Source organism: Eriocheir sinensis, chromosome 33, assembly GCF_024679095.1.
Source record: "Eriocheir sinensis breed Jianghai 21 chromosome 33, ASM2467909v1, whole genome shotgun sequence".
In the NCBI taxonomy this organism is placed as follows: domain Eukaryota; kingdom Metazoa; phylum Arthropoda; class Malacostraca; order Decapoda; family Varunidae; genus Eriocheir; species Eriocheir sinensis.
Window position 1 is genome coordinate 7,149,122 of NC_066541.1, and position 127,104 is coordinate 7,276,225.

The following is a 127,104-nucleotide window of genomic DNA, read 5'->3' on the forward strand; positions in this document are numbered from 1 at the left end:
TCTCTTCCCTCTCTTTCATGCTTCATTATTTTTTTCTTCGTTGTTTCTTCTTTCTTTTCTTTCTCTTTTTCCTTTTCTTTATCACAGTTTATCACGCTTTTTCTTTCCTCTTATTCATGTTTCTTTATTTTATTTGCTTCTCCTTCCTTTCTTTCTCACGCTTTTCCTTTCCTCTCCTATTTTTCCTTTATCCTTCACGCTCGCTTGTCTTCTTTCCTCCTCTTATCTTTCTCCCTCTTCCTCTCTCTCCCTTCATCTTTATCTCTCCATCTTCCTCTCTCTCTTCCTTCATCCTACTCTTTTTTTTCTTCGTTTTATCTCCTTCTTTTCTATTTCCTTCCCATCAATTTATGACGCTTTCTCTTCCCTCTCAATGCTTCTTTATCCTCTTTTCTTCTTCCCCTTCTCTTCCCTTTCCTCTTCCATCCTACCATCATTTTCTTCATTGTTTTCCTTTTGTCCTTTATCTCCTTTTCTTTATCACACTCTTTCAAGTTTTCTCTTTCCTCTTTTTGCTTATTCATATTCTTCGTTGTTCCTTCTTTATTTCCTTTCCTCTCCTTCATTACATTCTCTTCTCTTTCCTCTCAGTCTTTCTCCTATATCTCCTTTCCTTCTCCCTCTCCTTTCTTCCTCCATTCTGGTCTTTCATTCTCACTTTTCTTCGTTTTTTTTTCCTTTCTCTATTTTCTCTCCAATAAATTCTCGCGCTTTCTCTCTCCTCTCCTTCTTGCTCCTTTATCTTATTTCCTTCTTCCTTCTCTTATCCCTCTCTTCTCTTCCTTTCTTTCTTCGTTGTCTCCTCTTCTTCCTTCCTCTTTTTCCTCTCCTTTATCACACTTTTTCACGCTTCCTCTTTTCTATCCTCCATGTTTCTCTGTTCTGTTTCCTTCTCCCTTATATTATTCTGCTGTTCTCTTTCTTCCACCATCCTCTCCTTTCTTTCTCTGTTGTTTCTTCTTCTTTTTCCTTTTTTCCTTCCCTTCATCATACTCTTTCTCATGCTTTCTCTTTCCTCTTCTTCCTTCTTTATCTTCGTTGTTTCTCCTTCCCTTTCTTATCCCACCCCCTTTTCTTTCTTCGTTTCTTCTCCTCTCTCTATTTCCTCTCCATCAAATTCTCACACTTTCTCTTTCCGCTCCTTTATCTTCTTTTCTTCTCTTATCTTTCTCTCTCCCTCTCCCTCTCTCCCTCTCTCATTACCATCAAGAGGAGGCAAGAGGAGGCAAGAGGAGGCAAGAGGAGTCTTCACCACAGTACATTGTAATTTAAGTACACGATAATGAAGAGTACATGACCACAACACTCCGTCCTCTTCACGCTCCAGCCTCCTCTTCCTCTTGAAACCCTCCTCCTCCTCCTCCTCCTCCTCCTTCTCCTCCTCCTCCTCCTCCTCCTCCTCCTCCTCCACTTCCTCCTAATTCTTAACTCTTCCTCCTCCCACTTCTTCCCTCTCTTGTTGAATCGCCAAGTGCTGGTATAGGTTGAGGAAGAGAAGGAGGAAAAGGAGGAGGAGGAGGAGGAGGGGGAGGAGGAAAACATGGAAACATGGACTAGCAGGCAGCAGAAAGCCTGTTGGGTCATTACTAGGCTGCCTGCGTTTGCCATGGGAGTGGCTTGCAGGGAAGGATTAAAGCACTCGTGTATCTACTCTTGGGAACGTTCAGTTCACTCCCGATGCAGCAAAGTGGCGATCAATGCGTTTCTTGAAGGAGTTGATTGTCTCTGCGCTAACCACTTCTGCAGGAAGGCTGTTCCAGTGGCGAACAACTCTATTCGAGAAATAACTCCTGCCGATGTCGGTATTGCATCGCTTTGCTTGAATTGTTTTTCCGTTGTTTCTTGTTCTCAGGTTGGTTTGTAGCGTGAAGAGTTTGGAGTGATCAACGTTGCTGAGCTTGTTCAGGTACTTAAAGACTTGTATCATGTCTCCCCGCAGGCGTCTCTTTTCCAACGTGAAGAGGTTGAGTCGCTCGAGTCGCTCTTCATAGGGCTTCGTCCTCAGTGATGGTATCATCTTCGTGGCGCGGCGCTGTACTCTCTCAAGTAATTCAATGTCTTTCCTGTAATTAAGAGACCAGAATTGCACGGCGTAATCCAGGTGGGGCCTTACCAGCGAATTATACAAGGATAACATAACTCCCGGTGTCTTGTATTCGAAGTTCCTCGTTATGAACCCAAGCATTGTATTGGCTTTCTTACAGGCGGACTTGCAGTATTTTGTTTGTTTCAAGTCACTGCTGATGGTGACCCCGAGGTCTCTTTCCTCTTGCACAACATGTAGTGGTTCGCCACCCATGTGGTATGTGTGGTTGCTGTTTCTGGATCCGATATGCATTACTTTACATTTGGTAGTGTTGAAGGACATCTGCCATTTTTCTGACCACTGAGTGATCTGGTCCAGGTCTCTCTGGATAATTTTGCAGTCTGCCGTTGTGAGGGCCTTCCCGCCCACCTTTGTGTCGTCGGCAAATTTTGAAAGATTGGATTTCAATCCTAGTTCTAGGTCGTTGATATATATGATGAAAAGTATGGGTCCCAGCACTGACCCCTGTGGCACTCCACTTGTGACCGGTAGCCACTCGGAGGCGGAGGAGGAGGAGGAGGAGGAGGAGGAGGAGAAAAACGAGGAGGAAGAGGAAGAAGAGGACGAGGACGAAAACAAGGACGAGGAGGAAGATGAGAAGGAAAAAGAAGACAAAAAGGAGGAGGAGGAGGAGGAGGAGGAGGAATGAGTCTATTGATTCATCCTGTCGCTGTTGTTTTCCTCTTTCTCCTCCTCCTCCTCTTCCTCCTCCTCCTCCTCCTCCTCTTCCTCCTTTCGCTTCGCTTTACCTCCTTACTTATACTGTATGTAAGGATGTAGAAAGGAGGAGGAGGAGAAGTAGCAGGAGGAGGAGGAGGAGGAGGAGGAAGAAGACTTTAGAGCTCAAGGGGGACATCAAAGGGAATAGAAGAGAGACTGACCGGAAGGGAAACTAAAGAAAAAAATAAATAGATAAATAGATAAATGGGGGAAAGCGTAAAGATGATGATGATGGTGATGATGATGATGATGATGGGCCAAAACCAAAAAAAGGAAAACACCAGAAGAAGAAGAAGAAGAAGAAGAAACGAACAGAAAAGGAAAAAGAAAAGCAACAGAAGAAAAAGAAAAGCAACAGAAGAAGAAGAAAAGAAAAAAGATGAAGAAGAAAAAGAAGAAGAAAATAATTGCCCTACTCCCCTTCCCCCCCCAAAAAAAAAATTATATACCTATACATTAAATCAACTCTACAGACGAGTACAGTAACAGATTATAACATACACCTTCTTACATTCGAAACACAGCGAAACGAAAAACATTGAAAATAAAACACAGGAAAACTTAGGTGTTCGGCAAGGGAAAAATATATCACCAGAAGAGATGTTTTTTCTGATGACTCCCCTTCCCCCCTTCCCTCAAATTATTACATGTTAGACAGACTTTTGGTATAATTTGTATATGATGCTAAATGTCATGATGGTTTCCAGAGTTCCGTCTCTCTCCCTCCTCCCCTTGCGGCCCATCATGTCCTCAAACCTTTCGGCACCTAGGCACACATTGAACAAGGCTTTCAGAGGTGTTATGGGCATTCCCAGGGGTAGTTTTATGACCCTCGTAGTAGTTTAATCATTCTCTTGTGCCATGAATGTAAGAAAACACTCATTAGACCTCGATTGATCTCCTTTTCGGCCTTTGGGAATTGTTGATGTGAGGCGAAGGCGTGTGAGAATGCCGCCCCCACCTCTCCCTCGCTTGCCCCTCACCCCTCTCTCCTCCTGACCTGCCAATCTCCTCTCACTCCTCCTTCCCCTGAGGAACCCACTCTCCCTCCATAACTTGTCCCTTCTCTCCTCCTTACCTACCCACTCTCCCTCCATAACTTGTCCCTTCTCTCCTCCTTACCTACCCACTCTCCCTCACAGTCTCTCTCTCCTCTTTCCCTCTCCATCTCCTCGCCCCATCTCTCCTGAACTTCCTATTATCTCTCTCTATCTCCCTCTCCCCTCCTTTTCCTTCACGAATCCACTTTCCCTCCATTCACTGCTTCATTTCTCATCTTGACCTTCCCATTCTCCCTCATCCTTCCCCATTCTTCCTCCATTCATTTCCCTTTTTCCTCCTTACCTGCCCACTCTCCCTCACAGTCTCTCTCTCCTCTTTCCCTTTCCATCTCCTCCATCCCACTTCCCCTTCCTTTCCTCGCCCCATCTCTCCTGAACTTCCTATTCTCTCTCTCCCTCTCCCCTCCTTTTCCTTCACGAGTCAACTTTCCCTCCATTCACTGCTTCATTTCCTATCCTGACCTTCCCATTCTCCCTCATCCTTCACCACTCTTTCTCCATTCATTTCCCTCTCTCCTCCTTATCTGCCCTCTCTCCCTCCCACCCCGTTGAACCCTCTCCCCAAAGTCAGTCCAATGTCCTTGTAGTAGCAGTAAAGTTGGGGACATACGCTGTTGCTGCGCGTGGCCTCGGTGCTCATCTTCGTCGCACAAGTCCTTGGTTCCTAAATTGCTCGCCGCTGGCTCAAGGGCTTGTAGTGTTGACAGTACAAGAATATCATTGAAAAGTGAAGCAAAGAAGGGAAGTAAAGAGTAGATTATACCTTTCCACTCTTGTTAACGGATGTGTGGGAGGGGGGAAGAAAGATTGAGAAGAATACAAGGAAGAAAAAAAGGAAGAATGTAAAGAATGTGAAGAATGTAAAGAATTGTATATACTAGTACCCTTTACAACACTCTTATTTCAGGATGTGAGGGAGAGAAGAGGAGGCAAAGGAAAAATTGAAAATAATGTAAAGATAAAAAAAAAAGAATGTGAGACAGAGACGAGAGACAACAAACAAGAGACTTCCTCCTCCTCCCCTCCTCCTCCTCCTCCCTATCCTTGACAAGTTTTTTTCTCCCGTCAAGCGTCTCTCCACTCCCGTAATGGCGTCGAGGGAGAGAAGAGGGGATGAGAAAGGGAGAGTGGCCAGGGAGAATGTGAGAGGCTGAAGGAAGAGTAGACAAGTCGAGGGGGAGAAGAGAAAGAGAGAGAGGGAGAAGGGAGGAGAGAGGGAGAGTGGCCAGGTCAGAGGGAGAGATGGGGTAAGGAATGGAGGGAGAGTGGATTCGTAAAGGGAAGGGAGAGAGTGAGAGAGGGGGTCAGGATGAGAGGGAGAGGGTGAGTAGATCAAGGGGACAAGGGAGAGAGGGTTGGTCAAAAGGGAGGGAGAAAGAGAGAATGGGAGGGGAAAGAGAGAGGGGAAGATGGAGAGGGATAAAGTGGAAGAGGGGCAGGAAGGAGGGAAAGTTGTAGGGAAGGGGGAGGAGGAGGTAGAGTAGCTATTTCCGTTGTAATTTTCTTATTAGTCATTCATATTGCTTTTTATTTGTCCTTGTTTCTTTTATTTATTCTATTTGCTTAATTTTCTCGCCGTGTTTTTGTTCATAGAATTATTTCTGTATTTCTTTTTTACTGATCTTGTGTTTTGATTCATTTAATTTTTATCATTTTTTTTGTTTTTGTCGACTTGTTTTGAATTTTTCCCCTTTCCTATCTTATCTGTATATTCCTCTATATGAATTATTTATTGAGACCATTTTCATCACTCATGGCATAACCTCTTCTACAGGTCTTCTACAGGTATTTGTGGGCTTTTTTTGCATTATTGTTTTCTTCTTTTTTTTTGCCCTTGAGCTGTTTTCTTTGCTGTAAAAAAAAAAAGGTATGCAGGCAAACAGGAAGGAAATGCAAACAACAAAAACAAGCTCTACAAACTTTTAATATTAATAAATTACCAAGCAAAAAACAACAAACACAACACTGCATCACAACACCACCACCACCACCACCACAACACATCACCGCCATGTCTGTTTCTCTTCACACAAACTTAGAGGTGATGAGGGAGAGCTTCCGAGCCTTCAGCCTCACAGCGGACTCCAGACTCTTGCTCTCGTGCATTGTGACGAGCATGGGTCCAAGGTGGGAGTGGACCAGCGCCGGGGGAAGGATGTCATAGTGCATCGCAAACTCCACCAGCAGGAGGAGGGCAAGGAGCCTGGTGGTCTTGGCATCAGGGTCGAGGCTGGCAGGGGGCTGAGTGCTGGGCTTACTAGTTGGGGCAAAGGAAGACTCTTGACAAGTGTTGGGTGCTGCATCTGTCTCTGGGTGTGTGTGAAGTGACGGCTGATTCAACTGAGTGTTACCTGGTGATGCATCAGTTTTTTCATCAGGTGCCTGGCGAGTTCCTTCCTTCACCTGGGAGGTACTGGATGTCTCGCTTGCCAAGACAAGGCACCTGTTACTGATCTTTCCCAGCAGAAGGGTGAGGTTGAGGGTGGCACACTCGTGGCTCATGCCCAGCAGTGTGTCGTGGTCCAGTGGCCAAGTCACCCTGGGGCTCATGAGGGTGTTGAGCAGTTGCTCCTCTGCAGCACCAGCCGGGTATGTCTCAGAGGAGGAGTGGCTGCTGCCCGGCCCCACGGAGAGGTCCATTTCAGAGGTGAGAGGGGAGGAGGGAGCTTCCTGAGCCTCCTCGTCACTGTCCCATCCACCTCCAGCGCGGCCCCTGCGATGAGCTGCACCAAAAACAACTTGATCCATACATTCAATAAACATCAACATATACACAAATAAAGTTCATATAATCACAAAAATATATATCACACACTACCATGTGTCCACACCAAATCAATGCCTCACCTTTGTACTTGCTCTTCTGTGAGGCTGAGAGGAGCTGCATGTGAGGCTGTGGGGCAGGCTGGGTGGGTGGCACAGAGCCCAGGGAGGGGAGGGACAGTGGCTGGTAGTCCCCCTTGTCCCCCTTCAGCAGGTCCAGAGTGTTGGTGTCTGCAGAGGTGGACATCACACGCTCCACCATTCCTCGCACCTACACACACAACACTGCTTTGACTGAGGCTTTTTCACAAAAACATATGGTGCTAAAATTAGCTTCAGCAGTGTTTTGATAAAGTATTGTATGATTGCAGGATGTGCTGTAAATATTTGGGTGCTGAGACTCAAGACGCCACCAACCTGTGTGACCAGACTCTCACTGGGTGCGTTGGGGGTGCTGCCAAAGCCCTCGTACTTCCCCTTCACCCCACGTGACCCATAGCCCTGTGTCACCACACTCAGGCTAGCATTCCCCTCCTCCACTTTCTCCTTACCTGTGAAACGAAAGGTATGTGCATGGCAGTGCTATCAAGTCGTACGATTCACAAGAGCTCTCAGAAATGCAAAGTTGGCATATATTATTATTTGGGGGGTATTGCATTATAGGCTTTTTCAAAATGTCCTGACATGATAATTAGGTGTGTCATCCAGTACAAAAGATTAGGTTTTAATAAGTTAAGAACAGAGCATTTGAATCCACTGTCTAAAAATAGTCACCTGCCAGCCACTGTTCATCTTCCTTCATGGTCTTGGAGTCAAAGAGTTGAGTCAGCAGCTCCTGTAAGCAGTTCTCTTATTAGTGCTGAGGTATTCATGATAGAGGAAGATGATAAGAACACAACATTGCCAACCATTGTGCCTTGAAACCACCCTTGTGTTCCATTGTTGTCTGGCACTTGAACCAACTTGTATCAGAGGAAAGTGATTTTAAAATGTGTCATGGCTCAAAAAATCAAAAGATTAGTGCTATTGCTTAGTTTTTGTTGTTTTATTATTATGCCTTGATGAAAAGTGATGTAAAGCCAGGTGGTCAATACTCAGTTAGCACGCTTCAATAAATACCAACAAACACACATATCACTGGGCATAGGGACAAATAGTAAACAAATGATGGGGAACAGGATGGGATTTACATAGATTTACATAGAAAATCAGACCACACAGACCCCATGGTCCAGACTTGGTGGTCTGTCCTTAAACCTAAGTGATTTTACATTAATCAGAAGACTCCAAAACGTTGCATTTCTACTCTATTTGATATTAAGTTGAAGGAAGTGACGGTCGAGCTTATTTTTGAAGGAGTCAATCGTGTTACACTGGACCACTGATGGTGGGAGCTTATTCCATTCTCGCACTACAACGTTGGTGAAGAAAAATTTGGTGCAGTCTGAATTTACTTGTCTACATCCTCGTGCGCAAAGTGTCATCGATCATAAACAATGTTGATCTGTCTACATTCGTGAAACCATTAAGTATTTTAAAACATTCGATCAGTTTTCCTCGGAGGCGACGTTTCTCAAGAGAGAACATGTTAAGGGTAGAAAGCCTTTCTTCATAGGATTTGTTGCTCAAGGAAGGATAATTTTCGTTGCACGCTGAACACATTCTAATTTAGCAATATCCTTTTCATGGTGGGGAGAACTAAACTGTACAGAATATTAAAAGTGTGGTATGACTAAACTGTTGTAGAGCGAGTATTACATCTTTATTCTTAAATAAAAAGTTTCTTTTAATGAAGCCCAACATTCTGTTCGCTTTATTTGCTGCATCGATGCATTGCTGTGAGAATTTGAGGTTTGACGCTATTTTGACCCCCAAGTCCTTGACGCATTGAACGCTTTTGAGTTTGACGCCGCGCATTTCGTAATCAAACTTCTTATTCCTCGTTCTAACTTGAAGGACCTGGCACTTGTCTACGTTAAAGGGCATCTCCCATCTATCCGACCAAGCTGAAATTTTGTACAAATCCTCTTGGAGGCTTTGCCTGTCTTCGTCAGTGAGAACCGAGTTACCAATCTTTGTGTCGTCTGCAAATTTACAAATGCGGTTATTGAGTCCAACATCCACGTCGTTGATGTAAATAATGAAGAGCACTGGGCCAAGAACCGAGCCCTGAGGGACGCCACTAGTGACCGGCGTGAGTGTTGGTTGTAGCCACAGTATGAGGGAATAAGACATCAGGCAAAATGGAAAGAAACAGAGCCAAAACTAAAAAATAACAATACCCCCCAAACACACTTATGATAAAACCAAGGAAATGCACTTCTGTTTTAAAGGAATTTTACACACAAAAAAAAGTTTAACACAGGAACAGGTAATCCAGATCAACAAAGAGCACCAAAGGTATACATCAGTGAACAAACAAACAAAACTAAATAAGAAAAATTCATTCACAGCCCAGACAAAACTACAGAGAAGGACCTGAATGGCTGAGCTGAGGAAAAGCTGCGGTGTGTTGGCCAGCAGGGGGTCGGGCGGCCCTCCAGCAGCGGCTGCCTTGCGGAGCTCCCCATCCTGGCCCCTCAGGCTGACCCTCACCCCCCTGTGGCCCCTCGTACACAGGTGCTGGAAGATGCGAATCACCTGTTGTGCAAAGGTGAGGCTTCATTAGTTGTTGTTCTGAGTGTATTAAGTTTATTAAGTGAAAAATTTGGTTTTCTGTTGGCAGACAAAAAAGTGTGTGTTGTAAGCACCTTCTGTTTGCCAGGCCATGATGAGCCGTGAAGACGAGCCAACAGAAAGTCAATGAGGAGCTGGCGGTGGCTGGCGGAGTAGTGGCTCAGCTCTGAAGTGCGTTAAGGAACCAACAACACCTGCACACGAAGCTAGACACACTACAGTCCTCAGACCAAGACCAGGATTACAGACTATTTGCCACAGTAAGGACTGCAGATGCTTTTCCTTATAAAATGAAGAAACATAATCAGGGCTATACAAAATAAAATATCTATTATGCTGTATAACTAACTCAGCACTACCGTTATGGATTCTAAGGAATTCATGTTATTATTTACTTAATTTTGAATAGTTTTCAGAAAGACTTTTGACTGATAACACATTAAGGAAGTTTAAAAATGCAAGTTTGAAATGCAATAAAGTCAATACAGAAGCTTTAGGTATGGACAAAGACATTCAATATTTGTAAAAAATGAAAAATAAAATCAATCAAGTAAAAACAAAAGCAGAGGTTAGAAACACTAGACTATGTAGTAGCCTTTTTATTGTGTGTGTGTGTGTGTGTGTGTGTGTGTGTGTGTGTGTGTGTGTGTGTGTGTAGGTCAAGGATACTAATAATTTCTTCGTAGACATATCCGGGAGTTGGTGTGTCATTGTCTGTTGTCGCCTTGTTCAGGAGGGGGTACTGAAAGAGAGAAAAATGGCAATGTCACAAGTGGCAATGCAAAAATAAGGGAGAATGAGAATATTTCAACTATTTTATATCCACAGGTGATATATGCAAGTCAAATAACCTTACCTGAATAATTATATATTTTCCATCATACTCTACCAAATGAAAGTCAAAACCTGGGCAGGGAATTAGAGTAAAGTTGTATCCCAATATTCAGTCTACCTAAAGGCTCATGTCCACTTGAAAGTAAACTGTTCTCGAGAATTATGTTGCCAGCACTACTATAAGTATAAAGTGGACACAGTTCTGAGAGTAACTGTCAGACAGCTTTGAGTGCACTATCGGACAGCTGCACTATGATAGTTTACTGCCATTTGAATACAGCAGCCTGCAACTGCCACGAGACACTGCCAGCTATATGAACCAGGTTTGCAGTGTGACAGGTACTCTCGAGAAAAAGCATGTTGTTCTGGACACAGGACAAAACATTCCAACTGATAGGTCTCTATGAAGAGAATCCCATCTTGTGGGACAACAAAAGAGATAACTATAGAAACAAAGAAAAGAAAATCGAAGTGATCTCTGACATTAACAGAAAAATGAATGTGACAAAATCTGAAATACTCCGCAGACTGCACAATTAGAGGAACCAGGTATTTGTTTATTCACATTATCGTAAATTAATGCAATGAAACTACAACAATACTATACATCATTAGACACCTTGCATGTAATGCCAAATATAATTATAGATAATACTAGTGACCAGTAATACTTGTTTCATATAAAAATCAGTGCATTTCAAAGAATTTTAACATAATAGATAGGCTATATAAGACCTTACACATTTTTCCTTTTCTTATCAAGTAAAAATACAACTAGTGATGGTGCAGTAAACTTTGTCACATTCTCTACCCATTGCTTGGTAATTAAAGTCTCCTTATGGTGTGGAGCAATAGCTAGGTGGACACATCACTGAAAGTACTCTCCAACAGTTACTCTCAGAAAGACTTGAAAGCTGCAACTAGCATGAAATTGCTCATGTGAACACACAGATGAAAGAACTATTGAGAGCCTGCTCTCAAGTGGACACGAGCCCTAATCAGGAAGGTCAAAAGTAGAATAGTATTTGGAAGGACTCACGTAAGAGGCAAAGTCCACCACACTCTTGGCTTCTTTGAGCAGCTCCATCCCTCAGTGGGTCACTTCCTTCTGCTCAGTGCTTGTTGAGAGGGAAGGCTTGGACACGGCCTTGCTTAGGTCTGCTATGTAAGGTTGAGAGGCGACAGAAGAGAGGGTCCTCGGAGCCGCCGCCTTCAGTGTTTTTGGGAGCTGGTTAGACCACGGCCTCTATAGCCCCAGCAGTACAGGTTGCTTGTGGCTGTTGTTGTTAAGATATGTCCCTGGGGCAGGGGCTGAATCCTGTCGAACTGACCCGACTTCCGTAAGAAGGTTGCTGTACCCTTGGGAGCTTGGAGAGCATTGTTGGGGCTGAAGGCAAGGAGACTATAGACTAGTAATAGTCTCCTTCTTCGTCTTCTTGGGTGTTTTATGGGGCTAGTTAGGCTGTGGGGCCACAGCCTCTCTCCTTGGCTGAAGGTGTGAGGCTGCAACCTGTCACGATCAGCTGTTCTTTGTTTACCTTCTCCGTCACCCGCGACCAAGACCAAGACGATAACTGCATGAACAGGGTGTGCTGATACGCCTGACCTGACTCCACGGGGTCACACCTGTACAGCAAGAGCAAGAGCATAGTTTTATATTGGATTTTTTTTTTTTTTTTTTTTTTTTTGGTGGTGGGGGGGGGGGGGTGTTCATTGTTGTTCATAGAAAGGGAATGCTCTATCTTACCTGCTTCTCTCACCTCGTTGTTGTTCATGGAAGGGAAATGCAGATAACCTAACATTTCATAAATCCTTGCCCGCTACTCCCATAATTTGTAGTACCCGCGTGATTCTTGATGTCTAATGACTTAATTTACTCAAGAAAAGCTACGTAGTAAAGTCTATTAATAAGTGTTTATTTCTACACCATCATTAACAGTGTTGCCAAGACCAATTAAGAGGTTCTGCGGGATTTTTTTTTTTTTTCATGTTGGACTATTCTTGGGCTTTTGATTCCAAATAAATAAACTCTTCGAATAAGAGGCTCTCACGGAAGTTGTTGGTTTCCATGGATGGTTTCATGACACTGGCGATAGTTTTCAAGGCGTCTGCGCCGTGAACGGGGAAGCACTCGATCATGACAACCCGACGTAACTCCTCTCTGGACTTTAAAAACAGTCGCAAAAAGAACCCGAGGTATTATTGTAGGAGTACACCAGTCTAGAGATGGCTTTTCTTACCCTGACCATTAGAAAGAGCTCCGCATTCTGAGTAAATTCATCCCCATAAACACCCCTCGGAAATCATTTATAACGGAGGGAGGGAGGCCGTTAGGTTAGGTTAGTTTTAGGTTAGGTTAGTGTTAGGTTAGGTTAGTGTTAGGTTAGGTTAGTGTTAGGTTAGGTTAGTTTTAGGTTAGGTTAGGTTAGGTTAGTTTTAGGTTAGGTTAGGTTAGGTTAGGTTAGGTTAGGTTAGGTTAGTTTTAGGTTAGGTTAGGTTAGGTTAGGTTATGTTATGTTAGGGTTATGTTTAGTTTAAATGCACCTGTGTGGACGAAACTAGTTTTTTCTGGTAGATTTCGGTCTGTTTTGAATGAATGTGCTCTAAATTTTTTATCGCAAATCATTAGTCTCTTGGTTGGAAGGGGGGGGGGGGGTAAAAAAAAAAACACGTGATTTGCGATAGAAATGACACGCATATTCATTCAAAACAGGCCGAAAACTACCGAAAAAAACTAGTTTCGTTCGGAAATGCGAGACTGGTGAAGTGCTACAAATTTACCGAACCCGAAGCGTGTGATGTCTTGCAAGATCCAAAGAAAGGTTGTCTTGTTTCCTGGAAGTCCGCTCCGCGGTCAGCTTCAACATTACCTCGGCGCTTGGTAACACTGCCTCGCCGGCGGCGGCTGGTTCAACTCCGGCGCGGGGCGGCGCTGCAGAGATTTTTCTCTTTAAGGTTGTGTCCAGGCCGTGATCTGCCGTGACTCTCCTTTTACGGTCCCTTGAGTCTGTCCGGGTCACGGGTGGGTGTCAGCCGTGCACTGTCAGGCCCCACGCAGGTGCACACGCCGCTGGAGCCTGGCGGGGACAGGCGGCGGGGTGAGTGCGGTGCGGGTGGACATTGTCATGGATGCTCCGCGCGGACCCATTGCTCATGCAGTCTTGGCTGATCAAGAGTGTTGTTACTTGTTACGGCAGTGAGAAATCCACAGGCGAGTTAAACTGTTAATTCATTTCCCGGTACCAACATGTGCTTCAGGTAAATGACTACATCAAACAGATCTTACCTAGACGGGTTCCACGAGAAGGGAACCCCACAAGTGCCAACACGCCAGCAGAATGCATATTTGCGTAATTACTCTTTGCACAAAAACTATTAAGCCGTTGCTGGAATGTGTGTTGATTGCACTAAGTAAAGACTAGTTATAAAATATAATGACATATGTATATAAGTGAAATAAGTATTTATATTTATATTGCTGTAAGTAAAATAATGTAATTTAGAGTTGATATGTTCTTTGACCAGAGTGTTTAGGAACTATAGTTAAAAATGAGATCATATGAAATTATATATGAGAATACATTGGTATTAATATGTAGGGGTTAAAATTCGTATAGTCTTTGACCAAGGTACTCTGCTAGTTTTCTCTAAAATACAGTTAAGAATGTTGATAGGATAACTGTGTCTGGCAGGCTATTCCACAAAGCAATCACTCGGACTGAAAAGTATCGCCTACGTATTTCTGTGTTGCTGTGGGGTAGAAATATTCTGTGTGAATTTCCACGGGTTCTAGATGATGTCTGGAGGGAAAATAATTCAGAGGGTTGCACAGGAGAGAGGCCATTGAGAATTTTCCAGACCTTGACTATGTCAGCTCTAAGCAGTCTGCCATGCACAGAAAAGAGACCCAAGGCATCCAGTCAGGAGGCATAGTCAAGATGCGAAAGTCCAACAATCTCCTTGGTCCATCGTCGTTGAACTCTCTCAAGCATGTCAGTATCACCTACATACCCTGTGTGCCATACAACTGAGCAAAATTCCAGCACAGGACGGATATGAGAGGTGAGAAGAGATTTCATAAACTCAGGCTCACAGTTAACTGTGCTTTTAAGTAAATTCGACGAAATTCCTGCAGCTTTATTTACAAGAGAGCGTATATGGAGATGAAACTTCAATGAAGTATCCACTTGAACCCCTAAATCTGATGCAGACTGCACAAACTGTAAAGGATTTCCTCAAATATAGCAGTGAGGACGTCACTGAGGAAGATGAATCATACAATGGAAAAAGGAGAAACTACAGGAAAGTGGACATAGAAAATCTCAAGAAATATTATGAAAAACTGGACTGGGAAAAGTTAAAAAGAACAAACAAGGTGCAGGAAAAGTATGATATTTTCAGAGGCATATGAGACAGGAGTCAAAAAATGTCCCACTACATAAACCAATAGAAAGAGGAAAACAAGATTGGTTTAATGCAAGATGTGCAGGTGCAAAGAAAAAAAGGGACAAATCGTGGAAAAGATTGTAAAGAAATAAGAACAAATGGAATAAAGAAGACTTTAAGATAGCTAGAAATGAATATGTGAAAATAAGGAGGGAAGAAGAGAAAGGATACGAAAAGGATATTGTTGAAAAGTGTAAGGAAGAACCTAAATTGTTCTATCGATTTGTCCAGCACCCTACACGTATTCCTGACCGTCTTGGAGACAGGCCCAACATTCTAGACCTTTTCCTTACTTCAAACCCTTCTGCTTATTCTGTCAAACTGTTCTCTCCGTTGGGCTCCTCCGATCACAATCTTATTTCTGTATCCTGTCCTATCACTCCTGTACACCCTCCGGACCCACCGAAGAGGCGATGCTTCTGGCATTTTGCTTCAGCTCGGTGGGACGACCTGAGGATGTACTTTTCCGATTTCCCGTGGAATGATTATTGCTTTCAGGATAGAGACCCCTCTGTGTGTGCTCAGCGCATCACAGAGGTGATTGTCTCTGGAATGGAGGCATACGCTAAAAAGCCTTGATTTATTCACGCTTGTTCTCGTGCTGTCAATGATAGAGGCAGCTCACAAAAAGTGCCAGAGCCTTCAAACTAATGCTAACTATGAACTTTATATTTCTGCCCGGAATTGTGCCAAATCTATTCTCTGACCAAAAACTCTTTCATTAATAGAAAATGCCAAAACCTTGCTTTCTCTAACTCTTCCCATGACTTCTGGCATCTAGCCAAAAACATCTCCTCCAACTTCACTTCTTCATCTTTCCCTCCACTCCTCAGTCCCGACGGCAACACTGCCGTCTCATCTATCTCTAAGGCTGAACTCTTCTCTCAAACTTTTTCTAAAAACTCCACTTTGGACGATTCTGGGCATATTCCTCCTACTCATCTCCCCTCTGACTCTTTTATGCCTGTTATAAAGATTCTTCAAAATGATGTCTTCTATGCCCTCTCTGGCCTCAATCCTCAGAAGGCTTATGGACCTGATGGAGTGCCTCCTATTGTCCTTAAAAACTGTGCCTCCGTGGTATCACCCTGCCTGGTCAAACTCTTTCGCCTCTGCCTGTCAACATCTACCTTTCCTTCCTGCTGGAAGTATGCCTTCATACAGCCTGTGCCTAAGAAGGGTGACCGCTCCAATCCCTCAAACTACTGTCCTATAGCTTTACTTTCTTGTCTATCTAAAGCTCTTGAATCAATCCTTAACTGGAAGATTCAAAAGCACCTTTCCACTTCTGACCTTCTATCTGATCGCCAGTATGGGTTCCACAAGGGGCGTTTTACTGGTGATCTCCTTGCCTTCCTAACTGACTCCTGGTCATCCTCTCTTAGCCGTTTCGGTGAAACCTTTGCTGTTGCGCTGGACATATCAAAAGCTTTTGATAGGGTCTGGCACAAATCTTTGCTTTCCAAATTACCCTCCTACGGTTTCTATCCTTCTCTCTGTACCTTTATCTCCAGTTTCCTTTCTGACCATTCTATTTCTGCTGTGGTAGACGGTCACTGTTCTTCCCCTAAACCTATTAACAGTGGTGTCCCACAGGGTTCTGTCCTATCTCCCACTCTCTTTCTGTTGTTCATTGATGATCTTTCCAAAACAAACTGTCCTTTCCATTCTTATGCCGATGACTCCACTCTGCATTACTCAACTTCTTTTAATAGAAGACCCATCCTACAGGAACTTAACGATTCAAGGCTGGAGGTGACAGAATGCTTAGCCTCTGACCTTACTATTATTTCCATTTGAGGCAAGAGGAACCTGGTGTCCTTCAGCACCTCAAAAACACAGTTTCTCCACCTATCCACTCGACACAATCTTCCAAACAACTATCCGCTATTCTTTGACAACACTCAGCTATCACCTTCCTCAACAATAAACATCCTTGGTCTATCCTTAAGAAGAGACACGTGAAAAAACTAGAAAGAATACAAAGGATGGCAATGAAGATGGTTCCAGAACTGGAAGGATTGTCATATGAAGAAAAGTTAAAGGAAATGAACCTGCCAACACTGGAACAAAGAAGAGAAAGGGGAGACCTAATACAAATTTATAAATTGTGAAATTAAATGGAAGAAGTAGATAAAGAGGAGTTGCTACTAAGAGAAGTAAGAAACACCAGCAAAACATGAGGACACAGTAAAAAATTGAGAAAAGGAAGATGCTTGAGAGGTATAAAAAAAAAAATATTAGCTTCCCTCAAAGAAACATGTTTGGAACAGACTAAGTGAGGATGTAATATTGGCAAAGAGTGTGCACAACTTTAAAGAAAAACTGGACAAGTATAGATCTGGAGACGGGACCACACAAGTGTAAGCCCAGGCTCTGTAAAATTACAACTAGGTAAATCCTCCCACCAGTGCAGAGCTTTGGGGACAGCTCCTTTAACAAATCAATTCCAAGATTTCCTCAGTTTCACTGACATTCGACCTTGGCTACAGACTGCACTCTACCTTCCTGACTGCCTACTATATGGGTAAGTTGTGGAAGAGGAGTGGATTTTAAAGTTGAAGTAGAGGTTGTAGCAGATAAAGTGGTGAAAGAAACTATAGTTGGTTTCATTTCATCAGTCCATCAACAAAGCAGAAATTTTGATAGATGTTGCACCTGCACATTTCTAGTTCGTGACTACATGAAAATCAACTGTTGTGATAAATATCCAAGCTACTTTTTCAATATGTTTGAATGTTTATGTATACAAAAAAAAACTCAGCCCTTATAAATCCCAAACATTCCAATTTGCATCGATAATATACTATTCAAGCACACAATAAGACAAGTTTGTATCAAACAGTATAGTCAGACCATAATCGAATGCTCTATAGCTTTTCAAATGCACATAATACATATCATTTCAGGCACGGAGTCTGCAAATGCAAGTAAAGGGTATTTTAATAACCTACTGCATGTAAATAACATGAAATACTAAATAATAACTGTTGAATGTGATGCTAGGCTATTTCAAATATTACCCGTTTTTTTACATTCAATAAATATTAAAATTCCTTATGTATAGGCCTCTTGGACAGCCCTAGCCCGTTAATGGTGTAGCTGAATTTTATTTATAGTGGCTGCCCTGATATATGACTGATTGGCCCATGCTGCCTGTCGGTGCTCCACTTGAACGAAGTTGCTGGAGTTAGGGTTGACTGAAGATCCGGGCAGCCACTCGGCAATGACTTGAAAAATCAGCATGTTTTGGTGGGACTCGGAACTAGCTCCACAAATTCACCATGCCTGCACGCTGACCACTCAGCCACTGCCTCCCCAAATCTGACTATACTGTTTGATACAAGCTTGTCATTTGTGTGCTTGTATGGTGTATTATTGATGCAAGTCAGCGTGTTTGGCCTAAAGGTTCTTTGTCATACAAACATTCAAATATATCACTGAAAATAGTTGATATTCATGCAATCACAACCTAACAATGTGCAAGTGCCACATTTATGTTCACAAGTGGACAGACAGAATGAAACCAACTACAGCAGAGGAGCAAGCTGGGAGATGGAGGTGGGGAGGAAGCCAAGGTGACAAGTTTCTTTTAGTCAGGCCATATTTGAAGTCCAACAAATTTTAATTCAAAGTGGTAGGTAGGACAGCCATGGTATGTTATATCCTACATAGGTTTGCAAAAATGCATGTTTCTGAGGGGCACACAATGCTCATGGCCTGGTTTAACAAAGGGCAAGCAAGCCCCCCAAAAAAAAGAAGAAAAAAAATTGGCAATAATGGGTGGGAGGAATGTACAGTTGGCCTTTGCAGTGTGCTCCACTTATATATACTTCTGTGGAAGGTGGCCTTTGAATGAGATTCAGGGAATATTTATTGGATATGTATGGCAGCCACAAGGGTTGATGGTGAAGGACAAAGTCCTGTCCACTCATACACCGACAACTCCACTCTGCATTATTCAACTTCTTTCAATAGAAGACCATCACAACAGGAAGTACACGACTCCAGACTGGAGGCTGCAGAACGCTTAACCTCAGACCTTGCTATCATTTCCGATTGGAGCAGAAGGAACCTTGTGTCTTTCAATGCCTCAAAAACTCAATTTCTCCACCTATCAACTCGACACAATCTTCCAAACACCTATCCCTTATTCTTCGACAACACTCAGCTGTCACCTTCTTCAGCACTAAACATCCTCGGTCTATTCTTAACTCAAAATCTCAACTGGAAACTTCATATCTCCTCTCTTGCTAAATCAGCTTCCTCGAGGTTGGGCGTTCTGTATCGTCTCCGCCAGTTCTTCTCCCCCGCGCAGTTGCTATCCATATACAGGGGCCTTGTCCGCCCTCGTATAGAGTATGCATCTCACGTGTGGAGGGGCTCCACTCACACAGCTCTTCTGGACAGAGTGGAGTCTAAGGCTCTTCGTCTCATCAGCTCTCCTCCTCCTACTGATAGCCTTCTACCTCTTAAATTCCGCCGCGATGTTGCCTCTCTTTCTATCTTCTATCGATATTTCCACGCTGACTGCTCTTCTGAACTTGCTAACTGCATGCCTCCCCCCCTCCCGCACCCCCGCTGCACATGACTTTCTACTCATGCTCATCCCTACACTGTCCAAACCCCTTATGCAAGAGTTAACCAGCATCTTCACTCTTTCATTCCTCATGCTGGTAAACTCTGGAACAATCTTCCTTCATCTGTATTTCCTCCTGCCTACGACTTGAACTCTCTCAAGAGGAGGTTGTCAGGACACCTCTCCTCCCGAAATTGATCTTTCTTTGGCCACCTCTTTTAATTCTTTTTTGGGAGCAGCGAGTAGTGGGCTTTTTTTATTATTGTTTTCTTTTTTTGTGCCCTTGAGCTGCCTCCTTTGTTGTAAAAAAAAAAAAAAAAAAAAAAACTAATATCATAGTCATCTGTAAAGAGTTTATGAAGGGCTTCGAATCAGTCACACCAGTTGACGTCAATTGGGAATTTATTTGTAGGTTTTGAGGATGGTGCCAAGTATTTAGATGAGTATCAGGCGACAGGGAAGAGTTTCCAGTTGAACTATTAACCCGGTAGCAGCAGGGATCATGTTTCTTAATGGTCCCTCTAAGCGAGAATAATGAGGAAAAATCAACCCTCACACAAACCATGTCATAATATATATCAAAGCATTTGTGATCAATTTATGCATCATCTATTTTGGGGGGTTTATATCATGGCACAAATTTGGCCTGTCGCTGCTACCAGGTTAAGGATAGCATCACTTTGGCTTGAGCCATGTCAAGTTACTAGACGAGGCCAGTCAAACTGGGTGGGGAAGGTTACCTTGCCCATCTGTTGCTTGTTGCATTCTTGGAAAAGATGTGTTAAGAAAGGAGCAGTTGCAGGAATGTTAAAAGTACCTGTTCCAGTGTTGAGGGCCAAGATGAAAGACGGAAGGGGGATGGTGGATGGACAAGGTTGACAGTCTGGACTGTAGATCTTTCAAAAGTGTAGGGTTTCAGGGTGTCTAAGACAAGAACTAGGAAGGGCATAATGAAGGGAGGCAGTCTTGTCAAGGTAGAGTTCAGTCCATAGCTTAAGTCTGGTCAGTGAAACAGGGAATCTTGGGATTGATTTTATGGAAATTACTCCATTTGTATATGTTGTATATTTGGGAATTATTATTCTAAAGCTATTCAGATAAAATTAACAAGTGGTGGTAGTTAATACCACAAAAAGTAATTAGAAGCAGTATGAGGAGTGTGTCAAATAAGCCTTAAAAGATTAATTTGCCTACGTGGCAGTGTCGACGTTAGCAGTCATAATAAATGACATCAGAGGTTGGTAATGCAACTGCGCCTCTCTCTTATACCAGACTTCAAGCTGAACACACCACCTTCTGCGAGTGTTAAAAATTCTCAGTAACTAAGAAGTAACCGTAGAAAACCCTGGCTGACTGCGTCGAATACCCAGACCAAGTCCGTGGAGACTCCGGCGAGTATACATGTCCACAACACAGAACCAAGGGCCACCCCCACACCACGCAACACATGTCCACTCTTCCTTCAGCTACAATCTTCTCCCTGCTCTGAATTCTGACAGCTAAGTGCAAGATAGAGTTGGCCAATGCTGGTTTGTCTTAGTTCCAGATAGGAGTTCAGGGTCAAGTTTTAAAGGCAACTCACCACCTTTGATCCTTGTGTTGGTAATTATTCATTCCGATTACAGTTAGTTACAAGATTTGTTAAAGGGGCTGTCCCCAAGGCTCTGCACTGGTGGGAGTAATTTAATAACTGATCATGGGGAGCCTTTGAGAAGTGTGGGAAGTAAACAATCTGCTCCTCAAGACCCCCATGAGAAGTATGACTGAAGGAAGTGTTCACTATGCCTGTGGCATTCTTGGGCTGTTCGTGGCTGAATACGTGGTTAGCCTTGCATTCACAGCTCTCATGCCTTAGGAAAAAGGGGGTATAGTGGAAGGCTGAAGAGGGGAAAATAAGAAGGGAAAGTTAAAGCAGTTTGCTGATTCAAGGATAAGGGTCCAATGGGAGGACCACAGTCAAGGGTATAAAGTCCCCCAACAAAACTCATGAGCTTGGAAATAGGGGGTTCAACCAGTATATTTTCTTAGTGTAGAGGATTAATGAAATGGCAAATACAATCTTTGTTTATTCAAAAATGACTTATATTTACCTCGTCAGTGTATACTGGATATCCGTATCAAAGGCTGGGTCAATAGACACAGTCACCAAAGCTGCAGCTGGACTTTGCATTACAGCCTGTGTGAACCGCATCTAGTGAGTCCTCCTGCACTGCTTACTTTACCTCCAGAAAAAGAATGTCGACACTTGTCACTTTGCAGGTGTTCAGTTTTAAACATTTCGATTGCTATACTGCAAAAATGCTGATGCTGGTCAGTACTATGGCAGTTACAGAGAAGTTGTGCTTTAAATTTATTACAAACTTCATTCAGTTGAGAATCTCAAGTTTGCAGTAGTAGCATACCGATGGAACAGTGACAAAGTTCACTCTTCTGATAATAAATAAAGCAGTGTTCAGAACACAGTATATACATAATGAAGAAACCCTAAAGTTACTCTTCAGATGAAGTAAGCATGTACAGGAAGACCAGAAGGACAGTGAGAGGAAGGCTGTGGCATAGGCACTGGCAGCACATACAATCTTGATAAAGCAAGAAAGCACGGTCATCTCAGCAGATTTTTTAATGCTCTTCAGTAAAAAATTTCCACAAAATATTTACTATGTTGCAAAGATACTTATATTAATGACCCACAAAATAAACCTAAAGCAATAACATTCTCTACTGCAACAAGGTTCCTAGCAAATGAGACTGGAAGAGATGGAGCATACTCATCACATTATTGAATTTTACAATAAATTTCAGAACTCGTCTGAATACTCCAGAGCAGAACATAACACTGCAAGAAAGAGCTGCATGGGAACACTATCCTATGTAGCATCTCCTTCCCATACAAAACAAAGTAGGTAAAGATAGACGTTGAGATAAAAATCAGACCTTAACTTGTATATCAGATCTGCTATAGGTATCAAACTGTACAACACTAAAAGGCGGCCTAGAGTTAGATGGTAGAAATACAAATTTCAATATTCAAAATAGACTACCCATCAACCAACGTATATTTACAGTCAACAATTCTGGCCTTACTTTATTGTCCGGGACATTTGATTCTCACGGTATATTGCTTGATCAGCAGGACTAACCAAAGTAAGGCAAGGAGAGGCTCATTGAATTGGATCAAATAATTGTGCTGTTTCAAGAAATTTCATACTTTAAACCAAAGAATTGGCTTGCCATATGAAGATTAGAAGTTCAGGGGAGAGTGATTGCATGGTACAGCACCATTTCAAATGGTCCTCATTAGTTATAAGTAGTACTGACAATTTCAGTCCATATTTATAAACATTTTGACAATGTACAAGAAGTGATTGTTTGAAAAAAAAATCTATTGCTTCTTGGATGGCCTCACCATATAATTTATTATAAAGCAAACTATTGTATAACTTAAGCAAGGAGTGAGTTAGGAATAGTAGTAAATAAATGACCTTTGTGTGGTGTTTGTGATGTGTGGATGTGTGTATAAAGTGTACCTGTTGATTCTATGGCATTCTTACAAGTTTTCAAACTGATCTACTCGTCGCTTTGTGTTGCCCTTGCGGATTTCCCTCAAGGTCTTGTATTTGTCTCGCCCCTGCCGGACGTTCTCCTTGTGGATCTTGTCCATCGTTGTCTCCTTATCAGAATCCCTTGTAGATTCCAAGTCATGTTTCAAGGCCTGAAAAATTAATGTTTGTCAGATGTCTCCTCCATGTAGACAAAGTAATGGCTCAAAATTTCAATATTGTATCTAATGTGGAAAGTACAGTTACTTCTGGCAATATTATTCACAGCATAATACAAATACAGTCACCTCTTGATTAACACGAGTTTGAAAAACGCATTTTTGATTTAACACAAGTTAATATTTAAGGATACGCTTAACTAACACGATATGTTCAATTTAACACGAGTTTCATCGATGAAACATTATTAATACATTAGTAGGTCACGGAAACAACAAAAACACACGCTCCCACTCTACTCAAATTTGCTCCTCACCCGCGCCAGCCACCGCCCCTCCCCACCCTGCACCCCTGCCACCAGCCGCTCCCCTCACCTCTGCCACCCCACCTCCCTCCTCTTCCCCCGACCACCCATGCTATTGGTGACAAAGACAATTCCCCAAGTTAAAGTTTTCTAAATAAAGAATTGCTACACCACACTTGCAAGTCACTGACACAACAAAAACATGTCCCTACACTCACCATCACCACCCTGTTGATGTGTCACTGGTCGCTGTCCACCAAACCCCCACCCCGTCCTTCCACTTCCTCACAGGAAGTGGAAGGACAGGGTGAGGAGGGAGAGCAGGGCAAGGACCCGGCAGACGACAACCAGCGATGCATCAACAAAGCGATGATGGTGAGTGCGAGGACGCGTCTTTGTTGTGTCACCGATTCACAAATGCAATGCAGCAATTCTTTCTTTAGAAAATTCCAACTCAAAGGAGTCATCCTTGTCACCAACAGCATGGGCAGTCAAAGGAAGAGGAAGGAGGCAAGCGTGGCGGAGGTGAAGGGAGCACGGGGTGAGGAGGGACAGTGGCCAACGCAGGTGAAGAACAAATTTAAACAAAATTAGAACGTGCGCCCTTGCTGTTTCCATGACCCACTAATGTATTAATAATGTTTTTTTAAGGTTAGAGTAACAAAATCCCCAAAATAGGCAGACTTTCCCAGTGTCCAGGAATGTAACCCCCCTATTACCATTGTTTCCTATGGGGAAATTGTTTAAATAATGCAACATCTCCAGGAACATAACCCTCACGTTAATCGAGAGGTGACTGTACCTTGAATTAAAGAAACAAAGGATCAACACTATAACTTCAGTTCCTCACCTTGAGCTGGTTTTGTAGGCGTTCATTCCTCTCAGCCAAGGTCCTCCTCTCCTCGATGGGGTCCTCAATGGGCTCATCACTGGTGTAAAGTTCCTTGGAGATATCCCCATTGGGAACATCATCGTCCTCCTCCGTCCCTTCCTGTTCAGCCACGTGGTGGTGCTGAGGCGTGGTTGTGGCAGCGATCAAGGCAGCTGAGGCCTCCTCCTGCTTCCTGCGCACTTCCTCAACCTCTTGCTGCAATGAAGAGCAAGGTGAGTATGTATGTTCACGTCTGTGCTTAAGAGCTCGGCCACATAACCTGTCTTTGTTTGAATTACACTGAAACTAAGCCTGGTTAGTACTCTGCCATTATACCTTCAATAGTTTCATGATAACTGAAAGGGTCCTTCAAACTGGCATCATAACCAGAGATTTTCTTATAAACTAATTGAAATAGTGATAACACATCAATGTCTTCTTGTAGTCAGTAATAGTCTTGAATTTGTGAAAAGAACTATATAGTAATATTATATATTATCATAATTGCTGGTATGCAGGACAAATGTGTTGTTAGTTTTTTCTTTAATATCTGGAGGATATGTATGTGCTCCATGCTTTTCAAAGCAGTGGTAAAGAATGTCCTGTTTAGAATTTTTTTTTTTTTTTTTTTAAGAATGCATCGACTTAGTCTGTTTTAATAAAGAATAATAGTTAAAAACAGCATTTTTACATATTCCCAGCATTGTACTTGAGAAGTTTTGCTTGAACTTGTACAATTACTGTTGGCTTTGTGTCTTAAAGTCCCAATATCAATATTTAGGTTACTGATGAGCCTTTAAAAAATTGGATTACAACATAAGTTACATACTTTATGAATGATACATTCCTATAAAATGTGAAAATATTAAAATATACTGAACTATAACAAAGCAGTGAGTGCAAATAATACACAGAAAAAAAAAAAGAAAAAAAAAAAAAAGGTGAAGGCAAGATCAATGTTTCAAAGGGTTTGCGCCTTACACAAGCAATCTTGGCATGCTGCTGGAAACATCTGTTGACACAACAAAGGTTTCACATGAGAATGGACAAAATTACATCCAATAGTTTAGTATATTTGGTGTCGTGGATTATTTTTGAGGGTGAAACAAACAGCCTCTCAACCAAACTTCCAACTCAAAGGTCACAGTGCAAGCTCCACAAACCAGTTACCTTACCACCCACGCCCACCCGAGGCTCTCCCTCACAGAGCTCTTGTTTCAGCATCTTTCAAGAAATGCCTAAGTAAGATCACAGTCTATCTTTTATAAGGTTAAGCTGTAATATAAGTGAATAAAACATTTCTTGAGCACTCAGACTAACTTATTGATAACTATATAATAATAAAAATAGATATCTATAAACATTAATCCTACCACACACTGAGCAACCATTACTTTAAATCTAGAGTTAAAATATAAGCATATTTCCATTTCTGTAAACTGGTCATACCAAAACTTCTGATTAAAGTTTTACTGACCTGTAGCTTCTTGGTCTCCTCGTCCTTGTTGCTCACTTCCTCCTGGATGCGGTTCACCTCCTCCTGTTTGAAGCGGATTTCCTCCTCTAACTTCAGCTTCTCCTCTGCCTCCATTTCCTTGGCCTGTTCAAGACGCACCATCATGTCATGCAGCTCTGTCTGTTTGGACTCCAGCTCATCCTTGGCCGCCTGCAGCTGCTTCAGTTGCTCCTCCAGACGACGGATCGTCTCCTGAGCATCAAGCAGCTCCTTCTGGCGCCGCTCCATGTCCTCCTGCATGGACTTCAACCGCTCCTCATACTCCTTCTGCTTCCTCTCAGCTTCTTCACGCAGGGCAATCTCCCGGGCCAACTTCTCCCTGTCAAAATAGATAGTCATGTTATATTAAAAGTTCAATCAAAACATATATATTAACATTATTGTATTAAAATTTTCCATAAACAAATATTAATGTCAACATGTTATAATAAATAAATTACAGAGCCTCTATGAAGTGCCAGGAAATCTTGCATGCCTAGCTCATTGAATCTCTTAAGCCTTTGGAATATGTTTCCCTGACAGACCTTTCCTGCTGCTTTGCCTGCTTCTCCTCCCTGGCCTGTGCCTTCATCTGCTGCACCTCAATGGTGTCTGGCTTCCTGCGCCGCATGTACAGCTCGTGGTTGCCCATGCACAGTGCCAGGATCCTCTTGTTGATACGGAGGCGCGGCGCAAAGAACACAAAGTCCGGCGCCTTCTTGTCAATGGGTTTGATGACAAACTTGCGGTCATTGAAGGAAATGTTTCGGATCTCACACCATGGGAAGCCAATTTTGGGAGTAAGTCTGCAAGAACAAGAAATATGGTACTATTCATTCATAACTGTGCAATAGTTACAGTGATGCATGTTCACTGGGTCAAGAATGAGAGATTTTACACACACACACACACACACACACACACATATATATATAGGGACCACCTCAGGAATGGCGAAGGGCTGAGGTGGTCCCTATATATAAAAGCGGGAAAAAGGAAGAACCTCTGAACTATAGACCAGTATCATTGACCAGTATAGTTTGTAAAATATGTGAAAAAGTGATAAAGAAACAATGGACAAAATTTTTAGAACACAATATAATTACAGAAAAACAGTATGGTTTTAGACAAGGGCGTTCATGTGTAACAAACTTATTAAGCTTTTACTCGAGTGACGGACATAACACAGGAGAGGGATGAATGGGTAGACTGTGTGTATTTGGATTTGAAGAAGGCTTTTGACAAAGTTCCACATACAGGACTATTATGGAAGCTGGAAAATAGAGGAGGATTGAAAGGGAAAATGAAAAACTGGATGGAAAGTTACTTAAAGGGAAGAGAAATGAGAACAGTGGTAAAGGACATGAAATCGGAATGGAGAAATGTAGATAGCGGGGTTCCTCAAGGATCGGTACTGGCACCAATACTTTTCCTAGTATATATGAATGATATGCCAGAAAAAGTAAATAGTTACATGAGCTTGTTTGCAAATGATGCGAAATTGCTGAGACACATAAGAGATAGTAAAGACTGTGAAATTCTGCAAGAGGATCTAAATAAGATTTGGGATTGGAGTAAGAAATGGGAGATGGAGTTTAATGTGAAGAAATGTCATGTAACGGAAATGGGAAAGAGTGAAGGGAGACCAAAGTGGACATATAGAATGGGAGAGGGAGAAATATTAAAAGTTCAAGAAGAAAGGGATCTGGGAGTGACAATGAAGATAATCAAAAGTCTGAGAGTCATGTAAATAGGTTATTCGGTGATATGTATAGAATGGTAAGAAATATAGGAATAGCAGTCCACTACATGGATAAGGATATGATGAAAAAGATGATTACCACTATGAATATGCGGAAACTGTGTGGTCTTCCCATAAGAAGAGACACGTGAAAAAACTAGAAAGAATACCAAGGATGGCAACGAAGATGGTTCCAGAACTGGAGGGATTGTCATATGAAGAAAGGTTAAAGGAAATGGACCTACCAACATTGGAACAAAGAGAAAGGAGAGACCTAATACTAATTTACAAATTGTGGAATAAAATGGAAGTACATAATGAGGAGTTACTACTAAGAGAAGTAAGAAACACCAGCAAAACACGGACGCAGTAAAAAATTGAGAAAAGGAAGATGCTTGAGACATAAAAAAATATAGCTTCCCTCAAAGAAACATAGAGGTTTGGAATAGACTAAGAGAGGAAATAGTATCAGCGAAGAGTGTGCACAACTTTAAGGAAAAACTAGACAAGTACAGATATGGAGATGGGACCACACGAGCATAAGCCCAGGCCCTATAAAATTACAACTAGGTAAATAAACATACACACACACACACAAAACAGTCCTTACTTGTCATCCTTTTCGTAAATATTGAGTCCCAAGGCATCAACGCCCAGCCACAGCTCGGTGCCCTTCTTGTTTTTGATATCAAAGTAGTTAACGCCGTACATCTCCAAATCTTGTGCCAACTTCAGGTATTCCATCATGGCATCCTCTCTACAAGAAAGCAATCAATTCAGGCAAGGTAGCTAGGTTCAGTAAACACTTATTCAGTTACAAAAGCTTCACCAACTTATGCAACTGTTAATGTATTTGAACACTTCTTTCAAGAACTTTTTAGGGTCATGTCCCCACGTTCAATGCAGTGACCCCCCTACCTGAGCATTCCCTTGTGTTCGTGGTACCAGGTGATGATTCTCTCCTCCCACTCATCACGCGTCAGTTTGTGTTGGTCCATCACCCTCTGCGGCAACACCCTGTGGTCGCTGGCCAGGGACTTGTGAATGTCGGCACTCTGGTCACCATACTTGGCCTGCACTGCGTAAGAGGCCAGCAGGACGGATGTCTCTGGTGGGCAGTAGATTTCGTCGCTGAGGATGGCATTCTTCACTTGCAGGTAGAACAGGCGCTGTGAATGGGATGATTGGCACTTGTGAGTATCCTGTTACCTTGTGACAGGCACTACAGAAAGGAAGGTCAGCTTAGGTTTGAATATTAAAAATTTCTTGCTCTCAATAGTTAGACCAAACCCTGGTAGTGGAGGTATGGATGGGTGGGCTGGTTTATGGTTACAAGATAAACATCCCCCTTTTCCATAACATGGAAAAAACAGTGTTTGTTATGGAAAGTGATTATCATTTTCGTTATGGGATACAAGGTGCTAAAGAAGATTAATGAAACCTTACCAGTGTAATGTCCTGAATTATTTCCTCAGACACATCTTCGGGATAGAACTTTGCTCTGAACTTGAACTGTAGGGGAGTTTCCTTCTTAACATCTTGAGATAAGACCTGCAACAGAACACCCAGGATTATAGAAATACGCCAAACCTGAACTTCGGTATAAGCACCAAATACATGGATAAAAAAATGTTATAAAATTTGTTTCACAAAACAAATAATAAAGGTAAGGGGCAGAGTTTACTTCAAACCGAGCACAATACACTAGCTGTACAGCAACAAAAACTTATCCATCAGCTCAGTCACATTAACATTACTAGTATTTAAGTAATCTGCAAAATATTTACTGGGTTGCTCCTTTGTTCTGGTGGTTATTATACAAGTGTAGTGGAGCTAAAAAATAAGGAAAGTTAGGAAACACGAATAAAGATATGTTAGGCAGCATGTACAGAGGCTTGAATGAAGGATTAGAAAAGAATATGGTTATTGCATTACATATTTATATCAACAATACCATATCGTTTAAGATAACAGTAACAAAATCACAAGTAGATCTGCTAAAATGATATTATTTCTCCATTTCTAGGAAATTTTCTCAGCTGACTGGGCACTACTTTATCAACCTTCAGGTCAGGCAGCACACACAGTATTCTGGATGCTCAACTAGGGCAAACACATGTACGTTTTCAGATTTTACCACCTTACCCAGTGAGTGTTTAATTTTGTTTTGAATTTAGTCTGTGGGAACCGCCACAAGTAACGTGCAATGCGCCAAGACAAATTCTGTTGGTGGATACTTTTTGTTAAACTAAAGTTTGGTTTAGTTAATGTTGAGCTGATTGATAGAAGTGTTCAGTGACATCTTGCTTTGAAAATTATGGGGAGGAGTTAGAAGGATGACCACTCCTCTAACACAGGTGTTGCCTTACCCTCTTGTTGAGCTTCAGCCAGGTGACGTAGCCCTTGGAATCAACATACTGGAGTCCAAAGAACCAGATCTCCCGTAGGCCGATGGTCTTAACCACCTGGTCGAACAACTGTTTGCCTGTCGTGTTGGGCTGGATGGCAAACTCCAGCTCCGCGTCCATGGTGGTGACGCGCACATTGACCTGAAATAAACACAAACATGAGCATCACTACCTCACCCACCTCTCAGATCAACCCACTAAATATCCTCAAGTGGGTAATCTGTTGTGTATATGTCCCTACATATCTAAACTATAATATATATATATATATATATATATATATATATATATATATATATATATATATATATATATATATATATATATATATATATATATATATATTGTCCATTGTCCCAGTGGAAAATTGACACAAAAAAGTAAGAACATGAGTTTCTAACGGGCCAGTAAGTTTATACTAGGTAGCCAGACATGGGGTAATCGTAATCTGTTATCATACTCGATTTCAGTTTTTCAAGTAATCGTAATCGATTACCCTCTTATTTTTTTTAAGTAATCGTAATCGAATATATTAAAAATGTAATCGTAATCGTGATTACTTTTGCAATTACACTAGCAAAGTTTAAGTTAATAGTTTCTCGTACAGCAAGTATGTACTCTAAGTATCTGTAGTAATTCAACCAATGAAATATTTAGTTTGGTACATGTTTATGAAATCTGCAAGTTCACCTTTCAGTCCTTCCTGTAATCATGATTGTAATCATGATTAATACATCATGTAGCCGTAATCGTAATCGTGAAAATATGAAGTAATCGTAATCGATTACATAACACAAGTAATCGCCGCATGTCTGTAGGAAGCTCCTGTAAATCTAACCCATAGGCTAATAGTAGTAAATGTAGGAACTTATACTGATGATGAAGTAAATTTTTCTAATAGCTTTTATCATTTTATTTAAGACCTTCGAGAGTAAAACTGATGCCAATCTAGGGTGGACAGCTTTTTAAACATCATTACGGGTGAACACTGCAATACATAGTACCAGATGGGTAATATACTTTTGCCATCATATACTATTAACAATACACAATCTTAACATCTCAAAATGCCAGTATGTGTTTGGCTGTCCAGCCCCCGTCAAACCCCATGGTTAAAAATAGAAGCCCCATCCACCAATTCCTGCCCCCAACCAAGGCCAGTAAAGGTACTCCTTCATCCACTCGACTGAGGCATCCTTCTCCCCCCCAAGACCCTTCTATTCCAATGTATCAGTCTTAGTTCTCTCCTCGCCAGCCATACTTCCTTCTACTCCGCAACTTGTCTGGTATTTCACGCATGGCTTATTTTTTTTTGGAGTCTGAATGCAAAACATCCTGCTTCCACATGTGACATACCTCCTGGGCATTTCCCACATATATATGTATTCTTCTTTATATTAAAGTACAGCAATGGAAATATTTACATGACCCAAGTGTAACTATCCTTGGCTACCATACTCATTTACTATATAGACAAAAGCTAGTATGATAAAGTAAACTTATAGCCTCTTCAGTTTCAATTAGCAATTAAGTATCATTGAGGTCAGGGTAACGAGCGGCCTTGATCCCGTTTTGAGTACTACGTAATATCATTCATGGTTGTTGTGGTAGCAATAATAAACTGATACAATATTTGGAAAAGTTCTGAGAGGCAGGCGATAGATTTACAATGTAGTCGAGTGCGTGGAAAACGTTCAGGACGAGCTAAAGAAATGCTGAAAAAGGTACAAATGCAAGTGTGGAGTAAAGTAAACAGCAGACCAGGTGGTGGCACACCTGCCGATATCCTGACCCACATGAGAAAAAGGGAGGGGGAGGAGGGACTGGGGCTGCGGAGAGGGGGTGGTAAGGGTCTCAAACTAAACTTCTATCACACATTCATCTCCATCCCATGGTTGGTCACACCCCACTGCTATAATTATCATCCACAACAGTTACACTCGTTACTAGGAAATTTTCAAGTCTAGTATGTAATTTTGTTGTTGACTGACAGCAAGAAACTGCCGTCAAACGCTAACACAAATAGCTAAAGAAAACACATTCTATGGACTTGAAGCTTTACGAATGTGTCACCACACCAAGCATTCTAGTCACGCACTCATCTTAAGAGAGCAGTAATGGGAAGGGTAGGAGGGAGAAAGAGGAGGAACTCTCAAGCCTTGCGGCCTCAATGGGTAGAATGAAATGCTTGTGTGACCTTGAGGGAATGACGGATATATGAGGCGGCAAAATTTAATGCGCCACAGCTGACAGACAACTCTCATTTTACGTGAACTCAGTAATTACGATGATGGTTCAGACTTTTAGGCTGAAACACAACATATTTCTTTTCGTGGGCTCTATTAAAGGGTGTCTATTCCTTTTACTTCTAATATTGATCCATTGCATTACTATTACACTTGTCCTCTAATAATCTTTTAATTTTGAAATATTACATTTAGAGATGGGGTAATAACTAATATATTTTCTTTTAAAGCAAGTAGTTTTTTATTGACAGCATTCGCCGGAGCAGGATGGAGTGCAGTACTATTAAACTGGTGGATAAGGTTGGGAAAAGCCTATGTCCTGCAGGAAACTAGTAATGGCTTAAGATAATGATGCAGAGGCCACAACAGTACACGGGCCACAGATGTTGCCGTGCGCAAGCAGCAGTTAACATCTCACTGGCTGGGAGTTTAAAGTACTGTTGGTTTTGACTGTAAAGGTTGCAGTTACTACAGACAGAATCGAGTGTTGTTAGCCGAGTATTGCTGAACTGGTTCTAAACTGCTTAAGGTGTCCCAAAACAACGAATTGGTTAGTATTTATTTTCATCAAGTTCATTAAGTAAATTGAGTCTTGGTGGTTGTTTCATTTTAGTCCATTAACTTCAGAAACAATTCAGTTAGCCACCTTGACAATAATAAAAACAAATACTGGACTAGACTATCTTGCTTTCGTCCCTCACTTGGTTAGTTAATAAAGAGCCGAATAGTTGGTCTATTACAGCGGGAACGTGACACATCCCTTGATCCCTGGCAACACAGTGACAGGCAGGCACCACAGGGCACGCCTGTCCTTTGTAAACCAATTCCCCCAGCACTACTATCATGGGCTGGAAAAAGCAGCAAGGTATTAGCTTCATCAGTAAGTTGATGTCGCCTCCTACTGCATCAATGTGCAATTAATGTACAAAAGTATGAGGATTTTTTGGAGAAATTCCTTTCACTTTTATGCGTGACGAACAAGTATAAATGAAATAAACCTATCATCATCCCCAGATATTTCCGTGTCATTTCGATATTTTACGAAACGAGTCAACAGGTGTCAATTAATCAGAAATTGTCGAAATAAACTCTCCCTCCGACACACACACACACACACACACCAGCTGTGTGATATTAGCTTCCCCACTCGACATCGTCTGGCTATGACTCACCTTCACTTCATTACTCATGCACACTTTGAAATTTTACGAGCTTCTTTCGTGTGAAAAAAATGTCCAAGACGTGGGTATCTTCCCTAGTCTTTACCTTTTACCGCTTGCCTGTTTCTTCAATAACCTAAGTGACTGCATACAGGAATGAACGGTGGCGTAGCTACGTCACTACTGTCCATCAAAACCAACGAGGGAACGCCCCCAAAGCAAAATTTCATTTGTAAAGTTAAATGCCTTGCAAATTACTGTTGTCGGGTCAATACTGTTGTCGTTTCGTTTGGATATGTCATAAAAGTCACTGATTGTTAATTTTGTCTTCGTGAATACACTTCGCCTGTCTTCTTCATTTACCTGATTAATCACCTAGTAACGACCAAGGAGTTGCTGCATGTCAGAATATTATACACAAAGAAAACTAAGTTTATCTTCTCACGTTCAAAATTACAGCGCCATCATGGGTTGTTCTATTTAAGAACAGACCTAACTCCTCAATATGGCTTTCATTCTGAGCCTTGCCTAGACTTACTAACCACGTAAACACACACACATACTAACAGGTCGAAATTTGGTCTGCAGCACAAATGTCACAAGTTAAAAAATCCTCATGCTGAGTAGGTTTACATTTAAGCCTTTCAAACCATTTAACAATAACACCGATGCCTGCAATAACTTTCAAATAGTCAAAACATCGAACTAGTGCTTACCAACTGAACCATCTTGGCGGCTGTTCACGGCAATTCCAACGACTCCTTACAACAAATCACAGATCCTGCAATTTCCTTTATCCTGAAAGGGTAAAGATGACACTGAGCGGGGAGCAGAGGGCGAGCAGGAGCAGCAGCAGGAGGTGGGTGAGGTAAGAAGGGCGGGGCGGAGGAGGGCAGAATGAGTCACTATGTACACTTTCCGAGCGGCGCAGCGTCCGTCCTGTCTCAACCAACAGCTGCAGACTGCCTAACGTCCGCCGGTCAGTCAGTCAGTCAGTCTGTCTGTCTGTCTGTCCGCCTCGCCACCACTTCATCTCAATACCTTCTCTTCCTCCTGTATGACCGTCTGTATCTAGGCGCCTCCCCCACCACCACCTCAGAGCACCCACAAAAACCTCCTTTAGTAACGTCTGCCCGTCTCCATGCCTCGCCCTCACCACCCCACCGTTGCCTCCTCCACCTCCTGTAACGTTCTTTTCCCTCTCACTTCCGTCCACGAATCCGACCGTTTGTCTTGGTTTGCCTGTGTGCCTCACCACCAACACCACCACCACCACCCTTATAACGTTCCATTCTCTCAATTCTATCCACACTTCCGGCACCAAAACTCAAAAAAATACTTTCGACTTAACTTTTGAAAATTCGTTAACACTGGGCGATAAATGAATTAAACCGGAAAAAGTTATATTAAGAAGAGCGAGTAAGTTGGGTAAGGATGAAAAAGAGGCGGACCCGCGAAGCGTTTCAAAGCAATGGAGGTCATAAAATGGGAAAAAAAAAAAACTGGTATTCGTTGATAAGCCGTTCGTTCGTTAGTTTGTTGCCAGAATCGTGGACCAACGTAAAGTATCGTTATTGCAGTTTTGCCACTCTCGCATATATATTAGTCCAGTCTTCACTATGCTCCTTATGTGCTATATCCAGTTTTTTAGCCACACTTAAGGACTACATCAGGTCGTTTCCAATTCCCAGGCCATACACGTAATATCAGTGCACAGGGAGGTGGTTGTTTGCTTAGTGTCGTAATAACATTCACTTCATCCCTTTTCCTTCACTAGTTTCCTTTATCAACACAGGCATAAAACTCTGGTCACCACCAAGTCATACACCACCGCCAGCCACACGCACCCTGGTAACGGGCACACGCAACGAACGTCTTCTCTCGCCGACGGTTCGTTCAAAAGTGGAGCCGGGAGGCGCCGCGGCGGCCAGCAGGGGGGAGTCGGGACGCGAAGCCGACCGCTCCCCCCGCTTCCCCCCTTGGAGCTTCCCCCTCCTTCTTCCCGGAACCCCTACCTCCGTCCTCCCTCCTATTACCTCCTCCTTACCCTCCCTCCTATTAACTCCTTCCCCTCCCTCTTCCCGAAACCCCTTCCTCCCACCTCCCTCCTGTTACATCTCCCCCTCCCTGCCTCCTCCCGCCCATTACATCTCGGCCTCCGTATGACAGGTGACGGGGCTGTAACCGGATGCGGCGGCCCACAAAGTAAGTTAGGACTGATAAGTCTTGCCTTGAAGAGTCCGCCGATCATGAACAGCGTATGGCAAGTTACCGCGGCGGAATGTACGTAGGCAAACATTGCGTCACACACGGCACACGGTGGGTCGGGGAGGGCGCCGCCAGGCTGCCCACGGAAACAGTGAGGAGGCTGTGGGGAGCGGCGGCAGCTGAAACGGAGACGAACAGACATACGGACTCCTAGCTAAAGACAACACACCGGCACACTTCAACAGGAAATGTCCCACAAACGAAATAAGGAGACGGCAACAGACCAACGACAGAGCGACAGACAGACGTTCTTACAGCCCACGATTACTAACCAGCCCACTTCAGTTCACCTCACTCTTCTATCAACGGTAACCGTCCCACAATCGAGGAAGATGATGACAGTGTCAGGCAGAAAGACTCGCGGCTCAAGTAACCCACCGGCACACACCAGTTCACTTCATCCTCCTCCGTTAATAGGAATCGTCCCACAAACAGCGTGTCCCCGCGTTAAGAAGCTTACCAAACCTGCAGGCCGGGCAACACAACACTGTGGCTCAGAATACTCCTCGTTCCGTCATGCCAGACACGTAAACAATCAATCAGTAAAGGGTTTCTGACCTCCACTGAAAATCCCAAGTGAAATATATCAGGCTATAGTTCTGCTCGCCCCCTTTCTCCTTTCTTCTCCTTTTCATGTGCCTATCCATACTTTACATAAGACAACGCAGGCACACTAATGTGGGTCCCTGCTCTTGCCATGCACGGCGGACACCCTGGCTGGCATTAGCCTGCGTGTCCACGAACAATGGATGCTGGTAGGGGAGGGAAGATTGGGGTAGCATCACGAGACTCCTCACACCCTTATAAGGCTGTCCACCACCTCACTTAAGAAGCCTCTGGCCACAGGAGAAATGTCACTGCTCGTCACCGTGATAACCGTGATGATGCACCGTTTCCTGGACTCCCGTCTCTGACAAGTATTCAAGGAGGCATCTACAGGACGTTTCAAAGTCAAGAGATCACGTACTAAAGTAATTACAGCACCCACGTACAGGAAGTCTCGAAAGAAGCGAAAATAAAATAATAACACCGTATTGAAAAGTCTGCTCCCGAAGCTGCATTTCTGACATACGTCTAACTGCTAATTATAGGCAACCGCGTAATCTACTGGAAGGATTAAAATACTGAAATAATTACGTAATGCACAGGAAGTTTCAAAGGATGTAGTGATAAAATCGTAAAAATTGTAAGGGAGAAAACCTAGCTCCTCATACCACACCCCTCCCCCTCCCCCCCAAAAAAAGCGAGAAAACATAACCTCTCACCCTACACGCGTTTCTAGCCCCCCCCCACACACACACACACACACACACGCGCGCGCGCGCGCGCGCGTACAAGGACAACTCAAACAATAAATAACAACAACAGAAGTACATGTTTCCAGAGGCTTGCTTTGACAACGTTCCCTTAACGATATAGGACATCCGAGAAACCTTGAGGCCACAATGGAGGTTCCACACAGGGGTGGAGAGCTGTGTGTGTGTGAATGCCATGCCGGCCTGCTTCAGGGGCAAACAGTGGATGCAAGAGCCTGGAGGCCACTGAGGGCAATTGTGCAAGAGCAGAGAGCAAGACGGCAGGTGGAGGAGGGAGGGAGGCAAGTAGGGAAAGTAAGAAGTGGTGAGGAGATTAGGGAGAGAGGGAGGGAGAGACAGGCAAAGAAATATTGCCAGGTAGGGAGGGCGGGAAGGATGGCAGTAAAGAGGGAGTGAGGAAAAAAGGTAGAAGTAGTGAGGGAGGGATGTAGGGAAGGAGAAAAGTTATGATGGAGGCAGGGGAGGTAAACTGTGAAGGAGAGAGGAAGAGAAAAAGAGAGGGTAAGAAAATGTATGAGCCTAGGAGGGAAAGTAAGGGAAGGACGGCAGTAGGGAGTCAGGAAGAAAGGTAAAATAGTAGTGAGGTAGGGAGAGAAACTGAGTAAGGGACCAATGAGAGGAATTGAAGCATCGTAGTGAAGGAGTGAGGCAGGGAGGGAGAAGCTAAGGAATGAAGCAGAGAAGGTGATTGGGTGCGTCTGGGAAACACCACAGACCTCACACCAACACTTGGAGAATCCTTGCAACACTCCTTCAGTCCTCCGCTTCATCCCGCCCGCCGCTGTGCATGTAGCCAGCCATTACCTCATCCTTAATGTGGCATGACCTTTTTAAGCGCAGTATACACGGACCTTCAGTACTTCGTGAGGCCCGCCTGTGTGTGTGTGTGTGTGTGTGTGTGTGTGTGTGGTGGTCTCCGAGCATGACGTGTTATTACGGAAGCCCTAAAGACCATCACTCCCTCAGTCACGTCGTCGTTTTCATGTTACTGGCACCACCGTCCTCCCGGCTCTTCCTCCCCGCTTTCCCCGCTCCTTCCTTTCACCACCGCCCGTCACCATCCCCATGTTCAAGGGCACCGCTGAAAGCACAGGCCTGATTACCACCGCTTGCTCTCTCTCTCTCTCTCTCTCTCTCTCTCTCTCTCTCTCCGGGGCTGTTACAATACTGCAGTATCACGTTCTTTTCATCCGTCTTCCAGTATCTTATAATGTGCTTCTTTGATTTATGTTTATCCGAATGTTGCTCTCTCTCTCTCTCTCTCTCTCTCTCTCTCTCTCTCTCTCTCTCTCTCTCTCTCTCTCTCTCTCATAAGAATGTAAGGAGTCTGCAAGAGGCCGGTTGGCTTATACAAGGCAGCTCCTGTAATCCTAACCCCACCTTACCTCACTATCCATGAATTTATCCAACCTCTTCTTCAATGTAGCTATGGTATTGGCACCCACAACATGACTGCCAAGCCTGTTCCATTCATCCACAAATATATTGGTGAACCAACTCTTGCCCATGTCTTTGCTGAATCTGAATTTGTCTAACTTCAAACCACCTACCTACCATCCACTCCTCCTCCTCCTCGTCGTCAGAGCACGTCAACCATCACTACAATCATGGTTGAAGCTGCGAGGAATAATGTCAAGCATTCTCTCTCTCTCTGGGTTAATTGGTCACGGATTTCATTGGACTTCGTCTTCTATTTCAATTCATTAAGTCAGCGAGTCAACAAAGTCGGAACAGCTCCGCAATGAACGTCTGAAAGTGACTCATTCATCGCGTGAGTAAGGGAAGGAGGAGGATTCGAGGAGCTACAGACATCCCGGACCTTAGCACTTATTACCCTTCCGTTCTCATCACTCAAGAAGCACAAGAAGCATCAACACAAGGATAAGAAGAGTGGTCACGGGTATCAGCTTTCTAAAGCGGAGGATAAAGAAAGATCGAGCTACAAAAGTTATCCCGTACTTTTCATGTTAATGCTCTTATATTTTCTCATCATTCAATAAGCGGGCATAACCTTTTTTTCTCCTTTAAACGATGAAAAGATAAAGTAATGAATGGTAAAACTTCTGGGAGACGCAAATCTAACCAAAAGTTTTTTCAATATAAATAGATAAACCAAAAAACACATGGCAAAACAAGAAATCACAATAAAACGCATTAAAATCGCCCAAAACTGGTGAGAAAACGGACCTTCATTTGGTGTAGAGAAAAAATATCCAGTTCGAACTCACAAGCGAGAATCTGGTAAGGAGCAAGGACTGGGTGGGGTCTGTGGGGGTAGGGGGTAAGGAGAAAGGAAGGGGGTGGGAAAGATGGGCGGAAGGACAAGAGAAAAGGAAGTTATGGAGGAAAGTACAGAATGGAGGGAGGGGGAGGGGATGTAAGGAACGAGAGGAGGTATAAAACGAACGAGGGGGGGGGGGGGGAGAGCATGGAGGTATGGATGGAAGTATAGGAAGGAAGGAGGAATGGGTGTAAGATATTGGGGGTAAGGAGGATGAGGGGAAGAGGTGAGAGGATGGCTGGATGAAGGGAGGGGGGAGGTGACGTAGGACAGGGAGAGAATGTAAGAGGAGGGGATGAAGGGAAGGACGGGAGGGAGGTATTGAGAAAATGTGGTAGGAGAGAGGGGGGGAGAGGGAGACTAACCAAGGCGGCGACCGTTGGGGCGGTTGCTGACTCATGAAGTCGCTCTCCTCCACCTCCTCCTCCTCCTCCTCCTCCTACCCCTCCCACTTCCCTCACACGCCCACTCACTCGCCCCGCCTCTCCTTCGCCTCAAGTCTCCTCCCTACTCTCCCTCTGTTACCCGTTTCCACCCAGCCCGCCTGAAGCCCGCCCGTCGCCCGCCCGCGGCCCGGCCCTTGCATAACAAAGGCAGGCCACGCGGTGCTTGCTTCATTCCCTTGCTGCTCCTCGCTGCCTTATTTTGCTCCAGCTACTCGTGCATGATCCCTGCAGCGGCTGGCGCGCGTACACACACACACACACACTGTTACACAGCCATTCTTTAGCTATATGCGTTCCTGTGCGCAGAAAGGATCCGTTTTGCCTGCTGGTTGACGAAATACAAACAACAATAAATTATTTCATGCCATGGACGGATGGCGCGGCAGAGAGAGAGAGAGAGAGAGAGAGAGAGAGAGAGAGAGAGAGAGAGAGAGAGAACATAAGAACATAAGAACATAGGGAAACTGCAAGAGGCGAGTGGCCTACACAGGGCAGCTCCAGAATCCGCCCCACTACTCACGATGGGTGAGGTATAGTTACAGGGGTTATAGGTAGAGGCTTGATCCTCGTTATACCGGCGGTACTAGGCACGCACCAGTACCCTGTCACCTTACTGCACCCACACCTCACTGCCACCTGTCGTCCTCGTCCATGTAGCTATCCAGTCTACTCTTAAAACAAGTTATCGTCCCTGCACTAACTATGTGATTGCTGAGTCTATTCCATTACCCCACCACCCTATTACTAAACCAATACTTGCCTATATCTCTCCTAAATCTATACTTTTCTAATTTAAATCCATTACTGCGAGTTTTATCCTGCTGGCTAATTCTCAGTACTTTACTTATATCGCCTTTGTTGTAACCCTTGACCCATTTGAATACTTCTATCAGATCTCCCCGCACTCTTCGTCTCTCTAGTGAATGTAAGTTTAGATGTTTCGGCCTATTTTGATATGGGAGGTTCCTCAGCCCCTGAATCATCTTGGTCATCCTCCTCTGAACTGATTCTAGCAAGTTGATGTCCATTCTGTAGTGTGGGCACCAAAACTGGACAGCATAATCTAAGTGTGGCCTAACTAACGCTAAAAAGAGTCTGAGGATGACCTCTGCACTCCTGTTGGTTACCGTCCTGTTAATAAAGCCTAATACCCTGTTAGCCCTATTACTCGCACTAATACATTGCTTCCCTAGTTTTAGGTCAGAGTTCACTAACACTCCCAAATCCCTTTCACACTCAGACCTGCCTATCGCTGTGGGGTCTAAAATATACCCGTGTAATGGGTTCCGTGTTCCTACACTAAGTACGCTACACTTGGTGATGTTAAAATTCATCTGCCATTTCTCTGACCAAGCTGACAGTTTGTTGAGATCCTCCTGCAGTGCTCTAGCATCCTCCCCTGTCCTAATAGTGCGTCCTATTTTGGTGTCATCTGCAAATTTACCTATGTCACTAGTTATCCCATTGTCTATGTCACTGATGTAGATAATGAATAAAAGCGGGCCTAAAACTGAACCTTGAGGAACCCCACTGGTAACATTACCCCATTCGGATTTTTTACCGTTAATGGTAACCCTCTGTTTCCTGTCGCTAATCCACGCCTTAATCCAATCAAATACCTTCATTCTTATCCCATGAGCCCTGACTTTATTTAACAGTCTCTGGTGAGGTACCTTATCGAAGGCCTTACTAAAATTAAGATAAACCACATGAGAGAGAGAGAGAGAGAGAGAGAGAGAAATAACCAAGCACAAGCACTGGCGTGGCGTATCAGTGAATGGACTCCGCCCCTCCTTTTCCATACGTCCCAAACCCCTCTCCCTGTGGTCCGCTACGCCTTCCCCTCCCACGCCGCCCGGCCGCCGCCTCGGGACTCACCAGGCCGGGGATGAGGGCGGCGTAGAAGTCGAAGTCAGAGTATCTCCTTGGCATGAGTAAAATCTCCTGCAGCATGTCGAGCACGTGCTGGTCCCGGCCTGACCACCGCCGCAGGAGGCTGCTGGCCACCTCGTCGACCGGAGTGTAGGTCCTGTGTGGGCACCGCGAGCATGACCGTAACGGCAGGGGGTTGCTGCCCAGGGTCAGCACGGGGTTGCTGAGGTCTTGCGGGACGCGGCTGGGTGCTGTGGCGGCCAGGAAGGCAGCGCACTCTTCGTCGCTGGCTTCCAGGTCGTCGTCCTCCTCGTAGCCAGCCATGCGATAGCTGCGTCGCCGCCCTGCCAGCAGGTTCATCATGCGCTGGGTCATGGCTGCCCCGCTTCAGGCCCTTCACTCACTCCCAGGCCACCACGCCACTGTGGAATGCATGAAGTTGCCACCAGGACCACCCTTGTGTCACCAATCACCGCGGCACGACACAAGCAGCCACGCCAACATGCCGCCGGGCCAGCGGGGGCAAGGCGGGCTGTTATCACTGCACCTGTCAAGATGCCACGTGGCGGGGACCTGACGGAAGCTGTCACCCCGCGCCAGTGCCACCTGTAAGCTCTGTTAGCGAGGGACGCGGCAGAGCCTGAGGCAGGCTGTCAGCGGCTATCTGTCACAGCACCACGCGGCGAAACCTTAGGCAAATCGTCACTGTCAATTGTCACGGCGGCACGAGCAAGGGTCCGCGCGAGTGTCACTGTGCCATCAACCTGTCACGGCACCCCGCGGCCAGGGTCAGGGCGGCATAGACACGAGACACACGGCGTGTAGTGTGGGTGTGCACGGCGAGCGAGGGTCACTCCAAGGCAGTCGTGGTGGTACTCCACGGCAGACTGGAGGGTGCGTGGGCTAAGAGGCCGAGAAAAGCGACGCCAGGACACTTATAATCTCCGTAGTGCCAAGCGGGGCACACGCGTCAAGGGCTCCCCAGAAAACTTGAGTATTAACAACCCCCGATGACTCTTCTGACTTGAAAATAAAGCAGCGAGTCACCGTCGAATGGGCCAAGTGTGACCACTGAAGACAAATAATGTCGCCTTGTGAACCTCCAACACCCTGCCTCGCCAGGTCCCAGCCTACGAGAGCTTGGGATAAACGTCTGCTCTACTACGCGCCCATCACTCACACCCAATGAGACAGCAAAACAACCGCCTAAAGGTTATTCTACAGAAGGAGGAGCGTCTCCGAATGGGGTGGGGGGAACCTCTGAAACTCAGGTTATACCATCCCCTCCTCCACTCATGCCTGACGAGACCACACGCGTCACCAGGGGGAGGGATGGTACGTATATTTTGGACTCGTTACGTGATGCCGAACTGGTCAAGGGATGGCCCTCAGGATGAAAAAGGCCGGAACGTGACTCACACAACAGAGAAGACGTGGAATAAAAGTCACGGTCGCTGGAATAAATCTTAATTAATGAAGCCAAGTCAAGAGGTTCCATGGAAACTACACAAAGGCGAGGAAGAACACCTCCAACGTAAGGTATTTCTGAACTCCTGCCACAGTGATGGCCTCAGGCAGACTCGATGCTAAGGGGTTAAAAATACACCATCATCTACACTGAAACGTCAACACTTGAGGCTTGGAGAACTGGCACGATAAGGGGGGAGGAGGGAGGCTAGGATGAAGTGTGAAGGGGCAGAGGAAGGAGGGGCTACGATAGGCTTGGGGTGAGTGGCACAGGAAAAGGAGGAAAGAGCCGAAGGAGAATCTATACTGCGGCTTATGAAGACTATGCATTCTCAGGGTAACCTACTTGCACGCGCCTGAATACTGCTGTGATTGGTATATGCGGTTTGTTGAAGCAATGACAAAAGGAAACGAGGCTAATGGAGCAAGTCAAGTAATGCAGTAAGTAAGCAAAGTAAAGTAAGCAAAGTAGAGTAAGCAAAGTAAGTAAAGTAAGCTAAGTAAAGAAAGCAAAGTAAGCAAGTAAGTAAAGTAATGGGGTAAGTAAACAAAGTGAGTGATTGAGTAAGTAGAGAGAGCAACGTTGATAATCGAATAAGTAAAGCAAACAACGTGGATAATGGAGAAAGTAAAGTAAGCAACGTGGGTAATGGAGAAAGTAAAGTAGGCAACGTGGATAATGGAGAAAGTAAAGTAAGCAACGTGGGTAATAGAGAAAGTAAGCAACGTGGGTAATGGAGAAAGTAAAGTAAGCAACGTGGGTAATAGAGAAAGTAAGCAACGTGGGTAATGGAGAAAGTAAAGTAAGCAACGTGGGTAATAGAGAAAGTAAGCAACGTGGGTAATGGAGAAAGTAAAGTAAGCAACGTGGGTAATAGAGAAAGTAAGCAACGTGGGTAATGGAGAAAGTAAAGTAAGCAACGTGGGTAATGGAGAAAGTAAAGTAAGCAACGTGGGTAATGGAGAAAGTAAAGTAAGCAACGTGGATAATGGAGAAAGTAAAGTAAGCAACGTGGGTAATGGAGAAAGTAAAGTAAGCAACGTGGGTAATAGAGAAAGTAAAGTAAGCAACGTGGGTAATGGAGAAAGTAAAGTAAGCAACGTGGATAATGGAGAAAGTAAAGTAAGCAACGTGGGTAATGGAGAAAGTAAAGTAAGCAACGTGGGTAATGGAGAAAGTAAGCAACGTGGGTAATGGAGAAAGTAAAGTAAGCAACGTGGATAATGGAGAAAGTAAAGTAAGCAACGTGGGTAATGGAGAAAGTAAAGTAAGCAACGTGGGTAATAGAGAAAGTAAGCAACGTGGGTAATGGAGAAAGTAAAGTAAGCAACGTGGGTAATGGAGAAAGTAAAGTAAGCAACGTGGGTAATAGAGAAAGTAAGCAACGTGGATAATGGAGAAAGTAAAGTAAGCAACGTGGGTAATGGAGAAAGTAAAGTAAGCAACGTGGGTAATGGAGAAAGTAAAGTAAGCAACGTGGGTAATGGAGAAAGTAAAGTAAGCAACGTGGGTAATGGAGAAAGTAAAGTAAGCAACGTGGGTAATGGAGAAAGTAAAGTAAGCAACGTGGGTAATGGAGAAAGTAAAGTAAGCAACGTGGGTAATGGAGAAAGTAAAGTAAGCAACGTGGGTAATGGAGAAAGTAAAGTAAGCAACGTGGGTAATGGAGAAAGTAAAGTAAGCAACGTGGGTAATGGAGAAAGTAAAGTAAGCAACGTGGATAATGGAGAAAGTAAAGTAAGCAACGTGGATAATGGAGAAAGTAAAGTAAGCAACGTGGGTAATAAGTAAAGTAAGCAAGGAAGATATTGGAATAAGTAAAGTAAGCAACGTGGATAATAAGTAAAGTAAACAAGGAAGATATTGGAGTAAGTAAAGTAAGCAACATGGATAATGAAGTAAGTAAATTATTAAAGTTAGGGGCAAACGCTATAGATGCGCTTGGCCTCGGTGCTCATCTCCGTCGCATTAGCCCTTGAGCCCTTGAAGGAAGAACGAGACAAGCAGCGAGGACGAAGTGGGGGAAGGCGAAGAATGATGAAGCAGAAGAACAAGAAAACAAAGATGAGGATGAATAAAGTGCAGAGCAATATAAAGAAAAAAACACAATAAAACAATTAGCATAAGACTCGTGTGTGTGTATGTGTGTGGGTGGGTGGGTGTGAGTGTGGGAGGTAAACGAAAAAACAGCTCCTGACATGAAAGAGATGTGGGAAAAAAACCATGGGAAAGACAGAGGGAGATGAGTATGAATAAAAACTTGCAGGAATGATAAAGGAAAATAAGAAAATCACTGGTATCCATCCCCCCCCCCCCCCCGCAAAAAAAAAACAAAAAAAAGATGAAATAAAAAAAAACCGTAGGAATAAAGAAAAAGCGGAAAATCATTATCATCATTACGAAAAAAGAGAACCACTGGAAGATGAGCACAAATATAAACTCAAAGGAAGAGGAAATGGAAACAGCAGAAAATATATAGGGAAACCTAGGGGAAAGGGAGGAAAAAAGGAAAATCAGGGGAAAGGAAGGAAAAGGAAAAAGCAGGGGAAAGGGAGGGAAAGGGGAAACCAGTGGAAAGGAGGGGAAAGGGAGGGAAAGGGGAAACCAGTGGAAAGGAGGGGAAAGGGGAAACCAGTGGAAAGGAGGGGAAAGGGGAAACCAGTGAAAAGGAGGGGAAAGGGAGGGAAAGGGGAAACCAGTGGAAAGGAGGGGAAAGGGAGGGAAAGGGGAAACCAGTGAAAAGGAGAGGAAAGGGAGGGAAAAAGGTAAAGAAGGGAAAAGGTAAAGCAGAAAACCCAAAAGGGAGCAGCAGGGGAAAAATAAATGCGGAGGGGAGAATGGAAAAACAAAATCTAAAGAAAAAATGGACCACATGAAGATGAACACAAATAAACTGGCAAAAAAATGGAACAGCCCCCCCAAAAAATAGAGAGAAAAGAAAACAACGCTAGATGAACAAATAAAGCATAAAATCTAAAGAAAAAAAGAACCATATGAAGAAGAACACAAATAAACTCACAAAAAAATGGAACTGTCCCCCCCCCAAAAAAAAAAAAAAAAAAAACTGCAAACAACGCTGGGAGATCAACAAATAAGACCTCATGAGAAAAGAAAAAAAATCACTCATGCATCTTCCACGACCTCAATCCTTCCATAAACGGTCTCGTCTCCACAAAGGAAATGACTCAGAGGCCCGCGGTAATAGGTCGTTGTTTCCCGCGCCTGATCAACACCGTCGCCTTGTTCATTCTATCGCGTGTGGCTTTGGGAGGCTGCGCGGCGCCTTTGGGAGAACTGCGCAGCGCTTTTTTATTTTTATTTTTTTAATGGTGGTAGATTGGAGTAACGTTTCCTCTCTCTCTCTCTCTCTCTCTCTCTCTCTCTCTCTCTCTCTCTCTCTCTCTCTCTCTCTCTCTCTCTCTCTCATGCAGTCACAAGCATACAATAATAAATGAATGATAGGAAAACAGAATAATGCATGTAACAAGGAAATCATCAAAGGCATAAAGCTAAATGAAAAAATAAGAAAGGGATTGAATGGAAAAAAATTCGAAGCAAAATATGGAAAAAAATAATAATAAAAAATGGAGAAAACGCTATGAGAGAGAGAGAGAGAGAGAGAGAGAGAGAGAGAGAGAGAGAGAGAGAGAGAATAAACATGTCACTAAAAAATAAAAATAAAAAAATAAAATAAAAAGGAGGCAGTGACAAGCAAAAAGACCAAGCAAAACAAACTTAAAACAAACAAACAAACGCACGGAATTCAACACGACCCAAAACCCTGCATTAGAAGAGGGTGGTGATGTAATCCTGCCTCCCCTTCACCCCCCTCTCCCTACCTCCTCCCTTCCTCCTTCATGACCTTTCCGCCCTTCCATAAATCTCATTTCATTCTACTTTTCTTTTCTTTCAATTCTCTATTTTCATTGTATCTCTTCTGCTCCATCCTCTCCTTCCTTCTCTCCCTGCTTCCCTTCTTCCTCCATGACCTCTCCACTCCACCCTTCCATAACTCTCATTTCAGTCTCCATTTCTCTCTTGGTAATCTTCTAGTTTCATTACATTTCTTCTGCTCCCTTCTTTCCTCTTTCTCTCCCTGCTTCCCTTCCTGCTCCATGACGTCTCCATAACTCTCATTTCATTTTCATTTTCTCTCTTTGTAATCTTCAAGTTTCATTACACCTCTTCTACTCCCTCCTCCATTCCTCCATCCTTTCCCTGCTTCCCTTCTTCCTTACTAACCTTTCCACTCTTCCATAACTCATTTTATTCTACTTTTCTTTCAATCTTCGTTTCCCCTAAACTATCCTCCTCTTTCTTTACTCATTCCTAATCATTCTACGTTTCTACCTTCCCTTCCTTTACTCTCATCTCACTCCTCTTTTTCTTAACTCAATCCCCTATTCATTGTTTCCCCTCTTTTTACCCACTCCCTTTCTTCATCGCTTCCCTGTTTCCCTTCCTCCTTGACCCTTCTATCTTCTTTTCCTTCACTCTCATCTCCTTTTCTTTTACTCCAATCTTCTACTCCCACTGCTTCCCCTCCCCTCCTTCCTTCCTTCCACTTATTTTTTCTTTCCTTACAACTCTAAACAACTTAAATCGTGTTTTTTCTCCACTTCCCCCTCCACCTCTAACATCAGCATAATGGTGAAATACAATACAGGTAGGGAAAACACACACACACACACACACACACACACACACACACACACACACACACACACACACACGCAAAGTTGGATAAGAGCGTATATGGAGACGGGACAGCGCGAACGTAGCTCTTTTCCTGTATGTCACAACTAGGTAAATACAACTAGGTAGGTAAATACACACACACACACACACACACACACACACACGGTATTTAACACTCATCGCGGTTAGATCAACTTACTGCTATCTCATCGTGTGTCCAATTAACATTCATTTATTCAGTTCATTAGGTGTGGAATTTATGAATACATGAATACGCCGAATTAATCCGAACACAACTAGCTACTACTACTACTACTACTACTACTACTACTGCTACTACTACTACTACTACTACTACTTAAGTATTTGCATTAACAATTTTCTGACGCTTTTCTTTGGTGTTACTTCTTGACCTTTCACTAATACACAACGAGAAACGGCGAATGTTCCGAGTATTTCGTATTATCATCACGTTGCATAATTATCACACATGGAAACAACACCTAATTATATACGAGAAGTCGAGGTCACTGTACGCGTTACGAGGTTGCACTCATCATATCCGAAGAGTACCACCACATTATGCAGCTTATATATTATTAACGACCCTGTGTGGGCTGCATGAAAACAGCGATCGATGTGTGTGTTTAAGGGGTCATTGCTATATTCAATTGTTCAAAAGACATGTAAGTAGATATGGAAAGAACTGTGTATCGTAAGTATGTTTCAGAGGAGATTGTTGTTCTGATGCATTATTGAAGAGATATGAAAACAGCGATCGATGTGTGTGTGTGTTTAAGGGGTCATAGCTATATCCCGTTGCTCAAAAGACATGTAAGTAGATATGAAAACAACTGTGTATCGTATGTTTCAGAGGAGATTGTTGTTCTGATGCATTATTGAAGAAATATGAAAACAGCGATCGATGTGTGTGTGTGTTTAAGGGGTCATAGCTATATCCCGTTGCTCAAAAGACATGTAAGTAGATATGAAAACAACTGTGTATCAAGACATGTAAGTAGATATGAAAACAACTGTGTATCGTATGTTTCAGAGGAGATTGTTGTTCTTTTGCATTATTGAAAAGACATTAAGATATGAAAACATGGATCGATAAGTGTGATTAAGGGATCATTGCTATATTCCACTGCTCAAAAGACATGGAAGTAGATATGAAAACAACTGTGTATCGTAAGTATGTTTCAGATGAGACTGTTGTTCTGTTGCATTACTGAAAAGACATTAAGGAGATATGAAAACAGTGATCGATAAGTGTGTATGAGGTAAGTTATATTACGGAAAATTGTATAACGTCCGAAGTTTAGAACATTACGTCGACTTATTTAGTATTGAGGATTATGTGTTCACGGTCTTGTTCATGGATTTGGATTTGAACGTTTACCTACTGTGTACAAGACATATATACGTACATAAAAATAAATTAAAAACGAGAGAGAGAGAGAGAGAGAGAGAGAGAGAGAGAGAGAGAGAGAGAGAGAGAGAGAGAGAGAGAGAAAAAAAAAAAGATGTTTACAGCTTCACGCACAACACACATACACACATAAAAAACACTGAGTAAACCTTATGACTTGAAAAGGGGAGACAAAAAAGGTGAAACTTCTCTTGGCATACCAGGAAAAAGGTAAGGAAGTGAGCATTAGCATGGACGTGAGGGAGGAATAAGGCGAAAGAAACTCAGTCCTTCACGGGGAGGGAAAGTGGGTATTGTGTGGCCTTGGGGGGGAGGGGGGGAGGGAAAAGCAGGAGGCGAGGAAGTGAATAAGTGACCCCGAAGAGTGAATAAAATCGATGTCACAAGCGGATCTCTCTCTCTCTCTCTCTCTCTCTCTCTCTCTCTCTCTCTCTCGTTTTTGTCCGCATGCATCACCTTCAGACAGCATAATATTAATACTTGTCCTCATTACTGTTATCGTTATCATTATCATTTTCTTCTCTTTTGTCTTATACGAATTCCGTTTTTTTTTTTTTTTATTCATTTATTTTCTTTTATTTTCCTTTCAATGATTTTGGTTCGCATATTTTTTTTCAGTTTTTTTTCCCATTTAATTAATTCCATTCTTTCTCTGTTTTCCTTTCATGATTTTGGTTTACATATTTTTGTTCTTCCGTTTATTTCTTCCTTTTAATTCATTTCCACTTTTCCCTCATTTTACTTTTAATGATTTTGGTTTGTATATCTTTTTATTCTTGTTTCTTTATTCCCTTTGATTCATTTCTATTTTTTCTTAATTTTCCTTTAATTGATTTTCGTCCACATATATTTTTTTTTCGCTTCTTCGTTTTCTCCTCCCCTTCCCCCTTCCCCCCAAATCTCCGTGTTGCGTAAATCCTACCCTCACCATTATTCACTTATTCATATTCTGACTTACTCTTCCGTTCCCGGTCTCCTTCTCATGCTGCAAGAACCTTCTGGCGGAATTACAATTACCATTATTTTTTTTCTTTTCTTCCTTTTCCTCCTGATGCTGCGACAGTTTCAAGGAGACTCTTTTGCGTATTCACTTATTTATAGTTCAATGATTTTCCTGCTTGTCTGTATGCCTTTTATTTCTGCGGGTCTGTCTTTTGGTCTGCTTCTGTCTGTCTTTTGGTCTGTTTCTGTCTGTCTTTTGGTCTGTTTCTGTCTCTTTTACTCTGTTTGTCTGCCTTTTTCTGCTTGTCTGTCTTATGCGTTTTTTTTTTTTCTGTATATATGTCTTTTGCTGTTTCTGCCTGTCTCTTTTTCTGTTTCTGTTCGTCTTCTGCTTTGTTTCTGTCCGTCTTTTGTTCTGTTTGTCTGTCTACTTGTTCTTTTCCCAGTCTGTTTTCTCTCCCTTTCTTTCTCCTTTTCCTCCTTTCATTACACATTTTCAGACGCTTTCTTCAATTTCCTTATGTCTCCCTCGCTTTCACACACATTTAATTAATACAGTCACAATTTCAGTAACGGTTATCTCACTTCGTTAATTAATTACCGATATCATTACACACAAGCGTCCGTCACCACCACTAAATTGCCAAACTCTCGTGCTTATTGCTTCTATGACTGCCGCCACCACCACCAAAACCCCAAATCCCAACCCAACCAACACCGCACCCACTACCACTATCACCAACGCCACCACCACCACCAAACCCACCCACCATCCCTATCACCAACCCCATCCACACCCCACCCACCACCCCTATCACCAACGCTAACACCACCAAAACCCCAAATCCCAACCCCACCCACCACCCTTATCACCACCGCCACCGCCAAGCAATAATGGAACACAAAACCACAAACATTCAATTTACCTGCATTCCCTAAATCACCCACATCAACGCAACCTCATCAACGGAAATAATAGGAAATAATTGCCACCACCACCACCTACCCGCCCTCACCATTACTAGGAAATGTCTGCCTGCACCACCATCATAACTCCAGGCTGAGATAGAGATGGAGAGATAGAGGGGGGAGGGGGGGGATGTTCACTCAAGCTTGTGTGTGCGTGTGTGTGTGTGTGTGTGTGTGTGTGTGTGTGTGTGTGTGTGTGTGTGTGTGTGTGTGTGTACGATGGGCGGAGCTGTGAGTCACTTTTAAGAGGTCAGGACATGATGGGACATTTGCACTAAACACACACACACACACACACACACACACACACACACACACGGCTGTCTCCCATATGTGCTGTACCGTCACCCATCCTGTGTGTGTGTGTGTGTGTGTGTGTGTGTGTGTGTGTGTGTGTGTGTGTGTCAGCAAGTCCTGTTTTGTGTCTACGATAAACAAACTAGTCATGGTGTTTATTGCCCTCCTCCTCCTCCTGCTCCTGGCATGTCCTTGAGTCGTGGTGGTGAAAGGCAGAAAAATTGTGACTCAGAGTATTATTATTATTATTATTATTATTATTATTATTATTATTATTATTATTATTATTATTATTACTACTACTGCTGCTACTACTACTACTAACACAACTACTACTACTACTACTACTACGACGACGACGACGACGACGACTACTGGAGGAAGTTTGAGTTTTCATTCTTTCTATATTTTCGAATTTCCTATTCATATTTTCATTGTTTATTGTCTATATTTTCCGTGGTAGTAAATGCAATAGCTGTAGTAGTAGTAGTAGTAGTAGTAGTAGTAGTGACAGTTGTAAAGTAGTAGTGATACTAGTTTTAGAGAAAAAAGTATTAGTACATCGTTCATAACTTTCACTTTTTATTGCCTAACTAGACCTGCTCTCTCTCTCTCTCTCTCTCTCTCTCTCTCTCTCTCTCTCTCTCTCTCTCTCTCTCTCTCTCTCTCTCTCTCACACACAACTTAACTAAAAAAATATCCACTTCACCCGAACTCAACCCATGTGTGTGTGTGTGTGTGTGTGTGTGTGTGTGTGTGTGTGTGTGTGTGTGTGTGTGTGTGTGTGTGTTGCTCATCTTTCTTGTTTGTTTCTCCTCTGCTTCACTTCGAGCTTCTTCCGTTTATTTTTATTTTTTTTCCTCTTCCTCCTCTCACTTCCCTCTACCTTACATCACTCCTCTCCTACCTCACACATTCTTTTGCTCCTTCATACCTTCAATATCTTATCTACTTCCTTCTCATTCCTTTATCTCCCTCCTTCCTCTTCCCTTATCTTTCTCCCTTCTTCTTTTCATCTTATCTCTCTTCCTCCTTCAATGTTATTTTTCCCACACTTAACCTTTTGTCACTTATCACTAATCATTTATCTTCTTTCTCTTTCATTCAATTTTATCTCCCTCCCACATTGCCTTTCCGTCTTCTTACTAATTCCTGTTCATTTATCTTTCTTCATTTTTTTCTTTTCAATCCCTTTTCTTTTATTTTCTCTCTCTCTCTCTCTCTCTCTCTCTCTCTCTCTCTCTCTCTCTCTCTCTCTCTCTCTCTCTCTCTCTCTCTCTCTCTCTCTCTCTCTCTCAAGGGTATCGCAGCCCGGCGTGACGTTATCAGTGAAAGTTACACCTGCCTAGTCACCTGGCACCCTTTGCAGCGCACATAAGGGAAGGGTAAACAACTCCTTTTGGGACGAGTGTGTGTGCCAATGATACGGAGGCGGGTGCTGGGGCTAGGTTTCCCGATGCTTTTTTGTTTTCTTTTTTACAGTAAAGGAAGCAGGTCAAGGGCAAAAAAAGAGTGACAAAATAAAAACCCGCTGATCAATACCCCTGTGGAAGAGTGTAGAGATGTGTGTGTTTAGTATTGGGCCGAGGTTAAGTTTTGTGTTTGTTTACGATATTTTGAGTTGTTGATGTGTTTGTCGTTTTGCGGTGATTGTGTACGTATTTTTATAGCTTTTATTTACCATTCTTTGGCATCGTTACCTTATTATTATTATTTTTTATTGGTATTATATGTTTTTTTCGATTTGTTATGCAATTCTCTCTCTCTCTCTCTCTCTCTCTCTCTCTCTCTCTCTCTCTCTCTCTCTCTCTCTCTCTCTCGCGCTCTCTCTCGCTCTCTCTCACACACACACACACACACACTACAGGATCTTCACTACATAAAAACAAGTCTGGAAAAAAAAAAACTCGTTACATCACCTGGGCCCGAGAGAGAGAGAGAGAGAGACAGACACAGACACAGACAGACACACACACACACACACACACACACACACACACACACACACACACACACACACACACGTCCCATTCAGCACCATCTCGTCCCGTCTCGTTCCCAGGATGTCAGGTTAGCGGTCCAGTCTCAAGATTAGTACCAGGTGGGCCGAGGGGAGCCAGAGGGGGAACCTGGCGGGGAACTTTACCGGGGATCCTATCAAAGAAGTGGCCACCAAAGAGAGTCCTGAAATGCGCGGGGAAGAGGAATCGAACCCCACGCCTCTATCCTTCTCCCTTTTTTATTCGACACCAACGTCATAGTCAGCCTTCGTATCCTTCGGTGAACTAAGAATAAACCAAGAGAACAGATGCTTTTTTCCACTGTTTTCCGCTTCTCTCTCTCCATCCTTCTCCCTCATTCCTCCCTCTCATCCACGTCCTACTCAGCCTTCTTGTCCTTCGGTAAACTAATAATAGGCCAGAAGGACGGACTTTTTTCCACCGTTTTCCGTTTACCTCAAGACTGACATTCGTGTACTCTAATCCGCTTCAGTAAAGGTTCTAATATATTCTCTCTCTCTCTCTCTCTCTCTCTCTCTCTCTCTCTCTCTCTCTCTCTCTCTCTCTCTCTCTCTCTCTCTCTCTCTCTCTCTCTCCACCTGGTTCGCTGTCTGCTCTTACCTCTACAGTTTCTTGGTTGCCACGCTGTTGCTTTGGTTGTCTATCTGTTATCTCTTCTACGTTTATGATCTGCCCAAATCCACTTCTTATTTCTTATCCGTTGTATGATCTTTTGTGAGGCGCCAAGTAACTCAACGGTATGTCAGGACTAGCAGGATAAACATATTTTACACCTTTTACTTGTTATTAATTAAACCATTATGCTTACCTTCAGCACTCCCTTTTGTTCCCCCTTTAAACCCCAACGATATGCCTTCCTCTCTACCTTTAACCTCTTCCTACCTTAAACCACTTCCCTATATCCTCCTCTTCCTTTTCCTTAACATTTACTTCTTCCTTCATTTCATATCTTCCATCAACTCCCTATAGCCTTCCTCTACCCTTTCCTTATTCTTTAACACTATCTTCATTTATCTTCTTTTTAACCATTCCATTTCTGGCCTTCACGTACCTTTATCTTATTCCTTAACCTGACCTTCTCCCTTTAAGCAACTCCCTATACCACACCCCTCTCCTTTCTTATTCCTTGCTCTCCTACCTTCACCACGTTCCTCTCCCCTTCCTGCCCATTCCGCTATGTTCACCTTCTCCCTTTAAACCAACTCCCTACAACACATCCCTTTCCTTTCTTATTTCTTTACCTCACCACCTCTCTCTACCTGCCCTATCCATTCCGCTATGCTCACCTTACCAGCTCCCTATACCACGCCCCATCCCTTTCTTATTCCTCTACCTCCTACCTTCACCACCTCCCTACACCCTGCCCTACCCATTCCGCTATGCAACTCAGACCCCCACACAAGGACACAGGCTCGGGTACTCACCGCTTTCGGCATCTTGATGACTGAGGCGATACTCCCCTGGACTTGACACTATCTGGAGGAAGAGAAACAGTATTAAGTACGGTGACGACGACGACGATATGGATGAGGAGGAGGAAGAGGACACTTAAGGGAGATGGAGAAAGAGATTACGTTAGGCGGAGACTTGAACAAAAGGTGGGAAGAATAAAATGAGGACGATAAGAAGGATGAAAAGGAGGATGAGCAGCGGAGGAGGGAGATAAAGAGGAGGGAGAGGGGACAAACAGCATTATAATGGGAAGGTAGTACATGGTAGAGCCAAACACTATTAGGTATGACAGAGGCACGCATAGTACTACCTGCATAAGAGAAACAGTACTGAATAGCATATAAAAGGATCAAAACAATTATATAAAGCATAGTATCGAGTCTTTGGTATTTAAATCCGAGTTGCTACAGTTGAAGTTTAAATGAACAATAATAAAGTATAAAAAAAGATAAGTAAATACAATAGCAGAAGAAAGAAACGATAAAATTAAAGACGTTATAAAAAAAGTATGAAAAAATATAATAAGTAAATACAATATCGGAAGAAACGATAAAATTAGAGAGCAACAATAAGTATACAAAAAGAAAATAAGTACAATATCGGAAGAAAGAAACGATAAAATTTGGCAATATTCACGAGTCTTCGAACTACGGAACAAAACGGCGATACTGGAGGATAAAAGGAAACCCCGACATAATCCAGTATGCACAAGCTTTCGGCCGTCAAAACAAGGCACTTAAATACTCATGAGAGGAAGAAAAGTAGTAATATTAGAAAAGTGTGTTTGTTTGTTTGTGTGTTGGGGGAGTGCAAGGAGACTGGTGTTTGCGTCGTTGTTGTTGTTTTCTGGTTGTGTGTGTGTGTGTGTGTGTGTGTGTGTGTGTGTGTGTGTGTTGGGGGGTGGGTGGATGTTTGGTGATGTTAGTGGTGAGATTTGTTGTTGGTGTTAGTGGTGGTGGTGGTGATGTTTGCTGTTGGTATTGATGTTAGTGGTGGAGGTGATGTTTGCTGTTGGTGTTGATGTTAGTGGTAATGGTGATGTTTGCTGTTGGTGTTGATGTTAGTGGTAATGGTGATGTTTGCTGTTGGTGTTGATGTTAGTGGTAATGGTGATGTTTGCTGTTGGTGTTGATGTTAGTGGTAATGGTGATGTTTGCTGTTGGTGTTGTTGGTGGTAATGGTGATGTTTGCTGTTGGTGTTGATGTTAGTGGTAATGGTGATGTTTGCTGTTGGTGAAGTTAAGTGATGGTGGTTGTGGTGGGGGCGGTGTTTGTTATTGGTGTTGGTGATGTCAGTGGCGGCGGTGTTAGTGTTGTTGTTGTTTTTCTTTGGTGCACCTTTACACATGCTCCTCACAATGGTGGCGGCCTGGCACGACGCCAACACACACACACACACACACACACACACACACACACACACACACACACCAGCTTTCCACTCTCCCTTCTTTTACTTAACACACCTTGCCTAAATATGTGTGTGTGTGTGTGTGTGTGTGTGTGTGTGTGTGTGTGTGTGTGTGTGTGTGAGAGAGAGAGAGACGCGTGACCGTGACCCTCAGGCTAAATACCATTACCTGGCAGCCTCACACACACACACACACGCACACACACACACACACACACACACACACACACACTTAACATGCCCATCACACGCACCAGTTTCAAATGCATTACACTCCTTTCCCTGTATGACTAACCCCCCCTCCCCCGTCTTTACCCCTTGCTTTCTTCCCCTCCCCTCTCGCCCCCCCCCCCTCACATATCCTCTCCTCACATTACAACACGTCTACTTCCCCCCCTTTTCTCTTTCTCTTTTCTACCCTCTCCCCCTTTACATCTCCCTATTCCCCCTTCCACCTCTCCAATTAAGTCAGCCTCCCCCCTTCCCCGAAACTGTACCTGTCACCTCCCATTTCCTCTTCCCCCTTCCTTTAAACATTTATTCCCCCTTCCTTTCCATCCCTTTAAACCATCACTCATTCTCTTCCTTTCCTCAACTCAATCCTCCCTTCCCAGTCCTTCTCTTAAATTGTCACTTACCCTTCCCTTACCACGATCCTATATAAATTTCTTCCCTTCCTTTCTTTCCCTTTAAACATCACCCCTTCACTTCCTTCCCTTAACTCAATCCTTCATTCTTAGTTCTTTCTTTTAAATTGTCACATACCCTTCCCTTCAACCTCCCTTCCATTATCACTCTGCATCCCTTCCCCTTTCCCTTCCTTCCAAGAAAAGGTTCCCTCCCTTCCCCCTTCCTTGAAAACTTCACACACCCTGCTTTTCCTTCCCTTCCCATGCCATCTCCCTTCCCTTCCATTCTGTCACACATCAAAACCCTTTCTCTTCCTCCTCTTCATCTCCTCTGTACCCTTCCCTCCCCTCTCTTCACAGCATCTTTTTTTATTTAAGTTATTCACGGCATGACTTTCTCCCCGTCATGCCACGGAGACCGACACACCTGTTACGCGTTTAATCAACTGTATACAGGTGAAAGCAAAGAGGGTGAAGAAAACCAGCGACAAATATTGCTTTCTGATTCACCACCACCACCACCACCACTACTACTACTACTACTAATGCTACTACTACTACTGCTACTACTACTACTGACATTAATATTCTGTCCAGTGAAACAACCAGACACAGCGAGACTAAACCAGGTGAGAGAGAGAGAGAGAGAGAGAGAGAGAGAGAGAGAGAGAGAGAGAGAAATCATTAGTAGGCGTTGGTTTATAGAGATATTTATCACTAAAGAAGCCTAAATCTCTCTCTCTCTCTCTCTCTCTCTGACGTAGGAATAATTGGATCACAAGTACCTCGGTTAGTAATTAGTGTTTGGTAGGTGTGTGTGGGTGTGGGTGTGTTTCATTTTCTTACTTTTCCATTTATTTCCATCTCCCTTTCCTCCTCCTCCTCTTCCTCCTGTGTGTATGATTTTGTTTTGTTTTTCCTCCCATTTATTTCCGTCTCCCTTTACGCTCCTCCTCCTCCTCCTCTCACACGGTGGTAATCATCCCATCACAGCCTGTCACACACTAAATCTCGGTCCCTCCCACACATCTGGCGTCCGAGGAAGCCAGGTGTTCAGAGGTACTGGGGACGGGACGTGACGGGAATGGGATCAAGAATATGACGTAAGTTGATGGTAAGAAGGAAAAGGAGGAGCAGGAATAGGAAGAAATATGTGTTGGGAGTATAACGAATAGGATAAGTAGGAAGGAGGAATATTAAGAGGAACAGTTAGGAATGTGAGTTAGGAATATCGTGAATAGGAATGGCAGGAGAGGAGAAATATTATGAGCAGTAAGGATTAGGAACTAGGAACGTCTATATTGGGAATGGTGGACACGAGGAAAAGTAATAGGAACAGGAATAAGGAACGAGAACTGGGAATATCACGAACACAAGTGGCAGAAAGAAGGAATATCAGGAACGGTAGGGAATGGAAACTGGGAATATCAGGAATAGGAATGGCAGAAAGAAGAAATATCAGGAACGGTAAGGAATGGAAACTGGGAATATCAGGAATAGGAATGGTAGGAAGAAGGAATATCAGGAACGGTAAGGAATGGAAACTGGGAATATTACGAATAGGAATGGTAGGAAGAAGGAATGTCAGGAGCAGTAAGGAATGGTAACTAGGAATATCAGGAATAGGAACAGTAGAAAGAATATTAGTAGTAACAGGAGTTGGAATGCAGTAACTGATCCGCAACAGTGACTCATGGCAAGCTAGCAGGATACGGGAGCTGGCTAATAAATATCGTAGCTGGAACTCCTGGGAAAAGACCTAATGACATAGAAGTAGGATAAAGGATGGTAGGATCCTGGATATTACAACTCATCGTAAGGGAATGGCCAAGGAAGGAGAGAGTAACAAGGACGTAGGATATAGGGTCGTAGGATACAGGTTACAAGAGCTGAGCTTAAAGGAATGGTTAGGAAAGGAGAGCAAGTAACACGGACGTAGAATATAGTATAGGGTTGTAGGATACAGGATACAAAAACAATCGATCTTAAGGGTAGGGTGTAGGGTTGCAGGATACAGGATACTAGAACTGAGCTTAAAGGAATGGTTAGGAAAGGAGAGAAAGTAACAAGGAAGTAGGATATAGGGTCGCAGGATACAGGATACTAAAACAACTGAATGGCCTAGGAAGGGAAGAGACCTAGAAACATAAGCGTAGGATATAGGGTAGTAGGAAACAGGATACCACAACAACTGATCTTAAGGGAAAGGCCAAGGAAGGGAGAGCCAGTAACACGGACGTAGGATATAGGTTGGTAGGACATATACTGGAATACATGAGCTTAAGGGAATGGCAGCGGAGGGCAAAGGATATAGGATACAGGATACTACAACTGATCTTAAGGGAATGGCCAAGGAAGGGAGAGCCAGTAACACGGACGTAGGATATAGGTTGGTAGGACATATACTAGAATACATGAGCTTAATAAGGGATGGCAAAGGATATACGGCGGTAGGGTACAGGAGTCTAGAACAATGGGTGCGCAAAGGATAACAAGTACAAGGACAACAGGATACAAGGCAAGGCAAGGACGAGGGAGAGAGGGGACATAAAAAGAGAGGAAGCAGGGAGAGAACGATTACTAGGAAACACGAAAGGCATGGCAGGGGGCAGTAATTCGAGGAAGGCCGATGAAGAATGGACCAGGACGAGGAGGAGAGAAGTGGAGAAGAAAAGAGGAGAGACGATAGAAGTGGAGATGAAGAGAGAAAATAGAAGAGAAGATAAAAGAGAAGAAATGGAGGAGAATAAAGGAAGGAGAAAAGAAGACCAAAGAGAGGGTGAACGTATGCTATGAAATGTAAGCAGAAGAATATGTGAAAAGGATGATGAGGCGGAGCAGAATGGAGGAGGAGGAGGAGGAGGAGAAGAAGGAGGAGGAGGAGAGAGAAGACCGAAGAGAGTTCAACGTGTCCTATGAAAAAATGCAGATGAAAAATTGAAGACTAAGAGGAGAAGGAGGAGGAGGAGGAGGAGGAGGAAGGAAAAAAAAAAAAAAGGAAGGTTCAACGTCTGCTATGAAAAAAAAAATGCATAAGAAAAATTGAAGAGTAAAAGGAGGAGGAGGAGGAAGAGGAGAGAGGACGATAAGAGGAGAAAAAAGAAGACCAAAGGAAGGTTCAATGTTTGCTACGAAAAGAAGTAGACGAAAAATTGAAGAGGGGGTGGAAGGGAAGGCACAACGAAGGGTGAGCTTATGTTAGGAAGGGAGGAAGAGGTAAAGGGAAGAGGAAGAGGAGTACGACCAGGAGAAAGAGAAAGAGGAGGAGGAGGAGGAGAGGCAAGGACGCGTAACATTCCTTAATAACTACTTCCCAATCGAGCAGCGGCCACACAATCATTCTCTCTCTCTCTCTCTCTCTCTCTCTCTCTCTCTCCTTATTATCAATGGACGTGTTTGTGACTATTTGTAATCTAAAACATTTTAATTAATATAAAACGTTCTTTTCAAAAATCAAATTAAATGAAAGCAGTAAATGCAGAGAATAAATTGTAGTGAAAGTAAAATATTTAAAATCATTCAATAAATAACTACCAAGAGCAAGGAATTTAGTAACGGCTTAAAGTAAAAATATATAAATAAATAAATAAATAAAACCGAAGGGAAATTCAGGTAAGCATGTATTTTAACGCTATTAATGCTGCACAGGTGAATGAGCTCTCCTAAATTAAGCCCAGCAGGTAGTTGCGTGGGAAAATGAGTCGGTGGGTGAATATAAATGTGTAATTAGCTGTCAGGTGGAAAATTTGAATAATCGACTGACATAATGACTGAACGAACGAACGAACGAATGAAAGACTGATCTAATGACTGAACGAACGAACGAACGACTGAAAAACTGACCTATTGACTGAACGAACTTATGAATGACAGACTGACGTAATGACTGAACAAACGATTGAACGAATGAAAGACTGACCTAATGACTGAACGAACGAACGAACGAATGAAAGACTGACCTAATGACTGAACGAACGAACGAACGAATGAAAGACTGACCTAATGATTGAACGACCGAACGAACGAATGAAAGACTGACCTAATGATTGAACGAACGAACGAACGAATGAACGACTGATCTAATGACTGAACGAACGAACGAACGACTGAAAAACTGACCTAATGACTGAACGATCTTATGAATGGATGACAGACTGACGTAATGACTGAACAAACGATTGAACGAATGAAAGACTGACCTAATGACTGAACGAACGAACGAACGAACGAAAAACTTACCTAATGGCTGAACGAACGAACGAACGAATGAAAAACTTACCTAATAAATGAACGAACGAACGAACGAATGAAAAACTTACCTAATGACTGAACGAACGAACGAACGAATGAAAAACTTACCTAATGACTGAACGAACGAACGAACGAATGAAAAACTTACCTAATAAATGAACGAACGAACGAACGAATGAAAAACTTACCTAATGACTGAACGAACGGATGAATGGAAGAATAACCTAATGAATACACCGATAAATTAAGGAATGAATAATCGATTGAGAGAAAAAATGGAGGGATTAATATCAGCCATGACGAGTTTAAAAGGGCAACTAAAGAAAAAAAAATACACGAAAAACTGCTTGGTCTGATAATAAAAAGGTTATAAAATGTAAAGAAAGCCCCAAGAATACGATATCATTAGTCAGCAAGAAAGGTGAAAAAATAATTGAACAAAATCTAATTAGAGGGGCGAATAACCTAATGAGAAAAGGGAGGGAGGAACAAAACACCTGACCCACGAGGTAACTGTACAGGTGTGAAGTGACGTATGACGGAAGTGGCCAGGTAGAAATGCAAGGTAATGAAAAAACGAGTCGAGAAAGTTTTTATTTGACTTTTTTTTTTTTGCCCTCTGGTGAAAGTGTGGAGAGAGAGAGAGAGAGAGAGAGAGAGAGAGAGAGAGAGAGAGAGAGAGAGAGAGAGAGAGAGAGAGAGAGAGAGAGAGAGAGAGAGAGAGAGAGAGAGAGAGAAAAAGAGAATAAAAAATAAAGCCGAGAAGAGAGAGAGAGAGAGAGAGAGAGAGAGAGAGAGAGAGAGAGAGAGAGAGAGAGAGAGAGAGAGAGAGAGAGAGAGAGAGAGAGAGAGAGAGAGAGAGAGAGAGAGAAAGCAACAATGTGAAAGCAGAGGCTGGGTGTGGGGTGAAGGAACTAGAGAAAGGGAGGGAGGGAGGGAGGGAGGGAGAGAAGGAGAAACATGTGTTAGCCAGACAGAAGGGAAAGAGGAGGAGAAGGATGGAGGGGGAGGGGAGGATAGGAGGGGAAGCAAAGAAAACAGAGGGAAGGAGAAAGGGAAAATGACATAATTGAAGAGAATGAAAGAAAAAGAGAAATGAGGAGAGAAAGTATAGACTAAGAGGGAAGAAGGGAAATAAAAGGGGTTAAAGATAGGTTGAAAGGAGGAAACGGAAGGAGGAATGGAGAGAAAATGAACGGAGGAGAAAGAGAAACAGGATGAAAGGAGAGAAACAATGGAGGACGAGGGAGAGGAAAGGGGAGGTATGAATGGAAAGAATGGAGAAAAAGGAGGAAAAAGGATGAAGTGAGAGGTGTAGAGTATTAATATAGGGAAAGGAGGAGGGAAAAGAAAGAAAAATATGGGAAGGAAGGAACGATAAATGGAGGAAAAAGGTGAGAACAGGAGGAAAGGAATAGTAGGATAGAAAGGAATAGGTGGGTAGAGAAAGGAAGACGAAGGAAAGATCAACGGAGGGAAAGAAGGGAAGGAGAAAGGAGAAGAAAGACGAGAAGAAGAGGTAAGAGATCAAAAAAGAGGGAAATGATCAATTCGAAAGGAAAGAGTGAAAATGATGGAAAGAAAAACAAACCAATGAAAATGAAGAAGGCAGAGGAAGAAGAAAAAAACAGGAATGAATGAAGTGAAGGAGGTTAAGGAGGGAGGAAGATGGAAGTAGGGCAAAGGGGTGAGAGGAGGAGGAAAGGGGGATGAGTGAGAGGGGAAGGAAGGGAAGGAGGGAGGGAAGCAGGGAACCACGGTTAATGTTTATCACAGACTCGGTCACACGCCATCAACACAGCAAATGTCGACCCAAAAGAGGGAGAAAGATCGCACACCAAGATATACAGAAAAAAATGAGAAAGAAAATAAAAAAGAAGGAAAGATCACACCAAGACAGATACAGAAAGAATGAAAAAGAAACACAAAACAGAAAGATAACACACGTAGATAGACAGAAAAAAAAGATAGCACACCAAGATACAGAAAAAAAAGTGAAAGAAAATAAAAAGAAGGAAAAATCACATACCAAGACAAATAGACAGAGAGAAAGAATGAAAAAGAAACAAAGGAGAAAGGTAACACATGATGATACAGAAAAAAAGAAAAACAAAGAAAGAAAGATCACACAAGTTAGTCAGACAGAGAGAAAGACGAAGCAGCATGAGGAATAAAAATAACACTAAGATAGATAGTGGCAGGAAAAAGGAGACAACGATAGATAAACGAACTAAGAGAGATAGAGAAACACAATAAAAGAGAATGATAGATAAACAGACGGACACAGCGAGAGACAGAGAAAGACAAAGAAGGAAAGACATGATGTAGAATAAATGAAGGCAAGATTGAGAAAAAAAAAGAAAAAAGAAAAAAAGGAATGATCACACACCAAGATACAATAGACACAAAAAGGAGAAAGATCACTCAGATAGACAGACAGGAGGACCGACGGATAGAAGAACAAACAGAAGACAAAGGATAAAAGACAGGATGTGGAATAAGAGAAAGCATCCTGTTTACTCAGAAAAAATCGGAGCTTATGATAGAACGTAAAAATAAGTCACTCATACCCATCCCTTGAACAAAAAAATAAAATAAAATGAAAAAAAAAATATATACAAAACAAAGGAGAAGAAAAAGATGAAGACAAAAAACTAAAAAATCAACTAGATCAATAAAAAAAAGTAACGAGGAGTAATACTGAAAAAAAAATGTAAATCCTATAGAAAAAAAAACTATTTCAAAAAGATCACAACAAACCATTATGTACCCATTCTCTCTCTCTCTCTACTAACATCCTGTACGGGTTATCAACACTAACAATGATAACACTTATCTGTCCTCCTCCAACAGGAAACCCCCCACCTCCACCTCCTCCTCCTCCTCCTCCTCCCTTCTCTTCTTCCTCAAACTTCCCACCCTAAACTTCTCTACTACTCCACTTCACACGATCTACCACATCTGAGAGAGAGAGAGAGAGAGAGAGAGAGAGAGAGAGAGAGAGAGAGAGAGAGAGAGAGAGAGAGAGAGAGAGGGGGGGGTTATTATTCTTGATCACGCCAGTCATAACAGAAAGCGATGGTGCATGAGGGAGAGCATGTGGGTGGAGGAGGAGGAGGAAGAGGAGGGTGGATGATGATGGTAGTGGAAGGAGGGAGATGAGTGCATGATGGTGGAGAGAGAGAGAGAGAGAGAGAGAGAGAGAGAGAGAGAGAGAGAGAGAGAGAGAGAGAGAGAGAGAGAGAGAGAGAGAGAGAGAGAGAGAGAGAGAGAGAGAGAGAGAGAGAGAGAGAGAGAGAGAGAGAGAGAGAGAGAGAGAGAGAGAGAGAGAGAGAGAGAGAGAGAGAGAGTGTGAGAGAGAGATGGTGAGGAAGTGGGTAAATGGGTAATGGAGGTGATAAGGGTGTATGAGTGGGTGTATATAAGGTGAATTAATGGGTATGGGTGAGTAAATAACAGTAAGGGATAAGGTAAATAGGTACAATAAGTGTCTGTTTGTGTATGAGTGTATATGTGGATGGGGGAATGTAAGGGGAGGTAGGTGGGTGGATTATACGTGGGTGAATCTAAGTGAATGTTGGAGAAGGGGTTGTGAGGTGGGTGGGTGAAGGTGGTGTGGATAGGTGGGTGAAGGTGGGGGTGTTGATGGGTGGATAGGTGTATGTAACTGGTTGTATAAAGGTGTATCTGTGAGGAGATAGAGGTGGGTGGATGTAGCTGGTGAGGACAGGTGGGTGAAGATGGGGGTTTAGATGGTGGCTAGGTGTATGTTAGTGGTTGTATAGAGATGTATGTGTGAGGAGATGGAGGTGGGTGGGTGAGAAATTTACACACAATCCCTGGGGTGGGGTGAGGTGCGTGAGTGGGCACAAGACACCTGCTCTTAATGCTATTCCTCACGGCGACACCTGAATAATTAGTGTATCCAGGTAAACACAGGTAAAAACAGAGGGAGGGGAGAGGGGAAGTATATATTGGGGTCAGCAAGAGTAGTAGTAGTAGTAGTAGTAGTAGTAGTAGTAGTAGTAGTAGTAGTAGTAGTAGTAGTTAGTTAGTTAGTTAGTTAGTTAGTTAGTTAGTTAGTTAGTCAGTCAGTCAGTCAGTCAATCGTCTCTCTCTCTCTCTCTCTCTCTCTCAGACGGAAGGACAGATAACCAGGTGAGCCTAATGACCTACAGGTGAATGCCCTCCCCCAGCGCACCTGTTCCGAGTACGTGTGTGTGTGTGTGTGTGTGTGTGTGTGTGTGTGTGTGTGTGTGTGTGTGTGTGTGTGTGTGTGTGTGTGTGTGTGTGTGTGTGTGTGTGTGTGTGTTGTAGAAACCACCACCACCACCACCACGACCACCACCACTACCACTACCACTACCACCACCACCACCACTATCCTCACCACCACTACCACAAAAACACGTTCTCCTCCAGTACGACTCCTGACACGTTATAATTAAATACCAAGAGCGGGAAGAGAGAGAGAGAGAGAGAGAGAGAGAGAGAGAGAGAGAGAGAGAGAGAGAGAGAGAGAGAGAGAGAGAGAGAGAGAGAGAGAGAGAGAGAGAGCTTTGCCTTCACATATTCTTATCTCTCCTTGACCTTCCAACTCGGCGGATGGTTACACAGACAATGACGTAAGCGGTGAAAGAAAAAAAGGAAAAAAAGAAAAGAAAAGGTTAACATGAAAGAAAGGGAAATGAGTAACAAGACAATGAGTAATAATAATAAGAAGAAGAAGAAAGAGAAGACGAATAATAATAATAATAATAATAAGAAGAAGAAGAAGAAGGAAAAGAAGACGAATAATAATAATAATAATAATAATAATAATAATAATAATAATAATAATAATAATAATGAAGAGGATTAAGAGAGAGAGAGAGAGAGAGAGAGAGAGAGAGAGAGAGAGAGAGAGAGAGAGAGAGAGAGAGAGTAAACTCGTGACTCATTATTTAGATATTAATGAACCCGCCTCTCCTTACATTACTCTCTCTCTCTCTCTTTTCTTTCTTTATTTTTACATCTTACATATTGTAAATGTGTACATATATGTTGATGAGCGGGCAACGGCCCGCCGCTGGGGGGAGTCTCTCTCTTCATTATTATTATTATTATTATTATTGTTATTAATATTATTATTATTATTATTATTATTCTAACTCTCTCTCTCTCTCTCTCTCTCGTCACCACTCCAAACAATAGTAATTGTTTGTGTCAATCTTCGTGTCAGTGTCAAGTCCATTCAAGACTTTCGTTCAAAAATATTGCCAGAAGAAGCGAAAAAAAGAAGCGTAAACAAAGATTCGTAAAAAATGTTCCGAATCCTCGAAGCAGTTTCATATTCACGGTTCACTGGTTCGGATTAATTAAAAAAACAAAACCACAAAAACAGCTACCAACCTCATTTTCTTTTTTTCTTACATATTAGCCTTCTTGACTCTTACTGAGCAACCAAGTCTCAGATATTTAACGCCTTATACGCCGAAAACTTATAAATGTCAACACGAAGGACATACGACAAGGTTGAAGGAATAATTGGATAGGGAGGAGGATAGGCGACCTGCCCCTTGTAAACTGTTCATGTTCTTTTTGCTGTTGTTGTTGTTGTTTTTGTTGTATGTAATAATGTAATACGAAGCCATTTTTTTTTTCAAACGTATTAGTAGTGTTTATTAAGAGTTATGTAGCTACTTTGGCTTTTTAACTCTTATTTTGGGACGAAGTTAGTTAGAACTGTTGGTTTTACAGTTCAGTCGACATATTAAAGACTCAATAGTAAAAATGTATAAAAAAAAAAAATAAAAAAAAAATTGACCTCGCCTTAAAAATCGGGAAAGTAAACAAATCACCCACACTACTGTTGGTCAAGACTAGTATGACGTTTAACAAATCAGCCGTACTTATGTTCTGCTCTATATAGTAATGGAATACGATTAAATTAGTCCACGACTGATTGCCTCACTGGTTTTTATTTAGCGCAAAGAAAAAGGCTTACTTCTTTTTTTTCCAGTGAGGTCCACTTCAAAACATCATAACTAACTGCACGTTTTTGTATCTTCTTGGCTCATTATCATTAGGTGTAGAGTTATTCTTGTTTCTTTCTCTATCATTCACAATATCATTCACTTATTTCTTCTTCAGTTGTGTATTAAGTGTTCTTGTGTCTATTATTCACTCTTCTTGAGTTATGCATTACTGGAACGCTTGTATCCTTTTCCTGTATCCTTCACAATATTATCCACTTATTTCTTCTTCGGTTGTGTATTTTAATGACATTCAGTTTATTATTCACTCCTTTCTTGTGTATTACTGGAACGCTTGTATCGTTTTCCTGTATCCTTCACAATATTATCCACTTATTTCTTCTTAAGTTGTGCATTTCAATGGTATTCAGTTTATTATTAATTCCTTGTTCAAAAGTGTTTAACTGGAATGCTTTTGTATTTTCACTGTTTAATTCACACCATTAACTCTTTTCTTTACTGTATTTTCTCGAGTATTTCCATTTCCGTTCTAATATTTTAGTGTTAACGTTAAAGGGAAAACTACATCACCATCTTTAATACTGATATTATCAGTGACTGGAAACGCGGCTTGAAATACTGAGCTACACATCATTTACACTTCCGTCCTATATGTGGCGTCTTAAAATAGCGCGCGCGCGCGCACACACACACACACACACACACACACACACACACACACACACGTACCCAACCCAACCTTCTTCTTGTTCTCATTTTACATTTCTTCTCGTATTTATGAGAATCTTCGCATTTTTAACCTTTTCGTGGGTCCGCAGGCTTGCAGTAGTAGTAGTAGTAGTTGTTGTTGTTGTTGTAGTAAAGATGTCTTAATGCTTTCGTACCACAGTGTTTGGTGTTTGTTTATTGATGTGTGTGTGTGTGTGTGTGTGTGTGTGTGTGTGTGTGTGTGTGTGTGTGTGTGTGTGTGTGTGTGTGTGTGAATTAACCAAGCCAGAAAGTCAGGGAGATATAAAATTATTTGCAGTAGCAGGAGTAGTAGTAGTAGTAGTAGTAGTAGTAGTAGTAGTAGTAGCGCCCTATTTAGTATTCACGCAACCATTAAATTGAGATACGACGGCGCCTTCCAATCTCTTCCCTTCCCTTCTCTTCCTTCTGCCAACGACCTCCTCCTCCTCTCAACGCCCCCACCACCACTACCACTACTACTTTTTGCAGAATATATATAGCCCGTCTCCTTCACCGTGAAAATACAGTACCAGTGACCCAGTGGCGCCAGACAGCCTTGAATTAGGAGGCACCATTATGGCACTATCCCTCTTTTGGCGGCAAGAAGTCCCTCCCGCTCTCTCAGCAAAAGGCGATCATAAAAAAACTTCATTCTTATTTTCTTCTTCCTTGCTTTTGATGTGTGGTTGTGGAGGGGAGAGAGGAGAGGGGGAGGAACAGGAGGAGGGGAGAAAAAGGAGGAAGACGAGAAAGAATGAGGTAATAGAAGGGAAACAATGAAAGAGAGAATGGTGAGAGAAAGGAGTATGAGGAAGACAAGAGGAAGATCAACATTGAGAGGAAGGAAGAAGGAAGATAATTAAGATAAAGGGAGGGAAGAAAGGAAAGACGAAAACAAGAATGAAGTAGTGGGAGGGAAAAGTGGATGATAAAGCAGGGTGAGGGACATCAGGAGGAAGAGGAAGATAAGCAGGAGGAAGACAGGAGGAAGGAAATTAAGATGGAGATAGGAGATAAAGGAAAAGAAGATTAAGGCAGAAGGAGGAAGGAGAGGAAGAGAAAATATGAAGATAAACCGCATGGAGAGGAGGAAGAGGAGGAGGAGGATAATGAAGGGAAAGAGGACAGAAAGTAAAGGTAATGAGAATGTTTTAATGGTGATGGTTATGATTATGGCACCATCACCACCGCCATGACCACCACCATCACCACCACCATCACCATTAACACCATTTTAAACACTCCATTCTCTTCCTTCCCTTGCAGCTTAATATTCACTTACCACCACTACCACAACAACCACCACCACCACTATTACTACCACTACTACTACTACAATCACCACTGCCAAAGGAACACACACACACACACACACACACACACAGGCGCCAGACATTGACACTGATACCAATAGGGGGGTTCCTTGCTGCAAGATATTACCCCCTCCCCCCTTTCCTTCAGTGCTCAACCTCCTCCTCCTCCTCCTCCTCCTCCTCCTCCAATCCTTCTCACTCCAAATTATCATGAGACTCCTCCTCCTCCTATCTACAATCACTCCGACCATTAAGAATTATTCCTCCTCCTCCTCCTCCTCCTCCTCCTCGCAGCCCTTTGAAGCACTGAGTGTGTTTGGGTTCCTAGATAAATGCCTCGATTACATGAAACTAATTATATAAGAACTGCTAAGCCTCAAGATTGACACTTATCATTAGCAGTATCATTATTGTTATTCGTAGTAGTAGTAGTAGTAGTAGTAGTAGTAGTAGTAGTAGAAATAAGAGAAGGATCATTAGAAAACAAAGATAAATGAATGGAAAAAGAGGAGGTTGACAAGGAGGAAGAAGAAAAACAGAGGAAAAGGAGGAAAGAAAAATAAGGGAAACGAAGTAAGAAGAGGGGGAGAAGGATCAAAACTCAAGCACTATTTGAATATTAATCAAGTATCGAATTCTCTCATTACTCCCGTCTATCAGTGAACATGAGAGCAATATTCTGTTTGGGCTGAGGGCGACTCGAGGCTTGGCGGCACACACACACAGAGCCAGGCACGGGCAGGCTCTCAACCCCTCGGCTCGCATTATAAATCAGACCTGATCCTCCTCTCCTCGCCAATCAAGGAGGGTTCGATTCCACTTATAAATCTCACTCTCGGGCATATTATATCGTGTGTGTGTGTGTGTGTGTGTGTGTGTGTGTGTGTGTGTGTGTGTGTGTTACTGATTATGAGAACTATAATCATGATCCATCTTGTGATAGTAAGAATAATAAACACAAGATACCTATTGATAATAATAATAATAATAATAATAATAATAATAATAATAATAATAATAATAATAATAATAGGAAATAGAAGAAGAAGAAAGAGAGAGAGAGAGAGAGAGAGAGAGAGAGAGAGAGAGAGAGAGAGAGAGAGAGAGAGAGAGAGAGAGAGAGAGAGAGAGAGAAATGATGGCACCAACACACAGAAGCTTCTCTTTCCACCCCACACGAGGCTATTAAGTTGTTAGCAGGCTGTTAGAAGGAGGAGGAGGAGGAGGAGAAAAATAGATACAAGGAAGGAGGGAAAAAGGAGAAGAGAGGGAGGGCAAGATGAATGCATGACTGGAGGGAAGAAAAACTCAGGAGGAGGAGGAGGAGGAGGAAGAGGAAGATGAGAAGAATGGAGGGTTATTTATATAAAAGGAAAAAAATAAAAAGCAAAGGCTACGAGGAGGAAAAATGAAGGGAAGGAGAGAGCAATTTTCAGTGAGGGAGGAAAGCAGAGGAGCGAAAAATGTTACGCATAAACAAAGGATACGAGAGAGAGAGAGAGAGAGAGAGAGAGAGAGAGAGAGAGAGAGAGAGAGAGAGAGAGAGAGAGAGAGAGAGAGAGAGAGAGAGAGAATTTTGTAATTTTCACTTTCACTCATTTTAGATACCCCCAACGTACGCAGATGTAAATATTAACCCAGGTGTGTGTGTGTGTGTGTGTGTGTGTGTGTGTGTGTGTGTGTGTGTGTGTGTGTGTGTGCCCCCCCCCTGTCCACTATATTCGCAGGTTTTCTTTCATGTTTCCGACTTTGATGAAACTTTTTATATTTATTTTGGGAAGAAACACACTCGTTCTCCTCCTGAGCCGCGGGCCAAGCCTTTCATATTTTGGGGTTAACACACACACACACACACACACACACACACACACACACACACAGATTGAGGTAGGATGGTGGATACTGAACACACACACGCATGCATAAACTAGTCCTATCATTAGCTTGTGTGTGTGTGTGTGTGTGTGTGTGTGTGTGTGTGTGTGTGTCACGTGACCCTGAGATCACTGCACCACGTGACTGTACATCACCACAAAACTCACGGTCGTCACACACACACACACACACACACACACACACACACACACACACACACAGCCTGGCGCATGAAAACTTCCCACTACTAAAATTGAAGAATTGATGCCCGCGTGTGTGTGTGTGTGTGTGTGTGTGTGTGTGTGTGTGTGTGTGTGTGTGTGTGTGTGTGTGTGTGTGTGTGTGTGTGTGTGCGCACGCGCCAGTACCCCATTACCTGTTTTCTAATTGATTCCCTCTAAACCTTATGTCAGGTGAGCCAAGGAAACCCCACCCCTTCACCCCCTTCCCCTTCCCCCACCATTCCCGCTTCACCCCCTACCCCTGCCTCCCATTCCCCTCCTTTCACCCCTCTTCCCTTCCCCTCCCCGCCCACACCCTACGTCATATCCTGCCTCGCCTAGTGCCAAGCCCATCAACCTTCCAGGGTACAAATAGAGGTATATATTATTATTATTATTATTATTATTATTAGTAGTAGTAGTAGTAGTAGTAGTAGTAGTAGTAGTAGTAGTAGTAGTAGTAGTAGTAGTAGTAGTAGTAGTAGTAGTAGTAGTAGTAGTAGTAGTAGTATTGTGGCTGTTGTATTTCCTCTATTCGTTATTCATTTTCATTACAAGAAAACGCAGACCAAAAAATAAAACAAACCTAACCTACAAACCAAGCATAAAGACATATAAACACACACACACACACACACACACACACACACACACACACACACACACACACCACGATCATCATCAGGATCAGGAGGCGGCGGCACGATACCTTTCATCCCTTCAACAGCTCAGGTATTCGGCCACAGGTAAATACGGTTATCTGGCCACACGTGCCCAGGTGAGATAAGATAAGGGAATCAAGGGCCGACCAAACAGCCCTAGGAGTACTTTGCACTTGCTTATCACCTGCCCTCACGCACCTCCACTAATTATTGCCTTACCTGTGAATGCCTTGATGAAGAGAGCGGATGGTCTTAAGGTGAAAAATGGAGTAAGGGAATAGAAAATGGGGTATATAAAAAAAAAGGTTAGGAAGACGGATGAAAGGGAAATAAAGAGTAGAGGAAGGGAAAATAGGAAAAGTAAAAGGGATGATAGAAAGAAGGGGGTAGTGAAAGGGGAAATTAGGATTGGAAAGGCAGGAGTAGAGGAAGGGGAAACAGGGAGAAAAGGGGCTGGTAAGAAGGGGAAAATAAGAAGAGGAACGGAAGAAGGGGAGAGGAATGGAGATGATCGGAAGAGAAAGAAGGGAATAATAGAAGTGGACACGGGAGAGGAAAGGGGATGAATGGAAGGAGAAGGGAGTAATGGGAGTGGACACGGAAGAGGAAAGGGGATGAATGGAAGGAGAAGGGAGTAATGGAAGTGGACACGGAAGAAGGAAGGGGATGATAGGAAGGAGAAGAAAAGAGATGAGGAATGGGAAACGGGCAAAATTTTAAGAAAGGGGGAAGGAAAGAACGGGAAGAAATGGGTAAATAAAGGGAAAACGGAAAAGAAAGGTTAGGGTATATTAAAACGGGAAGGCTTTAAAATGTGAAGGGGAACAGAAAATAAAGAAAACTATATAGGTGATAAAGAGGGTGAGAGGGAAGGGAGAATAAAGAAGTAGAGGAAGGGAACACTGGGAAATGAAAGATAAAATATAAATTGAAAGGGGGAAGAGAAAACCGAGAGAAAAAGTTGGAGGATGATAAACGGAATGAACGGAAGAATTGATGAGTAAATATATGGATGAATGAATGAATAAATGTGAGTAAAAGACAAAGAAAGGCACACACACCACGACTGAATAAACGTAATGAGTCAGAAAACGAACAAATGAATGAATGAATGTGAAGCGAAAAAAAAAAAAGATAAAGAAAGCCAGACAGAGACGGCCGAACAAATTAATGGACGGGAAAAAGGAGATGAAGAGATAAATAAACGGAAGTGGGTCACGAACAGGGTACAAGCAGACACCGTGGAGCCACTGCGCCACCACCACCACCACCACCACCGCCGCCGCTGGTGTTGGCACAGAAGTCACACCTCAATAACATCACCTGCTACCTTGGCACCACACACACACACACACACACACACACACACACACGGTGGAAATTAAATAACGAAATGGAACGCGTGAACTAAAACCAACAAACACGAACGAATTCCTTCCTTTTTTATTTCCACCATTCCTTCTTTCTTTCCCTCCCTCCTCCTCACTTCTTTATCTCCCACTTTCATTCCCAATCTCCCTTTACCTCTTACATTTTCCCTCCTTCCTTTTATTCCCTTTTTCTATCTCTTTCCATTTACCTCTCATCTTCCTCTTTCCCCCTTTCTTATCTTCGCCTTCTCCCTCATCCCTTCTTTATTTTCCCCCTTCCATCTTTTTCCCTCCCTTATTCATTCACTCTGTCTCCTCCCTACCTTTCCTTCCTTTCTCCCTTAGCATTTTCTTGCCGCCCTTTCTTATTCTTCCCTTCTCTCATTCATTTATTCTTTCCAATCTCTCTCCTCCCTACCTTACCCACAATCTCTTTCCCTTCTTCTCCTCCGTCCTTATCTCTTTCATTGCCCACTTCCCTTTCTTCTCTCCCTCTTTTCCATTTCTTCCTTCTTGTCTTTTCCTTTCCTCTCCTTTTACCCCTACCTCCTCTCCCTTTTTTCCTTCATTTCCCCACCCTTACCTCTTTCTTTCTTCCCCACCTTCACTTCTTTCCTCCCAGCCCCACACACCCTCCCTCCTCCCTCCATTCATTCATTCACTCCTGGCCCAGCCTGGTCTGTATTCAGCGCCTGTGTAATTTGGTTTAAGAGTGTCGCAGGGGAGCTATTCACGAGTTTTACGAGAACGCCCGGCAAATGGCAGACGCAGTGAAGGAGGAGATGGTGCGGATGGCTGGCTGACTGGCTGGAGAAAGGGGTAAGATAGACAGATGAGGGAAGAGGTAGAGGATGAAAGGGGAAATGAAGGCAGGTATATGGAAGAGATAGAAAAGGAAACAAAAACAAAGGAAGGATGAAAAGAAAGAAATAAAGACGTAATGGAAAATGGAAAGGAAAGAGGGAAATAAAGGAGTGCGGATGAAATTGGATGAAGATGGATGATATAATGGACAAGGTAGAAGATGGATTGTACTGCTATTATGTTTTTCCTTTATAGTTTATTTTCAATGGCTCCTCCTCTTCTCCTTCCACCCAATGACCTTATTTTTTCCTCCTCCTCCTATTCACTTTCTCTCTCAATGTCTTTATCTTTCTCCTTCCCTCATATCTACGTCTTCCTCTTCCGTTATAGCCAAACCCCTTACCTTATCTTTCTCCTCCTCTTCCTCCTCCTCCTCCTTCACTTTCCCTCAATGTTTTTATCTTTCTCCTTCCTTCTGACCTCCATTTTCCTCTCCCTAAATAGCCAAACTCCTCCTCTTCCTTTTCATCCTCCTTCGTCTTCTTGCACTTCACTCTTTAATCTCTCAATATCCTCCTCCTCCTCCTCTTCCTCTATCCAAACAAATTACCCTTCCTCCTGCTCCTCCTCCTTCACCATTTCTCTCTCAGTATCTTCCTCCTCCTCCTCCTCCTCCTTTCCTCCCTCCGTCAATATATCCTCCTTCCTCCATCAACACTAATCTCACCCCTTTCCTTCCCTTCCCCTCCTCTCTCTCACCACCACCACCACCACCACCACTTCCTCATCCTCCAAAATTCCACTCATTACACACACACACACACACACACACACACACACACACACACACACACACACACCTACCAGGATACACAGGTACACAGATGACGCAACACCGCCTCTGTAACACCACTAGCAGCAGTCACCTGTCACCACCACTAGTGTTTGAGGTGTTTCCACTGTCACCACCACCACCACCACCAAGGAGAACGGGAATACGAAGTGGCACGGTGGGAGTGAGATGAGAGTTTAGTTTTAGTTCATCAGTACCAATCACCACCTGAGTCACCACTACTATCACCACCACTAAGGAAAGGAATAAGGTGGTGAGACGAGAGAAGTGTGAAGTGTCCGGTTTTAGTTCATCACCAGTGCCACGGTCAATATCACTAAGGCACGATGTCACCACCTAAATCACCACGATCACCACCACGACGAGGCAGACCAGTAGAAGTGTGAGGAGGAAAAAGGAATGTCGTTTTGTGTCTTTTAATAAACACAATTACAGTAAGAAGGTAAAGTCTGTGCCTCTCCCGAGTTTAAGAGCGAGATGTCTTTTCAGGTCCTCAAAACTATCAATGAGGCAAAGAGAAAAGAAAATAGTGCAAAGTTTGACGGCTCACAGCAATTACAGGGACATAACAGAAAGGAGGGAGAGCAATGGATACAGTCTGAGGGATGAGAAAACGACGATGCCACACTCAGCGCCTCGTATCTAACAGGGAGGAACAGAGATAGAAGTGTCAGCTTACGCCAAAGAACACAAACACAATAAGAAGTCAGAGGGAGAGAGCAGTGCCAAAGCGGGAGCAATGACTTTTCCAGTGTCTTGTTTAGTGCCACCAAACGCTGACAGAGGGAGAGCAGTGCCAAAGAGAGGTCAGTGCCTTTCCAGCGTTTTATTTACTCCACAACACAATGACAGAGGGAGAGAAGTGCCTGTCAGTGCCAAAGAGAGAGGAATGACTTCTCCAGCGTCTTATTTAGTGCCGCCAAACACTGACACACCAGAAGGAGCAGTGCCTGTCAGAGTCGCTACAGACAAGGGTGCCAAGGAGTGCCTCGCTAGTGTCACTAGGAGCCTCGCGCGCTGACTGGCCGCGGCGGGGGTGGCACCACTCTTGGCACGCCTGTCCTCCGCCCGGCAGGCGCGGCACCGGCAGGCGTGCGTGCGTGCGTGCGCAGCCACACGCACGCACGCACACACACACCAATGACTGAAGATGAGTAATTCCGGGAAAAAATGTACTGATGTACGCATGGTGACAGTGGTGGCGGTAGTAGTAGTAGTAGTAGTAGTAGTAGTAGTAGTAGTAGTAGTAGTAGTAGTAGTAGAAATAATAATAATAATAATAATAATAATAATAATAATAATAATAATAATAATAATAATAATAATAATAATAATAATAATAACCTTTCACTTGAAAATTTCTAGAACCAGAAATGACATCTTTATCCTTCCCTGCCCTTCCCTTCTCTTCCGTCACCCCGCCCTCCTCCTTCTCCTCCTCCTTCCAGCCCTGTCCTTTCCTTACCCTCCCCCGCTCCCGTGAAGAATATGGAAGTCTGTGAAGCATGACGAAAGTGTTTGGGTAAACAAACACACACAGGATGTCAGGTTTCTTATATCCTGCCCCCCACCCACCCCCTTCCTCTCTCTCTCTCTCTCTCTCTCTCTCTCTCTCTCTCTCTCTCTCTCTCTCTCTCTCTCTGAACTTGATAAATATGCGTTTCAGAAAAGTTCCTTTATTATAAATTTCCATTTACTCACACACACACACACACACACACACACACACACACACACACCTAGCAACCCTATGACCTTTGGGACTTGTGGCACGTCCTTCAACACCACTCACCACCACCATTACCACCACGGCACCACCACCACCACCGCTACTGCCACTACCACCATCACCATCCAGTTTAATATCCACCCCCCCTCCTCCACACCACCACCCTTGTTCCCTTGCCTCACCCCCTCACCACCACCACCACCACCACCCACCTCCACCACCACATGCAAATTTCCCTTAATCCTCTCACCTTATCCTTCATCCACTTAATTCTTTTACCACCACCAGCTCCTCCTCCTCCTCCACAAAGCAGCAATGAAAGGGTCACTCCACTCTGGCACTATTTCTCAAACATGGTGCCAGACTGTTGCATCATCTCTCTCTCTCTCTCTCTCTCTCTCTCTCTCTCTCTCTCTCTCTCTCTCTCTCTCTCTCTCTCACCAATCGTTTTATACAATCTAATTCGACACGCCCACACACTTCTCTCTCTCTCTCTCTCTCTCTCTCTCTCTCTCTCTCTCTCTCGCTGGTTAGGCCGGTAAAGAAAATGAGGGAGAGGACGAGGGAGAATGGGAAGGAGGAAGTGAAAGAATGCATTACTGAGGAAAGAGGGAGGGAGGAAGGAAACAGGGAGGGAGAGAGGGAGGGAGGGAGGGAGCGGAGGTGGAGAGAGGTGAGCACGTGGTGAAGGCAGGGACAGGAGGAGGTGAGCACGTGGGAGGAAACATTGAAACATGGAAATGCAGGCAACAGAAAGCCTATTGGCTCATTACGAGGTCGCCCGCTTGGGTGATTTAATCTGCTCGACCGCCACTTGGGGCTTGGTGAGCAGATGAAAGCACCTCGATATTGAGGAGCAGATGGAAGCCCCTCGTTATTCAGTTTACTCCCGACGCAGCGAAATGACGGTCGATTCTATATTTGAAGGAGTTGATGGTATTCGCATTCACTACTTCTGAGGGAAGATTGTTCCAGTGGCGGATGACTCGGTTTGAAAAGAAACTCCTTCCAATGTCTGTGTTACATCGACTCGACTGAATGGGTAAACCGTTATTTCTAGTTCTTGAGTTGGTTTGCAGTTCAAAGAATTTGGAGTAATCGACGTTATTGAACTTTTTTAGAAACTTGAAGACTTGAATCATATCCCCTCGTAGGCGTCTTTTCTCCAATGTAAAGAGATTGAGTCGCTTGAGTCGTTCCTCGTACGGTTGAGCCCTGAAGGTTGGAATCATCTTTGTGGCGCGTCGTTGAATCCTTTCCAGTAGAGCAATGTCCTTTCTGTAATTGGGAGACCAGAACTGCACTGCATACTCGAGGTGCGGTCTTACCATGGAATTATACAAGGATAGCATCACGTCTGGTGTTTTACACTCGAAGTTCCTCGCTATGAACCCGAGCATAATGTTGGCCTTGTTGTATGCTTTTTTACAGTGATTCGCGTGTTTCAGGTCACTGCTGATAGTGACTCCAAGATTCTTTTCCTCCTGCATCGCTTGCAGATGATGTATGTATGGTTACTATTTTGGGACCCAATGTGCATGACTTTGCATTTGTCAACATTAAAAGACATTTGCCATTTTTCCGACCATTCGATAATGTGATTGAAGTCTTTCTGAATGATTTCGCAGTCGGTCTTTGTGAGGGGATCTCCACCCACCTTGGTGTCATCTGCAAATTTCGATATTGTGGATTTCAGTCCTGATTCTAGGTCATTGATATATATGATAAAGAGGATGGGTCCCAGCACTGACCCTTGAGGCACTCCACTAGTGACTGGAAGCCAATCGGAAGGCTGTCCGTTGAGTAGTACTCGTTGTTTTCTGTCGGTGAGCCAATCTCTTATCCACGCGATCAGATTGGCTCCGATGCCCGCCGAGTGCAGTTTCTTAAGGAGTCGCTCGTGCGGTACCTTGTCGAAGGCTTTCTGAAAGTCCAGGTATATAACATCACTGGGAATGTGGGCATCCCAGTTCTTATATATACCTTGGAAGAAGTCTAATAAATTCGTTAGGCAGGAGCGCTTGTTTCTGAAGCCATGCTGGGTGTCGAAGATTATATTATTGTTTTCTAGAAACTTAACAAGTTTATCTCTAATAATCTTTTCGAGTATTTTTCCTGCCACTGATGTCAAACTTATGGGCCTGTAGTTTAATGCAACGAAGAAAAGGAAGAGGAGGAAGCACTCCCTAACCTGCCGAACACCTAAATTGCGAGCGAGCGAGAGAGAGAGAGAGAGAGAGAGAGAGAGAGAGAGAGAGAGAGAGAGAGAGAGAGAGAGAGAGAGAGAGAGAAACATAAGAACATCGGTCATTTTAGGAGTAGACTGGATAGCTACATGGACGAGGATGACAGGTGGTAGTGTAGTGCAGCGACGAAGCCGGTCGAATGAGAGTCGAAGCAAAATTCAGAAAGGCTATCAAGGGATTCATTGGAGAAGTTGACTCTGATGAGTGAAGTGTGGGTACAGTAAGGTAGCAGGGTACTGGAGCGTACGCCCGTACCGAAGGTAAATGAGGATCAAGCCTCTACCTGTAACCCCTGAAACTACATCTCACCCATCGTGAGTAGTGGGGGATATTCTCGAGCTGCCCTGTGTAGGCCACTCGGCCTCTTGCAGTCTCCCTATGTTCTTATGTTCTTATGTAAGTGGAGAACATGAACACACAGCAGGTGAAGCTGGCTGCTCACAGGTGGCGTGAGGGATACCCAAGTGCGCTAGTGGTATAAATATTAAAGTGACAAACTGACACTATGACAAATTGCTTTTACATGTTTTCTTTCTTTTTCGTATTTTTGTATTTGTATGTTTGTATGTGTCAACAGTCGACAATTAATTTTGTCCCATACACAGGCTCTAAAAATAGTTATACCAAAAAAGTGTAATTTTGAGCCTCCTTTTTGAAGAAATATTTATATATTTATATTATATTTATTTTGTAGAAATATTATGTTTAAATAAGAGAGAGAGAGAGAGAGAGAGAGAGAGAGAGAGAGAGAGAGAGAGAGAGAGAGAGAGAGAGAGAGAGAGAGAGAGAGAGAGAGAGAGAGAGAGAGAGAGAGAGAGAGAGAGAGAAATCAGTGAACGTCTTGAAACAGGTAGAGGAAATTCCAGGTAAGAACTCAATCACGGCCACACTTTTACCTCCTGCCTCGCCTCACCTCACTGCCTAACCACCTGTGTATACCTGCGCCATTAACAGGTAAGTATACTGAAGGCTTTTGAGAGATGATGTTTCTACCTATTATTACTAACTATAAAACGATTCAAAGCGATATGGGTCTCAAGAAACAAAAAAGATCAAGAAGTAGTAGTAGCAGAAGAAGAAGAAGAAGAAGAAGAGGAAGAAGATGATGATGTAGAGAGAGGGGGGGGGAGTTTTTACGATAAATATTAATGTCGAAAATCCAAAAAATAATGAAAGAAAGAAATCCGGAGTGAGTAGTTAGTGGATATTAGAACAAAGATTAAAAAGAAATACTGAAAATAGGAGAGGGACAACCAGCGACAAAGAAATGAAAGGAGGACAGACTAGGACAAATAAAAAGACATAGAAAAGAAAGAAAGAAAAAGCGATACGGTCATGAAAATTTTAAGTTGACTCTACACATTACTCATTACGAAACACACACACACACACACACACACACACACACACACACACACACACACACACACACATTTTAAAATCAGAGAGTCCTTCAGAGTATCCTGCCAAGACCTGTGGGAATATCCTTCACTCATTCACTTCACGACTAGGAAGATGTGACTAGGATCTCTCTCTCTCTCTCTCTCTCTCTCTCTCTCACACACACACACAAAGCACACACGTAGGGACACGCAGTCTATTTTTGATACAGGAAACCACCGGGAAGTTTTGGAATAGTATGTCGATGTGAATAGGACGCGAAACAGGAAATTAAAAACGATACTGAAACTTTGGGAAAGATACGCCTGGATAAATTCAAAGAGGAAGACACGACAAAAAAAAATCGAAAACAGTAAAGAAGAACCGAAAAGAAAAACAGAAGACACGACGAAAAAGGTAAAAAAGAAAAGAAAACATAAAAGGAAAACCAGAAAATATCCTGTATCGTAAAAGGTAATTCTTGTGAACGAATGAATGTATTATGAAACGGATAAGGATATGGTGGCAAATCACGGAATGAAAGGACGGAAGTGAAGGAAAAAACAAAAAAAAAAACAATGGCGAGTAAAACGCAAAGGAAGAACAGGAAAGAAGAATAAGTAGATGGAGGAGAAGAAAGGAGGGAAGGCTGAGTGAATGTGTGGGAGGGAAATAAGGAGGCGAGGAAGGGGGGAGGAGGAGGAGGCTGAGTCAATAGGTGAGGTCATAATGACTCACGCGAGACTGAGTCACGGCCACACACACACACACACACACACACACACACACGACCCTTCCATTATCTTCATCAGGAAAATTCGTGTTACCACCATTCACACAATTCGTCGGAGCTTAATAAAAAAAGATAAAAAAACACTAGCGAGCAATGTATGACACAGACAAAGAAGGAAACGTAGGCCGAATTACACGCTGCTTGCATCAATAACGTCTAAAACTTTCGACCAGTGCGATAAGGATGATGAGATAGCAATAACACTTAATAACAATAACAGAATTTGGACCCTTATAAAACCACCAGTAGTTTAAAAGGACAAGGAATCCATCACGGAGGATCAATACACAATCAAGAAAGTAAAACATAAGAACATAGGGAGACTGCAAGAGGCTCAATGGACTAACAGGGCAGCTCCAGATTCCCCCCCACTACCACCTGTCATCCTCGTCCATGTAGCTATCAAGTCTACTCTAACTAGTGCCATAAAAAAACCAGATAGCATTAAGATTTAAGACAGCATCAAAACCTCTTTATTACTATCAACTGAGACAAGTGTTAGGAATAAGATACGGAAAGAATATATCGGCAGTTAATGAGTGCTACAAGATGGATCGAAACCGAAACCATTAATTAAGACTGCATCACACCCCTAACAACACTATCACTTCAACCTTGGATAAACTACCAAGTCATGCCATATGGTGCGTGCCAATACGATAGATAAATTGGATAAATAGATGAAGTCATGTGATTGGGTTAGGTTTACAGATGTTCCTTGTATAATCCTACCAGCCTCATACAAACTCCTTATGCCATGTTCATTCCAAGTGGAGTATGATAGAGTAAGGGAAGTATGATGATAAGGAAAAATGCAACAAGGAGGATCTGAAAGCATTAAGACAGCATCCAAACCCTTATAAAATCGTCACTTCAACCAGACTTACTACAAATTCATACTACCAATAGATCAGAGAAAGAATTATACACCAAACCCTATATCAGTGCCATAAGAAGGATCAGACATCATTAGGACGGGATCAAAACCCTTTATAACACCGCCACTTCAATCACAGCCATACAATCAAGTCATACCAAGTGGCAGACGTGTTAGGGGACATAAAACTGAGGAGGGTACACGGGCGGCACGCGGAGCTATAGCCTTGTGAAGGGCACCAGGAGATACAGGGTGACGGGGAGGGTGGTGGTGGTGAGTGGAGGTGACCAGACAGACACACAGACAGACAAACACAAACTCTCTCATGATGATCGCGTTTCTTAACCTTCATATCAACCACCACACGTACCCTCCTCCTCCTCCTCCTCCTCTTCCCCATCCCCCCCCTCCTCCTCCTCCTGTCTTCCCTCCCCACCTCCCAATGCCCTTCCCTACAACCACCTGAATCCTACTACACTGTTTTTTTTCCCCACCCCGCTCCCCATTCCATATTACATACACTCCTATGCCTCCCCTTCTTCTCCCATACACTCCTATTCTTCCCTTTCCTTTCCCCCTTCCTTTCCCCGTCCATTCCCTGCCTCCGTCCCCATCCATATGCTTGTCACACTGTCACTATACCTCCCCTTCCCTTCCCCTTCTTTACCCTCCATTCTCTCCGTGTGTGTGTGTGTGTGTGTGTGTGTGTGTGTGTGTGTGTGTGTGTGTGTGTGTGTGTGTAAGCATTTTAAACAGTGTCTATGTGTACCAGGCGAAACAGGTGGTTCGAGAGAGAGAGAGAGAGAGAGAGAGAGAGAGAGAGAGAGAGAGAGAGAGAGAGAGAGAGAGGTTTTGGAAATGTGAGACGGTGAAGTGTGGCACCCAGAGCGACACACACACACACACACACACACACACACACACACACACACACACACACACACACACACAGGAACACTTAAAATCCTTCTGTTCGGGTGTTTAATTTCTGCTTGTCAGGTGTGGGGATCACCAGCTGAACACACACACACACACACACACACACACGAAGAGAAAGGAAGGAAGGGAGAGAGAGAGAGAGAGAGAGAGAGAGAGAGAGAGAGAGAGAGAGAGAGAGAGAGAGAGAGAGAGAGAGAGAGAGAGAGAGAGGTCACATTGGAATTTACCTTCACTTCACCGCTGCTCAGGACGGCGACACCACCACCACCTTCACCGCCACCAGGATCACCACCACCGCCACAGACACACACACACACCACAGCCACCACCACCACAGACAAAAAGAGGCTGGAGGGCGCCAAGCACAGCCCACAGACAGAAGGGTGTTGCTCTTTTCACTTCACTCGATACACTGACTCGTGTCGACTCCTCCCTCCGCCGTTCAAAAAGTAAACTGACTGGCCAAGTAGGGGGGGAGGAGGAGGAGGGGAAGAGAGAATGGAAGAGGAAGAGGAAGTGAACTGTGAAACACATAGAGGAAGAGGGGAGATGGGTGAATGGGTGTGAACAAGGCGGAGGAAGAGCAAAAAAAGGAGAGAGAGAGAGAGAGAGAGAGAGAGAGAGAGAGAGAGAGAGAGAGAGAGAGAGAGAGAGAGAGAGAGAGAGAGAGAGAGAGAGAGAGTGAGTGGGAGAGAGAGAGTGAGAGAGAGAGAGAGAGAGAGAGAGAGAGAGAGAGAGAGAGAGAGAGAGAGAGAGAGAGAGAGAGAGAGAGAGAGAGAGAGAGAGAGAGAGAGAGAGAGGCGAACAAGAAGTAGGCCTGTTTACCTGGAGGCCAATAAATCAAGAGTAGAAAAAAAAAGAAAACAAACCTGAGGCGCGTACGGGAAAAAGTGTTATGGTGTAGTACTGGAGGAGGAGGAGGAGGAGGAGGAGGAGGAGGAGGAGGAGGAGGAAGGACCACCACTAACCCACTGAGCCAAAATAATGGAAGCTTTTAGTCACGTGAAATATTATAAACGAGGAAGGAACGTGGGAAGGAAGGAAGGAAGGAAGGAAGGAAGGAAGAAGAATGATTAGGATTAGGAAGAGGAAGAGGAAGAATGAAAGAGAAGAGGAGGAAGAGGAAGAATGAAAGAGAAGAGGAGGAAGAGGAAGAATGAAAGAGAAGCGTTGGAAAGACTGTATGCATTAGAAGAAAAACAAAAACAGGAAGGAAGAACAGGAAGGAAAATAAATGAGGAAACGACAGAAAGGAAGAAAAGTAGGAAGAAGAAAAAGAAAGGAGAGAAAGAAGGAAGAAGTAAAGAGAAACAAATGGATGCATGAGGAACTGAAAACAGGGGGAGGGGAAGAGGAAGATAAGATACGGGGGATGAACCGGAGGAGGAGGAGGAGGAGGAAGAGACGAGGGGCGTGACGTGTGCTATAGCCCAAGGAAACCATCAGGAAGGAGGAGGAGGAGGAGGCTCATAACTGGTTTGTGGGTGTCTCGTGTCCCCCCCTTCCCCTCCTCTTCCTCTTCTTCTTCCTCCTCCTCCTCCTCCACAACACACTTTCCTCACCCCCTCTGCGTACCCTCTCTCCTTCATCTCCTCCTCCTTCACCCGACCTTCAGCTGAGTACGAGCTTCTCTCCCACACACACACACACACACACACACACACACACACACACACACACTAATTTCGTGGGATTCAAAGTAAAAATAGAATTAGTTGAAGTAGCAAGTCAAGGTTACTTCGCTTAATTGTTAATAGTCTTTGCCTACCTCCCTGCCTACCTACCTACCTACTTACCTAAAACCTACCTGCCTTCCTGTTTCGTGTCCTACCTGTCTACTTGCCTACCTGCCTGCCGGTCCACCTACCTATATACCTGTCTATCTACCTGAGTGCCTGTCCTTCACCCCACGATCACTCCTTCACCCGCACCTGACAATGCATACCTGTACTGTCCCACTCCTCACTTTACATTCCCATATACATAATACATCCCAATCAAAGTATACATGAATTAAATATATAAATAATAAATCTTAACTTTGATCATATATAGCTTTTGAATAGCCAATTATGTACCCTAATCTTATACATTAATGAGTATAAATTAACGTATGAAGAATGTAGTTGTTATGCTTGTAAAACCAGACAATCGTCAATATTATTAGATAAACAAGACGAATAACCTTGTATGTAAAAGGTCTCCGTTTGGATGGTATTTCAGTGTGTTTGAATTACCAACTTACTAAGAGATGGTATGTTTTGTTGCTATTGTGCTGATAAATAAATCCATCAATGTGTGTGTGTGTGTGTGTGTGTGTGTGTGTGTGTGTGTGTGTGTGGAAAGAAAATACTCAAGCTAACCTTTTCCTCCCTCCAGGCCTTCCACCCCCACCCACGTATAATCTATTCCACCCTCTCTTCCACCACCCTCCCAACATTCTCCTCCACCCACCATTACCACCACCACCCACGCACGTGTCTCAACTCTCCCCCCCCCCACTCTCTTCTTACCCTTCCTCCCCACACTCCCACCCACACAACTTCCCCACCTCCTCCACTTCCTTTCTCCTCCTCTCTCTTATCACTCCTCTCTTCCTCCACCTCCTCCTATTCATTTTACTACCCCTCTCCTTTAATCCTCTCCCTTTTCCTTTTCCTCAAACCAACCCTCTCCCTTCCCCCTCTCCCCTCATTCCCTCCCTTACCATCTCTCCCTTCTCCTTTTCTACCACCCCTCTCCCTTTCCTTATCCTCTCCTCTACCACTCCTTACGTTCTTATGTTCTTATGTTCTTCTCCCTCCCCTTTGCTAATGTCCTCAATGCCCCTGACAGTCTTTGCTCCCCTCTCTCCTCCTCCTCCTCTACCTTCCCTAGCCTGCCCACGCAAACTGTTCCTCTCCCCATCGTTTCCTCTTCTCCCATCTTTTTTTTTCTATCATCTTCCTTGAATCCCCCACCATCAACTTTTTTTTTCTTTTCTTACTCTTCTCCCCTCTCCCTCCCCACTCGGCCCTCTCTTCCTCCTCCTCCTCTTGATTTGTTCCCTCTCCCTCCCTCCTTCCTGTTTTTCCTCCCCTCGTTCTTTCATTCACTAGCTTCTCTTGCTCTTTTTTTAATACTCCCTCTACTCCTTCCCTCCTCTTCTTTCTCCCTTCTTTTATTAATTCACTCATCCCTTCCTTTTCTTCCTCCTCTCCTCTCCCTATTCCCTTTTTTTTTAATTAACTCCTCCCTCCTTCTTTTTCTCCCATTCTTCATTCATTCACTCATCCTCTCCTTTTCCTCTTTCCCTTCTCCCCTCCCTTTACCTTTTTCAAGTACCTCCTCCCTCCTTTTTCCTCTTCATTCATTCATTCACCCTCCTTTTGCTCCTCCTCCTCTCCCTCTCCCTTTTCTATATTCACCACTCCCTTATACAGCATCCCATTCATAGCTAAAGGAAGAGTAAATTTAGATGACTTAGCAGAATAACATATAAAGGAACAAATAAAGGTAGGTGACAATAATAATAATAAAAGGAAGAAGAAGAAGAAGAAGAAGAAGAAGAAGAAGAAGAAGAAGAAGAAGAAGAAGAAGAGCAAACACGCGACACTCGTTAGTCAAGAAAAAAATAAAGGAAATTCAATTACGCTTCTCAATAATTTTTTTTTTCGGTATACAATTTACGAAAATGAAAGGAAGTCATTATACAATTTCATTATTCTTTTTTCTTATTTCATTATGTTGAAGATAAAATAAATATAACACTGAATATACAAGGAAAAAAGGATATACAGGATGAGAATGACAAAGAGAAAGAGGAGGAGGAGGAGGAGACAACCTTCCCCCTTCCCTCCTCCTTCCCTCTTCCTTTCCTCCCACCTCCTTCACCCACGTCATAAGGGAGAGGGAGAGAGAAGGGAGGGGGGAGGGACGTCAACACCAAGAATACATCAGCAGGAAGTCTCTCTCTCTCTCTCTCTCTCTCTCTCTCTCTCTCTCTCTCTCTCTCTCTCTCTCTCTCTCTCTCTCTCTCTCTCTCTCTCTTCTTCCTCCTCCTCTTATTCTCATCTTCCATTCGTCAAGTCACAAAATAAACCTGAGCACATAGAGAGAGAGAGAGAGAGAGAGAGAGAGAGAGAGAGAGAGAGAGAGAGAGAGTGTCAAGGGTGGACCGGAAGTTCGAGGGTCAGATTGCAGCTGGCACTCGAGGGTAGGTTGCTAGGGGCCGTTTGGTCAACATTTTTTCAGTTTTCGTTGACTGATTGATTAGTTACGAAAATGATTAATTACAGTTGTCAAGGGAGTCATTTTGTCTTTATTCTTTGTTACCTTGAAAATGGGTTACCTAACGAGGAATTCTAGAGGCACTTGTAAAAATTTTCGTTCATATTGGGCTGCCACGAGAGCCATTTAGTAGACTGATTCATAGTTTTCATTGGTTTAATTAGAAAAAAGGTCAATTATGGTTGTCATGAAAGCCAATTGTCAGCCTTTGTTTCCATTCTGCTTCGTTTCAGCGGTTAGTTGACTTCCACACCAAAACAGCTTATTTCTTTACACTTTAAATATCACTTTGTTTAGAGTCGCTTTTGTTAACCTTTGCTTGTGTAGATATCACAAAATAACGAAAAAGTGTGATGTCATTTCCTTCATTATGTCGTGTCTAATTAATCAAAATGTCAACGGAAGGCCTTTATAACTAGTGTAAATGTTAACTTTCTTCGGTAGCTTTGTGGTTAGGGGAAATACATACCGAGGACAGAATTTGAGTTACAGATATATATTAAGTTTAAAGGCGTCTATTAAGTGTATATGCCTGGCTGACTGACTGGCTGACTCGACAATGACTGATTTTGACTGGTTGACTCTTGACTAACTGACTGAATGTGAGTAGTTTAACCCTTCTTTTCTACCATGAACTCGACTGACTGACTTGACTGGCTGACTGTCTGACTGACTAACTGTTGACTGGCTAGCCTCTTGCAGACTCCTTATTACCTTTGATTGATGGGTAACTCTCTCTCTCTCTCTCTCTCTCTCTCTCTCTCTCTCTCTCCCCGCTACTTCAGTACACAAACACCGGTCTGTTCTTCCAATGGTTAATATATCGGTGTTTGTTTTGAGTGGTGAGGTTTGTTTGCCCTGGCGGTGTGTGTGTGTGTGTGTGTGTGTGTGTGTGTGTGTGTGTGTGTGTGTGTGTGTGTCATAAGGTACAAAAGGTAGAAGGATTGAGTGAGAAAGACAGAAGAGATGAATGCAAGAGAAAGGAAAGAAAAAGGAGGAGGAGGAACGATGAAGAAAGAGGGAGGAAGAGAAGGTAGGAATGAGTATGAGGAAGAAGGGTATTACGAGGACATTATGGCATGGGGGAAGAGAGTAAAGGGAAAGAGGGAATGAGGTAAAGAGGACGTATGAGGGAAGAAGAGGAAGAGGGAAGAAGAATGAATGAGAAAGAATGGAATAAGAATGAAGTAAAAACAATACGAGGGAATATGAATTAAGTGAGGGAAAGAGGGAGCAGGGGGAGTGGGAGTAAAGGGAAAAGTACCAGAGGGAACATGTGGGGTGGGGGGAGGAAAAGGGAAAAGAGGGAACACGGTAGAGGACGTATGGGGGGAAGAAAAGGAAGAAGGAAGAGAAATGAATGGGCCAGAATGAAAGGAAGAGGAAGAATGCAAGAAGAATAGAATAAAAACAACAGGAGGAAAGAGAGAGTAAGGGGAGTGGCAGTAAAAGGAAGTATCAGGGGGAACAAGGGGAGGGGGAGGGGGAAGGGGGGAGGTAGGCATAGGTGACGTCAAGACAGGTATCAGAACCTTACCTGGCGGGCTAAAAGGTGTGACAGAAATACCTGCATTATCAAGACGCAAATGGGGCCTGGAGGAAGAAGAGGAGGAGGAGGAGGAGGAGGAGGAGGAGGAGGAGATGGTGGTGGTGAATGTGATAAGATGCAAAATAGGACACGATGAAAAAAGAGGAAGAAGGAAAATATCGTTTGTGGATGCGACGTAAGAGGAGGAGGAGGAGGAGGAGGACGTGACAGAATGGTAGCGAAAAAAAAAATATTGTAAAGAAATAAGAAACGAAGGAGGAAAAACTATAATGATGTGAAGAGAGAGAGAGAGAGTAAGAGGAGGAGGAAGACGTGATGGAAAGTAATGAGAGAATAATGCATCCAAGGAAACAGGAAAAAAAAAATGGAGGAAAAGTCTAAATTGTGCGTCCAGACTGAATAAGAAGAATAAAATAAGAATAAGTAAGAAAGAAGAAAGGAAGAAAAAACGTTAACTGTGTAGGAAGACTGAGAAAATGAAGGAAAACAACAACACGAAAAATGAAGAAGACAAAGGATGAGAAAAGCCAAAAAGGTGGACAAATAAAACCAGGAAAACAATTAAGAAAAAGAAAGAAAACACATTATCAACTAAACTGCATAGGAAGAAGATGAAGAAAATGAAGGAAAAGTAGAAAGGAAAACAAAACTGATATGAAGAAAACGGAGAGGATGAAGAAAGAGAATAAGAAGAAAAAAGGACACCAACTAAACTGTATAGGAAGATGGAAAAAAAGAAAAACTAGAGAGGAAAACAACAAAACGATATATGAAGGAGATGGAGAGGATGAAGAAAAAGAATAAAAAAGAAGAAAGACACTAGCAACTAAACTATATAAAAAGAAGAAAAACTTGAAAGGAAAATAACAAAACGATATTTGAAGGAGATGGAGATGACGAGAAAAAGCAGAACGGGAAAAAAAAAAAAAAACATGAAAAATAAAACACTAAAATTACCACGGAAAAAAAAAAAAAAAAAAAAGCAAAACGTGACCCGCGCAACACCAATTTCCTCTCATCTTACGCCAATTACCTGAGATCTTAACACGTGGCAATACTTTATCGTCCAATTAACACGCAATGCATCACCCTCCTCCTCCTCCTCCTCCTCTTCCTCTTTCCCCATCACCACCTCCTCCTTCTCCTTCTCTATCACCTCCATAATCACCACCGCCTCCTCCTCCTCAATCACCTCCACGATCACCACCTCCTCCTCTTCCTCTATCACCTCCACAATCACCACCTCCTCCTCCTCCTCCTCTATCACCTCCACAATCACCACCTCCTCCTCCTCCGGCTCTATCACCTCCACAATCACCACCTCCTCCTCCTCCTCTATCACCTCCACAATCACCACCTCCTCCTCCTCCGGCTCTATCACCTCCACAATCACCACCTCCTCCTCTTCCTCTATCACCTCCACAATCACCACCTCCTCCTCCTCCGGCTCTATCACCTCCACAATCACCACCTCCTCCTCCTCCTCTATCACCTCCACAATAAGAAAATAAGACCTTCTCTATCACCTCCACAATCACCACCTCCTCCTGTCTATCACCTCCACAATCACCATCACCACCTCCTCCTTCTCTATCACCTCCACAATCACCACCTCCTCCTTCTCTATCACCTCCACAATCACCACCTCCTCCTCCTTCTCTATCACCTCCACAATCACCACCTCCTCCTTCTCTATCACCTCCACAATCACCACCACCTCCTCCTCCTTCTCTATCACCCACAATCACCTCCTCCTTCTCTATCACCTCCACAATCACCACCTCCTCCTCCTCCTCTATCACCTCCACAAGCACCACCTCCTCCTCCTCCTTCTATCACCTGAATCACCACCTCCTCCCTCCTCCTCTCTATCACCTCCACAATCACCTCCTCCTCCTCCTCCTCCTCCTCTATCACCTCCACAATCACCACCACCTCCTCCTCCTCCTTCTCTATCACCTCCACAATCACCACCTCCTCCTCCTCCTTCTCTATCACCTCCACAATCACCACCACCTCCTCCTTCTCTATCACCTCCACAATCACCACCTCCTCCTCCTCCTACTCTATCACCTCCACAATCACCACCTCCTCCTCCTCCTCTATCACCTCCACAATCACCACCTCCTCCTCCTCCTTCTCTATCACCTCCACAATCACCACCACCTCCTCCTCCTTCTCTATCACCTCCACAATCACCACCTCCTCCTCCTCCACAATCACCACCTCCTCCTCCTCCTTCTCTATCACCTCCACAATCACCACCTCCTCCTCCTCCTCCTTCTCTATCACCTCCACAATCACCACCTCCTCCTCCTCCTCCTTCTCTATCACCTCCACAATCACCACCTCCTCCTCCTCCTCCTCTATCACCTCCACAATCACCACCACCTCCTCCTCCTCCTCCTCCTCCTCCTTCTCTATCACCTCCACAATCACCACCTCCTCCTCCTCCTCCTTCTCTATCACCTCCACAATCACCACCTCCTCCTCCTTCTCTATCACCTCCACAATCACCACCTCCTCCTCCTCCTTCTCTATCACCTCCACAATCACCACCTCCTCCTCCTCCTTCTCTATCACCTCCACAATCACCACCTCCTCCTCCTCCTTCTCTATCACCTCCACAATCACCACCTCCTCCTCCTCCTCTATCACCTCCACAATCACCACCTCCTCCTCCTCCTCCTCTATCACCTCCACAATCACCACCTCCTCCTCCTCCTCTATCACCTCCACAATCACCACCTCCTCCTCCTCCTTCTCTATCACCTCCACAATCACCACCTCCTCCTCCTCCTTCTCTATCACCTCCACAATCACCACCTCCTCCTCCTCCTCTATCACCTCCACAATCACCACCTCCTCCTCCTCCTTCTCCCCATCACACCTCCACAATCACCACCTCCTTCTCCTCTATCACCTCCACAATCACCACCTCCTCCTCCTTCTCCTCTATCACCTCCACAATCACCACCTCCTCCTCCTCCTTCTCTATCACCTCCACAATCACCACCTCCTCCTCCTTCTCTATCACCTCCACAATCACCACCTCCTCCTCCTCCTTCTCTATCACCTCCACAATCACCACCTCCTCCTCCTCCTTCTCTATCACCTCCACAATCACCACCTCCTCCTCCTTCTCTATCACCTCCACAATCACCACCACCTCCTCCTCCTCCTCTATCACCTCCACAATCACCACCACCTCCTCCTCCTTCTCTATCACCTCCACAATCACCACCTCCTCCTCCTCCTTCTCTATCACCTCCACAATCACCACCTCCTCCTCCTCCTTCTCTATCACCTCCACAATCACCACCTCCTCCTCCTCCTTCTCTATCACCTCCACAATCACCATCACCTCCTCCTTCTCTATCACCTCCACAATCACCACCACCTCCTCCTCCTCCTTCTCTATCACCTCCACAATCACCACCTCCTCCTCCTTCTCTATCACCTCCTCAATCACCACCACCTCCTCCTCCTTCTCTATCACCTCCACAATCACCACCTCCTCCTCCTCCTTCTCTATCACCTCCACAATCACCACCACCTCCTCCTCCTTCTCTATCACCTCCACAATCACCACCTCCTCCTCCTCCACCATCACCACCACCTAATCCTCCTCTATCACCAGTATCACCACCACCTCTTCCTCCTCTTCATCATCATCTTGTTTCTCCTCTTTGGAATTGCAGGTGACGGAAGACGAGGGGGAGGAGGAGGTAGTGGAGGTGCCGGCGTGCAGGTGACCTTGAGAGCCTAACGAAGCACCTGTCTACATCCACCTGACGCCCTCCCCCTACCTGTGGTCACGCGGCATACACACCTGGTTGACCCCTCCCCCCTACCCCCCCTATCCTACCCCTCCTTCCTCCCTCAAGGCCACACGCTGCAATAAGGTCAAGAGAGAGAGAGAGAGAGAGAGAGAGAGAGAGAGAGAGAGAGATTGGCTAATACGAACTGACTATGTTTTTTATGTAGTACTAATTCTCTCTCTCTCTCTCTCTCTCTCTCTCTCTCTCTCTCTGTGTGTGTGTGTGTGTGTGTGTGTGTGTGTGTGCGAAAATGTTTGTCCTCTGTCCCTCAACAACACCTGTCGTAAAACTCTCTCTCTCTCTCTCTCTCTCTCTCTCTCTCTCTCTCTCTCTCTCTCTCTCTCTCCAGATCAACAAATATTTAGGCCACGCATCACCATCACACTCAAACCCTTCAATTACCACCGCATTCCTCACTCATCTGGAAGAACCTTTTAAGAAAACCCACATCGCGCCTGACAACAAGAGTCATAACCAAGAGAAGTGACGGTGAAACTATATCGTCACCCTCATAAAATAATCGCCAAAGTCACTCTTCATAGGTTTCCAGGTTTTTCTCTACATCAATTTTTCATCATGTGACGCCCATTTTTGTACAGTTCCCTTCGTCATTCAGGGTTCGAGTGTTCTAGAATTAACCTTTTCATTTCTGCCTAACTCTTAAGCCAAATGAGAAAATGACAGTTCTTTTCTGATTTCCTGGAAAGTAGAAAATAATGACTTAGGCGGTTTGTTTACGAAGGTGACGATATGATGAACAAAACGCTTAAGGTCACATTTTTTTAACATTTCGGCGCCCATGCACACATTTGACAAGCCATTCGTAGGAGTTTAGAACATTTCCAGGGAGAGTTCTGTGACCCTGGTGGTAGTTTGACCCTTCTTCTGCACCGTGAACCTAAAGGAACTTCGTCCTAAAAAAGAATTAAAAAGCCAAACTAAACTAGCCAAAACAGACTTAATAAACACTAATACGACGTTTGAAAAATCTTGTGATACGTATGGTGAACAAGATGCTTAAAAGACACATCCTTATTTTTTGACACATTGGCACCTCAGTTCACCTGTTTGAAAAGACTGTCGTAGAAGTTTCTGGGATTTCAATGGACTGTCTGTGATCCAGGTTTTTTTTTTTTTTTTTTTTTACAACAGACAGCTCAAGGGCACAAAAAAAGGAAATAAAAAAAAGCCTGCTACTCGCTGCTCCTATAAAAAGAATCAAAAGAGGTGGCCGAAAGACAGGTCAATTTCAGGAGGAGAGGTGTCCAGATACCAACTGGTGATAGTTTTACCCGACTTTTGTATCAAACGGGAAAATAGTCGTATGGGAGCCCGATATGTATAAAAATATAGACTTTAAAGACAGAGCAAGGAGTAAACACGACAGTACCAGAACACATCGTTGGGTCTTGTTTTTGTTTAGTCAGCGCAATAGATAAGAGGCAGGAAGGTTCAGCAAAAGGTTGAATATACAGAATAGAAGGACTGATGGTTTATTGGGTGTCCTTGAGGAGGGATGAGAGTATAGCTAAATGCCCTTGAGGAAATAATTGCCTTTGATTTTTTTTGTGAATGTTAGGAAGATGAGAGAGAGAGAGAGAGAGAGAGAGAGAGAGAGAGAGAGAGAGAGAGAGAGAGAGAGAGAGAGAGAGAGAGAGAGAGAGAGAGAGAGAGAGTGTTGCTCCATGAAATTTACAAGACATTAATTCCTGAGGTGTATCCTAGTCAATTCGAAACGCACACACACACACACACACACCTAAATTTAAGTCTTACAACATCTTCCTTCGGGCTCTTCCGCTGCACACACACACACACACACACACACACACACACAATTAGGCCTTCTCATGACGTCAGGCCGAGAAGAAAACGGGATATGGTGCATGACGATTCTCTCTCTCTCTCTCTCTCTCTCTCTCTCTCTCTCTCTCCATACCTCGCATTATCGCCAACTCAAACAAACAAACACACACACACACACACACACACACACACACACACGGAACAGACCCACTTTCGAAAATAGCTCAAGGTTGCACGTAATTTCACAAGTTTACCCTTAAAGACAAAAAAAACATCTTTCAATAGAGCCAAGCGGAAGACATCTATAAAGTGCTGTAAACTATTTATGGAGAAGGAGGAGGAGGAGAGGCTGCAAACCGATCATGCTGAGTTACTGCTGGAGGAGGAATAAGAAGAAAAATAAGAAGCAGATGAGGAGGAGGAAGAGGATGTAGAGGAGGATAAGGAAGCTAAAGGCGTCTGCAGGTGGTTCTGTGCCGGAGATGACACTTCCGGCACTCTCCTTCTCCTCCTCCTTCCTTCTCATGGTCCACCACCGCCACTTCTTCCTTCACCTTTTCTTCTTCTTTATCTTTTATCTCCCTTCTCCATCACCACCACCACTACCTCCTCCTCCTCACCCTAATTCTTTTCATATTAAATCCCCACCGCTTCCTTCTCCTTTTCTGCTCCCTGCTCTGTATCTCACTGTCCTATCACAACCAACACTACGTTCTCCTCCTTTTCTTCTTTCCTTTAATTATCCACTCCTTTCACCACCAGTTCCTCCTCCTTGTCCTTTTCTTCCTTCTTTCGTATCTCTTTTCCATTATCACCACGAACTCCTCTTTTTTGTTCATGTTCCACCAAGACCACTTTCTCCTCTTATTCTTTTTTTCTCTTCTATAATCTCCCTTTCTCATCACCACCACCACCTGCTTATCTCTCCCTCTTCCACCTCCTCCGCCCCATCCACTCAGCCTACCTTCATCTCATCCATCTATCCACTTCTCCACAGCCTTTCCTTACCATAACACGTACAATACCTTTTCTACCCTGACAGTCTTCATTCTCTTTTTCTCGATATTTCTCCTTCTGTACCTATTACTTCATTTTTACTTTAGTTTTCATACTCAACTCTCTTTTCTAACTTTCATTTTTTTCCCTTCAACATTCTTTATCCTCATTTTCTTTATTTTTCCCTTGTGTGTGTTTCACCTTCAACTTTTACTTTTCATATACTCATTCCTTTTTTCTACTCTGAACATAATTCATCCTCATTTTCTTTCTTTTCACCTGGCACATTTTCACCTTCAATAATTTTACTTTCCTTTTCATCAGAAACATTCCTCTTTTTCCCTTCTCTATTTCTTCCTCTATCATTCTTTACCCTCATTTTTATTTATTTTTTCCCAATGCATATCTTCACTTTCAGCATTAATATCCTTTTCTACCTTCTACTCTATTTTTTATCTTCACCCTCCTTTTCTTTATTTTCCCAATTCGTATCATCACCTTCAGCTTTATTTTCATTTTCATGCCAATGTCCCCTTTTCTACCTCTATTTATTTCCTTAACAAGAATCTACTTTCACTTCTGTATTTTTCCCTCCACAGTTTGTCTGTTTCTCACCACCTATAACAATTCCCTTCTAAAACAAACTCGATTTCCTCTCATTTCCCCTCTTTCTCTTATTATTTCCTTTCCCATGTTATCCTCTCTATTATCCCCTTCATGTACAATATACACTCCTTCCCTTCCCCAATAATCTTTCAATCCCCTTTCCAATCACAAAGTCCTCCTCCAATCCCCTTTCCTCCCCTCTATATCCTCCCAAACACCACAACCCACACACATGAATCCCTTATAACAAGAAAATAAACAAGGTCTCATTTTCTACGGTCGGTTGGAGGCAAGGCGGTGTATGGAGGCATAGCGCAATCCAATCCTCTTAACCAAGGCTGAGACGCAACACAACACCATAAAGAGGTTACGAGGGGCTTCACGGGGGACCAGCTATGGAGTCTGTATGGGGGAGTGATGCAGGGAACACCTTACGATGCTTGAGTAACGGAAATGAGGGAACACAGTACAAATTAACAGGTATTGAAATTGTGGGGTATGTAGTAACTCTGGTAGACTTGATATTCCTCTCCTAACGCTGTGATATTTTTGCTTGAAGAATGAATTAAACCTTAAAAAAAATCAATTTCAATGTAAATGTCAATCCCTGCCCACTGGCCTAGCTGAGGATTAACATAACCTAGAAAAATGTCCCATACATAGATATCTAACACCTTAAGGCTATGATGCATTCACTTTCAAACTAACCTTCTAGAATTGTATTAACTGTGTAAGTGCCGACCCTTTTACTACTACTGTTCAAAGGAGGAAGAGTAGTACAGTGTGGATTCAACTCTTCTTTTTCCCTTGTGTGATGTTCAAAATTATGTGGATTTGTGTAGTATACCTGGAAAAGGTCAACTAAGGAATCCTGAATACCAAAGTTGACACTGAATTTCCTCAATGCTAAAATAAATAAAACTAAATATATTCACACAGCACTTACCCTAAATGTACTTGGTGACATATATAGTTCATATTAACCGTTGAAATATTTTAGACTACAGCTCCTAAAACAGACTATTTCTTCTAACTTTTGAGGAAAGATTCAACTCAAAACATACAGCGATATCTAACACTTAGATTATGAAATACACAACTATATTTTGTTTAACTATGACACTAAATATCAAGCTAAGCAAGTCTACGTTACAGTAAAACTGAGTCGTTCTGATACCATAAAATTAGTATGATATGATTTGTTCCACCGTCAAGCAACAAGTGCCCCTAAATATCACTGTAGGATAAAACATTCAATTACAGTGTCACATTCAAACACTTTAAAAAGGGGTTGTTGAGGCGGAGGAACACACTAATCATCACAGGTGTGGCATCTAGGGAACAATACAAAAAAGACAAGCCATCACCTGGATAACAAGTCGCCTAAACAACATCTGACAAGCCTTCACAATAATCACTTCAACTTATGTGGGTAATAATGTAAAACAGTCATCCTATGTAGAGTAATCAGGCAATATGCTCATGCCAGTCTGCATATGATACCTATATGAGCACTACCGAGGGAAACGTATATTGGGTTCTCTAAAACACAGAAATCTTTAAACGATGCCTACTCTATGTTGCGAATCACACTCTCGCCAACCTAGACACAACATCTATGGGAGCACAAACGAAGAAAATATATGAAAAGGGGTTCATGATGATAGAAAATGCTTTCATACCCCAGGTAAAGGTTCTGAGTTTGTACTGGGAGCTATGATTTCACCAGTCTACACACAATGTCTATGGGGGGAAATCAATAAAAAGGGTTTGCTACAGTAAAAAACGCTTTTATACCCTGCGTAGAGGTTCTGGGCTGGTAATGGGTACTACACTCACAACCCTACACACTGCATCTCTGGGGTCACTACCAAGATACGTAAAAAGAGTTTGTTCTGCTAGAAAACGTTTTAATACTCTAAGAAGAGTATGGGCCGGTACTGGGCGCTATGCACACTCTAACACGGCATCTACGAGGGCACTACCGAGGGGTGAGAAACATACACTGAGTTCCCGCCGCTCCTCCTCCAGGGTGCTGCCAATTTCCCGCAGCTTGCCCTGGATGTGCTCCTTGATGGCTTCTTGTATTGACTCCATTGTGTCTGCCAGCTTGCAATGACAAAGAGGGGGTTAGTGCTCTGGTATCTGTCTGTCTGTTCACCTCAATGTGTTTGACAAGGAGGGTGTTAGTTCTGGTATTTGTCTGCTTGCCCAAATCAACATTCGTAACCTTTACAGCAACATAACAGAAGTACTGTTTTACTTGTTTAATGATCTTTTATCCAATATTTGCCTGATCACTCTAATCTGCTATTTTTTTCTATATATCCGTTAAGTAACGAAAGTGATTTACTTTAATTTTTGTCCATTCGCCTACATATATGTTCATATCCTTTAAAAATCCAACCTGCAATGGCAACCCAACAGAGGGAGGGTGTTTGTTGTTTGACAAGACACTTGTCTGGAGGATCTCAATGGTTTGCTCTCATTTTGTCTGTTCACCTAAAGCAAAGTTCATCTTGTGAATAATCCAACTTGCACTGACAGAAAAAGACAAGATGGATAATATTTACATGTTTTTTTGCTTCAAGGTGATTCTGTTCAACCAAAGTCAGTCTTAACTTACCAAGCTATACATCACACTGATCTTTCATCCGCTGATGCATCAGAAGCATTAAATCCGATTTCCCACATGTACACGACACTTTTTCACAATGCTGGTAGTGAGAAGACAATTCATTATCTCTCTGCCTTCACAAATGTCAGTCTCACTCTTTCTTCACATCTGCTTTACATTACAACTGGTCTCACTTCACAACTGCCTTAACTTCCTATCACTTTCTTCAAAAATGTCTCTGTATAAAATGCCCTCTATGGCTCTCTAGTAGTTCACAAATGCCTTCTATGGCTCTATAGTTCACATACAATGCCTTTCTGTCTCTCTCTCTCTCTCCCTCCCAGTAGCTGCCCCCACCCACAGTGAGCACAAACTAACCCAGGTCGACCCTCCGCACACATAACTGGAAGCCCCAAAACCCTCCTGCGTTTGTAAGGCTTCCTGTCAGCTCCCTTGGGCGGGGCTACACCAACAGACACTTCAGCTGAGTGCCAATGAAGAAATTTCCTTTTGCATTGGCACTCAGAGGTATTGTCTTTCTCCTGCATGCTTGGTTCTTTTCTTAGTTATTTCACATCTTTTACAATTAATAACATTACCTTTTCTCTTTTTTTTTTCATGCTGACAGCCTAACTTATCTTTTTCAATCTTCATGTATTTCTAGTCTAGGGTTCCTATACTTTATATGAGTACCATTTCCTTTTTCCTATTTTTCCTTCTTGATCCTAATTAAGTCTTGCAACATTATTACAATTAATTTCTGAGTATACATTCCGCAAGCCACTTCCACCCATGTCTAACCACTCGTCTTTCCTCCACCATACCCATTCATATCATCTCTCCTCTCCTTGCAATTCCGTCCCTATATCAACCTCTCTTTAGCTCCCTTTTCTGTCAAAGCAGAATGAAAGTTAAATCATCACAATCTTAATGGAAAAGATCAAGTAATAGCAGCCTAGACACCAGAAAGAATGTAAAGTGACCACAATAGAAAATAAATAAATAAAATGCAGTAACATTTTCTAATTGCTTATAAAACAGCTTTTGATTGCCCTTTATTATCACTTATACGTACGATTCTGGTCACATCTCTTATTGCACTCAGTTCTTGGAATTTTGCTCTTTCTTCATGCCTGCTTGGGAATATTTTTTTTCACCTCAAACACATCAACTGCACATAAGACTGTAAACTTTGATGAAAAGATAATAAATAAACAGATAAATAAGTATATATACTACATAAATAAATATTAGACAAAAATATGCCACCCTTTGTCGATTCACTCATATCAAAACAAACACCTGCAGAAAACCAAACCACACATGCAATCATTAGGTGGTGTGTGTATGTGGGTTAACGTCCACCACCACCTGACATGATTATAATTATAAATGCCCATTTCACAGGAGCATTTATAAGATAACACTACAATAGGTAAACAAGGTAAAATGTAACATATAACAAAATGGTGAGAGAAAGATGAATAGAATGATTAGATCCACCAGAAAAAATAAATGTCAGCAGCAGAGTGAGTTGGGTGTTTTAGAGGTACTAAATGATCTCTTGATTTGTGCTGAAGCAGAAATGCCAACCACAGACTATCGTGTTCCCGCAACTGACAATACATACGGTAACAAAAAAACGGAAACAGCTTCAACCCTATTGCTCTTAGGGCTATATACGTTATACCGCATACTTTCCATTTACTTTCCTCCATGAAGTAAAAAGTGAAAACAAATGTAGTACTTTCTTCGTCAAAACACAAAACAGATTAATAATTACTGAAGATTAAAACACAACTGCCCAGTTCATGCCATCATTATCAGCTAAATTAGAGGTAAAAGACTGATTGATTTGGGTACACAGGCATGGTTATTTAGCAACAATAGAGGTAAAAAACAAAGATGCTGCCATTGGGTTAGAATTAGTTTGAGTTGATGGAATACACTATAGTGCAGGTTAGCATTGAGCATACATAGACCTGTGATTAGTTTGATGATTTTAGATGCATGGACCACATTTAAAATAAGCAAAATTTCACAGCCTAACACAGGACCGTAACATTACCTCATCAAAAGTAACATAGCCCCATAAACATAGCAGCCAAGCTCAACCAAAATAATAACCTGGATCTACCAATATAGTAACCTAACCATACCAAATACCAGCCTAGCCCCACAAAAATAGTCGCCAAAACCCACCAGAATAGCAGCTAAGACCCACCAACACAGTAACCTTATCCATCAAAACACTAACCTAGTCCATCAAAAGAGTAACCTAGCCACATCAAAATACATCCTAGACCTGCCTACATTCCACAAGCCACTTCCACCCACATCCAACCACTCATCTTTCCTCCACCATACCCATTAATACCATCTCAAAAATCATAACCTGGTCCACCAAAATAGTACACTAGGCACATCAAAACAGCAGCCTAGATTCACCAAAATAGACCCACCAACACAATAACCTGGGCCACTAAAACAAAAACCTAGCTCTCCCACAATACATAGTAGTACCTTTAGCCACATTGAAATAGTAAGGATTTGTCAATGTGGTCCTATTACACAGAAACATCATTAGGGTAGGACAAGATAACTCCCAGATAGATATTGAAAAAATGTGGCCCTATTATACAGACACCATTAGGGTAACTTAAGATAAGGGAAACCTCACTGATGTAGAGTTAAAATAAGCCAGTGAAAGATGAACCATAATAATAATAGGCAATTAGAGGTGATAAGAGAAACTACTTTCCAAATTAATTTCCATAAACTGAAAAGACAACCTCATGTGTGGAAACAAGCAGATAATGGAGACTGATAATAAGAGAAAGTGGCACTGATAAGGATCAATATAAGAGCCTGATAAAAGATAAAAGGAAAAAGCATAATGATGAAGATAAGTGGGAGGCAAGTGGGCTAACCACAATTCAGTCCCTTCACAGATAACAAAAACTTGAAACTGATAAGGGAATACTGATGATAAACCCAAATTCCCCATGGAAATAAAGAGGGAAATGGAAGGAGGAGGAGCTTTGGCTAGTAAATACAGGTTAATGAGGATAGTAAGTTATAAGTGGGCTAACCTCAATTTCATCCCTTCAATGATAACAAATTTGAAACTGATAAGGAAATACTGATGATAAACCCAAACTCCTCATGCTGATAAGAGACAAAATTCATGGGTGATTAAATAGTAAGTGGGCTAACCTCAATCCCTTCAATGATAGCAAACTTGAAACTGATAAGGAAATACTGATGATAAGCCCTAATTCCCCATGCAGATAAGAGGAAAACGAGCTTGGGCAGGACAGGGGGAAGAGCTCTGGCTAGTAAATACAGGTTAATGAGGATGGTGGGCTAACCTCAATTCAATCCCTTCACTGATAACAAACTTGAAATTGATAAGGAAATACTGATGATAAGGCCGAATTCCCCATGCAGATAAGAGGAAAACGAGGTTGGGTGATTAAATAGCAAGTGGGCTAACCTTAATCCAATCCCTTCACAAATAACCAGCTTGAAACTGATAAGGAAATACTGATGATAAGCCCGAATTCCCCATGAAGATAAGAGGAAAACGAGCTTGGGAAGGCCGGGGGGAGGAGCTCTGACTAGTAAATACAGGTTAATGAGGCCTGGAGGTGGAGTGGACAGGTGGTGAGGTTACAGGTGGGTGCCCGGCGACCACCACCACCCACCGCCCCGCGCCCTCCACCTACCCCGTACACCCCAACCATCCCCTTCCCACGCCTTCTCCCACACGTAAACGACTCCCACGCCCCTGAATCTCCATGACAGGACACTAAAAAACATAACTTAAACCTGGCGCGCGCCGACACAAACTTTGGACCTCTCTCGTGTAACTCCGGAATTTAGGGTTTTCTGAATTTCCAACCGTCCAGACTCACCCCACCCGCTCACTCTGACACTTATTTTTCGAGGGCACTGGTGAAAAATAGGAAAATGGGGTGAGAAATGGGATAACTTGGGGTATTTTGGGTCTGGCTCACCTCCTGTCCCCACAATATGGCCGCGGCGGGAGGAGTGGCCGTGACGTGCGCGGGGCCTCCTGCGCACCGCCCTGCCTCCTCCCGCTCCTTTACGACTCTCCTAAACCTCATATTCCTTCTCTCCAGCCTCTGTTTCCTATTGCATGAACTGCCAGGGAAGGATAACCATGGATACGACCGGTTTTCGCATCTCTTGTCACATTATTATGGGTTGATCTCTCCTTATCTCTCCACAGTTTTACTCCTTTACGATTGTCCTAAACTTCATAATTCCTTCTCTCCAGCCTCTGTTTCCTATTTCATGAACTGCCAGGGTAGAATAACCATCTCTTGTTACCCAGATTACTCTATTTTGGATTGGTACGTCTTTCCTTTATCTATCCTACTCTTTTACCGTACAACTCTCCCAACCACTTATTCCTTTTCTCCAGCCTCTGTTTCCTATTTCATGAACTGTCAGGGGAGAATAACCATCTCTTGTTACCCAGATTACTCTATTAAGGATTGGTCTTTCCTTTATCTATCCTTCTCTTTTACCGTACAACTCTCCCAACCACATATTCCTTTTCTCCAGCCTCTGTTTCCTATTTCATGAACTGTCAGGGGAGGATAACCATGGATAGGACCTGTTTTCGCGTCTCTCGTCACCCAGATTACTCTATTATGGATTGATCTTTCCTTATCTCTTGGTCTTTCTTGTATCTCTCCACAGTTTTACTCCTTTACAACTCTCCCAACCACATATTCCTCCTTTCCAGCCTCTGTTTCCTATTTCATGAACTGCCAGGGGAGGATAACCACTGTTCTCGCATCTCTTGTCACCCAGATTAGTCTATTATGGGTTGGTCTTTCCTTTATCTCTCCACAGTTTTACTCCTTTACAACTCTCCCAACCACATATTCCTCCTTTCCAGCCTCTGTTTCCTATTTCATGAACTGCCAGGGGAGGATAACCACTGTTCTCGCATCTCTTGTCACCCAGATTAGTCTATTATGGGTTGGTCTTTCCTTTATCTCTCCACAGTTTCACTCCTTTACAACTCTCCCAACCACATATTCCTCCTTTCCAGCCTCTGTTTAATATTTCATGAACTGCCAGGGAAGGATAACCATGGATACGACCTGTTTTCGCGTCTCTTGTCACCCAGATTACTCGATCTATTATGGGTTGGTCTTTCCCTTATCTCTCCACAGTTTCACTTCTTTACAACTCTCCCAACCACATATTCCTTCTCTCCAGCCTCTGTTTCCTATTTCATGAACTGCCAGGGAAGGATAACCATATACACGACCTGTTTTCGAGTCTCTTGTCACCCAGAATATTATGGGTTGGTCTTTCCCTTATCTCTCCACAGTTTCACTTCTTTACAACTCTCCCAACCACATATTCCTTCTCTCCAGCCTCTGTTTCCTATTTCATGAACTGCCAGGGGAGGATAACCATATACACGACCTGTTTTCGAGTCTCTTGTCACCCAGAATATTATGGGTTGATCTTTCCTTATCTCTCCACAGTTTCACTTCTTTACAATTCTCCCAACCACATATTCCACCTTTCCAGCCTGTCAGATGAGGATGTTAAGGATATGTAACCCGTTCTCGCATCTTATCTTTTTATTTCGTTACCCAGGATCACTTTCAAGTAAATCTTTCCTTATCTCTCCACAACTTTGCTCCTTCATAACTCTGCAAAGCCACATATTCCTCTTTTCCAGCCTCTATGATTCCTATTTCATGAACTGCCAAAGAGGGGTAACTAGGGATAGGCCTACCACGTAACCCATTCTCGCATTTTTCGTCACCCGGATGACTACTTTGGGCTGATCCTAATTACCTCCATGTCTTCGCGCCTCTTCTAGCGTTTTTACTCCTCATTATTCACATCTTCATCCTTCCCAGCCTCTGTTTCCTTGTTCATGATTTAACTGCCAGGGGAGAATAACTAGGGATACAGACCGTCGATCCTTGCATCTGTCACCCAGAGCAGTAGCCTACATTCTACTTTGGGTTATCTTTATGTCTTTGAGCCTTTTCCAGCATTTTTTTATTTTTCGTTATTCACACATCCATCCTTTTCAGGCTCTGTTTCCTATTTCACGTACTGCCAGTGTAGGATAAGTAAGTATTCTGGCCATCTCATATATCCCTGATCTTTTCTTATCTTTCCCTGCACCTCTTCCACCATTTTTGTTTCTCAGTAGCCACAAATTCACTCTTTCCAGCCAAGTTTCCTACCATATAACCTATAGGTATAGTAACAGCGGAGGATATGGGTGTGTATTATTATGATCTACATTGCCCGGCTCTCCTTCAATCACCACTGAGAACGTGTTATCTTGGCTTATCTCTACTCGCACGTCACAAGTTATTTTTTTCAGCTTACATTTCTTGTTCTGTGCAGTGCCAGTGAAAGATAACCAGGAACACTGCCATCCTCATATTCCTACTGGCCTAAAACGTGATAGTTATTGCTTATATTTCTTTATTTTCATGTTACATCGCCTAGCTGTTATCACTTCTTTTTGCCTCTTAGAAACCCAATTAATCTTTTAGTTTCTTATTTCTTGCAGTGCCAACAGTGGATAACTAGGGAAGTGGCCGTCCTTGCATTTCTCAGTAACCCAGAGCATGATGTTGAAGGCATATCTTCCTCCTGGCACTTCTTAATAACATTCAAGAAGCACAAGTGTATCTTTCTCAGCCTCTGTTTCTCATTTCATGCAGTACCAATGGAAGATACAGAGGATTGTGGATGTATCTGGGGCTATTACCCGTCCTTCTTTCCCTCGTTCTTACCTGGTTCTCTTACTTGTCTGAGGGGCTCCCCAAACCTCATCGGTTAGACCACGATAAGGGCTGTAAAGGATGCTTCATTCTGCTGATGCACCTTGCTGTTAACCTCTGGACTTTTTGGTCTAGCTGACTGTAATAAAAATAAGTCACAAACATAACCTGCATTCTATACATACGAATAAGAAAAGAAAAAACATGAGCGAATAATATTATGAGCAATAAATATACATACTTTTGTGTACATGGATGTGTTAATTGGTTCTTAACCACCACAGACTTAAGTAACAGACATGAAAGTCAATGCAACTCCCTGCTATTGTGTATGGCCTCGAATCTACACAGATATATATAAGTAGACTACAAGAGGTCAGATGGCCTACACATGGCAGCTCCTGAGAATGAAATATTCACCATCTTCCTTCCCCATTCATAAATGTTTAACTTCCTTTTAAAACCTTCAACTGTATTTGCATCAGCTTTTTGATTATCCGTTCATTTTGTTCCACTCACCCTCTACACTCTTATTCAGTGACCGAGTAAGAATGAATTTATTTTGTTAATATATTCTCCATTTCACTGACTGATGGTAAAGGACTTTCTAATGTATAGTCAATAATGTATATTAAAAATATATATAATTTCAATAATTTTACAAGGCATTGCAGTAATAAATATGACATACATATCTACAAGTAACTTTCACAATTATGAATATTTACAATGGTAAACATGCTTCATATGCATGCATATCACTCACAATCAGGTCACTGCTGTGTACATTTCATATAAAATGATAAATGAAAATAAATATTTCTCCCTGAATAAAAGTACAGGACTTTAATGAATGTTCAGTCTTGTCATTGGCAATACATTGTAGCTTACAGCTTGACGTCATTATTTCACTGGAAGGAAAGAGTCGGGTTTATTTACACCCCAGATCAACAAACTCTGTCCTTGCCTGTGTGACAGCAGTAAATGACTCTGCTTCACACTACCAGTCACTGTCCCTCACATGCCTTCCCTCTCTTAGTACTGGTGGCCAGGTGACATACGGTCTTCCACACCAGCTCTAAGGATGGTGCCAGGAGTTGTGTTCCCTTGAGCAATGATGAAGGAACCATCACCAAGAGGGTGGGCATGGGCCACCAAGCTTGCTGCCATTGCCTGTTCATCGGCCACCTGCTGTTGGTCTGAAGCTTGGGTGCCAAGTTGCATCTTGTGTTTCCGCCACATGTGGGCCTTCAGGTTACCCTTGGTCTCTGAGGCATAGTCACACCGTGGGCACGAGAATGGCTTCTCACCAGTGTGGATGCGGACGTGGACATTGAGGGTCTCTTTACGCTTAAAACTTTTGTTGCAAAATTCACAATGGTACTGTGGCTTAGTCTCATGGACCATGTTGACGTGTTTCTTGAGGGCCATGGCACCACGCATTACCTTTCCACAGATCTGACATGCCACCTCCAGCTTGCGGTCCTCGTGCTGCCTCTCGTGCATGTTCAGCTTCCACTTCTTGCTGAACGTCTCCCCGCAGTGACTACAGATGAAGATCCCACCAGTGTCTCCAACCTGTATGTCGTGCAGACTGTACTTGTGTCTTGCCAGAGACTTGGAGTTGGACATCTGTTTGTTGCACAGCTCACATATGAGGTTCCGTTTGATGCACTGTCGGTCAGGGCAGACGGGATTATCAGGGCTGATGGGGAGTGTGAGGTCTTCCCCTTTGCATTCCTTCTTGCGGCAGAAGTTACATCCTTTGGCTAGGAACACGGCAAGGCACAGAGGGAGGGTTCCCCGCTCCTCCACCTGGTCCACCATGATGTGCATGATGAGCTCCTCGTGGAATGACGGGTTCACATAAAGCTCAAGGTCAGACACGGCCCTGCGCTTCAAATCTGTGCTGACCTGCTGGAAGCATGCTCGGGTCAGTGCACTGCTTGACCCTGTGAGAAGGTCATCACCCCCTCCTGCCATCCTGTTCACAAGGTCGTCAAGGTCCTGAGGTGTGGACGAGTCGTCAGGTAACACATCACCTTCAAGGAGGGGAGGCATGAGAGTGTCCTTGCTCCCAGCCCCTGCGCCTCCACCCCCTCCATCTGAACGCCCTCCAGCCTTCTTCTCCATGCGTATCCTATATCGGTACATTGCTATCATGTGGACATACTTTGAGATGTGCTGTGGATCAATCTGGTGGTAGTTGATGATTTGCATGTCCCCTAGTGTTATGGTCTCCACCTCCTGCATGAAAGAGTCTCCAATGGAAGCCTTGTTGTAAGCCTCGTCTATCATGGGGTTTCCGGTGTGGGTGACCAGCACCTCCACGGTGAAGCCACAACCCTCACTCTCACCGGTCTCCTGTTGGTGCATCAGGTTGTTTTTCTCCAACACATCGTTCATCACCTCCGAGAAGAATTTTGTCAGATCATTCTGGTCAAACAGCTTAGTGAGTAGGATGTCAGCATGCCAGAGTGTAATGATGTGCTGGGAGGTGCGAGCAATGTGTAGTGTTGAGGCTGAAGGGTCAAACAACTCCTCAATCTTGCCAAGGAATGGTGTCAGCGCACTGTCCACAATCTTCTGGACCGATACCTGAGAATATGAATTTGAGTTACAAAGGGGACAGCTCTTTGGATTGAGTAGAGCAAAAATCTTTTCATTTCCTCAGTGCCCCTCCTCTTACTGACAGTCTCCTACCTCTTATATTCCATTGTAATGATGTCTCTCTATCTTCTGTCTATATTTCCATGCTTCCAGCTTTTGATTGGAAAGTAATCAATCATATATTGTGGTGAAACATTCCCAGCCACTCAAAATTAACTCCAGTTATTTTCCACCATATGTGTCTTTATAGCCGTCGCACGTGTGTGTGTGTGTGTGTGTGTGTGTGTGTGTGTGTGTGTGTGTGTGTGTGTGTGTGTGTGTCTCTCTCTCTCCCCCTGTAATGCCAACATTGTTACCAGAGATTGCCGAGGATCGCGTAAATCAGGAAGGATAGGATATTAATGATCACTATCGTTTGTTTTTATACAATAGTAAAAAATATTTCCTAGATATCGATGATAAAATATTAAAAAATTGACAAATATTTGTCAAAAATCTAAATCAACTTCATACAATAGCTAGAATAGCGTACATATTTCCTTTTTCATACTTTCATAAACTGAATAAAAAGGGTAGACTTAAATAAATGCCTAAAATAAGAAGTTAAGATAACTTTTTTCTTTACCATGTCCTATATACCAAAAGAAAGAGGAAAAATAAAGATATTTATGAGCAAATAATTAAGTTATTACTTATTTGAAATTATTACTTAAAGAATGCCTAAAATAGGTGTTTCTTATAATCATTATTTTATAAAAAATATTAATTATTATTATAAGTATTATTGATCGGATGATCGGAATGAAGTGCTTGGAACAGCAGTACTTAAAAAATGATCAGATGATCGGAATCGGATCAATTGCCCAAAGGGATCGGATGATCAGGGATCGGAACAGCAAAAAAGTGATCGGTGCCCACCACTGTAATGAACACAAAACATGTAAATTTACTATAATACATTGTTTGGCAACCTTTGCCAACTGTCCTGTGTTACCCCGGGGTGTTGTCCTGAATTACCCTGGGTTGCGGATGTGGCTGCCATTTGTTATTGTATTATGTATTGCGTAATGATCGGCTGTATAGTTTTTTCTCCACAGACCTTAGCAGGATCAACTTCGAAAACATGTTAAAAAAAAAAATAAATAAATAAATAAAATCAGAATTTTGTTCGAGAGTTCAAAAGAAACATTTTCATTTTTGGAGGGTCGACATATACAGCAAAAAGGCTGAAATTTATGACCTATATTAGAGATTTGGAAAAATCGAAGAGCCTTAGCCACTGAAGACGTTTAAAGCGCTGTCAGAAATTTGTCCTGTATTACCCTGGCTGTTCTGAATAGCCCCTCGCTACGGTAGTTTTCATGCTTTATAAAAATTGTTGCATGTGATTCTAAAGGCCTCTATTGAACACCCACCTTCATTTTGCCATGGACGTCTTCCCCACTCTCATGATCTGCCGGCGCCTTCCTCCTCCTCCGCCTCTCCTCTCCTCGGAACACCTCCTCCCCCGCTGCCCCGTCCAACCCCCCACCAGTCTCCGAGAGCAGTGGCATCACCAAGTTCTCCAGGTTATCCTCTTCAGGGTCCCTCCGGATGCGTTTTTTGATGCGACGAGGCTCCTTTTCTTCCACCTGAAGGACACAGACCTTAGTATTACCTTAATGTGCTACGGTGGAGAAATAGCACACTCACAGGAGCTGGTACAGTAAGCCAAGAAAGCAAGTCTTACTCCAGAACATGAAGTAATATAGAAACAGTCTAAAGCATATGCCATTGTTATTTATAGTAATGTCCATCCTCTCTAGTTTTCAGTGATTCTCAGTTGTATGGTTTCAAAGGTGGCTAATGATTTGGCCAACTGTGAGTTGAGATTTTGCAGGCATGGTATAAGATGACTCATACAAAATGGTGCAAAGATTTCAACATAGTGCAAACATTTTTTTCATAGTAAAGGAGGTGTTTTTTCACCAAGTGGTGGAAGACTACCCACATGCTGTTGAGATCTATCAACCCTAACTTCAGTGACTGGTCAAGAGGAGCACCAGGGGGCAGCATGGCCAAGCAAGTCATATACCATGGCAGCCACTATAAATCAAACTGCATGAGACACTAACAGGCTGGGGTCCATCCACCAGGCCCCTAAAGACAGTCTACTAGCACTATTGGTAGCTTAAAAAAAATAATAATAAATAAATAAAAATAAAAAAAATTAAAGGAAAAAAGTCTATTAAGACATTGATGCTTAAAATTTCCTGGCCCTTTTTTCCCCTCTTTTTTTCTTCCCTTGACTGCCTTCTCTGGTGAAAAAACAAAAGAATCAACAATTTACAGCTAACATTATATCAAGACATGACTTATTTTTTCTGATTCAAACATTTTGCAGACATGATATAAGAAGGACTTTCCACACTTCAGTGCCTCAGCTATATCAAGCAGACATGACACAATAAAAGAGAGCTATAAGAAGAATGCAGCTCCACCTCACCTCCCTCCCAGCCACCTCCTGGTCATACAGCTCCAGCCCCTCCTTCATCTCAAACAGGTTGAGGACCTTTCTGATGGAGGCTGTCCCCTTGCCCCATAAGGTGCTCATGGAACCTGCAGACAAAGATTAGTGGCAATGATGAGAGGAACCAGAAAGTGTTGTTTTTCAGATTTCTCTTTTATGGTAAAGGACACCGATCAAAAACAAAAAAAAGATAACAAATATGCTCTCAATATGCTACTCCCATGACGAAAGACAGAAGATGCAAAAGTTTACTGATCATATTTAGTTCAGAGGTGTTTTGATACTTCCCTCTTGAATTGTCTCTTTCCCATGTATCGAAAAACATCTACTATATACAGATAATCCAACAAACATATAAATATTTTTCACCTGTGTACATGTATGACACCACAGCATCCACAACATCAAAATTTACATCAATTGGTAAAGTGAAGCGACAGAACTGGTAAAGATACTTGAGCTTCTTCCTTCTTAGATACATCTGCCGGTAGAAGTAAGGACTGCGGGCCACCAGGATGGCACGGTGGGCCTGGGAGGGGAAAGGAAATTATTGGCTGGCCGGACTGACACTGTATAAACCACAAGAAGCTTAAAGAGAGACATGAAAGACAAAACTATCATTGAACAAATAGAATAAAACAGACCACAGTGGAGGATGTTCATGCAAAATAGCAACCCCATCAAATTTGAAATAATAATGAGAAGACTGACACTGCCTAATCATTTATAAAGATTCACCTAAAGACTTCTCATCCAGGAAAGTGTACAGAGTGGTAACATGGAAAGTATACTATCAACAAACCTCTCTACCACTTGCATATCCATTCTGCTCCTTGTTTATGTAAAGAGAACCAAAGAATAACTATGCCATTTAACAATCATTATTTTGACTACACAGCATTCAACTTTGTAGTACCAGACATCAGAGCCCCCCTAAAATCCTCCACATTTCCATGCACCATTTGCCTCTTCTTATACAATCATAATACATGTACACAAGTACTGCTCCTCACTCACATATACCATCTGCCTCTTGTCCATGTCCACAAGCGCAGTGTTGCAGTCGATGCGGAGTTGCCTCATCTGCTCCAGCGTGTTGCCCAGGGACGGGTCGCTGAACTGGGGGAAGGACGGCTCTGAGGCCACATCCTCCAGCCCATCTGTGGCCCCACCGTCATCCCAGGTAGGAGGTGGAGGTGGTTGGGCCTTGCGGGGCCGCCCTAGCCGCCCTGGGATGCGCTCCACAGGGGAGTGATTGAGAGGGTCCCTTGGCCCATAGCCCACTACCTGTTTGGGCATTTCCTCTCTTTAACTGAACTGTGAGGTATCTTAATTTTATGAACCATAAATGCTTTTTACTTTAGTTACACTGAATACTTGAACTTAATATTAATCTTATTCATAACCTGCATGGTTAAATTACAGTGAGGGATGAATAAACTTGTCTATCTGTCCATCCCTCTATCTGTATTGGTTAGCCCAGGTCAGGGGAGTCAATAATGGACTAGGAAGACCTTTAGGGTATTTTCCTGGTGGAGTAAGGAGGTGAGAGTTGAGTCAAGAGGAAGATCATAGAAGGCTTACAGTGAAGTAGTGAAAAATGACCTGTAGATTCAGGACCTGACATATAGGCTGCTAAAGGTCGAGGAGAAGGGATGATTACCTAACAGAATCTAAAACTGCATTACACAACAATGACTCTCAAAACATAAAAGATTTATCGCTTTCTGAAAATTGGCATGTGTGACCTTGTGATTCTAAAGGACTTATTTTAGCTAAGTTCATACAAAGAGGGAAGTTTACTTACCTTGACATCGTCCGTTTCATCAATGAGAACAGTGACTTGCTCAATTTTGAACGGCTTCTCTCCGTCATGATCTTTCTTGATCTTGTTGAGGTCAATGAGGGTGGCATTGGGTGCTAGCTTGGTGACGGAGCCAGGCGGGGGCTGGATGGCAGGCGGAAGGGGCTGTCCATTGGGGCCCAGCGGTGTTCCATCCGCTGCAGTGTTGAACAATGGCTGGATGTGGGTTGTGTTGTCAAGGCCTGATGCACTGTTGCTGCCAGAGGACTGAAAGAAATGAGGAATAAGGTTTGCAGTCAGGGAATATTTCAACACTGCAAGATCGTGTGATTCATAGTCTGGGAAATGCTGCCTAAAAACTGCATGATGAAAAAATGCTGCCAGAGAACTAAAAGAAAAGACTTGCAGTGCAAGAAAATATCAACACTGAAAGATTGCAAAATAAGTTTAGTAAGATTAGTAAGCTAACAAAATGGTGCCTTACAACAAAAAGAGAAGAGAAAAAAGGAAAAAAAGATAAAGGTTAGCTGTCCAGGAAGATTTTTTCACACACCATTCACAATTTAGGAAAATGTTGCCTAAGAATTCTAAGAAGAGAATTCGCTACACGGTCTTGAATAAAATATCTACACTTTAAGACGATTAGATTAGCAGACTGGCAAAATGTTGCCAGAGAATTCAAGAAGAGGAAAATGACATCAAAAGTCAAGGAAAATTTCATCCCTACAAGATTTTGAGATTAGTACCTACACAAGGGGAGAATACTTATGGGTATAATTTTTTTCATATAAAAAAGAAAAAAAATGTGTATCTTTTGTTGCCCATGAGCTGTCTTCTTCACTGTAAAAAAATAAAAATAAAAATAGCAAAAAAAAATCTGCCTTCACCTGGTTGGGAATTGGGTTGAAGAGGTTTGGGTTGGGGTCCGGGTTGTTGCGTGTGGGCGCCCCGGCCGGGAAGTGCCTCTGACAAGCATGGACTGCCACCCGGCCGTCCTCCAGGCACAGAAGCTTCAGCCACCTCCTGTGTGCTTCCTTGTCCTTGTTCTTCTTGGCTGAATACACAACCACACCTGGAAAAAAAATTAAGATGGTAAAGATTGCTCAGCCTTTTCTATTAGTGGATTTACATCATTTACATAATTGATTAGATCCTTTCTCACCATGATTGAGGCTGGAAAGATGAGTTTTGACAGGAAAGATGAAGAGAAGTGGATAGTGTTAAAGAAAATAGTTTACTCAATGGGTTAATGTTACACCCACACTTACTGGAGGATGAGGCACCACATCCTGGCACATGACATCGCCGCGACACCACCCGCAGCTCCCCATTGAGGGACATCACTGCCCGGCCCACTACCTGCAATAGGAAGAGAAAATAAGGTTAAGGTGAAAAGTTCCAAAGAATTGAGAAATATCGTGATTTAACCAAATATTCTGAACAATAAATGGAGGATAAGCCAAATTTGTGAGATTTTACTGCCAGAAAGGAGAACATAAGGTTACAAGAAAAAAAAGTTCCATGGAGACACTGGAAAATTTATGATGTAACACAATATTCTGTGCATCACATGAATGACACACTATATTATGCTATTTCATCTACCATGGCAGGGAGCAAAAAATGAGAAAGTTTAGCCCTATGAAGATAGACTGAAAATGTTTGATGTAGCTTAACAATTTTTTTCTCCTCTTCGCTTATTCTTTAGTCTGGCTCTCCTTCCTATAATAAAAGGGCACCTGATAGGTGCCCTGCACATTATAATCCAGATTCAGAAAACTCAATATAATTGCAAAAGCAGATTCCAAAGTTAATAAAAATTACCTTCATAGTAATTTTAAGAGTATACTGATAAACCAATTCATACATCCTAACCTCACAAAATCAAGGCTAGTGATGGTATCCTATGGGTTGAGGTGAAGCCAGGTATAATTACACGCATGAATCTTAAAAAAAACATGTTGTACTTAATATTCTGTGTATGTCTTTTTTTGTTATTAATGGCTTCAAAATCCTATGACACCTTTTCCATTCCTCGCCCACCTTTACAACAAATTTGCTTAAAATTTCCTCAAAATTTGTTATGGAACATATATATGGTATTCTCATGGGTTACCTTCTCATGCACTATTATGTAGCTAGATGGTTGAATGTGAGTAAAGGGCATGTTATTTCATAGCTATCATCCTCATATTTCAACTTTTTAGATTAAAATATGGGTTAAGATTAGTTTTATTTCTTCCCCCACAAAATTATTATACCTGGGTCTCTCTTCACCGCCCCTTTGACTATGAGCCTCCCGTCACTCCTCATAAGATCACTAAGGAAGGTTATTTGCCTGCCTACGTGTATTTATTTCTGCCTTACGAGGACACAAGACCACATCACCGACCTACCACTCATGTCACCCTTATCCTGGCTCACACCAAGAGTTTCAGGTGGCTGTGGACCTGTCACTTCTACTCGAGACAGCTGACGTGGGGGAGGATATTTGCTTCCCTTCACGTCTATAATATCAGCCTTGGGAGCACAGCCAGGCCACATCTCCTCCCTGCCCCTCATGTCACCCTCATACTGCCTCATCTCAAGGGCCATGCGTCGCCCCCATGCCCCTAATGACCGCCCCCGAGCCCCGTGTTGCCTAGAAATGATTCAAATTCCCCTGCGAGCCTCACCTCCTATACAATATAAGCACGGAAATATATAAGACCCGTAATGGCGGCTGCTCAGAGGGCGCCACCGCTGTGTGAGGGAGATAGTGGGTGATAGGAGGGTTAGGAACACTGTATTTAATCCACTTAGCATCATCTTCTCTTCCTCAGGACTAGAGATATACCGTCATTGATTGATTGATTGACTCTGGTACTGAAAAGTGAGAACAGAACAGCAGAATGACGGAAAATAACAGCATAAGAGAAGGGAGAAGCTTGCCATCCCAAACATTGACTTTTAACTGTTTATGGATTGATCAAATGAAAGAAAAAATGCAGTTTCAATGTCGGAAGCTTGACTACTTGATTTAAGGGAGTCTAATTGTCTATTTGTGCATCAGTTTACAATTACAGGTATCTATTTTACAGGTATAAGGACCGGGGCGGTTTGTTTACATGTCCGTTTTCTGTCTCGGCACTTATTGAGGGGAGGGACATCTCTATATTTTCTATTGATGGTTTGGAGTTGAGTGGGTGAACTTTTTTAGTGACAGTCCTGATGCGGAAACCCCCTAAAAGCCCATCCGGATGGTAGGAGAGGGTGGAAGCGGCATCTTCAGGTGGCTGCCCGCCTGCTGGTCACGTCGGAAACATGTTTCACCCTTTCCGGACTAATATAAGATCAATAATTATTCCTCGTGGGCTTCGCAACAGGCAGGTATTGTGTGGGAGATGGAAAAGCGAATTCCAGATAGTACAAATACATGAGCTAAATGCGTTAAGTCACGACTATATAGGGTGCGTAGCGTCAACGGCGTGAACAAGTCATCCCACCAACATTTTTGCCCGGGGAAGGAGAACATTTGGTGGAGTCCCACTAAGTCTATATATTAGGAGTCCCTCTTACACCGTACGCATCATCCAGTTCCTCTAAAATTTCCTTTACTTTGCTTTACATTCCTGCTACTACCTCTGGGGCACCCATTATTCCTCTTTCATACCTGGGGCTCCCTTGTAGAATGTGTTTTATCGTCTCCTCCCCCTCCCTTATCATGATGAAGATGTAGATAAGAAGCTATAACTGTTGCAACCACAGACTGGTTGCAACGGCAGCTCCTGAAGTGACGTTATAATTGTTGTAGTTAGTCTTTTTTGTTTTCTTTGGCATATCTTGCACCCCCATTGCCTCTAAAAATCCAACGGTTCACCTCTAGTGATATATATATATATATATATATATATATATATATATATATATATATATATATATATATATATATATATATATATATATATATATAAAGCGTTGGTGTTGTAGGAAGGAACTGAGCGACTAGCGCCAGGTGATGTGACGGAAATGAGGCAGTTTCTTAAGGTGTTGCGTCCGTCTCGCCCACGAGATAGTAATGGCTGGTGTGGGTGAGGCACAGAATAAGAGACACTGCTGTAGGAGACAAGAATTACAAAGAGCACACCCACACCGCCGGAAAAAAAAAAAAAAGTAGATGAATCATATGGAGGGCTGTGAGTGTCCAAGTGCGGGTGGGTGGGAGTGTAAGGGGACGCCCCTATGGCTCAGAATTATTATTTTTTTAGCATTTCTTTCAAATGTGTGTCTTGTTTTGTTTATGAAGAATGTAGAAAAAATAAGAAAGCTTTGAGAATGACGTCAAATGTCAAGATAAAAATTACTTCAATACAACTTTATCATTATTATTATTATTATTATTATTATTATTATTATTATTATTATTATTATTATTATTATTATTATTATCATTATTATTATTATTATTATTATTATTATTATTATTATTATTATTATTATTATTATTATTATTATTATTATTATTATTATTATTATTATTATAATTATTATTATTATTATTATCATCGTAATATTTTCACTTTCAAATAAGTGGATGAATACCGTGGACTTAACCGATCAAACGACGAAACGGATGCATAGCTACGTTAAACCAAATAATAAATATCATAAATATCAATAAAATAGGAGAATAATTATAAACACGTGCTATAGGTACGTATACGCCGCCGAGGGCGTGATTGCCTGGACAGATGAAGAGTAACAAAACAAAATAACGAAGGAATATTATGAAATTAGGGTTATGCAAGAGAAGGGGGAGGAAATTGATGGAGGCACTCTGGGGGGAGGGGGGGAAGGTGACACAGTGACACCGGACAAAATGGGGGAGAGGGGGGAAAGGAAGAGGAGGGAAGTAGTCATGCCGGATACTAACCATTGTGCCTCAGCCTGACTCACCCATTGCAGCCTGACACTAACTACTCATTACTCATCGGTCCCGGGCAGATGTTACGACTGATTGGGTCTGAGAGAATCCATGGTGTTCTCATTCAATCATTCATATTCATTGTTGTTTGATGAATTAGTGATATTTGCGTGATTTTAAAGGGGCACTTTTCCATGCATCAAACATCGGTCCCAGTTGATGATTAGGGCCATTCTTAAACGTCAGGGGCTCTCATTACGACTATTTCAAGGTCACGGAGAAGATTAACCTGGTAGCTGCAGGGATCGTGTTTCTTAAAGGCCCCTCTAAGCGAGGAAAATGAGAAAAAATCATCACTCACGCAAACCATTTCATAATATATATATATATATATATATATATATATATATATATATATATATATATATATATATATATATATATATATATATATATATATATATATATATATATATCAACGCATTTGTGATCAGTTTATGCATCATCTATTTTTTGGGGTTTATATTATGGCAAAAATGTGGCCCGTCGCTGGTACACGGTAAAACAGCGTTGCCAAATTATCGTACTCATCGCATTGCATTTTCGTAGTTTCTAACCAATAACGAATGCAAAAACAAAACAAAAACAAAAAATCAATAAATAGGAGTTTTAACGCTAACTTCAATTTTCTATAGTTACTTGTGTAGGTACGAGAGTTTGAGGCTTAAAAATAATAAAGACGAAATGATGAATACGATAATCTGGCACCGCTGCGGTAAAGCCACAAATTTGGCACGTCGCTGCTACCGGGTTAATCGGGTTTCCATGGGTGGTTTTCCCGCTCAAGGTACAGAAGTCGGGTAAATTTATCACTAGAATCGCAAAACAGTTCAAGAAAATCCCAGAAATGTCTACGATCGAGGGGCTTTTCAAACAGGCGAATTGAGGTGCGATACGTTTAAGAATACGGGCCCACGGCTGCACGGGAATGGGTCTTTTAATCTATTTTTTTTATACAGCAAGGGAGGCAGCTCAAGGGCAAAAGACAAAAAGAGTACAAAAAAAAAGCCACCTAAACGCTGCTCCGGCAAACTATATATAGAACGAGTCCAGAAGAGAGCTTAGAGAGGTCAGTCCTAGGTAGTGGAGAGGTGTCAAGTTACTGTCTGAGGGAATCTGTGCTGCCCTCATCGAATCGGTTATTGGATAGGACAGCAACAAATACGGACGGGAATGGGAATGTGTCTTTTAATCTATTTTTTTTTTATACAGCAAGGGAGGCAGCTCAAGGGCAAAACACAAAAAGAGCACAAAAAAAGTCTGCTAAACGCTGCTCCGGCAAACTATATATAGAACGAGAGGCCAGAAGAGAGCTTTGAGAGGTCAGTTCTAGGTAGTGGAGAGGTGTATTGTTGCTGTCTGAGGGAATCTGTGCTGCCCTCATCGAATCGGTTATTGGATAGGACAGCAACAAATACGGACGGGAATGGGAATGTGTCTTTTAATCTATTTTTTTTTTATACAGCAAGGGAGGCAGCTCAAGGGCAAAACACAAAAAAAGTCCGCTAAACGCTGCTCCGGCAAACTATATAAAGAACGAGAGTCCAGAAGAGAGCTTAGAGAGGTCAGTTCTAGGTAGTGGAGAGGTGTCTTGTTACTGTCTGAGGGAATCTGTGCTGCCCTCATCGAATCGGTTATTGGATAGGACAGCAACAAATACGGACGGGAATGGGAATGTGTCTTTTAATCTATTTTTTTTTTATACAGCAAGGGAGGCAGCTCAAGGGCAAAACACAAAAAGAGCACAAAAAAAGTCTGCTAAACGCTGCTCCGGCAAACTATATATAGAACGAGTCCAGAAGAGAGCTTAGAGAGGTCAGTTCTAGGTAGTGGAGAGGTGTATTGTTGCTGTCTGAGGGAATATGTGCTGCCCTCATCGACTCGTGTATTGGATAAGACAGCAACAAATACGGACGGGAATGGGAATGTGTCTTTTAATCTTTTTTTTTATACAGAAAGGGAGGCAGCTCAAGGGCAAAACACAAAAAAAGTCCGCTAAACGCTGCTCCGGCAAACTATATAAAGAACGAGAGTCCAGAAGAGAGCTTAGAGCGGTCAGTTCTAGGTAGTGGAGAGGTGTCTTGTTACTGTCTGAGGGAATCTGTGCTGCCCTCATCGACTCGTGTATTGGATAGGACAACAACAAATACGGATGGGAGAGGAGGAGAAGGAGGAGGAAGAAGAGAAGGAGGAGGAGATGGTAGGTGCTAAAGGGGAGGATGGGAGAGGAGAAGGAGGAGGAGGAAGACAAGGAGGAGGAGATAAAAGGTGATTAAGGGGAGGGAGGGTAAAAGAGAGGGAATATGCAACAAGACGGAGATGAGCACTGAGGTCACGCGCATATGCCCAACACTTAGCATTATCCGTTCTTTTGTTGTCGCGTGTGTGGGCTGTGCGAGAAAGTATGCGCTGTTTTATCGGTCTTGCTTTCATATACAATAGCTCTCAATTAGCTGACGATATTTGTACTTTATTTATTCATTCATTTATTTATCTATTTATTTTTAGAGCAAGGAATAGCTAAAGGGAAAGAACAAGAAAACAAACAGAAAGGCCCACTAAACGCTGCTCCAACTAAAGAAAACAAAACGAAAGGCCGAACAGAGAGGTCCGTTTAGTACTTCACAACGGAAACGATACAATAATAACAACAAGATATGGTTTTCATATTCTCACGTTAGGTCTTTGGTTTGTGGTGGGTTAAAATTATTCAGTTTTTTCTTTTTGACGTGTAATGGCTTGGTATTAAAAACATATATACAAACGAATTTTCCTTTTGTTTTGTGTTTCAGTGCGACGCGTTCTGAAACAATGCAACGAAGTAGAGTTAAATAGAGGAAGTGATGTTGGATTCCTTGATACGCTTTGTTGTGGCTTTGTCATCCTGCTACTTATTATAGCATTTAGCTCATCTCTCTCTCTCTCTCTCTCTCTCCCCGGATGACTCACACGCCAGCCACACATCATAACAAGGCACAAGAAGGGTGGTAGATTAGGCTAACTTCTCTCTGCCGTGTGTGGGCGGCCTTACTGACATGCCGCCCGCTCTCCCTCATCTTTAACCACTTAGGACGCGCTTATTTATGCGTATATGTTATTTTGCTTGGTTCTGCAGAGTTATTAATTTATGCGTGTGCAGTTTTCATGCGTGCAATTATTTCATTTACTTGTTTAAAGAGAAATTGTGGGTGAGTCTGGAGACGGAGGAGGGACAAGGCGCCTGCTGGTGGTTGGGGATGGTTGGGGACAGACCGACTGGGGGCTTCACTTAGGATTCAAATGTGACCTGACAGGGGAGGCCGAAGGACGTGAGTCACCGCGGTGGAACGAGAATGAAAAGCAGGCAACACACACACACACACTTTCTGACACATACACACATACACACAAAGCATCGCACTTACCGTCGTGTGTGTGTGTAAGAGAGAGAGAGAGAGAGAGAGAGAGAGAGAGAGAGAGAGAGAGAGAGAGACCTACTGGCCCTCTCCGTTGGTGGCGCGGGCGTATATTTATTTTAAAAGTGACACCGATTTTTTCTTGATACTTGTGATGAACAAATGTAAAAGATCAACAACTACTTCTCTCATCAGCGACGTCAACCACTTTTTCCGGGAATCGTTGGGTTGTGACATTCAATGTAGGCTTATCAGGATGGATTGTAGGAAAAAACAGATCACTTATCTTTTTTTCCTGAATGATGAAAACGTTCGCTCTGTTTTTTTCTCCTTTATTTTACTCAATTTTTCCTCTTTCATTTCCTTTTTTTTTTATATTTATTAACTTCCTTCCCCTCATTGTTTTCTCCCTGCAATATCCTTCATTTCCCCTTCTCTTTTCTTGTTCTCTCCTTTCATTCCTAATTTTCTCCCCTTTCCGTCTTTCCCTCCCTTCCAATTTTCAATGTTTTTATCTTTCTTTTATTTCTTTTCCTTAACTTTGCTCATGTTCCAAAAATTATACACGGCGCTCACCGTCTCTCTCTCTCTCTCTCTCTCTCTCTCTCTCTCTCTCTCTCTCTCTCTCTCTCTCTCTCTCTCTCTCTCTCTCTCTCTCGAGGACGTAACGCTTTCTTCACACTCAAACAATATCCCGAACAAGTATATTTCAAAGACACGAATGCACAATATATATAAAAAAGCTCGTAACCTTCATTTTCAGTATTATTGTGTGTGCGTTCTCATTCATAAAAGCATATTTTCGCTTTTGGATTATTTCTCTTTCTACAATATGCTTCGCCGTTTTGTCATTGGTGAGAGAAACTTAAAATAAAGAAAAAAAATGAAATGACAATCGATCCAAATATGCCTGTGGTCTGGGTGTGTCCTATTTGTCACTTAATGTATTCACTTTTTTTTATCATTTAGCTATGTAGAAGTTATCTGTCGCTCTTCGTCACAGCGCTTCCTGAGGATTCCCCGATGACAAACCTTTGATTCGTTGCTACAGTAATATGACGAACGAATATTTGTTTTTGTGCGGTGTGACCTCCATGGGTGTAACCTCCTGACCTCAGCTCTTTCAAGAAGGCGAGAGTCAGGACGCGATATCTCCGGAGCTCAATGTGATTATTCTTATGGGCGCTTTCTAATGTTTTTTTCTTTTGTTTGTGTGTGGGAGAAGCGTGTTGAAAGCTTTTTTTTTTTGTCTATCTCCTTTTCTGTACAAAGTAAACATACAGATGAATTAATACATGAATATACATACCTCGGAACTCTACATGCTATCGTTTTTTTCCTACTTGGTTATTGTACAATCAAATCCTAAAGACATCGAGTACTTTTGAGAGCGATGGAACGAAGAATGAGCGAAAACCATTGAGAGAGAGAGAGAGAGAGAGAGAGAGAGAGAGAGAGAGAGAGAGAGAGAGAGCGCACGCCTATCCTCACTTGTGGATGCTGGATGGCCCACTCGTTGTCATTCCCTACTTCTCCCTCCACGTATCTCTCCGAAAGAAAACCTGCAACCACATTTTTCTCTGGATTCAGCAAGATCTAACCCCTCTAAGTGAGACATAATCCCCCTGATCATCTATAATAATTTCTATATCTTCCTTATCTTCCTCATTTTCCCTTATAACTCCTTCAATTAAGTCAGCATCTTGAAAAAATAATTCACCTAATTCTTTTTATCTTTCTCTACCTGCTTCCTCTTAATTATAACTGACTCATAATAACCAGCCACTAAACAAATAAAACCCTAATCCTTTATATCATGAATTCATCCACTTCCTCCTTCACACTAAATCAGTTAATAATTGGAGTAAAACCGTCCTAATCCTCTATCTTCTCTTCGCTTTTAACTCCATAAAATGCCGGGAGAGTGCCAGGTGGATGGAGTTTATGCTACATGGAGGAGCCAAAAGGAGTCGAGATGCGAGACAAGGTGAGGTAAGGCGTGAAGAATGTTGAGTACCAGTGTAAGAAACAATAGGGCGAGGCAACGGGTAGGACAGCAACAGATAAGGGTGGAAGAGGAAGAGGATGAGGAGAAGGAAAAGGAGGAGGAGGAGGAGGGTGAGAAGGAAAAGGAGAAGGAGGAGGAGGAGGAGGGTGAGGAGAAGGAAAAGGAGAAGGAAGAGAAGGAAAAGGAGGAGGAGGAGGAGGAGGAGGAGCACCAGCAGGTGGAAGAGGAGGAGGAGGTGGAGGAGGAGGACATGGAAGACTTTTGATGTTGAAGGAGGGCTTAAAGGAAGAGGAGAGCAACAAATTAGAATAGAAGAACGAAATGAGGATAAGGAGGAGGAGGAGGAGGAGGAATACATAGGAATACATAGGAAGAACAGACACCAGAAGACCTGTCGGAGGAGGAGGAGGAGGTGCTGGAGGCTTCCCTGACAGGTGATGAGAAAGTGAAACGCACGTGACCACCTGGCTGCGGCTCGGAGGCTAGGTTCAGAAACATTAGGCGGAATCGAAGGTGCCTCTTTCGTTCCTTATTTGTAAGGTTACGAGCCTGCACCGGAGTCTCGCTGTTAATGGAGGAGATGTGTTCAAGGTGAGCGAGCAGTATTTTTCAAGGTTGTTGCCTACGTGGAGAAATACGATACATAATGATACTGGACTTCATGTTCTATGCTAGGACGTTTATGTGTCCTATTAATCTTATGTTGATTTGGGGAATTATAAAGGAGTGTTTACGTCACTATAAGGAGAGGCAGAAAAAAAATAAGTATACAGAATCAATTAGGAAGGTTAGATTTTTTGTTATATCGATCACTCAATCTTATATAAGAAGTAAACACACCATAAGACGATTGGCACCGACATAGATACGTAAGAATCAGTATACATCACATCAGAAAAAAGGGAAATAAGGTACCGTGTCTTATTATGTGTTTCAGATTCTTTGTTACCCATATTTAGATATTAATATTAATAATTAATCATTATGGTTTTGTTTTCTTGTTATCGTTATTCACTTCATTTATACACTTCACACGCTTCATATTGATTTGATACGTAGAAAATCAACTACATAGGTCTTACTATAAAACACACACACACACAAACAAACACACACACACAAAAACAGAATCAGAAACTATGGCTCATTCTTTGTTATCCTCACTGAGTTATAGGAGATGCTTTGTGACCTCTGATATTGATTCGAAACACACTGAATACTAAACACTTCATATTGGAAGCTATTGGATATATATATATATATATATATATATATATATATATATATATATATATATATATATATATATATATATATATATATATATTCACACTTATTTTAATAACCTGTGTACGTCATAATAGAGGCTGAGCACGAAGAACAATCAACAGAACCAAGTATATGTTCTGGATTCTTTGTTACCCCGGTGAATCATACACGCGCGCGGTCCCCGGAAGCTGTCAGCGGCCCTCCCTCCCCCTTAAGTGCCGCCTTGGAGACTGTTTCCAGAGATTCCAGCGCAACCTTGGCTGTGGGAAGCTTGTTACGCCATCGACTTTTCCGGGTGTGGTCAGCCGAATCGTCGATTACGGTATGTGTGGTTAGACGAAAATATCCGAGTGAAAGGTAAATAAACGGAAAGACCCAAAAATTTAAGAAAATGTATTGACGGTGAAAAGTATATGTGTAGAAGAGGAGAAACTGGAAGCGATAGAAGTCAGAAGATAATAAAGAAGAAGAAGAAGAAGAAGAAGAAGAAGAAGAAGAAGAAGAAGAAGAAGAAGAAGAAGAAGAAGAAGAAGAAGAAGAAGAAGAAGAAGAAGAAAGGAATGAGAAAGAAGAGGAAGAAGATGGTGATAATTATGATGATGATGATGATAATGATAATGATGATGAGAAGGAGGAGGAGGAGGAGGAGGAGAAGGAAGAAGAAGAAGAAGAAGAAGAAGAAGAAGAAGAACAACAACAACAACAACAACAACAACAACAACAACAAACAACAAAGACATTCTGCGGTCGGACCAAGACAGAATTAAGGGATCGACTCAGGAGCTCCCCAAAGGCAAGGTAACAACAGGAGGAAGACCAAACCAACGACTACTCAAACCACAACAAAGGCTGAGAGATGATCGACTTATTAAACCTAGGAAAAAACAACAGGAAGCCAGGACAGAGCAGAACTAAGACGATTGATAGATGGAGATAGTCAGATAGATATATAGATAAAGAGATAAAGATATATATAGAGCGAGCAAATAGACTAACTGATATCACCCAAACCTGTAACAACAACGCATTACAGCCAAAAAAGACGAGGCTATAAATGGTGTTAAGTTTGCGGCAGCGGCTCTGTGAAGGTCGGCTGGCTTCTTGCAAATCCCTTAATTACTTTTCTTATTTCTCTCTCAAAGATACTTGGGCGGTATTAAGGGTCATATTCTTAAACATTCCGGCGCCCAAGTACATACATTTAACAAGGCTTTCGTGGGATTTGCGGGCATTTCCATGGGTAGTTTTATGACCCTGGTGGTAGTCTGATCCTTCCTCTGTACCGTGAACGTAAAGAAACACCCATGGCGACGCGTTTGACTTCTTATTTTGCCTTAAGAAATTATGGATGCAAGAGAAGGGAGCGTCTAACAATACCGACCAAAGGCCCATGTGCGAGGCTTACACACCCAGATTAGATAACGCTTTCGTAGAGGTTGTGGGTATTTCCATGCATGGGTAATTTTATAATCGATAGTTTGACGAGACTTCTCCACCAGGTATATGAAAAACACTAATGAGAACCCGTCTAATCTCCTTTGTGGCCTTTGGAAATATTTGTTGTGAGAGCCGAAAGCGTCTGAGAATACGGGCCTAAGCTTAAGACATCATGCTACAGACAGTGGCGGCAGGCACCCATAGGCGCTACAATAAGACCAAGATATCATACAGAAGCCTTGGAGGAGTGTGTGGTCTGGGGTACAAAGAAGAGGAGTCAACGAACATTCCGAGATACAGTCATGCATCCTCCGAGCGTCAGCAAACGATGGTCTGCATACTACTGACTGGGTGACTGACGTGCAAATGGAGACGTGTGGTCGTTCTTTCACTTTTAAGTTTCGTCCACCCACTCACTTTTTCATTTAGTTTCGATCACTTTCGTATGGAAAGGACAAATCACCACCTGAGTTTGGAAAATGAGGATATTGTGGTTTGTTTTTTCTTCTTCCGACTGCATGCTTACTACAGGACATGGAAGGTAAACAAAATAATAAAAATTAATCAAGAGATATATAGAATACATAATTTGGAAGCTGAAGAAAATAATGATCACTAATTAAGAGATATGCTTAATAAAGCACCTGGAAACTTTAGAAAATAATGAAACTAATTGACTCCACTCTGCATTATTCAACTTCTTTCAACAGAAGACCCTCTCAACAGGAATTCAAGGACTCCAGACTGGAGGCTGGAGAACGCTGAACCTCAGACCTTGCTATCATTTCAGATTGGGGTAAAAGGAACCTTGTGTCATTCAATGCCTCAAAAACCCAATTTCTCCACCTATCAACTCGACACAATCTTCCAAACAACTATCCCCTATTCTTCAACAACACTCAGCTGTCACCTTCTTCAACAATAAACATCCTCGGTCTATCCTTAACTCAAAATCTTAACTGGAAACTTTACATCTCTTCTCTCACTAAATCAGCTTCCTCGAGGTTGGGCGTTCTGTATCGTCTCCGCCAGTTCTTCTCCCCCGCACAGTTGCTATCCATATACAGGGGCCTTGTCCGCCCTCGTATGGAGTATGCATCTCACGTGTGAGGGGGCTCCACTCACACAGCTCTCTTGGACAGAGTGGAGTCTAAGGCTCTTCGTCTCGTCAGCTCTCCTCCTCTTACTGATAGTCTTCTACCTCTTAAATTCCGCCGCCATGTTGCCTCTCTTTCTATCTTCTATCAGTATTTTCACTCTGACTGTTCTTTTGAACTTGCTAACTGCATGCCTCCCCTCCTCCCGCGGCCTCGTCACACGCGACTTTCTACTCAAACTCATCCCTTTACTGTCCAAATCCCCTACGCACGAGTTAACCAGCATCTTCACTCTTTCATCCCTCACGCAGGTAAACTCTGAAACAATCTTCCTTCATCTGTATTTCCTCCTGCCTACGACTTAAACTCTTTCAAGAGGAGGGTATCAGGACACCTCTCCTTTCGAAGTTGACCTCTCTTTTGGCCACTTCTCTGAGCGCTTTTTTGTATGAGCAGCGAATAGCGGGCTTTTTTTTTTCATTATTATTTCCTTTTTTTTTTGCTGTAAAAAAAAAAGATATGTCGAACACAGGACTTGAGAGCTTTACGCGTAGAAAATAACGAAAGCTAATCAAAAGATATGCCTAATAAGGGACCTTGAAGCTCTAGAAAATAATGAAAGCTAATCATAAGATATACCGAATAAAGACCTGGAAGCTTTAGAAAATAAGGAAAGCTATCAAGAGATATGCCGAATACGGGACTTGAAAGATAAAGAACATAATAAAAGTTAATAAAGTGATTAGAAAGAAATTTGTGCCATAACATTTGAAAAGCTATAAGCACTCTGGAGGAATGGTGAAGGTAGAGAGATCCAGGTTTGCCTTTTGATACTTTTCATTGCCAGACTGGGTGAATTTTGGTAACGCGTCACGGGTTGGTATCGTGCTTGATGTCCTCTTCGATTTATCTGTTGA

General features: G+C 42.9%; 3 protein-coding genes across 11 annotated transcripts; all 3 read right to left on the bottom strand.

Moving 5' to 3' along the window:
• Window positions 1–5,773: 5,773 nt before the first annotated feature.
• On the bottom strand, window positions 5,774–11,714 carry LOC127006666 (AP-4 complex accessory subunit Tepsin-like). 2 transcript variants are annotated; one of them, XM_050876839.1, is made up of 8 exons: window positions 11,180–11,714; window positions 9,976–10,048; window positions 9,381–9,472; window positions 9,109–9,270; window positions 7,405–7,465; window positions 7,048–7,181; window positions 6,715–6,901; window positions 5,774–6,605 (listed from the first exon to the last, which is right to left on the bottom strand). In XM_050876839.1, exons 1-8 carry the CDS (start codon window positions 11,225–11,227, stop codon window positions 5,893–5,895), a joined length of 1,470 nt encoding a protein of 489 aa, XP_050732796.1. In that variant the 5' UTR covers window positions 11,228–11,714; the 3' UTR covers window positions 5,774–5,892. The 2 variants fall into 2 exon arrangements, with proteins under 2 accessions (XP_050732796.1, XP_050732797.1); XM_050876840.1 differs by having other exon boundaries at window positions 5,774–6,590; window positions 11,180–11,712.
• Window positions 11,715–21,218: 9,504 nt separating this feature from the next.
• LOC127006665 (moesin/ezrin/radixin homolog 1-like) lies at window positions 21,219–102,421 on the bottom strand. 6 transcript variants are annotated; one of them, XM_050876834.1, is made up of 11 exons: window positions 75,600–75,737; window positions 74,676–74,897; window positions 54,544–54,595; window positions 29,665–29,844; window positions 28,742–28,846; window positions 28,214–28,464; window positions 27,906–28,052; window positions 26,100–26,360; window positions 25,537–25,894; window positions 24,039–24,275; window positions 21,219–22,877 (listed from the first exon to the last, which is right to left on the bottom strand). In XM_050876834.1, exons 3-11 carry the CDS (start codon window positions 54,553–54,555, stop codon window positions 22,713–22,715), a joined length of 1,716 nt encoding a protein of 571 aa, XP_050732791.1. In that variant the 5' UTR covers window positions 54,556–54,595; window positions 74,676–74,897; window positions 75,600–75,737; the 3' UTR covers window positions 21,219–22,712. The 6 variants fall into 6 exon arrangements, with proteins under 6 accessions (XP_050732791.1, XP_050732790.1, XP_050732792.1 ...); XM_050876833.1 differs by lacking the exons at window positions 74,676–74,897; window positions 75,600–75,737 and adding an exon at window positions 102,312–102,421; XM_050876835.1 differs by lacking the exons at window positions 74,676–74,897; window positions 75,600–75,737 and adding an exon at window positions 82,856–83,026.
• A 3,299-nt stretch (window positions 102,422–105,720) lies between these two features.
• Window positions 105,721–114,775, bottom strand: LOC127006667 (uncharacterized). Of its 3 annotated transcripts, none has more exons than XM_050876841.1 (9): window positions 114,694–114,775; window positions 113,287–113,377; window positions 112,906–113,090; window positions 112,022–112,285; window positions 111,232–111,501; window positions 110,584–110,743; window positions 110,191–110,303; window positions 109,121–109,336; window positions 105,721–107,693 (listed from the first exon to the last, which is right to left on the bottom strand). In XM_050876841.1, the coding sequence occupies exons 2-9, from the start codon at window positions 113,357–113,359 to the stop codon at window positions 106,131–106,133; spliced, it is 2,844 nt and encodes a 947-aa protein (XP_050732798.1). In that variant the 5' UTR covers window positions 113,360–113,377; window positions 114,694–114,775; the 3' UTR covers window positions 105,721–106,130. The 3 variants fall into 3 exon arrangements, with proteins under 3 accessions (XP_050732798.1, XP_050732800.1, XP_050732799.1); XM_050876843.1 differs by having other exon boundaries at window positions 114,729–114,743; XM_050876842.1 differs by lacking the exon at window positions 114,694–114,775 and adding an exon at window positions 114,411–114,610 and having other exon boundaries at window positions 113,287–113,373.
• Between the last annotated feature and the right edge of the window lie 12,329 nt (window positions 114,776–127,104).

Excerpts from the sequence above, each read along its gene's own strand:
- LOC127006666 (XM_050876839.1), bottom strand. The coding sequence starts at position 11,227 with ATGGAGCTGCTCAAAGAAGCCAAGAGTGTGGTGGACTTTGCCTCTTAC. Across the intron at positions 9,473-9,975 it reads TGTCTACGAAGAAATTATTA|AGCTGAGCCACTACTCCGCC; the intron begins GTATCCTTGACC and ends AACGCACTTCAG. Across the intron at positions 7,182-7,404 it reads AGATGAACAGTGGCTGGCAG|GTAAGGAGAAAGTGGAGGAG; the intron begins GTGACTATTTTT and ends TTCGTTTCACAG.
- LOC127006665 (XM_050876833.1), bottom strand. Across the intron at positions 28,465-28,741 it reads TAATTCAGGACATTACACTG|CGCCTGTTCTACCTGCAAGT; the intron begins GTAAGGTTTCAT and ends TCCCATTCACAG. Across the intron at positions 28,053-28,213 it reads GAACACAAGGGAATGCTCAG|AGAGGATGCCATGATGGAAT; the intron begins GTAGGGGGGTCA and ends GCTTTCTTGTAG.
- LOC127006667 (XM_050876841.1), bottom strand. The coding sequence starts at position 113,359 with ATGTCCCTCAATGGGGAGCTGCGGGTGGTGTCGCGGCGATGTCATGTG. Across the intron at positions 113,091-113,286 it reads ATGTGGTGCCTCATCCTCCA|GTGTGGTTGTGTATTCAGCC; the intron begins GTAAGTGTGGGT and ends TTTTTTTTCCAG. Across the intron at positions 107,694-109,120 it reads ACGTCCATGGCAAAATGAAG|GTATCGGTCCAGAAGATTGT; the intron begins GTGGGTGTTCAA and ends TCATATTCTCAG.